The sequence below is a fragment of the Lithobates pipiens genome, unplaced genomic scaffold (genome assembly GCF_037356315.1).
Source record: "Lithobates pipiens isolate NorthernLeopardFrog02 unplaced genomic scaffold, aLitPip1_a1.2 Scaffold_22, whole genome shotgun sequence".
Taxonomy (NCBI): domain Eukaryota; kingdom Metazoa; phylum Chordata; class Amphibia; order Anura; family Ranidae; genus Lithobates; species Lithobates pipiens.
Window position 1 is genome coordinate 186,457,830 of NW_027507784.1, and position 144,179 is coordinate 186,602,008.

Genomic DNA, 144,179 nt, shown 5'->3' on the forward strand with positions numbered 1-144,179 from the left:
CATTCAGCCCTAAGGAACAGCAGATGTCAGCGGTGACATGTCCACTGACATGTGCTGCTATCCGATCCAAATCTGGCTGCAAAATCCAGATGGCTGGAGACCCTATTTTCCATCCATCTGGTGGATCGGATGAAAACAGACAGGTGGTCCATTTTAATCCCACCTCCCCATAGAGGACAGCGGGACTCTGATAGGTCCATCTTAGCACAGTGAGCAGAGATGGACCTGGTATGCGCCCGCTCAGCGGATCGATCCCCCGCTAAGCAAAGCGGAGTCTATCGGATGGACCACTTGTGTGTAAGAGCCCTTAAAGTGTTACTAAACCCACAACAGTAAAATCAGTCTGTATATATGCAGTAAAGCATGCTGCTTTGAGATATGCACCTTTGGACACATTGCTTTATTGCACTTTTGCTATTTTGCACAACTGTCATTTTTGCACATTGTTTTTCACTATTGCGTATTGTATATTTTACAGTGGTATTAGCAATTTATTTATGCACTTTGCACTGCCCTGACTACTGTCTGGAATTCATCTTTTAATTTATTTTATTTTACAATTTTTTATTCATATTGTTGATTTATCCCTATTGAAATTTCCTATGTACTGCTACCTTTAGCAGTGACTCCCCCCCCCTTTATTGGGAACAGAACAGCACCACCTTTCTTTGATTTTATTTACTATGGGTAGAGTTTGACCCTTATTCAGGGTCTGCAGCAGTTCCATTATTCCTCCTTATATGGTAGCGCAGGAATAACTATACAATTCAAAGCATGCTTGTTATACTCACTGTGGAACCTAAGGGGTTAATCCTTTGCATTGTGTAAAATGGCTGCTTGATCCTCCTGTATGCACAGATCCTTCCACTGACTCCAGGACAGGTCCGGATGAAACAGTTACTGGAGTCAGGCTGCACATGCTCAGTTTGTTGTGTATTGCTAGAGAGTTTTTTTTCTTGAGAGAGTGCATGTGATCAGCACAGGACCAATCAGCACTGTCCAGACAGAGGTTTAGGGGTCCTGGATCCTGATGGGACAGCTCCGTATGAAAACTCCTCCTACAAGCTTTACCAGGAACTGATTGAAGTCACAAGACCGCTATATACTGCTGATGAGAAAACTTATTTAGCATGATTTAAAATGATTGCATTTCCATGTTCTGTGTACTGTGGGAGATCAGATACAGTGAATGCAGGGTCCTGGGTTTAGTAACACTTTAGGAGGCAAAGGACTGAGTATTGGCTACAAGTCATAGCGTTATGTCCACTATCTTCTGGCTGAGCTAGCAAAAAATAAACATGCTATCCAGTTGACAGTGTGAGATGCCTTGCTAAGATAAAACCGTCCTGCTAGTACTTTCCTATATCTTACAAAACTGTACCACTCTTCTGCTGATGCTAACTTTCCTCCTGATTACCCTTCTTTCTACTTTTGATGTATTTTGGATAAACATGAAGTACAGTGGACTTCTGCTGCCACCTAAGGTGTGCCTTCAAATACAGTCAATGCTTTAAATTAGCTTTGTTTTCTGTGGATTCTTTTTGGTTTATTTATACTAGTTGAAACAGTATATACGGGAGAACACATAGTGGAGGAAAACACAGTAGAATTGATTTACCAAAGGAGTACTGTAGAGGAATATATATATATATATATATATATAGCGCATTTTAAAACTCTTTGGAAATATATTTAACACATAGTAAAGATTATTATTAGAAGAATGATGGTAAGTACCGTATTGGCGCATAACATGCACTTTTTCCTCCCTTAAAATAGGGGTAAAATTGTGTGTGTGTGTTATACTCCGATATAGGCTGCCACTAAGGGGAAGGAGGGGATGAGTGATGCCGAAATAGACAGAGCCAGATCTCCTGTGTACTCGGCTCTGCTCGCAGTCACGCTCAGTCCCGTCCCCTGGACGGCTCCTAGCATTGACCTCCTGGCATTGGACCGGCGTTATGTCATCATAGGATCCGGGCCAAGGGATGGGACTGGACGTGACGCCGAGTACACAGGAGATCCGGCTCTGTCTATTTCGGCAAGGCTGCAGATGGGCACTGATCAGGCTGCAGTGAGGAGCAATGCTGCAAATGGGCACTGATCAGGCTGCAGTGAGGAGAAATGCTGCAGATGGGCACTAATCAGGCTGCAGTGAGGAGCAATGCTGCAGATGAGCACTAATCAGGCTGCAGTGAGGAGCAAGGCTGCATATGGGCACTGATTAGACTGCAGTGAGGAGCAAGGCTGCAGACGGGCACTGATTAGGCTGCAGATGGGTACTGATCAGGCTGCAGTGAGGAGCAGGGCTGCAGATGGGCACGGATTAGGCTGCAGATGGGCACTGATTAGACTGCAGTGAGGAGCAAGGCTGCAGATGGGCACAGATCAGGCTGCAGATGGGCAAAGATCAGGCTGCACATGGGCAAAGATCAGGCTGCACATGGGCACAGATCAGGCTGCATTGAGGCTGCAGATGGGCACTAATCAGGCTGCATTGGTACTCACTGACCATTATTTTGCTTCAAAGTGGTTTATTTAAAAACAAAGTTTTTCCTGAAATTTCCGTCTTAAATTGGGGTGTGTGTTATACGCTGGCGCGGGTTATACGACGATAAATATGGTAATTGGTATTGGAATATCAGTTGTTTTGGTGGTTTCCGTTGGCACCTCTACAGAAAGCCTCAGATTCTCAACAAAAAATAACTTCAAGATGGCCATGCCCAAAGACTAAAACAGATTTGAAAAAAAAAATCTGTACAATTTTTTATGAAAATTTAAATAATGTATATATAATAATATTACATTTTCTATGAATTTCAAGCTCACATAAAGTCTTAATTGTTGGCTTCAAGTAGAATAAAATTTAAGCGCCATGCCATGCCTATCATTTTTGTGTCTCAGCTAATTGCTCACTTTGATTTTAGGCTCTACTACAGAGTTACAAATGGGAAAAAAAATGACACAAGCAAATTTGATGATTAAATATTCTTTTGTTTACAGTTTTCAAGGCATACAACCCACAATTACGCTTGCATATGAATCTGCATGAAGTAATTTGTTTATAAAAAAATATCAAATTTCCACTTTTTGTTGTAAAAGTGTTACATATAAAGAAAAGAAAAAAGAACAATACTTGAACAAAACACAGACTTTTATAAAATTACACTACACAAAAAGGCTTTGGCAAAATGACAAAAGTGATATACTCATGGAAATATGGTGTCAGATTTGATATTCCATCAAGTGCATGTGCTTGCACAGATGTGGTTTTATCAAAAAGTTCAATACTTGTGAAATTTCTAATAACGGCATTTGTCATAGCAATGGGGGTTATTTACTAAAGGCAAATCCACTCTTCACTACAAGTGCACTTGGAAGTGCAGTCACTGTAGATATGAGGAAAAGATGTGAAATGAGGGGAAGCTCTGCTGATTTTATCATCCAATCGTGTGCAAGCTAAAATGCTGTTTTTTCTTTTCCTAGAATGTCCCCCTCAGATCTAGAGCGGTTGCACTTCCAAGTTCACTTGCAGTGCACTTGTAGTGCAAAGTGGCTTTGCCTTTAGTAAATAACCCCCAATGTGTTTTAGAATTAAAATAAATATTGCAAATGTTTCAGTAGTAACAAACCAATTTTGAGGTTGATATATTCAAATCTCTGGAGGCAGTGAACTGTTGTATGTCTCTGGATGGAAGCAAATACTTTGGGAAGTACTAGATAAACTGTAGGCAAAATAAGCTACAGCTGACCCAAGCATTAGTCCAGTCATGTACGACACAGTCATTGTGTTTCCTGCAGAATAAAAGAGAAAACAAATAACTAAAAGCAAATAAACCATGCTCACAATGGAGCTGCACAATAAAAAGAGACCAAAGTTCATCTACGTATTGCCAAAACATTCTGCTTTAGTATTGGATAGTCAAACAGGTTAAAGTGATAGTAAACTCCCCTCTGATTTTTACCTACAGGTAAGCTTATAATAAAGTTTACCTGTAGATAAAAAGAATATCTTCTAAACATGCACTGTTTAGGAGATATTCCAGTGAGCAGCAGCCGGTGACGTCACCGGTGCACATACTCTGAAGCAACGGCATACCCATGCCATTGCTTCAGAGCTGTGTACCATGGCCGAGACTCCTGCGCGCAGTCACATTCCATGGTAGACGTCATTGTGGCATGGCCAATTGAGCGGCCGCAGTCCATGAACCTGAAAGGAAGACTGGGTGAAGATGGAAGCCTCTGCATTGGTGACAGCGCACCTCTAGAGGGCTTAGTTTCAAGGTAAGTCTTTCATATTGTGCTAGTGATGCATACTAGCACATTATGCCTTTACCTCACAGGGGAAAATCTGTTTTTTTTTTTTAGAAAGTTTACTACCACTTTAGGTCAAGACTTGTTAGAACCACCTTGGTTAATTTCTTATGGGCAAGGTTTCTTCCAACTCTGGAGAGGTTTTAAACAATATCTGAATCTTGCCATTTAGGACATGTGCAAAAGTAATGAACATATTTTCTGCAAACATGTAAAAAAAAATTAAATCATAGTGATGTTTTTGAAAATTGCAGAAGGCATGGGATTTGCTGATGAGTGCACAGCTCACTCGGTGTGTGGCCTAATTCCTCTAAGCAGGTTAGCCCTTCATGCAGCACTGAACACGGAGGGGGATGGTCAGCGGTTAGCTGTTAGCTTTATCAGGAATGTAAAGGTTTTGTAAGGAGGACATGGAAAGAGTCAACAACCTAGTGTTCCTACAACCTTTTATAAACACACCAGGAGCAGTTTGGGTGTAAACTGATTAACCTGTAAAGTTTTGACTGTGGGAGGAAACTGGATCCAGAGAAAACCGGAGAAAAACGGTTCCAAGATCGCAAAATTTCTGAAGGCAATCTCTCACACAGCAGATTTATTACAGTAGACCCTTCATAGGTTTGCTTTAAACTTCTGCTGGGCTATGCCTATATGTATTTCACAGTTTGCAATTATGTCACTTCCACGCATGTGCACAGGATCCTCTGCATTCAGGGCTCCCTTATGCCCCATACACACGATGAGATTATCGGACGAATGATCGTCCGTTTTTTATTGCATGCTAATCTCAGATCGAATCTGATGAGTTTACTAAAGTCACGAAAATTCCCGCACGACAGAAAAAAAATTCGGAAGTGATGTCATGTGTTGTAATGCATTTGTATTGCATTTTCGAACGATAGCTGTACTGATTAAACAAAAATCGTACGATCTGGCATCGTACGAAAATTTTTTCCGTGCATGTCCGATAGAATAATATCGGATGTACTGTCCTAATCGGCTCTCGAAAGCTCTGTACTAACGATCCGATTATCGTACGATCGATTCGAAAGCGGTATTTTCCGTACGATTTTCGGATCGTGTGTACGGGGCATTAGTGTGGATGCTACTGCTCATGCACCGGTGACGTCATCAGCCGTAGATGACGTTATCTTGTAAACAGTGCAAGTTTAGAAGATACTCACAGTACCTAAAGGTAAGCCTTAGTTTAAGTTTACCTGTGGATACAACTTTATAATAGTTTACTACTATTTTAAGAATATTTTATGTATATAAAATTTGGTTTACATCTACATTTTCTATTTCAGTATTTTTTCATTTTTTTAAGTATTTCAAAATATAAAGTAGAGTATGACAAGAAACATTTGGACAAAAGCAAAGCACTGTTAATTTCTGAAGCTGTTATCAACAGCGTAAGTCCATTGTTGACTACTGGTTTACATATGCGTTTTCAATAAAACAGCATCCAAGCTTCCATAGGTTAAATGAAACCAATTCATACCTGCTAGCTCTCTTTGTTCTGGCACTACTTGTCCTGATGCCAGTATCATAGGTACACTGCCAAAATACCCATTGGTGATTCCCATAAGCAGGGAAAAGATGCATGGCCAAGCAGGGTGACTAAACGTTGGCTTCCCACTTGGATACACACACATTATAAAAAGTGGAATAAATACAGCACGAGTGCTAGAACATATGAGGAGATTAACACCGCTCCAGTTGTATGGCACAGCTGCCAGTATCTAAAAAGAACAAAACAAAGGGAGAGTTATTGAATCTATAGCATTTATTTCTTACTGTGTACATATGGGCAGTGATGAATAGTATCTATACTTGTAAATACTGTAATTGGACTGTAAAACAATAAAAACGAAATGAACTTAATAGGGTTATTGTTAATGTGCCATTAAACACTCGGGGTATCTGTTTTTTCATTCCTCCTTTTAAGGGGAATGTTTGGAGTTACGTTATACCTCTTTCTGGCACACAAAAATGCAAAATTTGTATTTTGGCCTTAACTTAGAGACACACATTTCTACCTATTACTTTACATTCTCAAGCCAGCTTCTCTTCTGGTGATCCATGTGTGTCTATTAGGAATTAAAATAAAAAAGTATAATTGCATTGTAAGTAACCCCAATCTTGGGGTCACTGGATTAGATTAAATGGAAAACATTTTCATTGCCAGAGATTAATACAGGAATATGATTCATACATAGTCTTCAACAGTATCTTTATTGTTTTATATTCTGTTACTATTGTAACATACTAATAAAAGTACTTTAAAAATATTACATTTAGATATAAAATATAATTATCTTAAACTATGCTGTTAGAGATAAGAGTTTACACAATCTTCAGCTTATCATATAAATTAACAGTATACACACTGAGTTATGCTGATAGGATCACCAATTAAAAGAGTTAATAGAATTGAATATCTGATTTAATCTTCAACATACCGTACAGTCGAAATATCAGTGTTACCATTTACAATTTCTGCTTTTTTATGCTGTTTGTTGTATTATATATCATGCACTTTTTTTTTATTACAATCACCTTGTCCTCAACATTGATAGGAATGTATGTTTCAGAACGGGCATGCATATAAGCTTTTAGTACAATATGATTTTATATACAGTACTATTGGAATTATGAATACTTTTATATTTTCAGTTTTGTTCACTCTATGATCTATTTTATTGTATTTGATGTTACCCAATCAGTAACTTATTACAACTATTTTGATTATTTAATTAGGGCTTGCTCACAGTGGACGCGGCACAGGAAACCAGCTTCCGCGTTTCCCAAACCATGTTCAAAATACATGGGTGTGCAATCTGTATCCATATAATCCTAATGACACCCCAAACGCAGTGCATTTACCTGCACCAGATTGTACAGTACCCTGCAGTACCATGCAATCCACTGCAGTGCATTTTTGAAAAGTGGTACATGCACTACTTTTGGAGCAATCCAGTGCGATTTCAGCTGCAAATGGCACCTCACTAAATTGCATAGAAATTACAGAGGAAAGCACACCGCATTCTTGTGTGATTCCGGTGTAAATTGTCCCTTCTCATTTAACAGTGTACTTTGTCTTTTAATATTCCATAAATGCACTCTATTGAATCATTGTATGTATGTTTCCAGAAGAGCCACTAAGCTAAGAAAGGCATTGCAAAATTGTCAAAGAGCAATTCTAGACATTTTCAACAGATGAAAGCATTTAGTAATTTTTTGTTCGTTCAACCAGCAGGCTGAGCAGAAACAAATTACCCAATTTCCCATCTACACATTGGAGGTGGATGAGGGAATCCTCCCCTCTAAGTCATTTTATACTGACAGTGGGGAGACTTCCTCACCATCAGAATACACTGATCAGCGCTGCAGGCTATAGCCGATGGATGATCTGGTGGAAATTTGTTTAACGGGGTGGTTGTACAAAAGTTAATCGGTAGGCTGACTTCTGTACAATCACCCTGCTCATACATGGATCAAAATTTTGTCTATTGCTGGGCCCTGAAATAGCTGATGCCCATATTATCTCATAATGACAAAAGAAACTATCATGTTTACTGGACTTGTATTTTTCATTCTCATATTGTCTGCCAAATATACTCATGTTTTTGTATAATTATCACTACTTTGCAGTCACTGTTTGTGAACTGCCTTCAGCCTTCAACACCAGTGATCACTCTGCTAACTTAGATTAGATGTCAAAATCCTTGTACTTCAAGTAGAACTATAGGCAAAACTTTTTTTATTTTCATGTTGGATAGAGTAAGGGAGGGTTGTAACCCTTTTTTTGACATCTGTGTCCTATTTAAGTGATTTACCTTCACTTCCTGTCCCATACCCCAAAACAGGAAATGAGAGGAAATCCCTGCAAACTAAGGGAATTCATTGGGCCCCCCTAGGTCAACAAAACTGGGCTCCCCACTGCAAGATTTCCTCTCTATTACTTTTATTGGGACGGCCCACAATTGGGAATTTTCTTTTACTTTCACTTTTCATAATGGTAAACAGGACAAATAGAGAGGGTGAATCTCCCTAACAAGGGCACAGACAGCAATAAAAATAGACAGATGTTCTAATCCATCTCCACTCTGTCCAAAACAGAAAATAAAAAAAATGTGTTTAGTTATACTTTCAGTGCTTCTAATTTGCACACCACCTCCATAATACAATTACACTAAAATATTGGTAAATGGAAGTTTTAAACACTGCAAAGGAGGATCAACTTTGTCATAGAGTATGAGAAGAGGAAGAGATGCCACAGAAATAGGCAAGAATGATTTTTGTCCATTTAAACTAAAAGGTGAGAACACAGTATATACCAATTACCAGTCTATAGCTGTGTTGGGGATAATATACAAGTGTTGTATGCACAGGAAATGAGTACTTATTGAATTGATTTAGCAAGAACAAAGGGACAGTTTATGCATGATAATTATATAATTCAAATTTGGAACATTTTACTCATATAACCACTTCCCAACCGGTGCACGCCGATGTACATTGGCAGGATGGCATGGGCAGGCATAGTGGCGTACATTTCTATATGCCGCCCTGCCATCGCGTGCGCACCACCGCCGGCGTGCTCGCGTGCCGGTCGGGACCCCCGTGAGTCCGGTCGCGGGTCCTGCGGACTCGATCGCCACGGGGATACCCGCGATCGTCTCATGGCGAGGCTGAACGGGGAGACGCCATTGTAAACCGCATCTCCCCGTTCTGTCTAGCAACAAGTAATACTGATCTCTGCTCCATATGATTGGAGCAGAGATCAGTGTTCACTAACACAAAGCCCAGCCCCTACAGTTAGTAACACGCCCCTAGGAACACTTAACCCCTAAACTGCCACCCCCTGGTTAACCCCTTCATTGCCAGTGTCATTTACACAGGAATCAGTGCATTTGTATAGCACTGATTGCTGTATAAATGACAATGGTCCCAAAAATGTGTCAAAAATGTCCGCCATAATGTTGCAGTCACAATAAAAATTGCTGATCGCCGCCATTACTAGTAAAAAAAAAGATTAATACAAATGCCATAAAACTATCCCCTATTTTGTAAACGCTATAACTTTTGCGCAAACCAATCAATAATCGCTTATTGCGATTTTTTTTTACCAAAAATATGTAGAAGAATACGTATCGGCCTAAACTGAGCTCTCTGCATTTGGTTGCACACAATCTAAGCCCTTGTACACACGGTCGGAGATTCCGACGGAATGTGTCCTATCGGACCGTTTTGTCGGATATTCCGACTGTGTGTGGTCTGCATCGGACTGTTTCCGTCGGAATATCCGACGGACCAAGTTTTCCAACTTGCCGGTAAAATTTTCCAACAAAATGCTCCTATCGGACATCGGACATGTGTAGCCTACTCTGACGGACAAAGTGCCACTCATGCTCAGATCAAATTCCTAGACCAAAGCTATTGGCTACTAGCCTGAACGTAGTCCCGTCGTAACGAAATAACGTCATCACGTTATGTACAATGGGATTTTCCGACAATTTAGTCCGACCGTGTGTATGCAACATCACTTCCGGACTTCTTCCGGAATTAATCTGTCTGAATTACTCAGACGGATTTGGTTGTCGGAATCTCCGACCGTGTGTACAAGGGCTAAGAGTTCTAAAACTAGTTAAAGACAGAAGCCATCCCTCTGCCAGACACCATGATCGCAGGTCTGAACAAGGGTGATGGGTATATGGTTATATATCGCCCAGCAACCATTATTGACTGTGGGTTTCAAAATACATTATTTTTTCAGGGGAAATAGAGAAAGGACAAATAAAAAATGATGCATCTATGAACCATCATCAACAGTTGAGAACATTAGAAGCCTGTGTCTTGGGGGCTCAGACAATGTATTAGATTAGGAAGTAAAACTCTGAAGATTTCTGAAAGAAATGCAGGATGAAGAAAAAGTGAAGATCAAAGAGATGGATTAATGATATGGAAGAGAATGTAACAAAGCTTGCAGACAGAAGACTGAGACTGAAAGCAGTGGCCAGAGAGAAATTAGCTAATTGCAGGAGACCAGGGTTCTTCAATAACTCTAGAACTCCCAAAAATAGGGAAGTGAGAGGGGAAAGAGGGATTAGTTATTTATGTATGCCATACTCATTTTTGCTCATCTTATTTTACCTCCTTGTTATCTTATGGTCTCTATCTGCTGTTTCATCACTCGGATCCTCTCACTTCTTTGATTTGACATAAAACTGTACTTGTCTTATTTCTGCCATTGCAGTCTGTTTTTTTACTTAACCACTTGCCGCCCGCCCTATAGGGAATTGACGGTGGCAAAGTGGTTGCATAATCCTGATCGGACATCATATGACGTGATCAGGATTATGAGCCGCTGCGCGCCCCCGGGGGCGCGCATCGCGGCGATCGTTGTTGCGGGGTGTCAGTCTGACACCCAGCAACTACGATCTCGGTAAAGAGTCTCCGACGGAGACTCTTTACCACGTGATCAGCCGTGTCCAATCACGGCTGATCACAGTGTAAATGGGAAGAGCCGGTGATCGGCTGCTCCTCTGACAGGGGGGGTCTGTGCTGATCGATTATCAGCACAGCCCCACCGAGGATGCCCACACTGGACCACCAGGGACGCCACCAGACCACCAGGGAAAAGGTAATCCTCCCTAGACCACCAGGGATGCCAGTCAGCACAATGGATGCCAATCAGTGCCCATAATGTATGCCAATCAGTGCCCACAATGGGCATCACTGATTGGCATGCATTATTGTTTGGCACTGATTGGCATCCATTAGTACAGTATAACACCAATGCCGCCTATGAGTGCCCACCTGTGCCGCCTATGAGTGCCCACCTGTGCTGCCTATGAGTGCCCACCTGTGCCGCCTATGAGTGCCCACCTGTGCCACCTATCAGTGCCCACCTGTGCCGCCTATCAGTGCCCACCCATGCCCATCTGTGCTGCCTATCCATGCCCATCTGTGCCGCCTATCCATGTCCATCTGTGCCGCCCATCCATGCCAATCCGTGCCAGCTATCAGTGCCAATTTGTGCCACCTATCAGTGTCCATCCGTGTCGCCCATCCGTGTTGCCCATCAGTGCCGCCTATCAGTGCCGCCTATCAGTGCCGCCTATCAGTGCCACATATCAGTGTCCATCAATGCCACCTCATCAGTGCCACTTCATTGGTGCCACATCATTGGTGCCCATCAGTGCCGCCTTATCAGTGCCCATCAGTGTAGCCCCATCAGTGCCCATCAATGGAGAAAACGTACTTATTTACAAAGTTTTGAAACTGAAACAAAAAAAACATTTTTTTTTTCAAAATTTTCGGTATTTTTTTATTTGTTTAGCAAAAAATAAAAACCGCAGAGGTGATCAAATACCACCAAAAGAAAGCTCTATTTGTGGGAAAAAAATTATAAAAATTTCATTTGGGTACAGTGTAGCATGACCGCGCAATTGTCATTCAAAGTGCGACAGCGCTGAAAGCTCAAAATTGGTCTGGGCAGGAAGGTGTTTAAGTGCCCTGTATTGAAGTGGTTAAAATAACTGTTGCTAACAATCTGCCACCTTCAACTCCACAATCTTTTTGAAGGATAATGTTTCATTAATTTAAACCTCAAAGTCGCTTATTAACCACTTTAAGACCAGGCTTATTTTTCAGACTTGTTTACAAGTTAAAATTATTTATTTTTGCTTGAAAATTACTTAGAACTCCCAAACATTATATATATATATATATATATATATATATATATATATATATAGAGAGAGAGAGAGAGAGAGAGAGAGAGAGAGAGAGAGAGAGAGAGAGAGAGAGAGAGAGAGAGAGAGAGAGAGAGAGAGAGAGAGAGAGAGAGAGAGAGAGAGAGAGAGAGAGAGAGAGAGAGAGAGAGAGAGAGAGTAAAATGGCGGTCGTTACTGACATATAATCACACACATAGGTTGGACTTGATGGACTTGTGTCTTTTTTCAACCTCACCTACTATGTAACTATTTATGTATTGTTAGTTAGGTTGCTTGTTTTGATTTCCATGCAGTCTCATGTTTATTGCTTACTGATGTGTGATTATGTTTTACTTTAAATAAATCTCACTTTAAAGATATATACATATGGTCTGGTCCCAGTTTCTTGGTGCAGCAACATATATCTGGTCATCCCATCTGCTGACCCCTGACAGCTCAGTACTCAGCGCTCCCGTGGTAATTTATGACTGAAGGGATCAGGAAACAAGATTGACATGTTTACATCGCCTCTGTGAATGAACATGGAAGTGATCAGTGCTGGGCAGCAGGGGAGAAAGTATCCTATCAACTGTCCTCAATCTCAAACATGAAACATACAATCTGTTTAGACCCTCTAATGTTTCCCCAAAGACCCTGGTAACAGTACTGTTTAAAACAATAAATAAATAAACACCCATCACAAGTATTACACATGTACATGTGCCGGTGCACTACACACATTGTGGTAATGTATTTAAAGTGGGTTGTACACTGGTGCAGGAACACACTAAGGGCCCATTCACAACTATGAACACACCTTTATAATGCACATAACCTGTGTACTGGGGTGCAATGTGCGCATGCACTGCAGTGCATTGTTACAACACTTTGCAGTGCTCATTTTCTTTCTTTTCTTTTAGCTTTTGTTTAAATTCTCATTTATTCAACTGTTGTTGCACTTTGTAATGCATTGCGTTGCCATAAAATATATGCATGCATCATGTTATCACAACACACACACCAATGCAGCACACACACACACAGCACTGTGGATCTAGTGTTGTTATAACATGGTAAGTGTAAAGACATCACTTATTTATAGTTTTAGCATTGCCTTTGATTTTCACCATTTTACAGAAAGCCAAAATTGAAAATGTACAAATATTTGTTATTTATTAACGCAATACAGTTGTATTTTTAAGATTTAGTAAGATTATTGTGCGTTATGTTGTCTTTGTGTGTGCTAATGATAATTTTAGAATAATTTATAAAAAATATTGTTTTGATAAACATCTGTTATGTAAGTCAGCAGTACCAGCAAAGTTCAATATTTAACATCCTATGGGTCCTGTATATGGTTTGAGGGGTATTTTAAAGGACTTTCAAAGCTGTAAATGGCAAAAATGGTCTGGCCACCTGAGTTAAAAGTGGACAGCAGTGCCTGGCATCAAAAGAATTAATTTTTTCTAAGGTAGTGGCCTGATATAAGTGTGCAGATCAGGTGTTCTTACTTCAACTTGCTTTCTGTATGCTGCTTTTTCCAAATCAGTGACTAGGGAAGCACTGAGAACAGAGAGCCAGGCAACTTTTAGAAGGTCAGCAATGGCAGTCTCCATATTTCTCTCAAAATTTTTTTCACCTTTGTTTGAAGTTATCCTCTCTCTCCTATTAGCGGTTATAATATGCATATCATTACCTTTGAAGGAGCAGGTACACAGTTCTTCTGTGCTAAATGTATGGTGGGTTTCGTATCTCATATCTCCTAGACAGAGAGGGTGTTTTTTTCACATGGTTCCTTATATTTTCATTATATATGTAATGAGGGGTTGAGGGAGTGGTGTAGGTTGAGTTGAAAAGCTTCGCGGGCAATGTTCATACTGGTGTCTTAATGTAATGTACTTCTTTTTTTTGGTGTGTATAACTTCTTTACTTTATTTTTGTGACGGCTCACCATACTGTGGTGAGTGGTCCTTACTGTTTGTATATGATATGTGTTTTTTCGAAAACAATAGAAAAATAAAATGTCTTGTGTCAAGGGGGAGATGTTATTTAAAGAATAGGACATTCAGAGGACCCAAGAGTGCGTGGCTCTGCTTATTAGCAACATAAGATGAAGGACAAGCTGAGTTGCTCTAAACAGATAGTCAAAAAGAATGAGTATTTGCCAAGCTGAAATTATTTATAGTTATCAAGGCACAATCTGATTCACTATCTGACACTACAAAACAGGACAGTTTCAGTTTTCTTGTAAATGTTTGGCTTTCTTACAAAAACAGCTCCATTATTCTTGACAATAGGGTTGTTCCGCCACCTTCAGGAGAGGACTAGGCAGAACATGTTATACATGTGAAAAAAAAAAAGAACTTTCTAGTTCCGCTTAGGGGGCGGTCCCTTCAGTAACAACCCCCCAGCCTGCTTCCTGCAGCTTCAGTAAGTCAACAAGCAGTAGAACGTAAATCAATAGGAGGGGAGGGTGCTGTGTCAGTCAGTGAACTTCGGAAGAAAAAGATTTTACGGTGAATACAAAAATCCTATTTTCTCTTTCGTTCACTGACTGACACAGCTCCATTATTCTTGACCAGCAGAACTTGTGGTTAACAATGCAACAGTGCATTACACTCAAAAGTAACTGTATTTTCTTTAAAAAAAAAACTGAAAAAAGGAAGTGCAATTTGAAACATTACACGGCTGCCTGCAAAACTTTGTGGCAAAAACAGGCATCAGCTGATGCACTTACATTTACTTTGTCGAATTTGGTAAACGTGTGAACGGACGACTAAGTCACCACCTTACACACTTGAGCGACTGACACTTGATGTCGGAAAGCCCAAAAGGTTCCAATTGCCCTGGTGGAATGGGCTTAGACAGGAAAGGGGGGCACCTGCCCTTTCAAGGTGTAGGCCTGTACCACAATCTGTATGATCCACCTGGAAATGGTGGCCGACGAGACCACCATACCTTTTTTTTGGACCAGCTACCAAAATGAACAGAGAATCTGACTTCCGTAAGGGAGCCGTGGCAGACAAATACACCCTTAGAGCCCGGACCACGTCCAGGGAATGAAGGGCCACCTCCTTAGGATGTGCCGGTTTAGGACACAGAGATGGTAAAACAATGTCTTCATTGATGTGAAACGCCAAAACCACCTTCAGCAGAAAAGAAGGTTCTGCTGAACCAGATAGGGTGACTTGCAAGACAAGGCCGCCAGTTCCAAAACCCTCCTGGCCGATGTAATGGTCACTAGAAAGACCACTTTCTGGGAAAGAGTCAACAAGGGAATTTCTCAGATGTTCTCAAACGGCGGTTTCTGAAGCGTCGATAATACCAAGTTCAGATCCCATGGGGGTAAAGGTGGACACACCGGATGAACTACAGGGTGACTTGCAAGACAAGGCCGCCAGTTCCAAAACCCTCCTGGCCGATGTAATGGTCACTAGAAAGACCACTTTCTGGGAAAGAGTCAACAAGGGAATTTCTCTGATGTTCTCAAACGGCGGTTTCTGAAGCGTCGATAATACCAAGTTCAGATCCCATGGGGGTAAAGGTGGACGCACCGGATGAACTACATGCCGGACCCCCTGAATAAAAGTGCTCACTAGAGAATGAGCCGCCAGGGGTCGCTGAAAAAAAAAAAACAGCCAAGGCTGATATTTGTCCTTTTTAATGGTGCTTAAAGCCAATTTCTGGTCTACTCACTGTAAAAACAGCAGGATCCTGGAAACGGAATAGGTGCGCGGACGCCATCCTTTCTCTTCACACATGGAGATGTAGGCCTTCCAGGTATGGTGGTATATCTTCCGAGAAGAAGATTTCCGTGCATAGTTGAAATCCGATAGGCCTCGGTTCCTTAGCACCTGGCTCTCAACGGCCATGCTGTTAAAACCAGCGATGGTAAAGCAGGATGGAGAATCGGACCTTGAGACAGAAGGTCTTCTCGCATCGGTAGTCACCAGGGAGAGTCTGCAACCAGGCGTACTAGGTTGACGTACCAGGGGCGCCGAGGCCAATCTGGGGCAATCAGAATTACTGGAATCCCCTCGGTCTCCACTCTGTGGAGCAGAGGTGGTAGTAGCTTTAGTGGAGGAAAGGCATAGATCAGTCGGTACTGACCCCATGGAGCCACCAGCGCGTCTTATGCGTCTTCCCAAGGATCTTTTGTCCTAGATACGAATCTCGGCACCTTCCTCCCTCCAGAAGATCCACGTGTGGTGTGCCCCATCGCAAGCACAGTAGCCTGAACACCTCCGGATGCAGCGCCCATTCTCCTGAGTCCAGCATCTGGTGGCTTAGGTAGTCCGCCTGCCAGTTTTCCACTCCCGGGATGTAAATGGCCAATAAGGCCGGTACATATCGCTCTGCTCACTGAAGGATGTGAGTGACCTCCCGTGCTGCAGCCAAGCTTCTTGTTCCTCCTTGATGGTTGACATATGCCACCGACGTGGCGTTGTCTGACCGGACGCCCTCGTGGTCTCCTTGACCATGTGGAGAGGCATAGCCTGATCGCTCAAAGCTCGAGCACATTGATCAGCAACTTGGATTCCTCCTCTGACCAGAGGACCTGGGTCGACTGTACTCCCGGTACTCCACCCCAGCTGGTCAGGCTGGCGTCCGTTGTGATCACTGTCCAATGTAGAGGTAGGAACGACTTCCCGGACAGAAGTGCCGGGGACCTCAGCCACCAGAGCAGGGAGTCACTGACTGACTGGCTCACCCAAATCTGCCGATCCAGGGATAATGGAGATTTGTCCCATTTCGTCAAGATCTCCTTCTGCAAGACTCTGGTATGAAACTGGGCGTACGGCACTGCCTCGAAGAAGGCCACCATGAGCCCCAGGACTCAGGCAAAAGCATAGCTACAGCCACCTGCGGTTCATCAATTGTTTTACCGCGGCTCTGAGAGTTGGCAGTTTGTCTGAAGAGAGAAACACTCTCGCTTCCATGGAGTCCAGCAATAGGCCCAAGCTCTGAGTCGGTATAAGCACCAACTTCTTTAGGTTCAACACTCAAAATCCTGCAGGGTTTGCATAGTGATCGCCACATCCTCCTCTAATTCTGAGGAGGAAGATGCTCTCAGGAGGCAATCGCCTACGATCGCGATCCCGCGTTGTCGCAACAACGCCAAAATTGGAGCCAATACCTTGGTAAAGACTCGGGGGGGGGGGGGGTTGGGGAGCTGATGCCAAGCCAAAGGGGAGAGCCACAAACTGGTAGTGGGCTTCCCCAACTGCAAATCGCAGAAACCTCTGATACCGGAGACATATGGGTATGTGCAGATACGCATCCTGGATGTCCAAAGATGAAAAAAAAAAAAAATCGGAAGTGATGTCATGTGTTGTAATGTATTTGTATTGTTTTTTTGGACGGCAACTGTACTGACTAAACAAAAATCGTGCTATCTGGTATCATACGAGAAAAATTTTCATGCTTGTCCGATTGAATGATATCAGATGAATATCAGATGAATGGTCACTCTTGAAAGCTCTGTACTAACGATCTGGTTATCGTATGATCACGCTGAAAGCAGTATTTTTCGTCAAATTTTCAGAACGTGCGTACGGACCATGAGGCAGCAACTACCTGCACAGCCCAGCACTCCAGTGAGTGCTGGAGGGGCAGAGCAGAGAGCCAATGACTGACAGTCACCAACCCTCCGGAGCCTGAAGTGAGTGATTAGAAGTGTTTGATTGCTCAGTTCTCGGTCTAAAGAGTCAGCGGGGGACAGATGCTGCATCCACCTAGGTGAGTAGAATTTTTTTAATAAATCCCGAACTTCCCTTTAATGATATTATGTTCAGTAGATGATGATATGTTTAAAGTCTTTGCAATTTTATGTTGAGGAACATTATTCTGAAATTGTTTGACAATTTTTGTTTTATTTAAAGGGGTTGTAAAGGTAAATGTTTTTTCACCTTAATGCATTCTATGCATTAAGGTGAAAAAACATCTGACAGTGCCGGCGCCCCCAGCCCCCCCCCGTTTTACTTACCTGACCCCTCAAAAGCCCCGCGCTCGCCCCCCACGTCCTCTTCGCCACTCAGCCTGGCCGCTGATTGGCTGGAGTGGATGAATTGAAAGCAGCGCAGCCATTGGCTCGCGCTGCTGTCAATCACATCTAATGACACGGGGGCGCCGGGGGCGGGGCCGTGTGATACAGCGAGCAGCTATAGCCGCCGGCTGTGTCACGGGAGCGCGCCCACAGGTGCTTCCCACCATGCGAGGGAGCTCGCATGAACGTGAGAAGTACCTGCGGGAGGAAGCCGAGACAGCCGCCGAGGGACCCCAGAAAACCAGGTTCGGGGCCACTCTGTGCAAAACGAGCTGCACAGTGGAGGTAAGTATAACATGTTTGTTATTAAAAAAAAAAAAAAAAAAAAAAAAAAAACCTTTACAATCCCTTTTAAGTTTATTGATTTTTTTTTCAATAGCAGATAGAAAAAGGTACAATCGGGATGGTTACATAGAGTGCAATAAATCTGATGTGGGGGGGTTTCCTTTCATATGGTGTGGCATAAAATAATGTTATCCCTACTGTTATAAATGAGAAACAGTGGTTGAGAGAGTAGGGAAAGCTACCAAACAATGGTGTCAAGGAACTAGGCCTAGAAGAAAGTAGGCCCCTGCCAAAATAATTGTCCCAAATTTGTAAAATGATTGCAATAATTAATGGTAAGGAATCCTTATAGGGTCTCTGTGAGGGTTTTATCCAAGGTAGAGAAGTGAGGTCAGAAACAATAGGATCGTTCTCTAAGGTAGTCTATAGTTTGATAGAAGTTCCATACCAGTCTAGTATTCTAAGCAATGAGGCTGCGTGGAAGTGCAAAGATTTATGAGGTAATGCTGCACCTCCTTTAGTTTAAGTCAGTGATAAGGTGAGTTTGATTCTAGATTTTTTATTTTGCTCTATAAAGTTGTATATAGCTTTGTTAATAAAAGAGAAAAAGCCTGCGAGTGGAAGCACAGAGACAATTTGAAAAGTATATACCAACTTAAGCAAAATATCATTTGACAATTTAAGATACAGCTTTTCAGAGACTGATGAGCCTCTGCCCACCTTTATTTCTAAAGCCGCGTACACACGTAGCCGTCTGTCCGACGTACTTAGTCTGGCGGACTTCCCGCCAGACTGTCCGTCGGACTTTCCGAACGGGCTACTTGCCCACACACGGCACTTTTTCAGCGGACTAATACGGTGTACTAAGTCCGCCGTACTATCCGCCCTACTTTTGAAATGAACGGACTCGCCCACACACGCGGAGGAAAGTCCGCTCATTTCGAGCGCGTCTCCAGGTAGGCGGGGCCCGCGAAAGATACGTCGCTGGCCCCGTCGCCTGATATGGACTTAAAGGGGAACCCCAACGCCGAAAAAATTCGGCGTGGGGGTGCCCCCAGGTCCACATCAGACCCTTGTCCGAGCACGCTACCCGGCCGGCCAGGAAAGGGGGGGACGAGCAAGCGCCCCCCCTCCTGAGCCGTACCAGGCCGCGTGCCCTCAACATGGGGGATGCCTTGGGGAAGGGGGGGCCGCGTGGCCCCCCCACCCCAAAGCACCTTGTCCCCATGTTGATGAGGACAAGGGCCTCTTCCCGACAACCCTGGCCGTTGGTTGTCGGGGTCTGTGGGCGGGGGGAGATGTACTGTACTGTACAGATGTACTGTATATATTATTAGAGGAGGATGTACTGTATATACTATTACAGGAGATGTACTGTATATATTATTATAGGAGATATACTGTATATACTATTAAAGGGTTAATCTGGTAAATATCATCAGACTCGGACATCAAATTTTTTTTATTTAAAAAAAAAAAAAAAAAGTCTTTTTAAGAACGTTCTTTCGATTTCCTAACCTTTAGTGGGGTCAAAACGACGTACATTTTCAACCACAGTGATGGGAAAATTTTGAAATAGTAGAAATCTTGGTCAAGGGAATTTTCAGACAGTGTATGTGGTTTTTGTTTAGAAATTACATTCATTTTAAAAAAACAGAATGTTAAAAACAAGTGAAAATTTCAAACAACATTCTTTCATTCCACGAATGTACAAAGATTTTTCATCTAAATATTCTCATCTGAAAATTGATCGGTGTGGCCAGCAGAAGGCTTGGTACACACCTATGCAGTTTGCTTTTGATCTGTTTCTGCAGTGCTTTTTGCTGTGTGTTTTGATTTTTGCGCCTGTGATTTGCGTTTTTGCATTTTTTTGGGACAATTTGTTGTTGGGCAGATTAAAAAACACAAATTGCTGCAAAAACGCATTACACGCTTTTCTGCAGCTTCTCCATTGAAGTATATTGAACCAAAAAAGCAGTTTTGCGTTAAATAGTCCCTGACCCTTTCCAAATACGCAGCGGCTGAAAAAAAGCATAGATGTGAGCGTGTCCCATAGGAAACATGTAAATGAACTGTAATGCGTTTCTGCAAAAAGCACCAAAAAACCTATAGCTGTGAACCAGGTCCAAGACGTTTAGTAATATAATGGGGTTAAAAAAACAAAAATTAGCCCTTTATAGCACAAAAAAAGCACATAATCACTACTGTAAGGGGTTCATTTTTTTTTTTTTACTGTAGAACTGTGAAAGTAATATTTACAGTAGCGATTTGCTCTTTTTGTACTATAAAGGGCTTTTTTTTTTAACCCCATTATGTTACTGGCCAATTAATTGATTATGAAAATAGTAATCGATTATGAAATTAATCGATTAGTTGTCGATTAATCGATTTAGTTGTTTAGGCCCTAGCTGCCTATTAACCTAGTTCGTTACAAACATGGAGTAGCTGGAAGAACATTTTGCATCACTTACTTTGCCAGCTTTTGTTGTCCTGTCTCACCTTTTTTGAGAGGTGTTGTTGCCATCAATTATAAAAATGACCGTACTTTTTTCTTAAAATAGTACATTTTCCCATTTTAAATATTTGATATGTTTTCTTTTGTTTATAAAATATGGTTTTATGATATTTTCAAATCATTGCATTCTGCTTTTTTGTAAGTTTTACACAGCGTCCCAATTTAATTAACTCTAGGTAGAGGCAAGAAGTAATTTATCTAAAAAAAAAAACAATACATAAACTTTCAGAGTTGTTTGTACCTGTACTGCACCAAAGGATAAAAGGGATTAAAAATACAGACACTTCTGGACCCACTAGGGGACCCACTGGTAGTTTATACTAATCTATATTCATGCATAGTGCTTTTATTACTTTGTTAACCACTTGCAGCCCCCCCCCCCCCGTTAAATAACGGAGGGACGATGCAGCTCTCATTTTGGGTGGACGTCATATGATGGTGACCCAAACGCCCGCTCCGGCACGCAGTGTGGCGATCTCGCCATGTTACTAGGACATGGCGCCCCCCCGATCTCTGTAAAGAGCCACTGATTTGGCTCTTTAACCATGTGATCGGCTGTGTCCACAGCCGGTCACATGTAAATACAGGAAGTGGCGGTAATCGTCTTTCATTGCCTCACACTGACAGAGTGTGCGTCAAGAAGAGCCGATCAGCGGTATCTTCTCACAGGGCAGAACAGGGCATGTAATCAGGGCACTGATAATCAGTGTCAGGATTACAGTAAAGCACCAGACGTGCCACCAATCAGTGCCCATGAGTACCCATCAGTGACACAAATCGGTGTCCATTACTGGTGCCAGTCAGTGCTGCCTTTTGTGCCCATCGATTCCTATCAGTGCCGCCTATCCATGCTGCCTATCAGTGCCCATTAGTGCGGCATAATAGTGCCGCCTCATTAGTGCCCATAGGTGCCACCTCATCAGTGCCCATCTGTGCAGCCTATCAGTGCCGCTTCCTCAGCGCACATCAGTGAAGGAAAAAAATTACTTACTTATTTACAAAATTTACTGACAGAAACTAAGAAAAACTTTTTTTTTTTTTTTCAAAGCAGTGATTAAATCCCACCAAAAGAAAGCTTAATTTGTGTGAAGAAAATTATTAAAAATGTATTTGAGTACAGTGTTGCATGACCACGCAATTGTCATTCAAAGTGCGACAGTACTGAAAGCTGAAATATGGCCTAGGCAGGAAGGGGGTGAAAGTGCCCTGTATTGAGGTGGTTAAAGGGGCATGATTTGACCCAAGGTCAGTTAATAGTTTAACTAAAGGTACATATAGCAGTGTGCTTACAAGCTCCTAAGCCATAAATCTGATCTTTATTTCTGTTACATTAAATATGGAAAGCAGATTTATGGAAAAACCAGAACAAAATGCCCTGCTCCTTGTTCCTTGCTAAACTGCAGTTAACACTGTTACACCTAAATTTTGCAAAGCCTTACTTTGGCCCTTAGAACAAATAACGATATAACTACAAATCACTTAGGATTTGGGGTATTTTAAAACTTATGAGTTTTACACTGTATTTACACATGTGCAGAGGTTTGCTTTTTTATGATGCTATATCACATCTATGCAATGCGCTGATAAAATTGTCCATGTCTGTTTTTTCATTTGTCAACAAATGGGCTTTTTAAGACAACAAATGTCAACTCATAATTATGCACATACAAAAATGCACCTTAAAACACACTGCACCATAAGTAAATGTGAATAAACTTGGGCTCCATTCACACCAGATCCCAGGATTTCACCCGCAATTTCAAATTGCTGCAAAACACACTTGCAATGCCATTAATCCTAATGGCACTGCAATCATGCCATGATTTTGCTGTGATTGTTACTCTGCAATGGTGGCAAATCACAATGCGTGACGCTGCCGCCCCAAAATGTTCCTTTTTGAGTGACAAGCATAGTGGGTAGCGACTGCAGCATGATTTACTTTGTGACATTCATTACACGATAGAGTTGCCATTAAGAAGTAATGGCATCGCAAATGCATGCCATGTTTTGCAGCAATTTGAAATTGCGGGCAGAATCGTAGCGATTACTCAGGTGTGAATGGAGCCTTAAAGCAGCTGTATTGCCCGCTTGGTCATTTTTACCTACAGGTAAGCCTGTAATAAGGCTTACCTGTAGTTAAAATGAATATCTCCTAAACCGGCACAGTTTAGGAGATATTCACCCTTCATGTAGCCGCTGACGCCAGCGGCGCATGAGTGCTGAAGGTCTGGTGGCTCGTGCCATAACGGAAAACTCCCATGCACATGCACAGGATTGACATCATCACGACTCAGGCCACTCACAGCGCCGGAGCCCGCAAACCCAGAAGAAGCGCAGAGGGTACATGTCAGCCCCCTCGGCAGTGACCGGGCGAGCTGCGGGAGCTTCGCTCTAAGTTAAGTATTTCATAATGTGCTAGACAAATCGCATAGCTGCACATTATGCTATTGTCTTGCAGGTTTTTTTGGAGTGGGGTTGGCAGTTTGCTACGTCTTTAATGATCTGACAGAGTCAGGAGATTCAAACTTTAAAAAAGCGCAAATATATAAAGTGTATTTATTTATATTCGACAAGGCACTGAACTGAAATTTTAGTGTCATACATATATATATGAAACAGCAGAAACATACATTGAATGTCAGGTTGTAAACAGAGGAAATGCTAAGGACACTTACCTTTCCTACAAAGTCTGACAGGTTGAATACTGCCATTATGAGAATAGGAAGCCACTCTCCCATTGTACAATTCCTAATTTCTGACTCCAAACCAGGAAAAAGGCACAGAGTGATGAAGTACGTCACACATATAGACAGCATGTAGGCCCAGATTACCTGTAACACCTGATAGCGGTGAAATAGCATATCTGCAAAACAAGTGTGTTACTTTATTATTTTATATATATTAATGGCATCATATGGACTATAACAATTTAAGTTTATTTGGCAAATAATAAAACTGACTTGTCGGAGCTGTTTCAAAGTGGCACATCAGTTTTGTTAAGGGATAACCTCATCATCTCTTTATTGATTATGTACATTGAACAGACCAAGCAAATTGCGATATTAATCACAAAACCACCAAAACAATCTTATCCTTCACAATAAAAATGCGGGACTTAGATTTTCTTCCAGGCTTGCATCCCTTTTCTTTTCTCTACTAAAGCGCTTCCCCTGCCCAATATTTCTTCCAGGTTGGGAAGGGTCTACCCAATTCAGATGCTGGTCTGAACATAACCTTTGCGACATCCACTCTCTCCTTACTCAGTCAGGTACTAGAGCTTGCATTACTTTCCCAAATATTTGTGGCTACCAGAATAACTATTGCTAGAGCATAGAAGACCCCCACATTGAGCATTGAGGCATTCAAGAAGAGAATCACAGATGATGACAATTAAACTCACTGTTCTACTGGAGTCTCACCCCAAGTTCCTCCAAATCTGACAACCATAGATATCCGTAAACCATAGATATCCTATTCCCAGCCACATGATTTAACCACTTTCTTCTATCTATATCACTATGCTGATTAACATACCCCCTTAGATTTTCTGACCCTTCCACTCTTCTGATTTTCTCTCTAAGTATCAACATGCTGCAATATATTATATTTCTGCTTTTGGGTTTCATTGTTTAGGTTTAATGTCTTAGATTATTCACAAATTCACCTGTAAGGAAACGTCACACACAAAAGAAACTTAACTCATTTGTCTTAGTGGCTGTGACGAAACGTCCCTACACTCCACTTGAGTGCTTTCGTCATATACCACTTCCTCCCAGTCTGAATATAAATATCAAATATTCCAACCGCTCCCAAGCACAAAACAAGAAGAAACTTGTTTAGCTGCTGACATGGACTGTTTATTAGAACCAGAATAGAGTCTTTTTATACACTTTTAACACAAGGGGTTAGATAACGAGATAGGGCTGGCTCCTGGATACTTCCCCCTCCCCTCTAGCAAAAACTTAGCAGACAAACAGAAACAGGACAATCAAGGTCAGTCAGCACGTGTTGCATTCGCCATAAGACCTCCGTGTCCATAGCTGCAGGGGCAGGTTGGCAAAGCACACTGTTACTCTACCACATTGCTTTCACTGGACTTCAGAGTTGTCAAATGATATTTCCTGACAGTCCCAGGCAAAGGGAGCCCAGCCTTGGCACTGAGCAAAGTCTAGCAGCCGTCTGTAGGCGATCTCCAGCTCCCATTCCTGAACGGCCAGAAAATCTATATCTTCCGGTGCCCAGTGCACTTCCGAGACATTCTCTGTAATTGATGATTTCATCGAACCGCACCCCAAATCTCTACCAAAGTTGGGGTCCCCTGTCAGCATCACATATAACAGTCCCAGGCCACCATAGCCAAAGCCTTGCAATCTGGCCCAGTAGTTGTTTGCTTCCCACATTGCAATTATTTTTTGTTTTTATGTATCACGTGATTTTATATTTTTTTAAGTTCTGTCTATCAGAATTTTTTCAATAAACCATCATTGGTTGTATTTCATCATGTTTTTTATGTTTTGTCCCTTTTATGGTGAACCTTTACGAGACTTCTGGCACCAAGTTCTACAGCAATTTATGGTACGGAAACTCTATTAATCTTCCCCATCTGGATACCGTAAGGAATCCCTAGAGGAAAATACCATCTGGCCGGTGTACTGGGGTGAGTGGCTGGAGCCCCCCCATAAGCTTGTAAGACACACTACTATATGGTGGATGTGTCCAACCTATCTGGTAAGAGTATCTACCTTCTCTACTTGTCTATAATCTACTTTCAAGAAGCTTTGAAGTCTGAGAACGTGACAAGATACTTAGCCTTGATTGCCATCTGAGGACTTTAACAAAGCTCTAGATGCACCAGAGTGATTAATTTTGGGACTGCTCTTAAATATTTTGTGGACTCATTCATTCACTCGTTTGTTTTTCAGATATACACATTTTTTTCACCTATTGAGATAGGTGCCTTTAAGCGCTGCACTAATTTAATGCGGTAGGGCTGGCTCCTGGATACTTCCCCCTCCCCTCTTTAGTATGTTAATTAACACAACGCTTAAGGCAGCCCAGGTGACCAGACAGTCCGTCTCCAGAGGTCAATGTGATCAACTATTTCAATGATCATGTATTGTTCAGAATTAACCACTTACCGACCAGCGCACGACGATGTACGTCCTATATTTGAAGAGGGATATCTCGGCAACGGCAGCAGCTGCTGCCACAACCAAGATATCCATCTCTTCAGGCGCCGGTCAGCTGTACGATAACGGTGGTCTCCGCGGCCCCTCCCGCACCTTCCGCCGCTTACCGGAGCCGTCGGTAGCGGCGGAGGCGATCGGGTCCTTTCGCTAGCTGGGTATGGAGACGAGTGAGGCTAAGATGGCCCCCACTCGTCTCTATACCATAGGAGGGCGGAAGCGACGTCAAAACGTCACTTCCGCCCATACCTCTTAAAGGTATATTTTTTTTAAATGTCATTTTTTTTTTTTTGTAGCTTTTTAGTCCAAATATGAGATCTGAGGACTTTTTGACCCCAGATCTCATATTTAAGAGGACCTGTCATGCTTTTTTCTATTACAAGGGATGTTTACATTCCTTATAATAGGAATAAAAGTGATCCATTTTTTTTTTTTTTAAAACAGTGTAAAAATAAATAAAATCAATTAAAAGAAAAAAGAAAAAAAAAAGGTTTTTAAAAACACCCCGTCACGACGAGCTTGCGCACAGAAGCGAGCGCATACGTGAGTAGCGCCCGCATATGAAAACGGTGGTCAAACCACACATGTGAGGTATCGCTGCGATCGGTAGAGCGAGCGCAATAATTTTAATTTTTAATTCTAGCCCTAGACCTCCTCTGTTTTCCAAAAAATGCAACCTGTAGAATTTTTTAAATCACGCTTATGGAGATTTTTGAGGCTAAAAGTTTGACGCCATTCCACGAGCGGGCGCAATTTTGAAGCGTGACATGTTGGGTATCAATTTACTCGGCGTACCATTATCTTTCACAATATAAAAAAAAATTGGGCTAATTTTACTGTTGTCTTTTTTTTATTCAAAAATGTGAATTTTTTCCAAAGAAAATGCGCTTGTAAGACCGCTGCGCAAATACGGTGTGAAAAAAAGTATTTCAATGACCGCCATTTTATTCTCTAGGGTGTTAGAACCCCCAAACATTTTATATTGTTTTTTTTCTAAGTAATTTTCTAGCAAAAAAACGGTTTTAAACATGTAAACACCAAATCTGAAAAAGAGGCCTGGTCCTTAAGTGGTTAAACAAACTGAGAATAGTCTTTACATATATCCTGGGAGATATTGTGGATAAATATTACTATCCCATTTTAAGTAATCCAAGATTCATTTTCTCAGTCTTGACTTAGACATAAGAGGTGCATGGGGAGCTGAAACAAGGGTTTCCCAACCTTTCCAAGGGATTCTGGGTTCCACGGGCCCTCCTGTCACAGTGGCCTTGGATAATAATAGTTTCATATATATTATTTCAACAATATTTAGCCACTTAACAACTGGCCCATAGCCGAATGACAGCTACAGGGTGGTTTGACAACTCTGGGGCATGCACACAGGAACATCCACGCTCACCGGGTTCATGGGCCAATGACAGCGACCCTTTACCACGTGATCGATCCGTCCAATGATGGAGCGATCACAAATGTAAACAATGCAGGGTCATCAGGAGTTCATCGCTCTCCTCACACCAATGCAGCGTGAGAAGAGAGGAGGAGAGCTATCGTGTGCCCAACTGTGAGCTTTTCCATATATAGCAGTGCCATTTGTACCACCAGTGCAACCAGGGCCACACCAGTGCCACTACAGTGCACACCAGTCCCATCTGCGCCCATCAGTGCCATCTGTGCCCATCAGTGCTCATCTGCACCACTGCAGTGCCACATCAGTGCCGCTGGTGTCCACCAATGGTGCCTGTGTCCACCAGTGCCACCACAGTGCTCATCTGTACCATCAGTGTCATTACAGTACAATCAGTGCCTGAATGTGCTACTTCAATCTTGGGCTTCTGTATGTGGTCAGGCTGTGTAAAAGTCTCACACATGTGGTATCACCATACTCAGGAGGAGTAGCAGAATATATTTTGGGGTGCAATTTGTGGAATGTACATGCCATGTGAGAAATAACCTGTTATAATTTGGTGTGAAAAAAATAAAAATAAAAAAAAATCTTCATTTTGCAAAGAATTGTGGGAAAAAATAACAACTTCAAAAAAACGAGTCATGCCTCTTACTAAATACCTTGAAATGTCTACTTTCCAAAAATTGGTAATTTTGTGGATATTTGTACTTTCCTGGCTTGTTAGGGTCTTGATAAATGAGATAGGCCTCAGTACATCAGGTGTGATCAATTTTCAGTTAGGGTTATTTTTACCAAAGATATGTAGCAGTATAAATTGTGACCCAAATTTATGAAGAAAAATTACTTATTTGCAAAATGTTATAATAGAAATTAAGAAAAATTCTTTTTATTTTTTTTACACAATTTTCAGTCTTTTTTCATTAATTGCACAAACCCAGAGGTGATCAAATAGCACCAAAAGAAAGCCGTATTTGTGTGGAAAAAAAGATGAAAATTAGTAGTACAAAATGGAAAATTGTATACTCACCTTACCGTAATTTTCCTTTCCTGACGCATCTTCATGGCAGCACACACTGGGGTTGTGACTCCGTCCCCACAACCTGACAGGATTGGATTAACTATAAATTTGAAGGGGAGACACCCTGCTGCATTCTCTGTAAATATCATCACAAAAGAAACAGGGATGGCAACTGTGTGCTGCCATGAAGATGCGTCAGGAAAGGAAAATTACGGAAAGGTGAGTATACAATTTTCCATTTTCCTGACGCCTTCATGGCAGCACACACTGGGAAATAACTCGCCAGTCGGGTGGGTGCAAGTAAAATAATATTTATTCCTTATAATGCTGAAGAATTGGCTCTAATGACGGATCTGCCGAAGTCGGCCATGGATAAATGAGCAGAATCCACCTTGTAGTGGCAAATAAAGGTATTCCCGGAGGACCACATTGCTGCCCTGCATATTGTCTCTGGTGAGACCCTGCAATACGCTGCCCAAGAGGTAGCCACTGCCCTAGTTGAATGAGCCCTGATGTCTTCAAGAATCGCCATATGCTGGGTGGAGTAAGCTTTTTTAATGGTTCTGACTAACCAGGATGCAATAGTGCATGAGGAGGCGGCTTGCCCACGCCTGGTTCCATGGGGAATGATCAAAAGAGAGTTAGTTTTCCTAAAAGAGGTGGTAGCAGTTAAGTAGTTCATGATGGTTGTTTTGACATCTAGTGGGTGAGGATTACCCTGATCATCCGTGAAGGATGGAAGGATGATGGTTGTAATGGAAGGAAGTTGCCACTTTGGGTATGAAGTGTTCGGAAGGTCTGAGGACTACTTTGTCAGGAAAGAGAACTAACTTAATGCTTGGATCTCCGACACTCTCCTAGCTGATGTAATCACAATGAGAAAAGACAGTTTTAAAGTCAAGTCCCATAAAGAGATAGTTTCAAATGGAACAAACGGAGGAGAAGCGAGAAGCGAGAGCATGGAGAACTATTGAAAGATCCCATGATGGAAAGACTGGCCTCCTGGGGGGTTTAATGTTTGGATTACCAATGGGTGGAATGCCCACTTAGTATCTGTTTTAGCTGACAGAGCTGATACCTGAACCTTTAGGGTACTTAAGCTTAGACCCTTGTTGACCCCCGACTGGAGGAATTCCAGGACCTGAGAGGGTTCCGGAGAAAGGGAATTCCATCCTTTCTGTTGTGCCATGAAGCAGAATCTTCCCCCAAATCTTTGAATAGATGGTATTGGTAGTGGCTTTCCTGGCTTGCATCAGGGTTGACTTCATGAGAACAGCCTTGCGCTCTTAGTCTAGCCCTCTCAATCTCCAGGCCATCGGGTGCAATTTCTATGATGCAGGATGTAAAAATTGACCTTGAGACAGAAGATCCGGAGTTATTGGGAGAGGAACTGGAGGTTGAAGGCTGAGCTGTAAGAGTGTCGTGAACCACGGCCTCCTCGGCCACAGTGGAATACTCGTAAATACCGTCACCGAGGATCTCCGAAGCCTGGATAGGAACCTCACAATTAACGGAGTTGGAGGGAATATATACCCCAACTTGAAGTTCCATGGGTGAACTAGACAGTCCACTCCCTCCACCGATGGGAATGAACCTCTTGACAGGAATCTGTGGCACTTGGTATTCGTCGGAGTGGCTGCTAAATCTACTTCCGGCGTTCCCCAGATTTCCATAAGGAGGGAGAAAGTCCGAGGGTTCAACCACCACTCGTTGTTGGATAGCGTTTCTCGACTCAGGCAGTCGGGTAGTATGTTCTGTGCCGCTGGGACATACACTCCTTTTAAACTTGTTAGATGTATCTGAGCCCATTCTAAGATGGGCCGAACTTCTTCCATCAAGGTGGCACTCCTGGTACCCCCTTGCTTCTGAACATAAGACACTGCTACTTGGTTGTCCATTCGAATGAGCACATTCTTGTCCGTCAGAAATGGTGCGAATGCCCTTAAGGCATAAACGGCTTCCCTGAGCTCTAAAATGTTCGAGACCAAACCTTGAGCCTGAATATGCCACTGGCCCTGGGCTGCCTGGTCTTGATAGTGGGCCCCCCAACCGCTCTGGCAGGCATCCGAAGCGACTACTTCCGGGTCTGGAGGGACTATCGGTTTGTATTTCCTGAAATTGCTCGGGCGCGTCCACCACCATATCGATTGCTTCACCGATCTGGAGATGAAGATGGTCTGACGCATTGAGACTCCATCCCACTGCCTGAGGAATGAGTTCTGTAAGGTTCCCATGTGTCACTGTGCCCATCGCACCATGGGTATGGTTGCGGACATGGACCCTAGAACACTCAGACAGGCTCTGGCTGGTAAGTGATTCCTTGATAGCAGCTTCTGCATTTTCTGTATCAGAGGCCGGATCTTCTCTTGTGGGAGCTGTATCTTGTTTGTTTTGGTGTTCAGATCTGCCCCTAAAAATATCATATTTTGTGTGGGTCGCAGACAGCTCTTTTCCCAATTGATTATCCACCCACTTCTGGAGGGTTGTAAGGAGGATCTCTCGGTGATGAATCAACGTCTCTTGATCCTTTGCTAAAAGTAGGATGTCGTCCAGATAATGGTGGACGCGTAATCCCTTTTCTCTGAGGAAAGCCACCAACGGTAACAATACTTTTGTAAATGTCCTGGGTGCCGAAGAGATGCCGAATGGGAGGCACTGGAATTGGAAATGATGTTGGTTTATGGCTAACCTTGTTGAGCATCTTGAGGTCTAATACAGGACGCAAATCCCCTGTCTTTTAGCAGAAACAAGGAAGAGTAGAACCCTCTTCCCTTTTGGCATGATGGGACCTCCAGGATCGCTCCCTTTTGTTTCAATTCTGCTACGTACTTTACTAGCAGAATCCTTTGGGGTATTGAGGATGGTACTCTGGTTGCTTGGAAATGATTTGGTGGGAGTCTGTTTTTGAATTTCCACCTGTGTCCGAATCGGATTGTGGACAATGTCCATAAATCCTTTATATGGTCTGACCAGATCTTGGTGAAGTTCCTTCTGTTCCCCTGCCGGGGTGGCCTTAGATTTCTGTATCCTTAGAAAATAAGGTTTTGTGTTTTTCCAGTCCCTTCTAAATTCCCTACCAGGAGAGTAGGACCTGGACTCTTTATATTTGTCCGGAAGATTACATCTGTAAACAGGTCCCTTCTGCGTCTTGGGTCTCCTGTCGGAGGGGATCAGGCCTGACTTCCCTCCTGTTACCTTGGATATGGCAGAGTCTAACTTGGCACCGAACAGATTTGCGCCATCATATGGAATTCTGCACCAATTTATTTTTGATGCTGTATCGGCCATCCACGGTTTGAGCCATAGTGCTCTTCTCGCTGTTACGGAGGCCAGCATAGCCTTGGCTGAAGATCTTATAATATCTACTGATGCCTCTGCTAGCTTGACTTCTTGCAGAGAGGAAATAATCTTTCCCATTTCAATGCCATCGTGTAGGTCTTTTTCTATTTTAGATGCCCATCCTGAGATGGCTGTGGCCACTGCTGCTGTGGTAATTGCTGGTCTACAGGCTCCCCCAGCCATGGAATATGCCTTCTTCAATTCTAGGTCCATCTTTCGGTTGAGCACATCCCGAAAGGAAACAGCATCCTCGATTGGTAGTGTGACGTGGCGGGTGAGGCGCATTAATGAGGAATTGACGATGGGAGCATTAATTAAAGGCTTCACTTTTGACTCTTTTAAAGGGTACATCTTGGCTAATCTGTTTGTAAGACTAGATCTTTTGTCAGACCTCTCCCACTTGTCTTTAATGAGATCCTCCAGCTCCTCTATAAATGGGAAGGATAACGGATCTCTTTTTAGGTTTGGAAAATATTTCCGTATTTTCTGAGGTTCTGCCGCATCATCTTGCCAGCCGAATGCTTCTTTAACGCCCTTTGCAAAGGGTTCCACCAGGGAAAAATCAAAGCCCACTGACATCTCCTGACCCTCATCTTCAGAGGAAGATTGTGATGCCTGAGTGAGATGGGGGTCTGCTGAAGACGTACTGGGAGCAGCTCTATCTAATGCTGGTGTTGTTGTTTCCAATATGGACTCCCGCACTGATTCTCTTATGAGGTCTGTAGCAATTCTTGCGTCTGCGACAGGCAAGTTATCTGGCAGTGCCGGAGCGCCGCATACCCAGCAAGCGTTTGCTGCAGGTTGGGTGTGGCGGCTTTGATATTGTGAGGAAGAAGATCTCCTGCGACTTGATCGACTGTGGCGTGAGTAGCTATGTTGTGAGTGGCTGTGTCTTCAGTGCCATGAAGGAGATCTTGAGCGGCTCCTGCGGGACATCCTGCTAGACGTATGGCTAGACCTTCTCCCATGGCTGGAACTTGCTCCTCTTGATCTAGACGGGCTGCCAAAAAAATGCAGCATTTAACGTCTGGCACTCTTTTTTTGTTCTCCCCTTCAATACTTACCTTGCCCGGTGAAGCCTCTTACCTAACTTGCTGATGGTGGTCTGCGTGGGCAGTGGACTCCATAGAAAAAAAAGGGGTGAAGGACAGTCTGAGATATAGAGAGAAATAATGTGTGTGCATATGTATGTGTGTGTATATATATATATATATATATATATATATATATATATATATATATATACACACATACAATTCACTTATAAATATAAATATATATATTATTTATTAACAAAGTTTATCTGCAAGAAACAATATAATAACAATAATAATATATATAGGAGTCCCACAGGGACTTACCTGGAGACTGCAGAGTGATCTACATGCAGAGGCAGCAACCTTCCTTAAGTTTTGCAGATTGCACAGCAGAATCACAGAGAAATACAGCTCTGTATTTGAAAATAGCGCCATTGCGGCGGCTAATTGACGCTCTGCGCATGCACAGAAGCGTCCCAGGTGTTCCGGCGCCATTTTGGATAAGGGAACACACATTAAAAACATAGGGGGAAAAAAAACACTAGCACTGCACGTGCTCAGAGTGGCCGAACCGCGCCATCTAGGCTGGAATTACAGCATAGAGAAAACACCACTGAAGGAGAAACAAACGGCGGCCATGACAGGGGACTACAAGAGACAGCAATCCCAAAGGTAGAGAAAAAAAGGGAATATAAACCACCACTTACTATAGGAATAAAAGATGGATATTATTTAAATAAGAGGAATTAATAGGCAAAAGAAGAAGGGGAGTCCACTGCAAAGGTAAAAAAGCTTCTTTAAAGCTTTGGTAATGCCAGAAATCCAGTAGCCCCTTGAGACCACCAGAGCGGGGGTTCCCTCCATAGAAGCTACTTTAGAGACTGTACAGGAGGGACTTCCAAACAGGAGAGGCTTGTACCTGCTGGGGCGAATGCGGTAGAGTCTTATTCATCTGTAACAGGAAAACTCCGTCCGTCCAACCTATCAGGTGAGGATAAAAAAGAGAATGCAGCAGGGTGTGTCCCCTTCAAATTTATAGTTAATCCAATCCTGTCAGGTTGTGGGGGCGGAGTCACAACCCCAGTGTGTGCTGCCATGAAGGCGTCAGGAAAGTGGAGTTGCCTTTAGTAAATAACCCCCATTGTCTGGATAAAAAAGTGAGTCATTGCCCAATTGGGGTAAGCGAGACCAAGGTATCAAAACACAGATATCACCTTCTCACCATTTGTTTGCCTACCTTTGAATGCATACACTAATTACCAAATATTGATAAGAAATTTCATTACAGCATTGTTTATTGTTTTGTTACTGAAGAAATAAATAAAAAATGTTACAGTTAAAAAAAAGAAAGTGAGTCATCAAGCAAGAATATTTGTGATGAAAACACTAAAAATGATCACAAATCCTGCACCGAGTATATTAAAATGACACTGAAATAATTTGGATTAACACAATTTCTTGGGTATTTAAAGTGGAGCTCCATCCAAAAGGGAAAGTTCTGCTTGTTTGGTTCTTTCCCCCTTCTGCTGCCACATTACATTTGGCACCTTTCCGGGGGGTGCCAACTCCTGGGTGACCTCACCGCAGCCAGGTCGCCCGTAAGTTCGACCTCTCTCCTCCTTCCCCCGGCGACGGCCCATTCACAAAGTGCAGTGCACTTCACACATGCACAGTAGGGAACCGGCTGTGACACCGTAAGGCATTACTGTCATTTTCCCTTACAAAGAAAGGCAGCACCCAAGAGCCAACTGAAAAATTGGCTGGGGTGTCGACATTGCGGGATCCCTGGACAGGTAAGTGTCCTAATATTAAAAGTCACCAGGTACAGTATTTGTAGCTGCTAACTTTCATTTTTTTGGTGGGGGGCTGGAGCTCCTCTTTAAGTACACATTAGGCGCAAAAAACGTTTTCGCTAGGATATGGATCCTTTTTTTTTTTTAAATCTTATTGGACACTTGGGTTCTTTGTTTTAGGTTGAATCTTGTAAACTAAAGATCAGTTTTTCAATAATGGGAAGGGGGATGGCACTTTAACAAGAGTGGCTGTGTAGCCAAGCAAAGTTACAGGGGTTGATAAACTCATGTAGGATTTCCCCACATTAAAGTGTGTTCTGCTCCATTGAAATCATTCATCTTCATTATCATCATTATCCTATAGATGAAAATGAGGCCATGGATTCTTAAGCCCCATACACACTATCAGATTTGCTGCTGATTTTTTTTCTTTCAGATTTACCAAAACCATGTAGTGCAAGGGCCTGCCTGATTGTATACACATTGAAACTCCTAAGGTTCGACCTCATATTATATGGTTTTGGTAAATCTGAAGGAAAAAATCGGCAGACAATCTGATAGTGTGAATGGGGCTGTACAGAGGTTTGAATCTGATGCTCTTTGTAGGTCACAGGTTTGCTCTTCTGGGTGAAATGGTAAGAACATTTTTCAGATTCCTTAATTTAATTCCTGGCTGCTCAATTAGGAAAATTCCCACCCAGGCCTCCATTCCAAGACTAATTAAAACAATTAAAACACACAAAACAACAGGAAAGTAATTTCTTTTTACAATTGTAGAACCCAAAAATAATTCTTGGAATTTAAAAGACAGTGATTTTTTATCAAAGCGCTACAGAAGACTTGTTAAAACTGACTGTTCAAGAAAGTGCACAATGTAAAGAATAAAATGTACATTTGTAAGGCTCACATGTACTGGATGTCAGAGGCCAGTGATTATTTCTATCAAAATGCTGCAGATGGTTTCTAAGCATTGACTGTTCAAGAACTACAGACTCAAAAGCCCACAAAACCATCAGTGTCTAGCTGGCAAGATTCTAATCTTTGAAAAAAAGAGACAAGACATGGTTGAATGCTTCTGTGCTTTAGGCCTGATTCACACCTATGCTTTTTTAGTGCACTACAGTCCATTTAACATGGTTTCCTATGAAACAAGTTCTGTAGTGCAAATCTGCGAAATGCAAAAAGCACTAAAACTGCATAGGTGTGAATCAAGCCTAAATGAACAGTACAGTGAATTTCTCTGACAACACATGCATTAGAATAAAACAATCTTGACTTTAAGTGCTAGTTCACACCAGATGCAGTTATGTGCGCTTTTTTCTGTGCTACAAATGAATGCAGTGTTTTCCATGTATTTCAATGGCTCTAGTTCACACCAGTGCAGTTTCCGGTGCAGAAAAAAAAGTAGACCGTGCTGCATTTTTTTTCTGCACAGAACTATACTGGAACCTAGCAAATTGTATCAAAAACACACTAGAACTGCGTGTGGTGTGAACTGTAAGCAAAAACTATGAGTGCACGTTTGTGGTGTGAACTGGCCCTAAAAATGCATGCACAGTGTTTTCCATGTATTCCAATGGCTCTAGTTCACACCAGTGCAGTCAGTTCCAGTCAGTTTCTGGTGCAGAAACTGACTGGAACTGACTGCATGGGTGTGAACTAGAGCCATTGGAGTACATGGAAAACTTTGTGCATGCATTTTTAGTGCAGGAAAAAAGCGTATGGAACTGCATCTGGTGTGAACTGGCCCTAAGGCCAGTTCACCTATGCAGTTTTTGTGCTTTTTGCATTTTGTAGATTTGCACTACAGTCCATTTAACTTGGTTTCCTATGGAACATGTTTTGTAGTACAAATCTGCAAAATGCAAAAAGCACTAAAAATGCATAGGTGTGAATCCAGCCTTACTCTAGGGGGTTGACATATCATGTGCCAGTGTTAAAAGGCTGCCTGGATATACCCCACACCCATGTGTAGGGTGTGTGGCCATCAGAAACACTATAAATCCAAAATAGCACAAATAGCACGCACACCAAAGATAGCTCATCTCAAGTGTTTACTAAGCTCTAATGCCGCGTACACACGACCAGACTTTCCATCAGAATAAACTCTGACGTTCTTTCCGACGGAGTTCCGACCGAACTGACTTGCCTACACACGATCACACCAAAGTCTGTTCGTTTCGAACGCGATGATGTCCGACGGGACTAGAAAAGGAGCCAATAGCTGCCCTTGCGTCGTATGTGGTCCATCGGACTAGCATACAGACGAACGGTTTCCTGATAGAAATTGATTCCGTCGGAAAGATTTAAAACCTCTATTTCTATTCTACGTTCTAGGTCCGTCAGACTTTTTATAAAAAAAAAGTCAGCTGAAGCCCACACACAATCGGAATATCCGATGAAATTATTCTGTCTGACCTTTTCTGCTGGAAAATCCGGTCGTGTGTACGTGGCATTAGTTGATGCAACAAAAAGTGTAAAACCACCAATGTTTCAGAGGTGACAGAGAATGTGCTAACAAACCAGACACACATACTGAACTATATTACCAAAAGTATTGGAACGCCTGCCTTTACACGCACATGAACTTTAATGCATCCCAGTCTTAGGCTCGATTCACATTTATGCATGTTGCTTTTGAGCGTTTTTGCAGTGCTTTTTGCGGTGCTTGCCGCGTTTTTGGACACGCGTTTTTGCCGCGATTTGCGTTTTTTTTCCTTTTCTTTTTTAACACTGTGGTTGCTTAGCAACCAGATATATACAGTGAAAAAAAACCAAAAAAAAACAAAAACGCAAAACGCAAATCACGGCAAAATCGCGGTAAAACGCGGTACTTGCATTTTTGATGCAGGTCCATTGACTTCTAAAAAAGTCCCTGACCCTTTCCAAAAACGCAGAGGCACAAAAATGCATTGATGTAAACATGTTCCATAGGAACCCATGTTAAAAAATGTCCTTGCATTTCTGCAAAATGCATCAAAAAACGTGCTAGTGTGAATCGAGCCTTAGTCCATAGGGTTCAATATTGAGTTGATCCTCCCTTTGCCTCTGTAACAGCTTCAACTCTTCTGGGAAGGTTGTCTACAAGGTTTAGGAGTGTGTCTATGGCAATGATTGACCATTCTTCCAGAAGTGCGTATGTGAGGTCAGACACCAGAAGGCCTGGCTCGCAGTCTCCAATCTAATTCATTCCAAAGGTGTTCTATCATGTTGAGGTCAGGACTCTATGCAGGCCAGTCAAGTTCCTCCACCCCAAACTTGCTCATCCATGTCTTTCCATGAACTGAACTGCAACTTAATTTATAGCATTTGCTTTATGTGTTTTTATGGATTTGTGGTTGATATTCTGCCTCTATCATTTAAAATAAACCTATGATAAAAATTATAGATCCTAAATTTCTTAAAATCTGCAGGGGATCAAATAATTATTTTCCCCACTGTATATATACACACGTGCCAATAATTGAAGGACCAAAGTGCACAGTAGATTGTTTAAACTTCTTCACGAAAAGGGGAGCCTCAGACAACAAAGAACTATAAGCTTTTAAAATAAGCATTTAGTTCATTTAAATAAGCATTTAAGGACATTTTATTTACATGTGGCTTTCCTTATGCCAAAAGTTATATTAGGGCATTTGCTGTCTGGTCTGTTGGTTGCCACTACAACGTTACTACAGCTAAAGCAAGGCTGTAAAACTGGAAACTTTATGGGAAGGAGCAAGAAAATCACAAATAAAAAAAATATATATATAAATATAACAGGGGAACATATGCGTTAATCTTACCAATGCCTAATATTTAAAAGATAGGTAACAATGACACAGAGACGCTTGATTATGTGTTGTAGCTTACCTTTGAATTTGGGCCAGCTGCTTTTTACTTTGGGCACTGGAACATCGAACCTGACATACGTTCTTCTAGCTGTTACATCTGACTGAAGCTCTATGCTATTTTCAGCTGCTGCACTTTTACTCTCCTAAAAGACAGTAAAGCACTTAATTATGAATTATAATATTTATGATACATACCACGAAACAATACAAGGTTTCTAAAACTATGAAAAGTGAATAATAAGGATTTTCTACACTTCGGGGTCTATTTATTAAAGTTTTCACACTTTTTTCTGATTGATTTGTGTCATTTATTTTAAACAAAGTATTTACTTTCTATAATATGTTATCTACATCACACACCTCTTGTTTATTCAACCTTGTATAGTAACAAATTAGCAGTGCTACATATTTATAATTAGCATGCAGAAGCTGTCAGTTTTTTTAGCCTGCACAAATTATCTTCACTTTTAAGTGGGGCGGGAGGGTGTGGCAAGCTGCATTATTTTCATCACAAGTCTCTGCACAACTTTTGCAGAGTAGTAGTGGAGTATCTGGTGCTGAAAGAACACCTGTATCTGGTACTATCGGGTAGAGTGATCTGTGCCCAACAGTAAAAATATAGTCCCGACTGGATGGGGGAGAGAAAGAACAGAGTGGAAGCATGTGATCAAGTAAGAATCACCACTGCAAGGGGGTTTCACTGACCAGTGCCGGGGAAAGTATGCTGCAACCTGTTGTTGGGACCTTGTATAAAAGGGTTTACCAGTGGGATGCCTTCCTGCAGCATTTGCACACTACTGTAGAGAAACAAGCCTCACATTTAAATAAAAGGTAACCTGGAACTGTTTCCAACACCTGCCATGTGACTGGTTGATGTTGACAGCAACCCTTATAACCTTTTGTCTACAATTCATGATTTATAGGGAAGGCCACTTAAGTCACAGTCAAGTCTGCTGACCAGAACTTTTAGCCCCATGATTAGGCTTAGTAGATCACAATGCTTGTGTCCATTCTGTTTGATCATTTAAAATATAGTTGTTAGCCACTTACATACCTGCCATTAAATTTGTATTTCTAAACCATTTTACCTTTAGATATGATACTTTATGCATATTTCCCTTGATTATTATAAAAAGAGATCTCAAATGTTTAGGTACTCTCAGAACTACACTGCTTTTGATGTTGTCTGTAAATATTAATGCAAACACTTACCTCTTCTACATAGGTGTTTTGATGCACTTGGTAACGGAAACTTGGTTCCATTGGGTTCTTCAACATGTTTTTAGCTAAGCTTTTATTTGTATAATATTGAACAAATCTTGTTCTTCTCACTAGAACATGCAAAACAAAGCAGATAAGCTCCAGGGCAATTGAAATTAAAAAGAAGATGATGGTACTCTCTTTTTCATCTGGTAACAGCAGCTTGGTGAAGATCCGGCTGAGTGAGATGATAACTCCTGCAGTACCTGTAATAAGAAATTAAATATATGTTATCCTTAGTTAGAGAGTGTAGACAATCTATAACAACAGTAAATATATATTTTGATACAGTAGAAATGTCCATTTTGCTCATCTTTTTCCTATCACACACCATTGTGAATATCTGTAAAATGCATGAAAGTATTGATGCATAAATACCCTTCATATCTATTTAAAAAATGTCTGTGGAAGTGCCATGGGTACTGTATATAAAACATAGATTATTCTAGGAATTATACTAATTTCAAGAGCATTCACTCTGCCAAACCATGTCAAAGTATGGCCTCTCTCCATCTTTGCAAGTCTCTTAATATATTCACCACCAAAAGACCATAGTTAAGCTCATATAGACACTTTAGGTCTGGGATGATATGAATCCCCAAATAAAATATAGAGTCAAAACGACAAAGAAAAAAGATTGTTGCAAAATGGATGCCATCCCTGAAGGAACATGGCTCGGCATCAGTACTGACTTATCAATATTTATTTTAAAGTTAGATAAAAGGTCAAATTTATTTATTTCTGCCATCAGTTCAGTCAAGGATTTGTGTGGACGAGAACGGTATAATAACAAATCATCCGCTTATGCTGAAATCTTATGTTCCATTGATCCTATGCATATCCCCTTAATCTTCGCATTTCTCCTGATCATACACAAAAAAGGCTCTAAGAACATCGCAAATAGTAATGGGGATAAGGAACAAACCTGCCTGGTCCCATTACATATATCAAAATAATCTGACAATTTGCCGCTAACCTTAACCCTTGCTCTTGGATCAGCATATAAAGCCAATACCCATCCCATCATCCGTTCCCTCAGACCCATTTATCTCAACACTCCAGCCATGAATTCCCAGCTCACCCTATCGAATGCCTTTTTGACATCCACTGAAAGTATCACAATCGGAGTTTGATTCAGTCCATTATGTACCCAATGTAATACAACATAGTAAGTCCCCTCTCGCTACCAAAAAACCCTCCCTAAACTTCCCCAAAATGTCCAGGGTTTTCTATAGAAACTTAAAGTACGATTATTGGGAGCGTTTATAGTAGCAAACGTATAACATTGGCCCTATACCCTGCCCATAACAAAGAGAAAATGTCCTTCAGAGTCTGCTCTTATTTCCATAAGTACAAAGGGACACTTATTATGAAAAGCTATTCTAACTCTCCTTGCCCTCGGAATGGGTGATGGTGCATGAAACCACTGATTATATGGGAAGAGAGGCAGGCGAGGGATTGACCCTGTCATGGAGTATGTCTCCTGCAGGAACACTACCTCCACCCCCAGGCGGCGCAGTTCATGCCAAAGACAACCCCTTTTACAAGGTGAACAGAGCCCCCTCACATTATATGACATAATCTTCATTCTAGCCACCATCGTCCCTGGACATATTGCTTCCTAAACCTCTTATTGCACCACTCCTCAAAAATCCACAAAAAACAATAACACAGTATGCAACCATATGTAAATCATCTTTTGCTTGGAGTGTTGCTGATTTTCCATTCCTTGTGGCCATTACTCTAAAAGGGTAACCCCACCGATATTTAACATCTGCAAGACTTCCAACAGAGGTCTAAAGCCGAGTACAGATGATCGGACGTTCCGACAACCAAACCGTGGATTTTTTTCTGACGGATGTTGGCTCAAACTTGTCTTGCATGTACACGGTCGCACAAATTTTGTCGGAAATTCCGATGGCCAAGAACGAGGTGACGTACAACACGTATGACGAGAGAAAAATTAAGTCCAATAGCCAGTGCGTCTCTTCGCCTTGATTCCGAGCATGCGTGGACTTTTGTGCGTCGGAATTGTGTACACACAATCGGAATTTCCGACAACAAGTTTTCTTAGTTTACCTGAATTTTGGGAAGTAAAAGATAGGGCACGATGCACACTATCTATTTCAATCTTCTTGGGTGCCAAGGCCCCCAGAATTAAACAAAATAGGCCAATCACAGTTAGAGGCAATTCAGAGGGCTGTATTGTTTTGGGCAAGCCCTTTATACGCTGGCGTTCTCTATTTTCATTATTGTCCATCTGATCCATAAGGAAATTCCAAACTCTCATGATATTTTAGTCATATCCTGGGTATCAGTCACTAATTGTCTGATATTATCCTGGCCCGTCTCCACTTCTTCCACTGTGTTCCGCAGGACTGCTATGTTCTCCCTAAAGTCCCTCCACAGCCTGTTTACATGAAACTTCAACCGCAGTTATAAGTAACTGAATAGCTTTCTTTCTTGGGAGGGCTCTCAGGTGCTCATTAAGATCCCAATCTACTGTTAGATCTAATTGGGGTGTACCATGTCCATTAATAAGTTTGTGAGACTGGGAATTAACATACTGTAGCTGTCCTGTGGTTTCTGGTGATTCCCTGCTGGGCCTTGTAGTGCCATTGCTCTATCCCAGAGAGCCATTTCCAGGGTGCTTACTGATCCCTCCTGTAAGCCCCTCCATCACAGAAACGTTTGTACCCTGTCCTAGGTATTCCTCATCCGGTTCACCACCACGAGTTATATTATCCCTCCCTGTTATCAAGAGGCTGTGGTCCGGGGACTAAAGGCCCTGGCCCGCCCTAAAACTATATGGCCACGGCTGGGTGTTACTGCGCCTGTTGCGAATCCGGATGGTCCTCGGACCTGCACTGAGGGGCTGCATTCAGGTGTCTTTTGTCCTCCCTTCAGATTGGGGAGCCGCGTTTCCTTTCCTTGTGGGCCAATGCTATTTTAGCTGTATGCCCTGAGTTCACGCTATGCACCATCAGGTACACTCCCCTGTGTCTTCACCCCGCCATGCGGTTGTGTGGCTGTGCAGCAGTGCATGGACATGCCTCTAGGGGGTTGAGAGCCGGCCGGTGATCGTTGCTAGCCTTCCTGGAGCCCGGGGATCTCGGCTCACTCAGTCAGCATGTCTGCTCATACCACGCCCCCTACTGAGTAAATAAATGCCAGTTACAGTTGTGCTCATAAGTTTACATACCCTGGCAGAATTTATGATTTCTTGGCCATTTTTTAGAGAATATGAATGATAACACAAAAACTTTTCTTTCACTCATGGTTAGTGTCTTTTTAAATCATCATCCCAACTACCTAAATGACCCTGATCAAAAGTTTACATACCCCGGTTCTTAATATTGAATATTGCCCCCTTTAACATAATTTCGTGGTATTTGTGGATGAGGCTCTTCATCTTCTCAGATGGTAAATTCTTGGGCTGTCTTGCATGAACTGCACGTTTGATATATCCCCAGAGTGGCTCAATGATATTGAGGTCAGGAGACTGAGATGGCCACTCCAGAACCTTCACTTTATTCTGCTGTAGCCAATGACAGGTCGACTTGGCCTTGTGTTTTGGATCATTGTCATGTTGAAATGTCCAAGTATCATGCACCGCTTCCTGGCTGATGAATGCAAATATTCCTCCAGTATTTTTTGATAACATAATGTATTCATCTTGCCATCAAATTTGACCACATTTCCTGTGCCATTGTAGCTCACACATCCCCAAAACATCAGCGATCTACCTCCGTGTCAGTAGGAATGGTGTACCTTTCATCATAGGCCTTGTTGACCCCTCTCCAAATGTAGCATTTAGGGTTGTGGCCAAAAAGCTCAATTTCGGTCCTATCACTCCAAATGACTTTGTGCCAGAAGGTTGGAGGCTTATCTCTATGCTGTTTGGCGTATTGTAAGCGGGATACTTTGTGGCATTTGCATAGTAATGGCTTTCTTCTGGTGACTTGACCATGCAGCCCATCTTTCTTCAAGTGCCTCCTTATTGTGCATCTTGCAACAGCCACACCACATGTTTTCATAGAGTCCTGTATTTCACCTGAAGTTATTTGTGGATTTTTCTTTGAATCCCAAACAATTTTCCTGGTAGTTGTGGCTGAAATTTTAGTTAGTCTACCTGACTGTTGATTTCAACAGAACCCCTCATTTTCCACTTCTTTATTAGAATTTGAACACTGCTGATTGGCATTCTCAATTCCTTGGATATCTTTTTATATCCCTTTCCTGTTTTATACAGTTCAACTATCTTTTCCTGCAGATCCTTTTACAATTCTTTTGCTTTCCCCATGACTCCGAATCTAGAAACGTCAGTGCAGCCCTGGATGAAGGATGCAAGGGTCTGTCAGGAGTCCAGAAACTCACTGACCTTTTATACACACACACACTAATTACAAGCAAACCGATCACAGGTGAGAATGGTTACCTTTTTAATAGCCAGTCAAACCCCTTTGTGTCAACTTGTGTGCATGTTATCAGGCCAAAATCACCAGGGTATGTAAACTATTGATCAGAGTCATTTGGGTAGTTTCTGCTGTGATTATGATTTAAAAAGGCTAAACACGGTTGATTGATAATACATGGATTTAACCAAACACTAACCATGGGTGAAAGAAAAGTGTTTGTGTTATCATTCATATTCTCTGAAAAATGGCCAAGAAATCATAAATTCTTCTAGGGTATCGAAACTTATGAGCACAACTGTACTTCTACCGAGTCAGGAGAAATATTTCCAATATTTCCAGGTCTAACTGGCATACTGCTATTGAGGTACAAATCTTTGTATATTTTCATGTGTGATCTCACTTTTGTTTGTAGAAATACAATCCCACATGTCACATTGGTATTTATGTATGTCTGAAGAATGAAAAGCCCAAGCTTGTCCCAATATTTTTTTCTCATGTATCAGTCAATGCGCAAAGCTAGAGCATTTTTATTCACAGCACTGATGGTCATATTACATGACACACTTCCTAAACGAATAGCTGCCGAATGATACATCACAGAAATCAAACCGTACTCACTAAGAAATGTATACTGTATTTATTACAGTGGATTACCATAGTAAGGCATTAAGAAGGCATTAAACAATGTACTTACTTTCTCCTGTCATCACACCTTGTGTGTACCGCTTCGGTAACATTCCAGCATAGCCATAAAAGCTGGATTGCTGCACTTAGAAAAACATAAAATAGTTATAAGATATTGTGAATATGAAAACAGAAAGTTTTTGTACTTTTAAATCTTGTTTTTGCATAGAATTAGAATTTGTGGTTACTTTAAAAAGATACTCTTTTTTTTAATAAAAAAAAATCAAGAAAATCTGTTTGCATGTTTGACACCGTTACATGCTATGTTTCAGTTTACAACCCCTGTACTTTATTGTCCCCCTCTATTGCCAAAACCAGGGGTGCACCAGAATGCAAATCATGACTTCAGCTTACAAATTAAGCTCTGACTCGCCCGTTTAACACTTCCCGCACCTCACTTTTCATCGGAGATGGGGTCTAGTGTCTGCGCCAACTCTACTTCGTAAATTAATTACAGATCTGCAACTTGTATTCCTAAAGAATGTTTAAAGTTTAAACTTTTGTGTAGTCCTGCTGGATAACGAACACCTCCCACAACTTCTCTCAGGCCACTTTCACTGCTGCTGTAAACCTAATCTATCAACTAGATTATGCATTTTGCACTAAAAACTAATAACATTCTGTTTTTATCACATTAAGTAAAACTATTGATATATTCATGTCCATAAATTTCCAAACCTCTGTTTCTAAAAGCTGCTGTCTAGTAGATAATTTAAGCCTCGTACACATGATCGGATTTTCGTCAGGGAATTGTATGATGACAGACTAAAATCGGACCGTTAGTACACTCCATCAGACAATTGTTGTCCAACTTTCCGCCAAAGTGGATGGCAAGCTAGTAAATTTTCAGCGGACAGCGGTCTGTTGTCAGATTTTCGTATTGTGTGTACACAAGTCAATCACACAAAAGCCCAAAGTACAAACGCTCATGCTTGGAATCAATGCTCACCAAACACAACATTAGCAGAAGGTGCCCAAAGGGTGGTGCTCCAGATTTAGGGACTTTTATTTTTTCAAATTATTTTTTTTTACTGGTAATGGTGGCAATCAGCAATTTTTAGTGGGACTGCGACATTGCGGCAGACAAATCTGACCCCGAATTACACTTTTTGGGGACCAGTGACATTATTACATTGATCAGTGCATTTTTTTAGCAGGGAAGGGGTTAACACAAGGGGGCGATCAAGGGGTTAAATGTGTTCCTTCAGCGTGTTGGGGGGATGGGCTTACTGAAACATGACAGAGATCACTGTTCCCAAACACCAGGAACAGAAGATCTCTGTCATGTCACTAGGCAGAACAGTGAAATGCCTTGTTTACATAGGCAGTTCCCCGTTCCGCCTCTCCTCACTGTGATCCTGACTGCGGGAACCATGGGCACGCTCCCAAGGTACGCGGCGGGAGCCGGCTACCCTGCTTTTGCGGACTGACGTACAGGTACATCAATTTGCAAAGGAGAGCCAACCTACCACAGTATATCTGCGTGAGCAGGTCAGAAGTGGTTAATGAGTGAAATAAGTATTTCACCCCTTCGCAAAACATGACTTAGTACTTGGCAAAACCCCCGTTGGCAATCACAGAGGTCAGACGTTTCTTGTAGTTGGCCACCAGGTTTGCACACATCTCAGTTTTGTCCCACTCCTCTTTGCAGATTCTCTCCAAGTCATTGGGGGGTCAAGGCTAACGTTTGGTAAATCGAACCTTCAGCTCCTTTCACATATTTTCTATGGGATTAAGGTCTGGCTAGGTCACTCCAGCACCTTAATATGCCTCTTCTTGAGCCACTCCTTTGTTGCCTTGGCTATGTGTTTTGGGTCATTGTCATGTTGGAATATCCACGACCCATTTTCAATGTCCTGGCTAAGGGAAGGAGGTTTTCACCCAAGTTTTGACGGTACGTGGCCCTGTCCATCGTGCCTTTGATGCGGTGTCCTGTCCCCTTAGCAGAAAAAAAACCCCAAAGCATAATGTTTCCAGCTCCATGTTTGACAGTGGGGTGGTGTTCTTGAGGTCATAGGCAGCATTCCTCCTCCTCTTCCAAACATGGCGAGTTGAGTTGATGCCGATTTTAGTCTCTTCGGACCACAAACTTTCACTCAGTTTTCCTCTGAATCATTCAGATATTCATTAGGGAACTTCAGACGGGCCTGTACACGTGCTTTCTTGAGCAGGGGGACCTTTTGGGCGCTGCAGGATTTCAGTCCTTCATGGTGTGGTGTGTTACCAATTGTTTTCTTAGTGACTATGGTCCCAGCTGCCTTGAGATCATTGACAAGATTCTGTCGTGTAGTTCTGGGCTGATTCCTCACCATTCTCATGATCATTGAAACTCAACGAAGTGAGATCTTGCATGGAGCCCCAGACCGAGGGAGATTGGCAGTTATTTTGTGTTTCTTCCATTTGCAAATAATCACACAAACTGTTGTAACCCTTTCATGAGCTGCTTGATGATGTTCTTGTATCCCATTCCAGCCTTGTGTAGGTCTACAATCTTGTCCCAGACATCCTTGGACAGATCTTTGGTCTTGGCCATGGTGGAGAGATTAGAATCGGATTGATTGATTGCTTCTGTGGATAGGTGTTTTTTATATAGGTAACAAGCTGAGATTAGGAGCACTCTCTTTAAGAGAGTGCTCCTAATCTCAGCTCAGTACTTGTACACCTGGGAGACAGAAATATTGCTGATTGATAGGGGATCAAATACTTATTTCACTCATTAAAATGCAAATCAATTTATAACATTTTTGAAATGCGTTTTTCTGGATATTTTTGTTGTTATTCTGTCTCTCACTGTTAAAATAAACCTACCATAAAAATTATAGAATGATAACTTCTTTGTCAGTGGGCAAACATACAAAAATAAGCAGGGGAACAAATACTTTTCCCCCTCACTGTATGCACTACAAAATAATAGTAACTGTAGGGCCTTAGGCAATCTAACTGCTCCGAAACCCATACAAAACAAACTAATCTATTCTGTTTTTACATCTTTTCTCTTTTCTGCACCAGTAGAGCATACAGTAGCATTTTGCATAGCAAAGCCCCTTTGGTGGGAGATTTTTTAAAGGATATATCAATAATAAACAAAACTAAAAATATTTTGGTATTCCTATTTGATAAGTGCAAAAAAAAATACCTGTTGATCTTGGCCAAAATCTTGAGAGCTTAAAACCTCTGCCCTCTGCCTGTGCTCACTGCTATTACAGTGCCTTGAAAATGTATTCATACCCCTTAACATTTTCCACATTTTGTCATGTTACAACCAAAAACGTAACTGTATTTTATTAGGATTTTACCTGATTGACCAATACAAAGTGGCACATAATTGTGAAGTGGAAGGAAAAATGATACATGGTTTTTCCTTTTTTTTTTTTTTACAAATAAATATGTGAAAAGTGTCAATACTTTGTAGAACCACATTTTGCTGAAATTACAGCTGCAAGTCTTTTTGGGTATGTGTCTACCAGCTTTGCACATCTAGAGTTAAATGTATGCCCATTCTTTGCAAAATAGCTCAAGCTCTGTAAGATTGAATGAAGAGCATCTGTGAACAGCAATTTTCAAGTCTTGCCACAGATTCTCAATTGGATTTAGGTATGGACTTTGACTGGGCCATTTTAACACATGAATATGATTTTACCTAAACCATTTAATTTCTGGTGGGGAATTGGAGACTTTGCCCACATCCCTAATAAAACACAGAAACAACAAAGCAGAAACCCTCTGGCGGGACTTTGAAAGGCAATGACTCCAAAAATTGTATGTATAGACAATAAATGTAAAAATAATATAAGTTTAATAGTACAAAGTCTAAAAACATAGATACATGGGAAATTTGTATCACAACTTCAAGTTCAAGTTTACATCACTCTTGTACAAATATACAGAATGAAACTCTACACGTTTCAAGATTATTCGTCATTCCTCTTCAGGAGAGAGTGGTAGAGAGTGGTTTAGAAGTTTATGATATCTACAATTCAAAAAATATGAGTACAAAATATAACTATACAGACAATTCCTTAATTTAACAGACAGGCACTTAATTACAGTTTTATAACCATGTATAATAACCAGAAATGTGGAAGCAGGTATCTTGGATACAAGGGAAAGGTTGAAGACAACAGACAGGGGAAAAGTCTGGCTGCACTGACCCCAACGATAACCCAGACGGCGGGAGCAAGGAAGGCCAGAACACAAAGGAGATCAAGAGGGAGAGCCAAATGACAGGGGAGAAAACCGACCCACAACCTAATCATCCATGGCAGGGGATGTAAATAGCCCAAATCTGGATGATCTGATAAATAACATGATTAAAGTAAAAAAACTACACTCAGTCTATATAGAAAGAGGCAGGCACATGAAGGTCAGGGCGTGTGGATTTTTATCAGAGAAAACATGATATATTTAATAGATTTAGGGGATGCTAATAACTCAACCTACCTCACTTTGGAGTAGTTAGTGTGCTGGACTGAAGGAGTTCAGAGTGGGGAGGAAAGGAGAGGGCACCCAAAGAAATGGCCCCCCTGAGCCGATGGATAGTATGATGACAGGTTTAATAATCTTTAATTAAAGAATATATATGAATGAGATATTTTATAGCTGCTACCTAGATAAGGGTGTATTTGCACCAATATCGGTAAATTATGAGTCTATAGAAGATATGCTTACTTGTAACTTACTGTCACAAAAGTGCAACATCCAATGGGATGAACACAAGTATAGGGTTCACCCAAAAAGATCAATATATGAGCATTAAGATGGAAACATAAACCTAAGATCAAGAAAAAATGGTAGATATCAGTGTATGAACTATAATAGCTAGAAACAATGGATGACCACACTGCTCTTCCAACGATTGATGTAAGTGCATAAAGGACATGGACTCACTCGATAACTTATCTTAATAAGTGGCTAGTCAACATTTGGCAAAACTCCCCACTGAACATGCCACAGCATGAACAAATAAACCAGAGACTGACCTTATATACATCCAAGGAGGAGAGAGGGGTCAGAAAGGTAAGAGAGTGGATAAAATTGGAAGTGGGGAAGGCAACACCCAAATCGCTGAGCTAGAAGGGGGCGTTACACTCAAGTGTCACCTACAGTAGGGGAAGGGGTGGCGAGCTTCCCCAAGTTGCTCCCCCTCCCGAAATCGCCGCAAGATGACAGGTGTCATCCCATCGCCTGGCAACCAAAAGGACAAGGCTGGCGTGATGACTTTGTCACCCAACGCCCTTTGAGCGATGGATGAGGTCCAGCAAAGAACTGGCTGACCTTCCCCATCTAGTGGGCAGAGTGCAGAGTACAGGCGCAGCCAAAAATGCACAGAGAGTATAGGAGCAGGCATGTCAGGATGGCATATGCCAGGGATATGCAATTAGCGGACCTCCAGCTGTTGCAGAACTACAAGTCCCATGAAGCATAGCAAGAATCTGACAGTCACAAGCATGACACCCAGAGGCAGAGGCATGAGGGGACTTGTAGTTTTGCAACAGCCGGAGGTCCGCTAATTGCATATCCCTGGTATATGCTGAAAAATACCATTGAGTCACGTATATATAGAGAAGATGAACAAGGAGAATAAACTTCTGATGGCCAGCAACCAATCGGTCATTTAATGCCATCCGGGATCGACAGCAGAGAAAACAAACATAACAAAAGCATAACAAAAATGGAACATAGGGACAAGCAAGATAATGCCACCATAGACTTAAAAATAATAGTTAAAAAAAAATCACTGTTGTAATTCATAGTGAAATGCAGATTGAAGGTGTTGTCATTGATGGACTGAAAGAAGGAATGAAGTAGCTCAGAAGAACTATTCCAGACTAGAAAAATATCATCTATATATCTGTACTAGAGCAGCATACAGTCATGGAATGAAGACATGCTCTCGGACATATTTATCATGCGTCCTACTCCCCAAGGTACAGATTGGCGTAGGATGGGGCACAACAGGTCCCCATCGCTATGCCCACGGGGGTACCTAGTGAATGACCTGCAGAGAGCTGGGACCAACGTAACAAAGGCTACCATCAGTAACACACTACACCGCCAGGGACTCAGATCCTGCAGTGCCAGACGTTTCCCCCTGCATAAGCCAGTACATGTCCGTGCCTGTCTGAAGTTTGCTAGACAGCATTTGGATGATCCAGAAGAGGATTGGGAGAATGTCATATGGTCAGATGAAACCAAAGTAGAACTATTTGGTAGAAACACAACTCATCGTGTTTGGTGGCGAGAGAATGCTGAGTTGCAACCAAAGAACCCCATACCTACTGTGAAGCATGGGGGTGGCAACATCATGCTTTGGGGCTGTTTCTCTGCAAAGGGAACAGGACGACTGATCAATGTACATGAAAGAATGAATAGGGCCATGTATCGTGAGATTTTTAGTGCAAACCTCCTCCCATCAGCAAGGGCACTGAAGATGAAATGTAGCTGGGTCTTTCAGCATGACAATGATCCCAGACACACCGCCCGGGCAATGAAGGATTGGCTTCGTAAGAAGCATTTCAAGGTCCTGAAGTGGCCTAGCCAGTCTCCAGATCTCAACCCCATAGAAAATCTTTGGAGGGAGTTGAAAGTCCGCGTTGCCCAGCGACAGCCCCAAAACATCACTGCTCTGGAGATCTGCATGGAGGAATGGGCCAACATACCAGCAACAGTGTGTAAAAACCTTGTGAAGACTAGGGATGAGCTTCGAGTTCGAGTCAAACTCATGTTCGACTCGAACATTGCCTGTTCGGTGAACAGTGAACAATTTGGGGTGTTCGCGGCAAATTCAAAAATCCACGGAACACCCTGTACAAGTCTATGGGAGAAATCTAAAGTGCTAATTTTAAAGGCTAATATGCAAGTTACTGTCCTAAAAAGTGTTTGGGGACCTGGGTCCTGCCCCAAGGGAGCAGTGATTTTAATAATGATTAAAGTGAAACAATAAAAGTGTAATATTCCTTTAAATTTCGTACCTGGGGGTGTGTATAGTATGCCTGCAAAGGAGGGCATGTTTCCCGTGCTTAGAACTGTCCCTGCAAGTGTCATTTCTGCAGGGAAAAAAAGTCATTTAAAATCACTCGTGGCTATAATGAATTGTCAGCTCCCGTAATACAGAGAACACTCATTGATAAAACCAAAAAAAAAAGCATGGTGTCCCCCCAAATTCAATTACCAGGCCCTTCATGTCTGGTATGGATATTAAGGGGAAACCCGCGTCAAATGAAAAAAAAAAATGACGTGGGGTTCCTCCTGAAAATCCATACCAGACCCTTTATCCGAGCGCGCAGCCTGGCAGGACGCAGGAAAAGAGGGGGGACGAGAGAGCGCTCCCCCTCCTGGACCGTACCAGACCACATGCCCTCAACATTGGGAGGATGCTTTGGGGTCCCCCCAAAGCACCATGTCCCCATGTTGTGGGGGACAAGGGCCTCATCCCCACAACCCTGGCCGGTGGTTGTGGGGGTCTCCAGGCGGTGGGCTTATCAGAATCTGGAAGCCCCTTTAACAAGGGGACCCCCAGATCCTGCCCCCCATTTGAAATGGTAAGGGGGTACAAAAGTACCCCTACCATTTCACAAAGAAAGTGTAAAAGAATGTTAAAAAAGACAAACACACTTTTGAAAAAGTCCTTTATTAAAAATAAAAAAAATTCCAGTGGTGGTAATCCACTCTTGCTATCCAGCGATGGATGATCATCTCTCCGAGGTCCAGCGATGGCTGATCTGATCCAGCGACGGGTGATCTCTCCGTCCAGCGCAGAGCAGTCCGTCCATCCTTGCGTCAGAGGGGGACGGGGTCATATAAGAAATGTCAGGCTGCTGGGATCCCGCAGTGCCTCCGCCAGGAATTGCCTGTAATACATATATTTTGTACTCATTGTATTTTTTGAATTGTAGATATCATAAACTTCTATTCCACTTTCTACTGATGAAGAGGATTGACACATAATCATTAAAAGCATAGAGTGGGGGGCGTGGCCTAGCACATGGAGCAGTAAGACGCACATCGTAGCAGCTTCCGGTCTTAACGGCCTCCACGGGGACATATCTCCTCCATCACCACCTGCACAACCACCAAATTGGCCCGATGGGTAAAGGGAAGCAATCTAAGCCTGCTGGAGACCGCACACAGGGAGACATTGTGTGACCCTGCGGCCTACCTGAGCCAAGGACAATCCAAGATGGCAACGGCACCTCTGTCCCCGGCTCGCTCTGAACCAGCAAAAGCCGATCAGGTACACTCCAGGGGCCTCTCAGTCTCCCTAGCAGACATAGAGCCCCCCTTATAAAACCCACACTGCCCTCACAGCCTTTACAGGCATCCCTGTGTTCTGGGGATGGATGGCACATGGAGTCACAGATGCGATCCATGCATACTTATTTACACTCCCTGCCCACTAAAAAATTACTTTGAGCACTATGTCTCCTGCATAGCAAATATAAGAAAGAGATTGCTGACCTTAAAAGGGATCTGGGGACCCACATGGAGGATGTAGAGAACACTACTGACGGCATTTGCAATATATTGCAGTCCCATGAGGAGACCCATGCTGCAGCAGCTTATGTATCACCAAGATGACATCAAGAACCATAATAGACAGAACAATATCAGGATGTGTGGTATCCCTGAAAAAGTAGAACACAAGGACTTAACTGGGGCAGTCACCGCTATATTTAACCATCTCCTCCAACAGCCTAACGGTATCCTCCATTGAGCTGGACAGAGTACAGAGGACATTGGGCCCAAGGAATCCTGACTCCTCCTTCACCTGCGACACGCTATGCGGGGTACACTTTTACAAAGTCAAAGAGGAGATCATGAGAGCCGCTAGCACACAGGACTCCATTCGGCTGAATGACACTCCTGTCATGCTACTCCCAGATCTCTCATGTCAAACTCTGGCCACGAGGCGCGCACTTAAACCAATCACATCTATCCTCCAGGAAAAGCATATTAAATACCAGTGGAGGTTTCCTTTCCAGCTACGGGTTCACCATGAAGGAAAGACAGCCCTCTTTCGCACCCTAGGGGATTTGCCACAGTTCCTGAGTACATTGGAGCTACCCCAGATCTCTTTGCCTGATTGGTCCCTCTCACCCACTACCCAGAGACTTCCATTCCACACGCAATGGCAGAGGGCTGGCAAGAACAAGCGCCCCAGAGGTCCTTCCCAGAAACTGCCAGATGACTGACTCTCCTATGGTTCCTGCCACTTGCATGCCTTTATCCTGTAAGCGGGAATGTTCCCTTTATTCCGGTACAGCACATGCACCCCCCAACCAAGGTTTGTTGGGACGACCATCCTGGAACACCTGAATGACTCCTACACTACCAGTGTTTAAGAAGGAATTTTTCCTTTTCTTTTTTCCTTTTTTTAACTGTTTCAATACTCCCAAAAAACAAAGTCAGGTATCATTTCCAGAAAGCCAGAACTAAAATTCTGCTCTTGCAGGAAACACATTTTAGGGGTTTGGCTATTCCGACCCTTAAAAATCCTCATTATCAATGGGAGACACCCTTCCCCCCTACCCATTGTTATGGCTGGGGGTGGGGCACGCCAACTCGCTGCGTATCGACGTCACACACTGCATTGCTGGCTGTATGGCGTCCCCTTGTTGGCGCTGCCATCCCAGTGGGTTTTTTTCAATCTCCACGAGACCTGAAGGTGTTTGTGTGGATGCCGGCGCCGGGCGGTGATTCGCTCCTATGCCGGTGCTTCCCCTCCACCTCATGGTGCTCGTGCACGTGACGTTGGGGGCGTTCTAATGGTGGCATATGGGTATTTATGAGTGGCAGGACTGGCGGGACCGGAATAATCTGGGCTCTTACACACACTGACTCCTCGTGATCTTCAGATCTCGATCTTTTTCCCTGACACCAGGTATATTTATATAATCACCACTGCTTTCTTTCTGGTTGTTTTTTCACACGTAATCGTGCTTTTCGGGGGTCTGGTTGGCTGCCTGTTACCCTGGCCGTCCTTCCTCCCCCGTTAATTTATTCACATTTACACTCACATAAGGCTCCTTTCTGCTGTGTTTCCGCTCCATTTCATAACCTTGTTGTGGTTTATTTTTTTCCCCCTTTCTGCATCTTTTAATTTTCACTCCATATCTTCACACACAGCTTTCACAATGAATTTGATTCATTCTTAATCAGGAAAACACTCAAATGCTGTTCATGTTTTCACTTTAGAAGTGCCCTGGTTGCCCCGGTGTCCACTTGTGTTTGCACCCCATGTTGCCGCTGGATGTGCCTCCTCAGCTCCCGTACCGTTGCTTGGGGTGGCTGGTGGCCTCCGATACCGCGTCTATGACTGCATGGCTATATGTAAGTGATTGTCAGGTGGGCTCTCTAATCCCCCTCTTGTTTCATTTACTATAAATATTATCTTGTATTTTTCGACCAATCACGAGCTTGCTCCTGATGAGCGGCACAAAGCCGCAAAACGCGTTGAGCTACCAGTTGCAGTGTATCTTGGTACCCCAGCTTTAATAGCACTTATCTTTTCAATATTGTATCATATATACATTTTGTATTTAATGTAAGGATCAAGAAGGCCATAGGTCATGCAGTGGTAATACTTTATTAATTGTTTAATCCATCATTACCATTGGTGGTTTCTGTATATAATTGAGGTATGCATTTATAACCATTTTATTATCAGCCATTACAAAATATATAATGCTAATAATATGTATATCTGTGTATCTGCATCAAATGCGTGTAATCATGTTTTTACAGATAAATAAACTCTTTAAACAGCCACCATTGTACTCTATTTTAACCCTGTGCTTCATATAAAGTCCCGACAAACCCTTGTTTTTAATTTATGCTCAATAGTGATAGGGATGGAGGTGTATTGCCTTACCAGGCCATGACCTCATTTAAAGTCCCAATTTTCCCCATCCCTAATTATTTAATTAATGGTATCACAGCACAAACCCTCAGGCAAAGTCCAAAGGAGTATCTATAGCCTTCCACAAATCGTTTCATCCTAAAGTCTTATGCCGCGTACATACGACCGGACTTTCCGGCAGAATAAACTCTGACGGTCTTTCTGACCAAGTTCCGACCGAACGGACTTGCCTACACACGATCACACCCAAGTCCATTCGCTTCGAACGCGATGACGTACAACGGGACTAGAAATGGAAGTTCAATAGCCAGTAGCTGCCCTTGTGTCGTATTTGGTCTGTCGGACTAGCATATAGATGAATGGTTTTCCCAATAGGAATTGATTGACATCCCGCTTTAGACATCCCTAGGTAATATACTGTGGTCTGCCCATGCTCCCGCACACCTTAGCATAGCCCACCCCCCCGACATGCCGTACAGGGTTCACGTGGCTTCTAAACGACAATTTGTTGAAAGATATCCCATGCGTTGCAGTGGTTGAAAAGGCGATCCATGACTTTGAGGTCCATTGGTATGATTACACCAATCTCCTCACTAAATGGGAGGCCCTGAAGTGTGTACTTCGGGGAACTCTCATTAAACATGGCTCCCACCTAAAAAAAAGCTAGAACCGCTGACATCTCCCATCTACTGTCTACTATAAAAACGCTTGAACTCTTGAACTGATGCATAAACGAGACTCAGACCCAGCAACATATGTCGACCTCTTTACCACAGCGACCAATATGGGAGACTCACACCTATCCAATATGAAAGATTACATCTCAGAGACAGCCCTACCACAAATAGACCCCGAACAAGCGATTGACACGGATAACCCCCTAATGGTAGCAGAATTCCTTACTGCTATTAAAGGATTGAAATCTGGTAAATGCCTGGGCCCCGACGGGTTCTCCCCTAGGTTCTACAAGTCATTTGCCCAGCACCTCGCCCCATTGTTGTCCACTATGTTTAACTCTATAGATTATACCCACTTACCCTCCAGTAACCTACTATCCGCTAATATTTCAGTCATACCCAAGCCTGGCAAAGATCTCTCACAGTGCACTGGCTATCGGCCGATATTGCTCAACCTCAACGTTAAACTCTATGCTAAGGTCCTGGCAAACTGCCTCTCCCCCCTCTTATCCTCCATTGCTCATAAAGACCAGGTGGCGCGAGGCCAGGGACAACACCACAAAAACTATCCTTCTCATATCCTACATACATACAGAGACACAATCTGAAGGCATGCCTGCTATCGTTTGATGCGGACAAGGCCTTTGATCGGGTCAACTGGAATTTCTTGTGCCTCTCCCTGGAGCAGATTGGCCTTGGCCCTACCTTTGTGTCTATGGTTATGGTACTGTACTCTGCCCCCTGCATCCGTCCTAGTCAATGTTTTCCCCTTCACATCATTCCAGATGTCCAATGGTACTCGCCAGGGCTGCCCCCTGTCACCCCTGCTTTCTGTTCTAGTAATAGAACACCTAGCCCATTCCATCAGACAAAACACATCTATAGTAGAGATCCCTCCTCCAATCATAAACTCTCACTTTACGCGTTCGACCTCCTGGTCTACATTCAGCAACCGCACACGGCCCTAAGTTCTTTGATGCAGGAGTTCCGCAGGTTTGGGAAATTTAGAAACTTTAAATGAAATATGTCTAAGACGGAGGCCCTTAATATATCCCTACCCCACAAATCCCTTACCCGAGTACAGGCTAACTTCCCTTTCCAATGGGGCTCCAAGGGCATCTCCTATCTGGGGATAATGATTCCCTCTAACCTAGGAGATCTCAGGCACGCCTGTGATGCCAAATGACCAGGGCAACAGGCTCACAGCCTTTCGCATATCCTCCTTTTGTTCTGACCTTTTTTCCTCATCCCAAATTCACAGGCCCCTAACAGGATACGAACAGCTGTGCTCTCTTTCAGAAACACCCAGACACCTGCTCTCTACCATGTACACATTACAACACACACTGCTACATGATCAACCCCCCTCTTACACCAGGAGGTGGACCACGGATCTGCTCTTGGTAGGAGATGGGGTGTTGGTGCTCCCGTTAGCACTGGTTCACATTGTGTACTGGAAATATGACATACTTTGTATTAACCTATGGTATTAAGATCTGGACGCTACTTATGTTTCCCTATTCTGTTAACAACAATAAAAACATATTTGACCCTAAAAGCGTAGAGGTTCACTCTATATTTTTACAAGAATGATGTAAACTAGATGTTTTTTTGTGATTTCATGTGTATATATACCACTGAATTTGTAAATGTGTTATACAAATTTCCCATGTATCTATGTTTTAAAAATTTGTACTATTAAACTTATATTGTTTTTACATTTATTGTCTATACATACAATTTTTGGAGTCATTGCCTTTTAAAGTCCAGCCAGAGGGTTTGTGCTTTGTTGTTTCAGTAAACCATTTCATTGTACCTCTGGCTGTATGTTTAGGGTCGATGTCCTACTGGAAGGTGAACCTCCGCCCCAGTCTCAAGTCTTTTGCAGACTGGGTTTTCTTCTAAAGCCACGTACACACGATCAAATAATTCAGTGGAAAAGTCCGGCGGACAATCCGCCCGTGTGTGGTCTCCGGCTGACTTTTTTTTACTCAAAAGTCCGGTGGACTAAGAGTGTAGTTTTGCACATCAATCCACCGGACTCGCATTTCGGCAGACAATACGGCCGTGTGTGTGCTAGTCCGCCGTACTTTTAAAATGAACGGACTTTTCCCGCCCGGAGGCGGGACCAGTGAAGGAGGCTTCACTGGCCCCGTCACCTGGTATGGACTTAAAGGGGGTCCCCCCTAGGTCCATATCAGACCCTTATCTGAGAACGCTACCCGGCCGGCCAGGAAAGGGGGTGGGGATGAGCGAGCCCCCCCCCCGAGCCGTACCAGGCCGCGTGCCCTCAACATGGGTGATGAGGACAAGGGCCTCTTCCCGACAACCCTGGCTGTTGGTTGTCGGGGTCTGCGGGCAGGGGGCTTATCGGAATCCGTGAGCTCCCTTTAATAAGGGGGCCCCCGGCCCCCCACCCTATGTGAATGAGTATGGGGTACAATGTACCCCTACCCATTCACCTGTGAAAAAAATGTAAAAAAAAAACACAACACACAAGGGTTAAAATAGTTTATTGCACAGCTCCAGTGGTCTTCTTCCGTCTTCGGTGGTCTTCTCGCCGGACTCCTCCGCTATCTTCTGCTAGCTCTTTTACTAGCGGGGGAGCCTAGCTTTCTTCTTCGCCGCCGCCCTCTTCTTCCAACTTCGGGGGTCTTGTCCCCCTCTTCGGGGATCTTGTCCCCATCTTCGGTTCTTCTTGCCGGGCCACCGCGCCTTCTTGTAGCTCTTTTACAAGCGGTGGCCCGGTCTTCTGTTGCCGCCTTCTGTTCTTCTCTTCTGGAGATGTTGCCTCGTCGCTGTCTCCGGTCACAATGACAGGACACGCGGCGTGCGGCGACTTATATAGGGACATCGCCGGATGATGTCCCCGCCCATTATGATGTCACAGTGGACTGTGACATCATAATGGGTGGGGACATCATCCAGCGATGTCCCTATATATACGTCGCCGCACGCCGCGTGTCCTGTCATTGTGACCGGAGACAGCGACGAGGCCACATCTCCAGAAGAGAAGAAAAGAACAGAAGAAGGCGGCAGCGGCGACAGAAGACCGGGCCACCGCTTGTAAAAGAGCTAGAAGAACCGAAGAGGGGGACAAGACCCCCGAAGAGGGGGACAAGACCGCAAAGCCGGAAGAAGAGGGTGGCGGCGAAGAAGAAAGCCGGGCTCCTCCGCTAGTAAAAGAGCTAGCAGAAGATAGCGGAGGAGTCCGGCGAGAAGACCCCCGAAGACGGAAGAAGACCCCCGGAGCTGTGCAATAAACTATTTTAACCCTTGTGTGTTGTGTTTTTTTTTTACATTTTTTTCACAGGTGAATGGGTAGGGGTACATTGTACCCCATACTCATTCACATAGGGTGGGGGGCCGGGATCCGGGGCCCCCTTATTAAAGGGGGCTCACAGATTCCAATAAGCCCCCCGCCCACAGACCCCGACAACCAACGGCCAGGGTTGTCAGGAAGAGGCCCTTGTCCTCATCAACATGGGGACAAGGTGCTTTGGGGTGGGGGGCCACGCGGCCCCCCCTTCCCCAAGGCACCCCCCATGTTGAGGGCATGCGGCCTGGTACGGCTCAGGAGGGGGGGGCGCTCGCTCGTCCCCACCCCCTTTCCTGGCCGGCCGGGTAGCGTGCTCGGATAAGGGTCTGATATGGACCTAGGGGGACCCCCTTTTTTTGGCGTAGGGATTCCCCTTTAAGTCCATACCAGGTGATGGGGCCAGCGACGCCTCCTTCGCTGGTCCTGGCTACCTGGAGGCGTGCTCAAAATGAACGGACTTTCCTCCATGTGTGTGGGCGAGTCCGTTCATTTCAAAGTACGGCAGATAGTGCGGCGGACTTAGTACGCCGTACCTAGTCCACCGCAAAAGTACCGTGTGTGGGAAGGTAGCTTGTTCAGAAAGTCCGCCGGATAGTCTGATACGTGTGTACGCGGCATAAGATTGCCCTGTATTTGGCTCCATCCATCTTTCCATTAACTCTGACCAGCTTCCCTCTCCCTGCTGAAGAAAAGCATCCCCACAACATGATGCTACCACCACCATGTTTCACAGTGGGGATGGTGTGTTCAGGGTGATGTACAGTGTTAGTTTTCTGCCACATATAGCGTTTTGCTTTCAGGCCAAAAAGTTAAATTTTTGCTGTGTCCCTCACATGGCTTCTAAGAAACTGCAAATGGGATTTCTTAAGGCTTTCCTTCACAAATGTCGTTCCCCCACCTGAGCTGAGGATCTGTGTAGCTCCTCCAGAGTGACCATGGGTCCCTTGGCTGCTTCTCTGATTTAATACTCTCCTTGAACAGCCTGTCAGTTTAGGTGGACGGCCATGTCTTGGAAGGTCTCCAGTTGTGCCATACTCTCTTGTTTGAACAGTGCTCCGTGAGATGATCAAAGCTTGGTTTTTTTTTTTATAACCTAACCCTGCTTTAAACTTCTCCACAACGTTCCCCCTGATCTGTCTGGCGTGTTCCTTGGCCTTCATGATGATGTTTGTGCACTAAGTTTATCTAACTAACCTCTGAGGGCTTCACAGAACAGCTGTATTCATATTGAGATCAAATTACACATAGGTGGACTCTATTTATTATTTAGGTGACTTCTGAAGGCAATTGGTTCCACTAGATTTTAATTAGGGGTATCAGAGTAAATGGGGCTAAATGCAAATGCACGCCACACTTTTCAGATATTTATTTGTAAAAAAGAATTTAAACAATTTATCATTTTCCTTTGTGCCACTTTGTGTTGGTCTATCGCATAAAATCAAAATAGAATACACTTTAAGTTTTTGGTTGTAACATGACAAAATGTGGAAAATTTAAAGGGGTGTGAATACTTTTTCAAGGCACTGTAGGTACATTATTCTCAGTTATCTCTGAGGACTACAGATCTGTGCTCTTCCATGTTATAAAGGAGGAGAAGGGCAGAGTCATGTAGTCCTGCACTGATTTGGGGTCCTGATTGTCCTGAGTAAGATGTAACCCCCATCCACCATAAGACAACTTTTAGTTTGTCTAAACCACGTTTTAGAGATCATTAACAAAAGTGCTGATAGTCAGGCTACTTATTAATGTTGCCCTATAAGATAATACGCATTTACAAATAATGACATTCAAATTAATTTATATCATTTACCTGTGCATCCAAAGGCCACCACACCAACAGCAAAAAGGTTAACCGCATAAGACTGCTTGAATGTAAAGAGTTCCAGCCAAATATCACAGATGCCAATAAATATTAACGGGCTCAAAGCAAAAATATAGCCTGTGATTTAAATAAAATAAATATAAGTGTTACGATAGAATAAATGCATCAACATTTATGAGCAAAATATACTAGTTAAAGTGATTTGTCAAGATCACCAGCAGCCATTTGTAAAAGTAAACAGTCTATTTGTTTCTCCAAAACAAGTAAACATAAATAGCTTCCTTCAGCAAAAAGTCAAACAACTCACAGTTCTAGCATAAAAGGAACCACACAAGTGGCTCACTGCTGATCTCTTGGTCCCATCACTGGGGTAGGATTCCTCAGTGTTTCAGGGTGTTTGACGGCTGCGGGGGTTCAGCACAAGAGTCTGGGTTCCAAGAACATTTACCCTTACAGCTTGTGATCTACGTCACTCTTTGACACAGGTGCCACGTCCATCCTGCTGCTTTTTAGGCCTCCCTTGCATGTGGCTTATCCCCTTCAGGAGTCCTGGAAGTCAGGATTTGGAGGTTTTTTTCACATCCCAAACTCTTCGAACCCCTGAGATTTTGGGTCCCTAATTTGGACTTATCAATCCAGAGAGTACAGGAAATCAGTCCTCTCTAGCCAAATGCGCCCCGGAATACCTCATCTTGCATGGATGACAACCCCAAGCCCCCAAAAATACTTACCTGAGCCCAATCTCGACCCAGAGCTGTGCCTGAAAGCAGCATCACTGCGCTCTCGCTCCTCACTGGACATGGAGGCAGCAGCGGGAGCCATTGGCTCCTGCTGCTGTCAATCAAATCCAATGGGGAGGGAGTGGGGCTGAGACACGCTTTGTGTGTCTGTAGACACACGCAGCCCAGCTGAGGAGTGAGCCCACATGTCTGCCTCCATATGAAGCGCTTGCTATGGGGGTAGACAGTTAAGAGGAGGAGTGGACAGAGTCGGCAGGAGACCTGAGAAGAGGAGGTCCAGGGCCGCTCTGTGGAATACCATTGCACAGAGCAGATAAGTATAACTTGTTTGTTATTTTAATTATTTCTTAATATTCATTCTTAAAATAGGCACTTTATCCGTATCCAAAAAAATTCTATGTTCAGGGCCTGGTTTACCAATAGACAGTAGTAGCTTTTTGCCTACACACTTCAGAGGCAAAGAGGCTGCATTTCTCTGTATAGTTATCAGCCATGCATTTTGTGCCATCAGCAGCAGAATTACAACCTCAGTTACAAAAAAGTTGGGACGACAAGTAAAATCTACATAAAAACAGAATGCCATGATTTGCAAATCTCATAAACCCAAATTTTATTCACAATAGAAAATAGAAAACATTTCAAATATTGGGAGAGGAATATTGTCTCATTCTTGCCTGAGCATATGCTGCTCTAAAACCTGGATATATCTATTTGGGAATTGAGACGACCAGTTGCTAGAGTCTTGAGATAGAAATGTTGTCCCATTCTTGCCAGAGAATATGCTGCTTACAAATGCAGGTTTTTGAACTTAGGGCAAATAGCAAGCCGGAAGGTCCCTCTTCTCCCAAAAATAATTTAAAATTTCGATTCTGACCACAGAACAGTTTTCCACTTTGCAAAAGACCATTTTAAATTAGCTTTGGCCCAGAGAAGACGGTGGTGTTTCTGCACCATGTTCAGATATGGCTTCTTCTTTGCATTATAGAACTTTTTTTTTTTTTTAAAGTGTTTTTTTTTTTTTCTGATAAGTGTACATACATAGTAGGAAAAAAATGAAAGCAGGTTACAATCGTAAGTGTACATAATGTCACATCATTTTCTTTATGAAGTCCTAGATATCCATATTTCTAAACTCAATATAGCCATTAGTACAAATAGCACTTTTTCTGTTTTGTTTTTATTTGCATGCTATGTATAACATATAACATAGTCATGTAAAGAAGTAATAAAACTAATCCAGAGGAAAATCCTCTGTAAACTCTTGTGATGTGTGCTGTTATTCATCCATACATCTATATAGCATATTCTCATATTTCTATGCTTCCGATCTCAGGGCATTCACATTTCAAATGAAACACCTTAAGTGTAAGATTGTACAGTATCTCCAGAATTAATCCATTTACCCCAAACTTTACTACATTTTTTTGAGCATCCTCTGGCTTCATAAGTCATTTTAAATAATGTTACATTGGCATTAACCAGGCTTTTCCAGGAGGCTAATGTGAGGTTGTCTATTTTAATGTAATTAATGACAATACGTTTACGGACATAGAAGAATAGTGAGCACAGCAAAGTTCTCATGTTGTTACTCATCACTTCATCCTCAATAATGCCTAGAAGTCCCAATAATGGGCTACAAATATCCAGAAGGTCAAATGTATCAGAAATAAATTGGGTCACCTGTGACCAGAGAGGACGAATCCTGTTACAGTCCCACACCATATGGAGAAATGACCCCTCTGCTGCCAAACATTTATGTGGGGGAGTATCTTCTGCCCATATTATTACAGTCTAAGCCAGTGATGGCAAACCTTGGCACCCCAGATGTTTTGGAACTACATTTCCCATGATGCTCCACTACACTGCAGAGTGCCAGAGCATCATGGGAAATGTAGTTCCAAAACATCTGGGGTGCCAAGGTTCGCCATCACTGGTCTAAGCGGTGTGTAGTACATTTGGTACAAGTACCTGATTTGTATAATTTTGTCCCTGGCTGATATAACTACGGGCATATAGTAGGCCAACACTGTCTCTCACTGTTCATCCGTGAGCTCAGGTATAATAGTGGTCCATCTTTCCCTAATTCTCTTCTCTTTTTCTTTGCCTATCAATAGACTATAATAGCTAGATATTATTAATGTGGTCAGGGGTGCCAAGGACTTTTTCCAGGTTCATATTCTCTAAGGATATTGATTCAGTCCCGAACTGAGTGTGTGCCGCATGTTTGAGTCTGGTATATTGCAATGCCCAGTAGTCAGGAACTCTTCAGTTGTGAAAACGTTTTGATGTCACCTGCATCATATAGTTGGTGGAGGTACATAAGTCCAAATTTAGACCATTTATAGGCATCCTCGAGATGAAAAAATACTTTCAGACGCGGATTGAATCATAATGGCGTATTGGGGGATAAGTGAAGGGGGCCATCTCTTATATGTTTCAGACAGATCCCTAAGATACATTTAGCAGATTTAAGCATCACTCTCCCTCCCTCTGTAGGGACGGACCTTCCGCTGGAAGAAAACACTTAGCAGGGTTTCATAGGAAGTAACAATGCCACAGCTGCATTTTTTAATTTTGGAAACATTCGCCAATGTATATATACCAGCTGTGATGCAAGATAGTAGAGGCAAAGGTCAGGTAACGCCAGTCCTCCCTTTTGCACTGGTAATTCCAAGATCTCCAAGGAGACTCTGGCCGCCTTTGAATCCCACAGAAAGGAGCTCAGCAGTGAATTAATGTATCAAAATGCTTTTTTCAGAATATAGATTGGGGTATTGGAGCGCACATATAAGAACTTAGGAAAGAAAATAATTTTGAATAAGTTAGCTCTACCCAACAGTGTGAGTGGTAAATTCTTCCATTTTTGCACCCTGTCACTAAAAGTTCTAATTATGGGCCACAGATTTACGTTTACAAAAAATCCACTGGTAGTTGAACGTTAATCCCCAGATGCTTAAACTGGGATGTGACAGCAAGTGGATATTGGGCAGGGAGTATTACATTTTGTTGTGGGTCTAAGGGAAATAGCATTGACTTGGACCTGTTGATGCAGAAGCCTGCAAAGTGTCCAAATTCCTGTATTACCAAGAATGCGGTAGATAAGGATGTATCATGTGTAATATAGTCCCTCGCGCTATCAAAGTGTATCTAGTAAGTGATGAAAAATAAATTAGTTGTAGCTAGATATATAGTGTATATATAGTGCACTAAAATGAGTATATATAGAAGAATGATCAACGCCACCAATTAAACTGTACTACAGTCATGAGGTATATTGATGTGTATATCCACTGTGCAGATATAAATGTGTAAATACACTGTGCAAATAATGCTTATAATAAAATGCCTGTGCAATAATGTGCAAACGTACAAAAATTAAGCATATAAAGGTTGTGCAAAATAAACAATAATATCCTATGTAATTCTATTCAATGCAAATATCCATAAATGTATCAAATACTGAGTGTTCAATATGAATAAAATAAATAAATAAAATGTTAATAAAAAATCCACTCCTAATTAATCAGAATCAAGTTGTCGGAACAAACATTGATTAAATGTTGCACCAGTGAAGGGGATGAGGAAAAAAGTGCTGATAGTGCTTCAAACAAGCTCTTCAATAAAAAAGCTTCCAGTGTGGGATCTTCGTGCATATGGCTGTGGAACCTCCAGGGATCCAATGATGGCGAATGATGCCTCTCCTGGTCCTCTATTTCCAATGGTGACTTCCAGTTTATCAGCATGGATGTTAACACACAGCAGGTTTATGTAAGGGATGGAAAAGAATCTCCCATAGCGCAGTATTGTATGAACTCACTGATTTATTAATTAAAAAAGCCAAATGGGCACTCACAAAAATGAAATGAAAAAGCGGCAGATCTGTAATTTTAACGGCGTTACAGGCGTCTCTTACATCACTTCCGGTTTCCACGGCTTCTGATCAATTTCTAAATAGATTAATCCCTGTAAAGGATGTATCATGGTCTCCCAGATATAAAAGCATATCATCCACGTACAATAATACACGTTCCTCCAGCCCTCAAACTACCAGACCTCTAATACCATCATGAGTCCTAAGTTTAGCAGCCAGCGGCTCGATAGCTAGTGCAAATAGAAGAAAAGACAGGGGGCACCCTGTCTCGTTCCTCTATGTATCTGGAAAGTGTTCGATATGAGTCCGCACATCACAAACAATAATGAATAAAAACACATCCCTTCCCACCCTACACACAACCACAACATGTTGAGTGGCTGTGCCCCATAACTGAAAGCGTAAATGACCTCGGGGGGGTCTAAGGTCCTTAGAAAAAAGAAAAAGGTAGCAGCCGCATGTCAGCAAAAAATGTGCCCAGTAAAAGCTAATTAGCGTCTGGTACTATAGCAACCTCTCCTCTCCTACGTACATAGGGATATGAAAATATATAAAAAAAAAAAAAAAAGAATGCAGCTCAGGGGACAAAAAAAAGGTGGCAAACAATGTATAGTAAGTCCAACCAGGAATTAAGGAACGCAACGAAATAAAAATTATTAAAGATGTGATAGTGTGTCTTAGTAAGTTGTAGATCACGCACAGGAGAAAGTAGTGTCAGGAAATAATCGTAGGCTTTCGGTTGAAGCGTGGTGTGTGGCCACAGACAGGCCTGTAAAATTGGGCACTGGACCTCATGAGCAAAGGTCCCTGATACCCAGAGCAAGGAGACATTATGTCTTGTAGGTGGTCAGTGGAGCAAACAAAAGTCACAATTATCGGACTTAAAAACCAACATTAGCCACTCTGCAAGTTCACAACATAGTAACAACAGTAGAGCTCTGAAGGGGTTCAGGTTGTATAGCTCAAGAGGCCCAGATCAATCAACGGTGTTCTCCCTAGCTAGTATCATTTACTTTGGCAGATTTTTGTTGCCCTGTCCTACCTTTTTTGAGACGTGTTGCTGCCATCAATTTCAAAAGTACCTTATTTTTTTCTTAAGATGGTAAATTTTTCTCTATGATATACGTGGCACTTTGAAGAGGAATATCATTGTTATGGCAGCAGCTAGCTGCTATAACCCCGGTATCCTCTTCTACAGCGGGCGGTCCAGTTTCAGATAAAAGTAATGTCTGCGGCAGATTCCATGCGAGATCACTTTTATCAGGGGTGGGAGAGGGCCCCCTCTCGCCACACTTCAGGGGTCTCCGGGGGTCTCAGCATACCGGACCCTCCGGTAGCGGCAGGAATGATCGCGTCCTTGCCCCTGGTGGCCTGGCTGCAGAGTGAGGGGAAAATGGCTCCTACTCGGCTCCATGGGGTTGACTGGTGGAAGCGACATCAACCCTCACTTCCACACAATGCTCTTAAAGTGGTTGTAAACCCTTACAAACCACTTTGACCTACAGGTAAGCCTAGATTAAGGCTTACCTGTAGGTCCAAGCAATATCTCCTAAACCTATATGGTTTAGGAGATATTTGGCCGAAAACGGGCACCGCTGTCTACGGCGCATGGCGCACTGAGCGCGGCATTCTCAGCGACGGAGCTGCCGCGCGTGTCGGCTCCTGTGCGCATGCGCGGGAGTGACGTCATCGCGGCTTCGCCGAATGACAGCGGCGGAGCTGCGAGACCCCACCAACAAGATGGATGCAGCGGACTACAGGCGACAGCGGCGACTTCGCTGGCTCCTGTGTCAGGTAAGTGACACATAATGGGCTACTATGCGATGCATAGTAGTCCATTATGCTTTGCCTTTGCAGGGAATGAAAGAGGAAGTAAACTCATCAGGGTTTACTTCCTCTTTAAAGGAAAACATTTTTATTGCAAAAGACATTTTTTCATTGCATTTTTGTGTAAATATGAAATCTGAGGTTTTTTTTTGCCCCAGATCTCATATTTGACCACTTAAGCCCTGGAAATATTGGCTGCTCAATGACCATACCATTTTTTGTGATACGCACTGCATCGCTTTAACTGACATTTGCGCGGCCGTGCGACGTTGTACCCAAACAAAACTGACTACCTTTTTTTCCCCACAAATATAGCTTTCTTTTGGTGGTATTTGATCATCTCAGCGTTTTTTATTTTTTGCACTATAAGCAAAAAAAGACAATATTTTGTACTTTTTCCTATAATAAATACCGGTATCCTCAATTTTTTTTAAAAAAAAGCTATTTTTTTCAACAGTTTAGGCCGATATGTATTCTTCTACATATTTTTGATAATAAAAGTTGCAATAAGCGTATATTGATTGATTTGCGCAAAAGTTATAGCATCTATAAAATAGGGTAAAGATTTATGGCATTTTTATTATTATTTTTTTTTTAAACTAATAATGGTGGCGATCAGTGATTTTTATCAGGACTGTGACATTATGGCGGTCAGATCGGACACTTTTGACACATTTTTGGGATCATTGGCAGTTATACAGCGATCAGTGCTATAAAAATGCACTGATTACTGTGTAAATGTCACTGGCAGGGAAGGGGTTAACACTAGGGGCGATCAAGGGGTTAACTGTGTTCCCTAGGGAGTGATTTTAACTGTGGGGGAAGGGGACTGACTGGGTGAGGAGAGAGATCGCTGTTCATTCTTAGTATGAACAACATATTGCTCTCCTCACCCCTGACAGCGTGAAGATCTGTCTGTTTACATTGACAGAGCTCAGTTCTGCCTCTGTGTGGAGTCGATCACAGTTGCCCGACATGTGCATCGGCTCCGGCATCCCGACTCCGGCTGTCTCCATTTCTTGTAATAGGAATAAAAGTGCCCCATCATTTTTTTTTTTTTAAATACAGTGTCAAAATAAAAAATGTAAAGTTCCCCGTTCTGCCAAACTCCCGCGCAGAAGCAAATATTCTCTACTCATAGATGAGTAGTGCCCGCATATGAAAAGGGTGTTCAAACCACACATGTGAGGTATCGTTCAATAGAGCGAGAGCAAAAATTCTAGCCTTAGAACTCCTCTGTTACTCAAGACTGGTAACCTATAGAAATTTTTAAAGGTCGCCTATGGAGATTTTTGAGGGGAAAAGTTTGTTGCCATTCTACGAGTGGGCACAATTTGAAGCGTGGCATGTTGGGTATCAACTTAGCATAATATTATCTTTCGCAATAAAAAATATGGGCTAACTTCACTGTTGTCTTATTTTTTAATTCAAAAAAGTGTATTTTTTCCAAAAAAAGTGCGCTTGTAAGACCGTTATGCAAATACGGTGTGACATAAAGCATTGTCACGACCGCCATTGTATTCTCAAGGGTGTTAGAAAAAAATATATATTTTAAATATTATTTAACTTGTAAACATCTAGTCTGAAAGGCCCAGTCCTTAAGTGGTTAACTGCTTCAATACAGGGCACTTTTACCGCCTTTCTGCCCAGACCAATTTTCAGCTTTTAGCACTGTCACACTTTGAATGACAATTGCCTGGTCATGCAACACTACCCAAATTAAATTTTTTCCTTTTTTTCACACAAATACAAAAATGTTGTAAAGAAGTAATTTTTCTCCTTCACTGATGTGCACTGATGAGGCTGCACTGATGGGCACTGATGAGGAGGCACTAATATGCAGCACTGATGGGCACTGATAAACAGCACTGATTGGCGGCACAGATGTGCACCGATAGGGAACACTTATGAGCAATGATAGGTAGCACTGATAGGCGGCACTAATGGGCAACCTTGATGGGTGGCACTGATGTGCACTGAAATGCAGCACTGACTTGCATCACTGATGAGCACAGATTGACCTCATTGATGGGCACAAATTGGCATCACTAATGGTGAAGGATTGGTGCCACTGAGGGGCATGGATTGGTGTCACTGATGGGCACAGATTGGCATTAGTGCTTGCCACTGTTGGGGTAGCATTTTTAATCAGGGCACTGATGATTAGTGCCCTGATTATCGGTACTGGTCTCCCCTGTGAAGAGATGCCGCTGATCGGCTCTTCTCGCCTCACACTTGGTCAATGTGAGGCAAGGAGAGCCCATAAACGGCATTTCCTTGTTTAAATGCCATCTGCTATGATTGGACACAGCTGATCACATGGTTAAAGAGCTATGTCATTGGCTCTTTACCGAGATCTGGGGTTGCACTGTGTCCCATATGACGTCATCCCAGAACAACGGCGCATCCCTCCCCCCGGCGAGCAGGAGGTAGTTAAACAATTGATATTTTTTCTATTGTGAATAAAATGCGGGTCTATGAGATTTGCAACTCATTGCATTCTGTTTTTATGTAGATTTTTCACATAGTCACAGTATTCAAAGCCAGGTTAGAATTAACAAGAAAAATATAATAAAAAATAATATATAAATACATGCTTTGGTTACTTAATCATTTATACTGCCGATGTATCCTCCCTTCCTAAAGCCAGTTACAAGAGTGGCCCTTACCAGGAGAATTTTTTGCATTTAAAGCGGTAGTAAAGCCGCATTTTTTTTTTTTTTACAAAAAAACCTGCAAGGCAAAGGCATAATGAGCTAGTATGCAGTGCATACTAGCTCATTATGAAATACTCACCTTAGAACGAGGCGCCGTTATCTCACCCGATCCACCCATAGGGAGCTGACATGTTGCCTTGGCGTGTCTTCCGGGTATCGCGGCTCCAAAGCTGTGAGTGGCTGAAGCCGCGATACGTCAGTCTTTTTCCAGGGAGGACTGGCAGTTCTGCCAGACCTTCAGCCGGGCCTTAACAGCGCATGTGCCTCGTGACATCAGCAGCTGCATAAAAAGTAAATATCTCCTAAACCATACAGGTTTAGGAGATATTAATATTACCTACAGGTAAGCCTTATTATAGGCTTACCGGTAGGTAAAAGTTAAAAAAAAGATTATACAACCACTTTAAATAGAGTGGCGAAAGGAAGATAACCATGTCCAGTTTTCATGCGGACTCTGTCTCCCTTAGGGAGATTTACTCTTTTCACAACTTAAAATTTAGCGTGGGCTTTACATATTAACAATAAATTCAATCTTTTAATGCCTTGCTAAACTAATTAAGATGCTACAGCTGTGATTAACAGTTTAACAATTAGCAGTGATTAACCTATAAAATACAGTTTTGAAACATAATCTTCAGCGCTATAAGTGAGATAATACAAATACAAAAAATAAAAAGCAGTGCTCACAAACAACCCCCCCCCTCAGTGATCAACAAATCAAAGTGATCCCCCCTCCCCAAGATATCACAATTATCACATGCTAATCAATCAACCAAAACATCTATAACATCTTCTCTTTAACTATCAAAAATCTCTGTGCTGTGCTCCCCACCAACATTTCTTTCTTCTCCATAACTCTGAAATTAGACTCAACATTTCAGAAAGGTAACTGTGTGCAGTTTTATTTTATTTAAAAGGCATGTCTCCTAATATACCACAGTTAACCATAAATTATAAAGTATTCATGATGCATTTATTGTTTGAATTGATTCAACTTCATAACCACCTGAGTTCCAGAGCCGTTTTCTCTCTATATCCTCCTTGAGTCACAAAGCTATTTGTCTGTTTTGTAAAAGTATCAGATTTGCATCTTGTACCTTTTGGCTTTTGGCAGACCCTAATGTGCTTAAAACTGTTTTTTTATTTGGACAGGTGGGGCTTTAATTTAGTGTTATGTCGCATACACATGAGCGGAATGTCCGACAGAAAAAGTCAGACGGGAGCTTTTCATTGTATATTCCGATCGTGTGTATGTATGGCCCATTGGACTTTTTATGTAGAAAATTCTGATGGTCCTAGAAATAGAACATGTTCTAAATAGTTCAGACGGAACCAATTCCTATCGGGGAAAACCGCTCGTCTGTATGCTGTTCCGACGGACCAAAAACGATGCATGCTCTAAAGCAAGTACAAGACGGGATTGGCTACTGACTATTGAACTTCCTTTCTCTAGTCCCGTCGTATGTGCTGTATGTCACTGTGTTCGTCAGACTTTGGTGTGATCGTGTGTACGCAAGGCAGTTTCAGGGGAATTCTGTCAGAAAAACCTTCAGAGTTTATTCCGACGGGAAAACTGGTCGTGTGTACAGGGCATAAGATTTGCATACATATTTTTTTCATTTCATAGGTTTTAATTTGGAAGAATTGTTGAAAATGTTGAAAAAATGCATTTTATGCATCCAAAGTGTTACAGGGGGTCTGCCGACCATTGAAAATGTGCACATTGGAAACAAAATAGTTCATATTGTTATGAGGTGGACAAAACAAAAACTAATCACAAATAGATGATAATAAGTGGGATTGTAAATATATGTCTGAAGAAAATGCAAAACCCATTCTGGCCGTAGTAATTAATTGGTTTTATTAAAGTAGAATTATAGGCAGTACTTTTTTTTCATTATGGATAGAGTTACTTCCTCTCCCGTAGCCTAAACAGGAAGTGAGAGAAAATCCCTGCAATTGAAGAGAATCCTTTCGGGGCCCCAGGTCAGTGGAACTAGGGTCTCGTTGGAAGATTTTTCCTCTACTACTGTCCTGGGGACAATTCAAAATCAGAAATTTTCTTTTACTTTCAATGATACTGGTAAACAGGACAAATAGAGGTTGAATCTCCCTAATGGGGGCAGAGGTAGCAATAATAACCTACTAAACAGGTGTTCTAATTAATCTCCACTCTGTCCAAAATAAAACAATTTGCCTTTAGTTATACTTTAAGATTTTTCTTTTAGTAAGCTGCTAGTGATTTATATATGGAGTGATGTAATATAGTTATATACAGGCAGCCCAGTGGGCTACAAAAGGGTTCTGTAAGTTTGTTCTTAAACTGAACCCACGCCGGGGAGGCGTCCTCTGATGTTCGGACACCTTGCAGCTCAGCCTCGTTCCCGCTGCCCCTCCAGCAGCCATCTCTGGCCTTACCGGCTGCTGCAGCAGCTCTGCCATCTTCCACTCTGGTCATACAGTGATCGTGTTTCCTGGATCTGTGCCCAGCCTTTCCCCTCCCTCATGTAGCCCGGCTTTGGTTATGGTCACCGCTCCCAGCTGTTGGAAAGTGTTTTCAGGCTTCCCATTTTTGGTCTGCAGCCCCCTTTGTCCATAGCCCTCGTTGAAGCGGGACAGCCATTTCTCTACCACCTTTGGCTCCATTGCTGGCACTATAACAGTGAGTTTGGCCATTCTGCATATTTTTCCCATTTTTACTGTGTATTGGTTACATGTTTTATCAGCAATAAACGGTTTTAAATTTCACAAGGATTCCATCTCCAATTGATTCCTTGCCACCTCCTGTATCTGCGCTTAACAATTCTGTTGTTTTTGTCTGTTTCTCATTTGGTCATCTGAGTGCAGTAGCAGCAGTCCAGTGTGACTATTATAATTACTTTGGCTCCTTGGTTTACTTTCTGCTCTTGGCTCCCTTATGGATAACTCTGGACAGTAGCATTGTCCTTCCAGGATGAGAGTAGTGCCAATTCACTTGCCATATATTTGCTACATGAACAGGATTTCGCTTATACATTCCCCAACATTTTCTGCTCTCTAGAACTACAGACTGCAGTGTTATTACCCCTTGATTAATATAGTGTATTTATTTATTTTTCATTCTAATGGCTTACATAAGAAAGTTGTTATGATAAAAAAACAAAGGGAGACTTTTTTTATATTTTGCTAATTGCAACCTTTGTAAAAATCCAGGCCTACATATGGATCGTGAAACCTGCCCGACTATGCAGTGTGGCAATTCACGCATATGACTGTAAAATGTGAAATTACTTGTAATTAGTCCCACCTTAGGAGCCACAACCAAAATTATTTCATCTGAGTGAACTCCGGCCCTTGAAATGTGGCCATTTGTGTTAACATGTCTATTGATTTTTAAATAATTGCTTCACTGACTGAAAGCAAAGATTTGTTTTTGTTACTTACCAGCGGTGATCCTCGTGTGAGTAGTAAGAAGTTCCACCGTAGCATTATTAAGGACAACAGCAGCTAAAGCCACAATGATATAAGTCAGACTCATATCAAACACAATAGATGTGCCTGAAAGCAAATGACAAAAAAGTTAATTAAATATTTAAATAATAACTCATAATTCTTATGTATTTATGCCTAAGAAAGTATTGACAAATTGTAAAATCTAAAAATAGTAACAAAATGCACACCCCTAAAGTCTTACTATTCACATATTTTTTTTTAGCAAGTAAACCTGTAACATGACTTCCCCTTTTCCTTTTCTTTTTTTCTGAGGATTTTGAAATAGACATTACCCACAATATACAGTATGTATATCAAGTACTGAAAACATGATACTGAACCCAATAAGCGCTCACTTACTTAAAGTATACCTAAAAGAAAAACTTTTTTTTAAGCTTTGGATAGAGTGGAGAGGGATTAGCCCCCCTGTCCGTTTGTATTGCTTTCAGTGCTCCAGTTAATGAGGTTCACCCTCTGTATTTGTCCTGTTTACCATTATCATCGAAAGTGAAAGTAAAGAAAATTCACAATTTTGGGATGTCCCCAGAAAAGTAATAGAGGGGAAATCTTCCAAAAGGGAAATAGACCTGACAGATGTTATAACCTTCCCCTAGGCTGAGTTCACACTTGCGAATTGGTTGCGGGTTTCCCCATATCCAATATGCATGACAGAAGACACATATCTGGGGCGCCCGCGTTCCGCATTGTGAAAGGGTCCTGTGTGTCTTTGGTTCTGTTTCAGGTGCAAATTCAGGCAAAAATTGAGACCTGATTTGCACCTGAATCAGTGTACAGGGACGCACCGGACCCCCTACTAGGACCTGCAGCGGCATTAGTGTGAACCCAGCCATACTCTATCCAAAATGAAAATAAAGTTTTGCCTATAGTTCTACTTTAAAATATGGGACAGTATGCTCCGGATGTCTCTTGTTCCTACTTACTCCCTTAGAATAATTTTTGAGAAGTTCATCTTTTTTACCAGGTCTGGAAAGTTTCTCTCTATGGTCCTTTGTCAATATTATGCAACTCTATATATTTTTCACCACAGATCAGTTAAAATACAATAGTCTTAATACAGAAATATTTTCATATTTTAAGATCAAGAACTATACGAGGGGTCTTCAAAAAGCTTCAATGCTTTATATTTAAGAGTTGAAAAAGTGCAGAAACATTTTGAAGAACCCTTGTATATTGCAAATCTTAAAGGGGTGGGTCAGTGAAAAAAAAAAAAATTACAAGTCAGCAGCTACAAACACTGTAGCTGCTGACTTTTATTAAGCACTTACCTTTCTAGGGTGCCCGTAATTTCGGCCACCTGAGTCTGACCCATCCCTCAGCTCTCGGGTCCTGGTGCCGCCATTCAAAGTAAGGGAAACAGGCAGAGGAGCCTTGTGGGTTCACTCCCCGTTTCCTACTGCTCATGCACAAGTCGCACAGCGCTTTGTGAATGGGGTGCGCTGTGTTGTGGGACACACAGTTCCCACAACACACCGTGCCCCATTCCCCAGAAGACAACGCGAGGAGGAGAAGACAGTGGAATAGGAAGAGTCAGGTAGGACGATCTGCCTAGCAACTGCCATTTCTGGTAAGTGAAAACATTTATTTGCAGCCTTTTTATGCATTTTTTTTTTAGGGTGGACTTCCCCTTTAAGAAAAACCTCTGATTACTGCCAGTCTTTCACATTGTCTTAGGCCGCGTACACACGGGCGGACTGTATGGCGTACTTAGTCCGTCTAAACACATTTCAGCGGACAGTCCGCTCGTGTGTGGGCTTCAGCGGACTTTTTCAGCGTGCAGTCTGGCGTACTAAGTATTTCGGATTTTTCGAAATTCTGTCCGTCGTACTTTGGTTTCAGCGGACAATCCGCTCGTCAGTAGGCTAGTTCGACGGACTAAGAATGGCGCATGCCCAGAAAGGATTTACACGGCGGAAGGGTGCTTTGCTGTGTATTGGACTTCCTATTTCTAGTCCCGTCGGATGTGCTGTACACGTCATCGCGCAAGCTTTCGACGGACTGTTTGTGCATCCGTGTGTGGTCAAGTCCGTTCAGTCGAAAGTATGACGGACTGTCCGTCGGATTGTATGACGGACTGTCCGTCGGATTGTATGACGGACTAAGTACGCCATACAGTCCGCTCGTGTGTACGCGGCATTAGCTGAAGTACCAAAAGCACACATAATGCAGGCCTAGTCTTAAGGTTCTACTCCACAGTTGTAAATGCCCTGTACCAGCCCTGCCAGTGTATGTAAGACTGTGGAACTATAGTCAGGAAAAACAATAAAATAGGAAGAAAAGAAAAAAAATATGCAAACTCAGACACAGGCAGTGGGAGAAGAAGGGATAGGGGGAGCAACAGCCCTGTGTCATTTACATATGTGTAGATTGCATCTTGAAGTAATACTCATTAATGTTTTGGGATAAAAAAAACAACATTTTATTTCCCCCCCCAAAAAAAAACTATTAACCTTCTATTTCAATCCAATGTAATTAACAATGTAATTAGAGAGGTACCTAAAACAACAAGGATAAAGAAAGAGACTAGCCTAAGCCCAGACATCATTTATAAGATAATATATAATAATAATAATAATTTGCAATTATACAGTAAGATCAGACATTTAATCCACAGGTCATCAATTCATTAGGTCTTTCATTCTGAGAGCTAAAAACCTTCAAACATTCTGTAGAAGTTTCTCCAAGTGCCCCATGTATTGTGATTAGGGCTGCAACTAACGATTATTTTCATAATCGATTAGTTGGCCGATTATCGTTTCAATTAATCAATTAATCGGTTAATAACCTTTAAAAAAAAAAAGTAATTTTTCTGCGACAAACCAAAATAGCACCATCTTGCGTTAAAAAAAAAGTCCTTGTCTTTTCCAAATACGCAGCAGCTGAAAAAATCATGGATGTGAACATGTCCCATAGGAAACCATGTAAATGAACGGTGTTTCTGCAAAAAGCACCTGTGGCCCAGGCCTAACATAATGGGGTTTAAAAAAAAAAAACATTTGTACAAAAAGAGCAAATAATCGCAACTGTAATGCTGCGTACACACGATCGGAATTCTGGCCAGAAAAAGACAGTTGAGAGCTTTTCAATCAGAAAATGCGACCGTGTGTATGCTCCATCGGAATTTAGCTGTCCCAATTTCCGCCAGCCAAAAATTGATAGCATGTTCTCAATTTTCCCGATGGAAAAACTTTCTATCGGTAATTCCGATCGTGTGTATGCAATTCCGACATGCCAAAAATCACGCATGCTCAGATTCAGCTACGAGACAGAAGCTATTGGCTACTGACTATTGAACTTCCTTTTTCTAGTCACGTTGTACGTCACCGCGTTATAAATGATCGTAAATTTGATGTGACCGTGTGTAGGCAAGACAGCTTGAGCCAAATTCTGTCGGGAAAACCATCAGAGCTTTTTCCGACGAGAATTACGATCGTGTGTACGCGGCATAAGGGGTTTATTTTTTACTATGGGACAGTGAAAGTAATATTTACAGTAGCGATTTGCTCTTTTTGTACTATAAAGGGCAATTTTTTTTTTTTTTAAACCCCATTATGTTAGTGGCCGATTACTCGATTATGAAAATAGTAATCGATTATTTTCATAATCGATTAGTTGTCGATTAAACGATTAGTTGTTTCGGCCCTAATTGTGATTCAAAGTCTGTCACTACACTGTAAATTCCTACAGAAACATTATATGATCTGTCTTATTAAACCAAGTCTTAATAGATGCTGCTAATTGTGTTTTTCAATGCAAAGATACATTATTCTTTGCCAAATTGAATAAATGTGGAAATAAACTGTTACATTAGTTTTTATATGAAACATTAGAGCCAATAAATAAATAGACCCTGAGGTCCAGGAGCCACCAGAGATCCTAAATATAACTTTCATTACAATATGTTTGAATAACCAAACAGAACCACCACATATGTGTAGTGAGTGGTTCTTCTATATTACATCGCCTCTAATGATGATTTGATGCATAAGCTATAGAGATAGATGTCATACAAGTTACCAGCATACGGCCAGTTTAAAATTCAATTGCTCATACTTTATGCTCCAAGGCCTGTGTAATTTGCTATGGTCTATTGTATGTGAATACTGCTTTCTCTGTCTTAAAGTGATTCTAAACCCTCACCTCATAAAACAACCCATTCAGTTTAAAATAGAAATGAAAGGCAAAATATTTGTGTATAGATATAAAACATTTTAAATACTCTTTATTCCCTTTTTTATATGTGATCACATCCTCTCTGTTCTCAGCTGCATAAGAGCTGGGGAAGGAGAAACAGCAGCACACTGAAATTTCCAGAGAATGGCTGTGCAGAGGGAGCGTGTCAGGACAAGTCTGATCATTGGAGAAGAGTAGGCTCAGTTCCCAGCACAGCTAAAGAACTGAACACACTGTTCTCTGCTTCTTAGTGTGGTCAGTTTTTAACAGGAAAGCAGAGGGACTGGCAGAAACCCCAAGAATGTTTCACAAAGGAAGCAATAAAAAGAGAACAGGATACTTTTTCACATTTCCATACAAGTACATGGTACAGCAGGCACACATCAGGAATATGAAATGTTGGGTGTACATACTCTTTAAGCCCCTGTTTGGTTTCTCGCTTCTTATGACACTATAAAGTCAATAGAAGTACTGAAACTGAAAATTCAATTTCTCATATTTTATGCTTATAGAGAGATGTGTGACGTAACTTTAGCATCTTACATTTTGATCATTACTCAAGGTAATGCCTAAATCTCTTTTTCACTTTCCCAAATAGCCTGGAAAGTTTCAAAATATCATCTTGAAATATTGAGCTCTGTGAACAACAGGCTTTTTAAAACAATCAGATTAAAATAAGGAAATGGTGCAGCGCAAAGTGAGATTAATACAATAAATATACAAATAGTATAAACAGAGAAAAGCCAAAAGGGGGTGAGAGGGGGATGAGACCACCAGGTGATGGATAAGATCTTTCAATGAGTGTTCAAATGTGACAAAATCCTTCCACCTTCAATAGAGGGTACACTTACCGGATTTGATGGACCACTGAAAACTCAAATGTCAAATAGGCTCAGGCCGCGTACACACGCGCGGACTGTTTGCCCAACCTTGTTCGTCAAACAGTTTCGGCAAACAGTCCGCTCAAAATTTGCATGAGCGGACTTGCCCACACACGAGCGGACTGTTTGACGAACAAGGTTGGGCAAACAGTTCGCTCAACTTTTGAAATGAACGGACTCGCCCACGTAAGGAGGAGGCAAATCCGCCCATTTCGAGCGCGTGTACAGGTAGGCGGGGCCCGCGAAGGAGACGTCGCGGGCTCCGCCGCCTGGAATGGGCTTAAAGGGGAACCCCAACGCCGAAAAAAATCGGCGTGGGGGTTCCCCCCAAGTCCACACCAGACCCTTGTCCGAGCACGCTACCCGGCTGGCCAGGAAAGGGGGGCGAGCGAGCGCGCCCCCCCTCCTGAGCCGTACCAGGCCGCGTGCCCTCAACATGGGGGGTGCCTTGGGGAAGGGGGGGCCGCGCGGCCCCCCCCACCCCAAAGCACCTTGTCCCCATGTTGATGAGGACAAGGGCCTCTTCCCGACAACCCTGGCCGTTGGTTGTCGGGGTCTGCGGGCGGGGGGCTTATCGGAATCCGGGAGCCCCCTTTAAGAAGGGGGCCCTCGGATACCGGCCCCCCACCCTATGTGAATGAGTATGGGGTACAATGTACCCCTACCCATTCACCTGTGAAATAAAGTACAAAAAAAACACAACACATGGAAAAAGTATTTTATTGCACAGCTCCGGGGGTCTTCCGTCTTCGGGGGTCTTCTCGCCGGACTCCTCCGCTATGTGTGTGTAGCTCTTTTACTAGCGGAGGAGTCCGGCTTTCTTCCTCCCCACCGCCGGCCTCTTCTCCCGACTTCGGGGGTCTTGTCCCCCTCTTCGGTTCTTCTGCCGGGCCACCGCGCCTGGTCCGGTGGCCCGGTCTTCTGTCGCCGTCTTCCGTTCTTCTGTCGCCGCCTTCGGTTCTTCTGCCGGGCCACCGCGCCTTCTTGTAGCTCTTTTACAGGCGGTGGCCCGGTCTTCTGTCGCCGCTGTCGTCGTCGCCGCCGCCGCCGCCTTCCGTTCTTGTTCTTCTTCTTGTTCTTCTTCTTCTTCTCCTGGAGATGTTGACTCGACGAGCTCTCCGGCCGGAATGCCAGGGACACGCTCCGCTGCCACTTATATAGTGACAATGGGGCGGTGTCACATGGTATATGTCACATGGGTTGGTCACATGGGTTGATGTCACATGGGGACTATGACATCGTAAGGGGGCGGGGTCACCATGTGACCAACCCATGTGACATATACCATGTGACACCGCCCCATTGTCACTATATAAGTGACCGCACAGCGCGGCTCTGGCATTCCGGCCGGAGAGCTCGTCGAGTCAACATCTCCAGGAGAAGAAGAACAAGAACAAGAAGAAGAACAAGAACGGAAGGCGGCGGCGGCGGCGACGACGACAGCGGCGACAGAAGACCGGGCCACCGCCTGTAAAAGAGCTACAAGAAGGCGCGGTGGCCCGGCAGAAGAACCGAAGGCGGCGACAGAAGAACGGAAGACGGCGACAGAAGACCGGGCCACCGGACCAGGCGCGGTGGCCCGGCAGAAGAACCGAAGAGGGGGACAAGACCCCCGAAGTCGGGAGAAGAGGCCGGCGGCGGGGAGGAAGAAAGCCGGACTCCTCCGCTAGTAAAAGAGCTACACACACATAGCGGAGGAGTCCGGCGAGAAGACCCCCGAAGACGGAAGACCCCCGGAGCTGTGCAATAAAATACTTTTTCCATGTGTTGTGTTTTTTTTTGTACTTTATTTCACAGGTGAATGGGTAGGGGTACATTGTACCCCATACTCATTCACATAGGGTGGGGGGCCGGTATCCGAGGGCCCCCTTCTTAAAGGGGGCTCCCGGATTCCGATAAGCCCCCCGCCCGCAGACCCCGACAACCAACGGCCAGGGTTGTCGGGAAGAGGCCCTTGTCCTCATCAACATGGGGACAAGGTGCTTTGGGGTGGGGGGGCCGCGCGGCCCCCCCTTCCCCAAGGCACTCCCCATGTTGAGGGCACGCGGCCTGGTACGGCTCAGGAGGGGGGGCGCGCTCGCTCGCCCCCCTTTCCTGGCCGGCCGGGTAGCGTGCTCGGACAAGGGTCTGGTGTGGACTTGGGGGGAACCCCCACGCCGATTTTTTTCAGCGTTGGGGTTCCCCTTTAAGCCCATTCCAGGCGGCGGAGCCCGCGACGTCTCCTTCGCGGGCCCCGCCTACCTGTACACGCGCTCGAAATGGGCGGACTTTCCGAGTGGGAACAGTCCGCTCATTTCGAAAGTACAGCGGACAGGCCCACACACGGGCGGACTGTTCGCTCAAACACAGTTTCAGCGGACAGTTTTTCGGAATTTCCGAAAGACTTTGTCCGTCAAACTGTCCGCTGAAACTGTCCGCTGAAAGCCCACACACGAGCGGACTGTCCGCCCAAACACTGTTCAGCGGACAAGGTTGGGCGAACAGTCCGCCCGTGTGTACGCGGCCTTACTCTAATGCATCTGAAGGAAAATGGATCCAGCAGCGTCAATCAATAGATGAGGACGAGATACGGTCAGATGAAATACTTCCAATGACACGAAAACACCGGCATCCAATAAACCCCTCAGTGCTCTGATAAATTGATGAACTCCAATATTCACAGGATCAGAAAGTAGCTGAGCAAATCCAATAGGCAAATTGCTTGATAGACACTCCAGCAACAAAAAAGATCTCCAATGTGAAAAAAATGATCTAAGTGTAGCTTTAAAAACGGTCCATATATATTAATAAGAATCAATTACATGCTCTCCTTGACGACCAGGCCGCTATTAAGGGATCACAGATGACGTTGTAGCTCCACCCACCGCTAACGAAGTCCGCACTGGACGTAACGTATGTATGGGGGGGAGGAGCTTTGTTGTGGACGTCCCCCGCTGCCTTACTGAGCATAGACCACAGTGGCACCTTCTGGCTATGCTTCACACTTCGTGTTAATTTCGCATTGATATCACCCATGCATTTACTGACGGTATGGCTATCTTTTGCACATTTTATTTGAGCCTAAGAATTATTATTGTTTTTTATTAATATATATGGACCGTTTTTAAAGCTACACCTAGATCATTTTTTTCACATTGGAGATCTTTTTTGTTGCTGGAGTGTCTATCAAGCAATTTGCCTATTGGTTTTGCTCAGCTACTTTCTGATCCTGTGAATCAATTTATCAGAACACTGAGGGGTTTATTGGATGCCGGTGTTTTCGCATCATTGGAAGTATTTCATCTGACCGTATCTTCTCCTCATCTATTGATTGACGCTGCTGGATCCATTTTCCTTCACAGGCATTAGATTAAGCCTATTTGACCATTTGAGTTTTCATTGGTCCATAAAATCCGGTAAGAGTACCATCTATTGAAGGTGGAAGGATTTTGTCACATTTGAACACTCATTGGAAGATCTTATCCATCGCGTGGTGGTCTCATCCCCCTCTCGCCCCCTTTTGGCTTTTTTCTGTTTATACTATTTGTATGTTTATTGTATTAATCTCACTTTGCTCTGCATCATTTCCTTATTTTAATCTGTATTTGAGGTGTTGTGATTTGCTCCTTCAGGAGCTCAGCTTGCAATTTGCAATCTGTTAATTTGTATGTGTGCGCTGATTGCTGTTATATTTTTTAAAACAATGACACTAAAGAGAACAGAGGAAAGCATGTGAAAAAGTGGCTAAAGCTCCACCTGCTGGTTAAGAGTAAGAATACAAAATATTAATATCTAGTATTTTAGATTTACCTAACTCAAAATATAGATACATATTTAAAACATTGCATTGTTTTTGTCCTGATCATAATAAAGACATAACGTATGTACACAGCTTTATACATTCCCTTTAAGTAGTTAAGAGAAGGAAAAATATTTGCCATGAAAGGGAAAACATACACAAACGCATTCAATGCAACATTTAACACACCTGGGAACTTGTGGTGCAGATAGTCCACATCTGTAATAAAGCTGTTATATGGAAGGAGGAAGCCAACCCCAGCAAGTAACATAGCAAAGTATATTCCATGATATCGGTCCGCAGGCTCCGGATTTGAATCTTAATGAAGAAGAAACACAGTATAAAAAAGTAAGAGAGTATTTTTCTATTAGTATGAAATCCTTTAGTGTTTTATATCCAACATATAAAAAACTGAAATTGCTACTTAACTTCATTTAATAACCTTTTTGAAGTCATTTTAAATGTTTGATCTTTGTGTGTCAAAATAAAACATCATGCCTTCCCACTGCAGACTTGTAGTCTGTAATGGAACATGAGCGTAGTCATTACAACACACGTAGTTCTTTGACACTTGCTCCAGACCTCCAACTGAAAGTCCATACCTTTATACAGAAATACAGCTGGAGAAAGCCTGCAGGAGCCTGGAAATGTCCCAATGATAGCGAGTGAAATGCTTTGTTGGCTCGTATGCAAAAAATATATACTGTAAATGCACATTCTTTTCCTGCAAATATATGTACATTTATTATTTTTCTGTAAAAGGTAAACGTAGCAATTAAAACCAAATTCAAGGCAAATCTCTAACATATACAGATGAAGTATACATATGGAAGCTGTTTTATATGCCAAAGGATGTGTATTTCTGTCCATCCAGTCTTAGGATTTTCAGTGGAAGAAAAAGCAGCAGCATACTGATGAGCTCATCTCTCTTTCTCTCTCATTCTGCTCTCTCCTTGGCTTTTTGTGCTGCTTCTCTCTCCCCCACTCAGAGCTTTGCTGTACAGTTCATTGCAAGATTCTGATAACAAGTAAGTCAAGTTAAGATCTTATACTGCTTTCATTTAAAAAAATACGTGTATGCATTTTGTTTTGGATAGAGTAGAGAAGGATTATAACAGCTGTCAAGTATTGCTATTTTTGCATCTGTTTACCATTATCACCGTAAGTGAAAGTGAAGGAAAATCACAAATTTTGGGTTGTCACCAGAACAGAACTAAAGGGAAATCTTCCAATGGGGACACTAGCTCTGGTTACCCTATCAGGGGTTCCTTCACTTTCCTCTCACTTCCTGTTTTGGCCATGGAACAGGAAGTGAAGAAAAATCTCCCCAATGAGACACAGATGGCAAAAAATAAATTGAACAGGGGTTGTAACTACTCATTAGTCTACCCAAAATAGTTTTGCCTTTAGTTCTACTTTAGTGGATGACTATACCCACAAACCAAAATGCAATATATTTCAGTTTACAATCCTTAAAATGATGGCCTCCTTAGTTTCCTTTTTTTTCAAGCTAAGAACATTTACAGCAAATGCAGAAAATACTTGTTGGTCTTGATAGAAATGCCGTGTCCTTGTCACTTCCTGTGAGCTGATTCCTTTCTAGCTATCTTCTGTAGACTACCAACTCCCCTGACCTTCATGTAATGGAGATGAAGAGATACAAACAATTTTCTAATCCATATCAGAAGAGCAGCCTAGGATGACAACCATGACTTTTTCCATAGATCAGTTGAGGAGTAACACAGGCGACAACCATGGCTCCCTCCATAAAACAGTGGAGGAGTGACACAGGCACCCAGGGACAGGAAGTGTGTCATTTGCAAGACTACCAGGGGAAAATAAAGCAAAAGAAACTTGAAATAAGAAAATGAATGCACCACATCAAGGACTAATAATCTGCAATATATCATGTTTTTTAATTTTGTATTTAGATACATTTTAAGGGTGTGTTACAGAATACATGCTGCATTAGTCTGTCATATCTGACTGGAGTTCAGCTTGAAAGGATTCAGTCCTTGTTTAAGAATAATGAGCGGAATATTCCATAATGTACTCTGAAGCCAGCCCTGCGCCCAAAACAGCTGGGTTGAAGTTGAAACAAAGACTTGTTGTCCATCATTAATGCATGATATAGAAATCAAAGCTTTATGATACAGCGCTCAGGAAGAACTAAAATAGGGAAACACATTTTGCCTAAGCTATAATGAACAGTTTGGGATGCAAATTTGTCTATATAAATAATTTTCATGTCTCTGACCAATATCTTATTCTCTTTTTTCTTAGACTGTTGTTGGAAATGATAACATACAATATCTGTAAATGTTATTATGGCAATGCTGTACTTTACAGCTTTATAGCCTTATGGTTCTGGCCCACCCTCGGCTGACTGAATATCAAATTATTTTATATTACATTTTCAACTTCATAGGCAGAAATACATTTTCTGCTCAATATGCCAACAGATACTTACATGAATGAGTCATTACATTATGGCAATCCACTATATTATGACCAGCCACCTAATATTGCATATGTCTTCCCTTTTTCGCCAACACAGCTCTGACCCATCAACGCATGAACTCCACTAGACCTCTGAAGGTATGCTGTGTTATATCAAACCAGGCCATCAGTAGCAGATCCTTTAAGTCTTAAAAGTTGTGAGGTGGGGCCTCCATGGATCAGACTTGTTTTTCCATCACATGCCACATATGCTTGATTGGATTGATATCTTAAAAATTTGGGGGCAACGTAAACACCTCAAAGACACCTCCTTCCATTGCTCTTGTGGTCCAGTTCTGACGTTCACTTGCCCAATGTAGACATTTTTGTACTGTGGACACAGGTTAGCATGAGCACCCTAAGCATTCTGCAACTATTTTTCGGAACCAGCGTTTAACTTTTTCAGTAATTTGTGCTACAGTTGCTCTTCTATCGGATTTGTCTACATGGGCCAGCCTTTTTTTCCCACATGCATCAATGGGCCTTGGCCGGTCATGACCCTGTCTTTGGTTCAACGGTTTTCTTTCCTTGGACCACTTTTGGTAGGTCCTGACTACTGCAGACTGAGAACATCCCAAGAGCTACCATTTTGGAGTTGCTCTGAACCAGTTGTCTAGCTATTAAAATCTGACCCTTCTTAAAGTCACTCAAATCCTAACATTTGCCCATTTTTTTCTCCTTTCAATGCATCAACTTCAGGGACAATGTGATTATTTGCTGCCTAATATATCCCTCCCACTTCCAAGTGCCATTGTAACAAGATAAATAAATGTTATCTCCTTTACCTGCCAGTGGTCATAATGTTATGGCTTATTGTGCATTAATTCAATTATACCTCCAACAAATTCCAAGTTTACAGAACCAATCATATCATTCCCATCTGCTACCTCTGCCACAGTCACAGAATTTTAAAACAAAGCAAAACAGCTGTTTGTTTTCCCGAACCACTTGAAGACCAAGCCTTTTCTGACACTTTTTTGTTTACATGTAAAAATCTGTATTTTTTGCCAGAAAATTACTTAATTACCCCCAATCATTACATATATTTTTTAAAATAGAGGCCCTAGAGACTAAAATGGTGGAAGTTGCAACTTATAACAATATCACATGGTATTTTCCAAATGCAATTCTTGGGGAAAAAAATACACGTTTTCGAATTTTAATGCACAAAAACACAATAAAATACCCAATTGTTCAGTAAAATATAAAATATGATGTTACGCCAAGAAAATAGACTCCAAATATGTCAAGCTTTAAAATTGGCGCATGCCCGTGCAATGGTGACAAACTACATACATTTTATCATCCACAGGCGAATATTTAAAAGCCTTTACAGGTTCCCACTTTAGACTTCCACAGTAGGTCTGGTGCTAGAATTACTGTCCTCAATCTGATGTTCGTGGTGATACCTCATATGTGTTATTATTATTATTATATATTTTACTCTGTCCCTTGTTTTTGGGGGGGGGGGGAAATCTTTTTATTAGCGTATAAAAACATACAAAGGTACACAAACGAACATTGACACAAACAGTCTTGACACAGCTCCAGCATTAGACACACGCAGGGGTCCCAGTAAAGCATTACAGTGCAATAAAACATCAGGGAACGCACAGGCGCTGTGGCAAGGTAAAACAAATAATTAATATGGCTCGTGCTCAAGGTATAGACAGTCAGTGCCATAGCCCTTAAATGAGATGAAACACAATGAAGGTTAATCAAAAATGTACCCTTAAAGGGGGTATATGGAATGCCTGGTTGACCTTTTAGCTATTGCCGTAGAAGGTTCTGACAACCATTTAGCCCAAACTATCATATTTTTTTGGGCAGCCTCTATGTAAATAAGTGTCCTTATAAAGAAGCAATACATTATGTACAAATCTCCGTCCCAGTTTCAGGTCTTTTGCAGACTCCAACAGGTTTTCATCCAGAATGGTCCTGTATTTGGCTGCATCCATCTTCCCCTCAATTTTAACCATCTTCCCTGTCCCTGCTGAAGAAAAGCAGGCCCAAACCATGATGCTGCCACCACCATGTTTGACAGTGGGGATGGTGTGTTGAGGGTGATGAGCTGTGTTGCTTTTACGCCAAACATATCGTTTTGCATTGTGGGCAAAAAGTTCGATTTTGGTTTCATCTGACCAGAGCACCTTCTTCCACATGTTTGGTGTGTCTCCCAGGTGGCTTGTGGCAAACTTTAGACGAGACTTTTTATGGATATCTTTGAGAAATGGCTTTCTTCTTGCCACTCTTCCATAAAGGCCAGATTTGTGCAGTGTACGACTGATTGTTGTCCTATAGACAGACTCTCCCACCTCAGCTGTAGTTCATCCAGAGTGATCATGGGCCTCTTGGCTGCATCTCTGATCAGTCTTCTCCTTGTCTGAGCTGAAAGTTTAGAGGGACGGCCAGGTCTGCAGTGGTCTGATACTCCTTCCATTTCAAAATGATCGCTTGCACAGTGCTCCTTGGGATGTTTAAAGCTTGGGAAATCTTTTTGTATCCAAATCCGGCTTTAAACTTCTCCACAACAGTGTTATGGACCTGCCTGGTGTGTTCCTTGGTCTTCATGATGCTCTCTGCGCTTTCAACAGAACCCTGAGACTATCACAGAGCAGGTGCATTTATACAGAGACTTGATTACACACAGGTGGATTCTATTTATCACCATCAGTCATTTAGGACAACATTGGATCATTCAGAGATCCTCGCTGAACTTCTGGAGTGAGTTTGCTGCACTGAAAGTAAAGGGGCCGAATAATTTTGCACGCACCACTTTTCAGTTTTTTATTTGCTAAAAAAGTTTAAATTATCCAATAGATTTCGTTCCACTTCACAATTGTGTCCCACTTGTTGGTGACTCCTCACAAAAAAATTAAAATTTTATATCTTTATGTTTGAAGCCTGGAATGTGGCAAAAGGTTGAAAAGTTCAAGGGGGCCGAATACTTTCGCAAGGCACTGTACATGCTTTTTCCAAAGGGAGAGAGATGGCGGAGTCTGTTTTTTCCAACACAAGGTGATCATTTTCCTAGCATAAAACAAAAGGAGGCCAATCAGGGTTCTTTCGGCCACCCTGGATACCAGCTCTTCCACCAATCCCAGCAGACAATTTTTTGGAGATGGACAGATGGAGATACCTAGTATTTTGTTCACCACAGAGAGTATTTCCGGGACATGGTCACAGTGCCAGAACTCTGAGGAAGGGGAAGTCCTCATGCAACCGGTAAGGGGTAAGATATGCCATGTGAATGATCTTACACTGTATGAGGCAGTCTCTCAGGGAGACAAGAATTTTAAATGGGAAATCCCATATGTCCTCCCAATCCTCAGAGTCAAGTTCAAGGACATCATGGAACCAATGATGACGAAGCGCAGATAATTCAGGGGAGGAGACCTGAAGGAAATGAGCATAAAGGACAGAAGTAGGTTTCTCTAAACATTCCTAACGTAAAACTCTTTCCAAGTCTGATTTACCAATTGTATCATGCTAGGAGGGAGCTGACTTCTGAAAGCATGGGTCAACTGTAAATATCTAAAAAGATGTGAGGGCAGGATATTATAGTGAGACATTAGATGGTCGAATGAGTTTACGTAATTATTGAAAGTGATATCCGAAATCAGTTTAATGCTGAATTTGGTCCACATTTTGGGTTCAGGGAGTTTAGGGGAGTGGGGTAAGGTAGGGTTATTCCATAGGGGGGTATTTGGGGAGACCTTAGATATTTTTCATAAGCTAGCCCTGCTTTCCAGGCCCGAAGGGTTGTAAGCAAGCAAGGAGTTAAATCATAGGGAGCTTTGGGTCCATGGAGAAGCAGGTTTGACAGTGCCTCCACAGAGGGTAACACCATGGCTTCCAAAATCATAGCACGGTTGAACTTATTTGGAACTAGCCACTAAACTGCAGTGACCAACTGAGAAAATATTTATGGCTATCCAGAAATGCCAATTCCCCCCTGCAAAGTGCAACGCATAAGGGTAAACAATTTGTAATTAGGGGGATGTGGGCCCCAGAGGAAGGAAAAAAAAATCCTATTCAATTGAGAAAAAAAAAAGATTAGGGAATCCACTGTGGGGAATTACGAAACAAATAATTACATTTAGCGAGTATCTTAATTTTAATAAGGTTAATACAGCCTAGGGAAGGTTCTCCCATGCTTTCAGTTTACCCTTGACAGTTTGAACAACCGGGTCCAAATTTATTGGAATAAAACTTGCAGCATCCCTTGAGACACACACCCCTAAACAAGTGAACTTGTCCATCCACTGCAGCTGGAGAGCCAGCAGAGCTACACCCTGAACTTCTGGGTCAATGGCAAGCAATTGAGACGTGGATCAGTTGACCCAAAGCCCTGTTATTTTGGAGAACTAATTTAGGACAAGTAACGTTCCTTGCAGGGAGGAGTCAGCATCATTCAAAAAAAGCAGGAAGTCATCCATGTACAGGGTTACCCTCTCCTCAAGCCAAGCCAGTCTAAGTTCTCTAATATGTGGTGAGACGTGAAGCGCCTCAGCCACAGGTTACATGGCTATGGGAAAAAGCGCCAGGGACAGAGGGCAGCCCTGTTGAGCACCCAGCGATATCATGAAGGGAGGAGACAAGCGACCCCCCAAACGAATGGTGGCTGTTGGAGAATGATATACTGTATTGTTTGTAGCCACTGGATAAATACCAGAGGAAATACCACCCTTTCAAAGAATCTCCCACAGGAAAGGCCTACTCTGTCACTTTATTTTCTTTTACTTTTATTGTTATCACAGGGAATGTAAATGTCCCCCGTGTTATAGCAATAAGCAGTAACAGATACTTTTTACTAAGAAATCTAGGGTTTGTGGTTATACCTCACGTGTGGTGTGATCGCTATTTGTGCGGATGTGGGACCGGCGCGTGTGTTCGCCTTTGCGCGTGAATATGGGCGGGACGGGGGCACTTTCACATTTTTTAAAGCAAAGGTCGTTGAGAATAAAATGGTGGGTATTGCAATATTTCTATATCACATATTTGCACAGAGGTTTTTCAAACGCAATTTTGTTTGGAAAAAATACACTTTTTCTAATTTGAATGCAAAAAAAAAACACTATATAATAACCAATTGTTTGGTAAAATATAAAAGAAGATGTTACACCAAGTAAATAGATAACAAACATGTCATGCTTTAAAATCGCATCCCCGTGCAACTGCGAGACAAACTATGTAAATTTTATTATCCATAGGCGACACTTTAAAAGCCTTTACAGGTTACCCCTTTAGATTTCCACAAGAGGTCTGGTGCTAGAATTACTGCCCTAGATCTGATGTTCATGGTGATACCTCACATGTGTAGAGTTTGCGCATGTGCGGGACTGACGTGTGTGTTTGCCTTTGCGTGTGTACACAGAGGGACAGGGGCGCTTTAAATTTTTTCTTTAAAGGGGTTGTAAAGGTAAATTTTTTATTTTCTACATAGGTTCCTTTAAGCTAGGGCATTGTTGGTTCACTTACCTTTTCCTTTGATTTCCCTTCTAAATGTTTTTTTTCTTTGTCTGAATATCTCACTTCCTGTTTCTCCTCAGTAAACTTCTCACCATCATCCGAGCTGGTGGTTAGTCAGCCAGAACAGCTAACTGAACAGCTTACTGGGGTGAAACAGGAAGTGAGAAATTTAGACAAAGAAAACAAAGAAAAAAAACATTTAGAAGGGAAATCGAAGGAAAAGATAAGTGAACCAACAATGCACTAGCTTATAGGAACCTATGTAGAAAATAAAAAAATTACCTTTACAACCCCTTTAAGTTAGTAATTTTATGATATTTACTTTTTTACTCTGTCCCTATAAGTTTTTTTTTTAAATCACTTTTGTTTTCATAGGTAATATAAATATCCCCTGTGATATCAATATGCAGGGACAGGTACTCTTTACTGAGAGATCTAGGGTCTATTAGACCTCAGATCTCTCCTCTGTTCTCAAGAGATTCAGGTCATACCAGGATTGGTGTGATCTGTTGCTTTTTTCAAACCACTAAGGCCGCGTACACACGCGGGGACTGTTCGCTCAACTTTGTCCGCTGAACAGTGTTTCGGCGGACAGTCCGCTCGTGTGTGGGCTTTCAGCGGACAGTTTCAGCGGACAGTCTGCTGAACAAAGTTTTTCGGAAATTCCGAAAAACTGTCCGCTGAAACTTTGTTTCAGCGAACAGTCCCCTCGTGTGTAGGCTTGTTCGTCAAACTAAGTTCCGCACATGCTCAGAAAGGATTTACACGCCGAAGTTTGCATTGCAGTGTATAGGACGTCGTTTTCTAGTCCCGTCGTACGTGCCGTTCACGTCATCGCGCGCGGTTTCAGCGGACTGTTCGTTCGTCGTGTGTGGGCAAGTCCGTCCATGCTAATTTTGAGCGGACTGTCCGCTGAAACTGTTTGATGGACAAAGTTGGGCGAACAGTCCCCGCGTGTGTACGCGGCCTAAGGATTTGTTTATATCCCACAAAACTGGAAGAGATGAAATGCTCATCGCTACCAGTCTCTTAGACCATGGAGATGATCGGAGCTGTTTCCCACTGTCGAGTTTCCCGGTGTATATTCTATACAAAATGTACTTTTTTACTACCAAAAGTGGTATGCTGCCCTAAAGTTTTTATCCAACCTCTATATTACCGCATTTGTCATTTTCAAAAGCCAATATAAAGGAAAAATAGAGGCAAAAAAATAATGGGTATTGTGACCACCCTTGTTTAACCACCTCAATACAGTGCAGTTACACCCCCTTCCTGACCAGACCAATTTTCAGCTTTCAGCGCTCTCACAGTTTGAATGACAATTACTCAGTCATCCAACACTGTATCCATATGAAACTTGCGCCCTTTTTTCCACACAAATAGAGCTTTCTTTTAGTGGTATTTAATCACTAGTGGGTTTTTTATTTTTTGTGCTATAAATAAAATAAAACTTAAATTTTGTGAAAAAAATGCATTTTTCTTGGTTTCTGTCATACATTTTTGATAATTAGTAATTTTTCTTCATAAATTTTGGCTAAAATTTATACTGCTACATATCTTTGGTAAAAATAACACACATTAGTATATATTATTTGGTCTTTGTGAAAGTTATAGAGTCTACAAACTATGGTGCCAATCACTAAAAATTGATCACTTCTGATCAGGCCTTCAGTACATCAGGTGTATCTCATTTCTTGAGACACTAACAAGTCAGGAAAGTACAAATACCCCCCAAATGACCCCTTTTTACAAAGTAGACATCCCAAGGTATTAAGTAAGTAGCATGGTGAGTTTTTTTAAGTTGTCATTTTTTCCCACAATTCTTTGCAAAATGAAGATTTTTTATTTTTTTTTACTAAATTGTCATATTATCAGGTTATTTCTCACACACAGCATATGCATACAACAAATTACACCCCAAAATACATTCTGCTACTTATCCCGAGTACGGCGATACCACATGTGTGAGACTTTTACACAGCCTGGCCACATACAGAGCACCAACATTGATGTAGTACCTTCAGACGTTCTACGAGCAAAAATTACGCATCTCATTTCTCAACCACCTATTACACTTTTGAAGTCCCTGGAGTACCAGGACAATGGAATTTCCCATAAAATGACCCCATTTTGGAAAGCAGACACCCCAACATATAATCTGTGAGGCATAATGAGTCTTTTGAATGGTTAATTTTTTTCCAGAAGTTTTTGGAATATGTGGAAAAAAATTAAAACACATTTTTTTTTTACACAAAATTGTCAATTTATAAGATATTTCTAACACATAGCATGTATATAGCAAAAATTACACCCCAAAATACATTCTGCTACTCTTCCCGAGTATGGCGATACCACATGTGTGAGACTTTTACACAGCCTGGCCACATACAGAGCACTAACATTGATGTAGTACCTTCAGACGTTCTACGAGCAAAAATTACGCATCTCGTTTCTCAACCACCTATTACACTTTTGAAGGCCCTGGAGTACCAGGACAATGGAATTTCCCATAAAATTACCCCATTTTGGAAAGCAAACACCCCAACGTATAATCTGTGAGGCATAATGAGTCTTTTGAACGGTTCATTTTTTTCCAGAAGTTTTTGGAATATGTGGAAAAAAATTTAAACGCATTTTTTTTTACACAAAATTGTCAATTTATAAGATATTTCTAACACATAGCATGTATATAGCAAAAATTACACCCCAAAATACATTCTGCTACTCTTCCCGAGTATGGCGATACCACATGTGTAGGACTTTTACACAGCCTGGCCACATAGAGAGGCCGAACATTGAAGTAGTACGTTCAGGCATTCTAGGAGCATAAATGACACATCTCATTTCATTCCTACCCATCACACTTTTGAAGGTCCTGGACCACCAGGACAGTGAAATTACCCACAAAATGACCCCATTTTGGAAAGCAAACACCCCAACGTATATTCTATGAGACATGGGCTGCAAATAGGTACTCGGGTACTCTGATGGGCTGGAGATAGGTACTCGGGTACTCTGATGGCCTGGTGACAGGTACTCGGGTACTCTGATGGCCTGGTGACAGGTACTCGGGTACTCTGATGGCCTGGTGACAGGTACTCGGGTACTCTGATGGCCTGGTGACAGGTACTCGGGTACTCTGATGGCCTGGTGACAGGTACTCGGGTACTCTGATGGCCTGGTGACAGGTACTCGAGTACTCTGATGGCCTGGAGATAGGTACTCGGATACTCTGATGGCCTGGTGACAGGTACTCGGGTACTCTGATGGCCTGGTGACAGGTACTCGGGTACTCTGATGGCCTGGTGACAGGTACTCGGGTACTCTGATGGCCTGGTGACAGGTACTCGGGTACTCTGATGGCCTGGTGACAGGTACTCGGGTACTCTGATGGCCTGGTGACAGGTACTCGGGTACTCTGATGGCCTGGTGACAGGTACTCGGGTACTCTGATGGCCTGGTGACAGGTACTCGGGTACTCTGATGGCCTGGTGATAGGTACTCGGGTACTCTGATGGCCTGGTGACAGGTACTCGGGTACTCTGATGGCCTGGTGAAAGGTACTCGGGTACTTAGATGGCCTGGTGACAAGTACTCAGGTACTCTGATGGCCTGGTGACAGGTACTCGGGTACTCTGATGGCCTGGTGACAGGTACTCTGATGGTTTGGTGACTGGTATTTGGGTACTCTGAAGGGCGGTGACAGGTACTCGTATGGACTGTGACAGGTACTCGGGTACTCAGATGAACTGTGACAGGTACTCGGGTACTCAGATGGACTGTGACAGGTACTCGGGTACTCAGATGGACTGTGACAGGTACTCGGGTACACAGATGGACTGTGACAGGTACTCGGGTACCCTGATGGACTGTGACAGGTACTCGGTACTCTGATGGCCTGGTGACAGGTACTCGGGTACTCTGATGGCCTGGTGACAGGTACTCGAGTACTCTGATGGCCTGGAGATAGGTACTCGGATACTCTGATGGCCTGGTGACAGGTACTCGGGTACTCTGATGGCCTGGTGACAGGTACTCGGGTACTCTGATGGCCTGGTGACAGGTACTCGGGTACTCTGATGGCCTGGTGACAGGTACTCGGGTACTCTGATGGCCTGGTGACAGGTACTCGGGTACTCTGATGGCCTGGTGACAGGTACTCGGGTACTCTGATGGCCTGGTGACAGGTACTCGGGTACTCTGATGGCCTGGAGATAGGTACTCGGATACTCTGATGGCCTGGTGACAGGTACTCGGGTACTCTGATGGCCTGGTGACAGGTACTCGGGTACTCTGATGGCCTGGTGACAGGTACTCGGGTACTCTGATGGCCTGGTGACAGGTACTCGGGTACTCTGATGGCCTGGTGACAGGTACTCGGGTACTCTGATGGCCTGGTGACAGGTACTCTGATGGTTTGGTGACTGGTATTTGGGTACTCTGAAGGGCGGTGACAGGTACTCGTATGGACTGTGACAGGTACTCGGGTACTCAGATGAACTGTGACAGGTACTCGGGTACTCAGATGGACTGTGACAGGTACTCGGGTACTCAGATGGACTGTGACAGGTACTCGGGTACACAGATGGACTGTGACAGGTACTCGGGTACCCTGATGGACTGTGACAGGTACTCGGTACTCTAATGGACTGTGACAGGTACTCGGTACTCTAATGGACTGTGACAGGTACTCGGTACTCTAATGGACTGTGACAGGTACTCGGGTACTCTGATGGCCTGGTGACAAGTACTCAGGTACTCTGATGGCCTGGTGACAGGTACTCTGATGGTTTGGTGACTGGTATTTGGGTACTCTGAAGGGCGGTGACAGGTACTCATATGGACTGTGACAGGTACTCGGGTACTCAGATGGACTGTGACAGGTACTCGGGTACCCTGATGGGCCGTGACAGGCACTCGGGTACCCTGATGTGCCGTGACAGGTACTCGGGTACCCTGATGTGCCGTGACAGGTACTCGGGTACTCAGATGGGCCGGGACAGGTACTCGGGTACTCAGATGGGCCGGGACAGGTACTCGGGTACTCAGATGGGCCGGGACAGGTACTCGGGTACTCAGATGGGCCGGGACAGGTACTCGGGTACCCAGATGGGCCGGGACAGGTACTCGGGTATTCAGATGGGCCGGGACAGGTACTCGGGTACTCAGATGGGCCGGGACAGGTACTCGGGTACTCAGATGGGCCGGGACAGGTACTCGGGTACTCAGATGGGCCGGGACAGGTACTCGGGTACTCAGATGGGCCGGGCCAGGTACTCGGGTACTCTGATGGGCCGGGACAGGTACTCGGGTACTCTGATGAACTGTGACAGGTACTCGGGTACTCTGATGGGCTGGGACAGGTACTCGGGTACTCTGATGGGCTGGGACAGGTACTCTGGTACTCTGATGGGCTGGGACAGGTACTCGGGTACTCTGATGGGCTGGGACAGGTACTCAGGTACTCTGATGGGCTGGGACAGGTACTCGGGTACTCTGATGGGCTGGGACAGGTACTCGGGTACTCAGATGGGCTGGGACAGGTACTCGGGCACTCAGATGGGCTGGGACAGGTACTCAAATACTCTGATGGACTGTGACAGGTACTCTGATGGACTGTGATTGACAGGTACTATGAGGGGTGGTGACAGGTCCTCTTTATTGGGGGGGGGCAATCAGTGTGATTGGTGTACACTGTATGTGGTAACGAGATGTTACCGCAATCTCCTCCTCACACACGATCGGTGTGTGAGGAGGAGAACCCGGTAACATCCCGTTACCGCGGTTTGTTTACATTTTAGTGATCGGCTGTGAAAGGATCACAGCCGATCACGTGGGTAAACAGCCGGCCAATGGCTGTTTACCAGCGTCGGTGACGAGCAGTGTTCCCGGGGAACACGCCGTCACCGACGTGCACGCGCAGCGCGCTCGCGATCGCGCGCATGCGCCGTGCACGTTCGGGGTGTGACCATCTGTGATCGGCCGTGATGAAGTCACGTGGTAAACAGCCATAACGAATGGCTGTTCACCCCCTTCGGTGGCGAGCAGTGTCTCCGTGACACGCCGCCACCGAAGAAACAGGGATGCGCGCGCACGATCGCGCGCATTCCCTGTTTAAACAGGAGGACGTCATATGACGGCCTCCCGCCGCAATAGGTGCACCGCCTGGCCGTCATTTGACGGCCGGCGGTCGGCAACCAGTTAAATTCATACATATTAAACACATACATGTTAATTACAAAAGCAATTGAACAGTTTTTACTGATTGTGTTAAACTACAATAATAATATCAATATAATAAAATGATAGTTTATGATAGGAGGCATCTAGCTATACCTGGCTCCATTAAGGTAAGGACTCCCTGTGTTTGGGCGTTTCCAGTTGTCTGAAGTTCTTCTTCTTCGAGCTGATAACTGTCAAAGCTAAAGCTCATAACAACATTGCCCTCTGGAGTCAGGGCTGGACTAAGTTCTTTATAGCGATCTCTTGTAACTGGCTGCATTTTTTTAATTTTTTTTGGTAACCTGCGATACACAAAACAAAATTATGAATATTGTGACTGATGAAACTGAACATACATGCTAGAAGAATAGTGTCAACAAGTATTCTTGTTATTTATGGATGACTAAAATCTTTACTATGACCAACACCATAAATAAACAGTAAGACCTCATCTGGAATATACAGTTCAGTTTTGCGCACCAGTTCACAAAAAGGATATCGGGGAACTTAAAGTGGATGTAAACCCCACATATAGTCCAAATTAAAGTTGTGTTATGTACAGGGCCGCTGTTAGAAATCATGGGGCCCCATAGAGCATACCTGACAGGGCCCCTTGGTCCCGCCCACAACCCCACCCCTGGCTCCGCCCTTGACCCCATGCTGTCACAAAATCTGGGGGAAAGGTGGCAGGAGCTGAAACATGTAAGATGTTCCAAAAGGTGAACCTTTAAAGTGGTGTTACACCCCCAAAAAAATAAACATTAAAAGCCAGAAGCTACACATACTGCAGCTGCTGGCTTTTAATAAATGGACACTTACCTGTCCTGGAGTCCAACGATCTTGACACCCGCAGCGGATGTTTCCATCAGCTGTTGGGTGCTCCACCACCATTATGGGTAAGGGAACCCGGCAGTGTAGCCTTTCAGCTTCACGCCGGAAACCCTACTGCACATGCACGAGGCCCCGCTTCTCTCCCCGTTTGGCCCAGGGGCCAGAGGAGGAGGAGGGAGCCCCGCGGTGACATCACAGCTCTGTGGCAGGGAATCCTGAAAGTGGAAAAGGATAGCTGATACCCTATACCCCCCCCCCATTTCCCCCTCAAAAGGTGCCAATTGTGGCACCGGAGGGGGGGAGGAAGAAGATGAGCAGAAGTTCCACTTTTGGGTGGAACTCCGCTTTAATAACCATTATTATTCTATTATTTTATTTTTTTACCTGAATGGACACAAGTCAATTCATATCTGGACTCCTGTAGACCTACATGGGGCTTTCAATCGGTCCACATCAGTGGCAGGCGATGCTCAAAATTTATGAGGGGGACGCAAACAAACTGAAAATCATATGAACATCATATGCAGCTACTGTACCCATCAATTGCCGCCACTGTGCCATCAATTTCCGCTACTGTGCCATCATACGCAGCTACTGTACCCATCAATTGCTGCCACTGTGCCATCAATTGCCGCCACTGTGCCATCAATTTCCGCTACTGTGCCATCATACGCAGCTACTGTACCCATCAATTGCTGCCACTGTGCCATCAATTTCCGCCACTGTGCCATCAAACATAGCTACTGTGCCATCAATTGCCGCCACTGTGCCATCAAACATAGCTACTGTGCCATCAATTGCCGCCACTGTGCCCATCAAACTTAGCTACTGTGCCATCAAACGCAGCCACTGTGCCCATCATACACAGCTACTGCACCCACTGGTCCACAGGAAAAACTGACAGGCGGACCTGATTGCAAGGCTTGGGTGAAAAATTCTTAAAGGGGAGTGATTTGGGGGTGGTACAAATGCATCTTGGCTGTGTGTTTTTACTGTCCCTTCCCCTATCACATGTGTAAAGTAGCATCTCACTATGTGCTCATGGTCACTATGATGATCAGGGCACAGCAGGTTCTCTATGGCTCTGTCAGTGTAACATGCTGTGTGGTGCTGACTTTCTTATGGCTGTGCTGAGTTATAGTCTGTAACACACAGCACAGCCATATATTAAGAAAATCACAACCACACAGTCATGTTACACTGACAGAGCCATAGAGAACCTGCTGTGCTTTGATCATCATAATGACCATGAGCACACAATGGGGAGTCAGGGGACTAAGCCTCAGCCTGTGTGATGTGTGTCAGTGTGTGTGATGTGTGTAAGGGAATTGCTTGCCTGTGGGACCAGCATATGGATTACTCTCTCGTTCAGTCTCTCCATCAGGCTGCAGCAGCACGGCACTTATTGAGGGAAGGGAGCCGCATTACAATTGAATCCATCCGCCCAGGAAAGCATACAGTGAGCACAAGGTACACAGATGCAGAGCAGGGATTGTATGCCTCCACCCGAAAATGGAGAAAAAGTCCCTCTTCTTCTCTCACCTCCTGGGCCCCTCTATTAACCTGATGGGGCCCAGGAAGGTACAATATACCTTGCCAATCAAGTGGGAGCAGGTTAATAAAGTTATTTAGCAAATTCGTTTTTTTAGCTAGAAATCTGCTCGGGCCCCCCCTGCTGGCTGGGCCCGGTACAACAGGGCTGCTTGTACTGCCCTATCAGCGGCCCTGGTTATGTATTGAATTAAAAAGAAAAAACAAATGTACACACACTGCAACAAAGGAGTCCATATAGTGAGAAAAAAAAGGGTTGGGAGGAGAGACTCATAAGAGAACCCTCAATGGTTGGACAACAATGGTCTCATCGTAAAATTTATTGCACAAAAAAAACCCTACCACTAAAAAACATTATCTTCATATGGTCGTCTGCTGCCACCTTTTGGTCCACGATATATGCCACATGTAAATCATGAGAAACACAGAGCTCCCATAGAGCCTTTCATATAAATATCTGAAAAGATACATTACATGAAATGACTGATGTGTATATCAACGCCCATAGAAACAGCATTCTATGTAGCTTGGCAAGGTAGACAAAGTGGTGTGGGGCCCCTTATGGTTACACGCTAAGCCTCTACTCCCTATTTTAGAACTTTATATCTAATGATGTCACTTTTACTACCTACAGTTGTTTAACAGAAAAAAGGGGAAAAAACACCCACCCACCCACCATAACATATCCTCAGTCAAAGTATATCCAAGACATAACGTAACTAGAATGCTATAGGGTTGAAACACTTACCCAGTATTAGGTGATCAATGCATAGCAATACATAGACTCAAGTGTGATTGATTTAGCCACTATACTGATTGATCAAATGGAATTGTAATTGATGTATACAATATCTTTTATTTTAGTGTTTGACATTCTTTTCTGAAGAAGCGGGCTTCCGTGAAACGTTACCTGCGTTGAAGCAGACCTCCCATTCCCTACCGTAGTAGGGGTGGTGAGAATCAACATAAGAAGAAGCATCTTACTGCTAATTTGATGGGGGGTTTTTTTTTTTTAAGTATAATGTATACATAAAATGTGTAAAATAAATACTTTTAGATTTTTTATATACATATTGGTACCGGTATAGTCCTTTCAATTTCAGTTGTTAGTTTTTACACACACACACACTGTAAATATTTTATTATATCTTTTCATGTGACAACACTGAAGAAATTACACTTTGCTACAATGTAAAGTAGTAAGTGTACAGCTTGTATAACAGTGTAAATTTAATGTCCCCTTAAAATAACTCACACAGCCATTAATATCTAAACCACTGGCAACAAAAGTGAGTACACCCCTGTCAGAAACCATGAATCAGACCGACACAGAAGTACAGTTAAATCACACTTGTTTAATAATAAAAGTAAATAGAACAAACATAGTCAAAACATAGCCAAAGTTCGGTAACGGGAATGGATAGTCAAACAAGCCAGAAAGTCAGGAAGCCAGAGATCAGCGTAGTTGACTAAGGCGAAGGCAGAGATCATCAGGGCTGGGCGGCTTAAGTAGGCAGGACTGACGAGCAGGATATCATGAACAAGTGAGTCACTGTGGAGAGAAGGAAGCTGGCAATTAGCAGAAAGCTGAGTGGCCAGCTCCGAGAAGGAAGGGCTGAGCCAAGCCCCGACAACCCCTAATGCTACGTACATACGATTGGACTATCCGGTGGACAATCCGCCCGTGTGTGGGCTCCGGCGAGCTTTGTGTTCCCAAAAGTCCAGCGGACTTAGAAAGAAGTTTTGACTCAAAATTGTCCAGCAGACAATCCGCCCGTCTGTGTTCTAGTCCGCCAGACTTTTGAAATGAACGAACTTGCCCACACACGGAGAAATGTCTGTTCATTTTGAACGTGGCTCCAGGTAGACGAGACTAGCGAAGGAAATCAATGTTGCTGCCTCCATCAGCGAGATTGACACCTCGCTAGCCCGTCACCTGGTATGGACTTAAAGGGGAACCCCTACGCAGTCCATAGCAGACCCTTATCCGAGCACACAGCCCGGTCGGTCAGGAAAGGGAGTGGGGATGAGCGAGCGCCCCCCACCCATAAGCACCTTGTCCCCATGTTGATGAGGACAAGGGCCTCTTCCTGACAACCCTGGCCGTTGGTTGTCGGGGTCTGCGGGCTGGGGGCTTATCGGAATCCGGGAGCCCCCTTTAATAAGCAAAGCACCTTCCCCAAAGCTCACTCGTCCCCACCCCCTTTCCTGACCGGCCGGGCTGTGTGCTCGGATAAGGGTCTGCCATGGATTTTGGGGGGACCTCCACGCCGTTTTTTCCGCGTAGCGGTTCTCCTTTCAGTCCACACCAGGTGACGGGGCTAGCGAGGTGTCAATCTCGTCGATGGAGGCGGCGACATTGACTTCCTTTGCTAGTCCCGTCTACCTGGAGCCACGTTCAAAATGAACAGACTTTTCTCCATGTGTGGGCAAGTCCGTTTATTTCAAAAGTCGCCAGAAAAGTCTGGTCGTGTGTGGGCAGGTCCGCTCGTTTGGAAAGTCTGGCAGACCTCCGCTGCAAAGTCCGGATAGTCCGATCGTGTGTATGCAGCATCAGTGAAAATGTCAAAATTGGGCCCAAAGTGTCACTATTTTGTGTGGCCACCATTATTTCCCAGTACTGTTTTAACCCTGTTGGGCATGGAGATCACCAGAGCGTCACAGGTTGCCACTGTAGTCCTCTTCCACTCCTCCATGACCACATCACAGAGTTGGTGGATGTTAGAGACCTTGTGCTCCACCACATTCTGTTTGAGGATGCCTCGCAGATGCTCAATAGCTCAATAAGTTTGGGTCTGGAGACAAGCTTGGTCAGTCCATCACCTTTTCCCTCAGCTTCTTTAGCAAGGCAGTGGTCGTCTTGGAGGTGTGTTTGAGGTCATTATCATGTTGGAATACTGCCCTGTAGCCCAGTCCCTGAAAAAAAGGGGATCGAGCTCTGCTTCAGTATGTCATAGTACATGCTGGCATTTATGGTTCCCTCAATGAACTCTAGCTCCCCAGTGCCGGCAGCACTCATGCAGCCCGAGACCATGACACTCCCACCACCATGCTTGACTGTACACAAGACACACTTGTTTATGTACTCCTCAACTGGTTGCCGCCACACACGCTTGACACCATCTGAACCAAATTTTATCTTGGTTTCATCAGACCACAGAACATGGTACTAGTAATCCATGTCCTTAGTCTGCTTAGAAGAGGCTTCCTTCTAGGACGACAGCCATGTGGACCAATTTGATGCAGTGTGTGGAGTATGGTCTGAGCACTGACAGCCTGACCCCCCACCCCTTCAACCTCTGCAGCAATGCTGGCAGCACTCATACATCTGTTTCCCAAAGACAACCTCTGGATATGACGCTGAGCACATGCACTCAACATCTTTGGTGAACCATACCGAGGCCTGTTCTGAGTGGAACATGTCCTGTTAAACCGCTGTATGATCTTGGCCACTGTGCTGCAGCTCAGTTTCAAGGTCTTGGCAATCTTTTTATAGCCTAGGCTATCTTTATGTAGACCATCAATTCTTTTTTTCAGATCCTCAGAGAGTTCTTTACCATGAGGTGCCATGTTGAACTTCCAGTGACCAGTATGAGAGAGTGAGAGTGATAACTCCAAATTTAACATACCTGCTCCCCATTCACACCTGCGACCTTGTAACATTAATGAGTCACATGACACCGGCGAGGGAAATGGCTAATTGTGCACAATATGGATATTTTCACTTAGGGGTGTACTCACTTTTGTTGCCAGAGGTTGTCACTTGAAAAGATATACTAAAATATTTACAAAAATGTGAGGGTGTACTCACTTTTGTTAGATACTGTATATGGTTCATATAGTGAACTTAGTGTAGAGTTATTTACTTTAAGGACAAGGGGCCACTCTTTATGCTTGGAGGAAACGCATACAGTACAGAAAGACTTCTTCACAGCAAGATCTCTGAAAGTATAGAATAGACTCTCAAGAACTATTTTGGGCAAGCTCAGTAGATCTTCAAAATAGAGCTGGATATATTATTCCTAAATGCTTAAAATACTGAATATTAACATGTATAGGTAACACTAGAGATTGTTAATCCTGGCAACATCCAATAGCCTTCTGTGGGATCAGGAACAAATTTATGTTTTTTTCCGCTGGAGCAAATTGGACTATGTTTTACGGTTGTTTTATTTGCCTTTCTCTGGACCAACTGTGGGTACAAAGTTCTGTACTTGGAGGTTTTTCAATTTAGTCTATTTTTTTCTGTTGTTTGAGCTAGATGAGGTTACATTTTTTTTCAACCTAATGATGCACTACTACATAGAACTATGTAGAACTTTTTGCCTGCATACTTGTTCAAGGAAATAACTTGCAGTTATTGAAACCATTGGCTTCTACTGCCCACTAAGGTTTTGATATTTGACAGCTGATTGGCGTTAGGGAAGACTTATTGCCAGGATAGGCTCTATGTACAGCTTAGGCTTGGGAACAAAGGGGTTTCACAAGGACATGGGTATCAATTAGGCAATGCCCGCATTGATCACATTGATCAATTTTTAATCAGGCCAGGTTCACTTGAAATGTGAGACAAAGCAGAACTACTGGGCTTTTAATACATTTTTATAGAAGACATAAATAAAGGCAGACATTCTTCCTCATCAGTATAGTAGTATATGCTCAAAATGCAGCATTAAAGTGGTTGTAAAGTCAGAAGGATTTTTATCTTAATGCATTAAGACAGGGCTCGACAAAACCCAGGCGCCAGGTCGCATTTGCGACTAGAATTAGCGACCTGGGGCAGCACACCCCGAAGTCGGAAGAAGAGGGCGGCGGCGAAGAAGAAAGCCGGGCTCCTCCGCTAGTAAAAGAGCTAGCAGAAGATAGTGGAGGAGTCCGGCGAGATGACCCCTGAAGACGGAAGAAGACCCCCGGAGCTGTGCAATAAGCTATTCTAACCCTTGTGTGTTGTGTCTTATTTTTACTTTTTTTTTACAGGTGAATGGGTAGGGGTACATTGTACCCCATACTCATTCACATAGGATGGGGGGCTGGGATCCGGGGGCCCCCTTATTAAAGGGGGCTCACGGATTCCGATAAGCCCCCTGCCCGCAGACCCCGACAACCAACGGCCAGGGTTGTTGGGAAGAGGCCCTTGTCCTCATCAACATGGGTGCAAGGTGCTTTGGGGTGGGGGGGGTCGCACGGCCCCCCCTTCACCAAGGCACCCCCCATGTTGAGGGCACACGGCCTGGTACGGCTCAGGAGTGGGGGGGCGCTCGCTCGTCCCCACCCCCTTTTCTGGCCGGCTGGGTAGCGTGCTCGGATAAGGGTCTGATATGGACCTGGGGGGGGGATCCCCACGCCGATTTTTCGGCGTAGAGATTCCCCTTTAAGTCCATACCAGCTGACGGAGCCAGCGACGCCTCCTTGGCTGGCCTGGCTAGCTGGAGACGTGCTCAAAATGAGCGGACTTTCCTCCGCGTGTGTGGGCGAGTCCGTTCATTTCAAAAGTACGGCAGATAGTCCGGCGGACTTAGTACGCCGTATTAGTCCACTGCAAAAGTACCGTGTGTGGGCAAGTAGCTCGTTCGGAAAGTCCAGCGGACAGTCCGGCGGAAAGTCTGCCAGACTAAGTCCGCCGGATAGTCTGCTACGTGTGTACGTGGCATTACAGAAACAGACAGCAATACAAATGAAGTACTGTGGACTACATATATTGTCTAAAACAGCTTCTCAACACCCAGGCTATGGCCAGGACCAGGTCGCAGTTTCTCTACATCTGGGCCACCACCACCTTCTCTCTGCTGTGACAGCTATTGCATCAGGAATGGGGGTAAGGGGAATTACAATGAGGGGGGTTTAACAACAAAGACCAGCAATGGGGTGGGAGTTCCCTGACCAGAAATACAGAATGGGTGGTTTAAGGGTACTAATCAGAAATACAAGGTGTGGGGTGTGGAGGGAGGGTTAACAGCACTGCCCAGCAATAAAGGTGGTGATAGTATTGGTGGTGATGGGGGGGAGTTAACACTGACCAGCAATACAAGCAATACAAGGTGGGGGAAAAGAAAAGGAATTGACAGCACTAACAATAGGGAAGGGAGGTTAATAGTACTGCTACTGACCACCAGTGAAGGGGAAGAGGTTAATAGTACTGCTACTGACCACCAGTGAAGGGGAAGAGGTTAATAGCGCTACTGACCACCAGAAAAGGGGAAGAGGTTAATAGTACTGTTATTGACCACCAGTGAAGGGGAAGAGGTTAATAGTACTGTTACTGACCACCAGTGAAGGAGAAGAGGTTAATAGTACTGTTACTGACCACCAGTGAAGGGGAAGAGGTTAACAGTACTGCCACTGACACCAATGCTGGGAGTTATTATTTCAACCACTGACACCATTGCCTGGGGCTATTTTTACAGCTACTAACTGTGGGGTAAATTTAGTAAGAAATAAATACTGCATGAATTTCTGCCTTAAAATAAGTAATGCAATATTTACCTCAAAAGTAGTCAAGTCCCAAAAAACATGCAATATTTAACAAATGCAGTAAATATTTATGATTTCCATTTTGCACTTACATTTAGTGTTATTTTTTTACATTTTTTTTTTTTTAAATGTATTTCACAGGCTAAACTTTGAAAGCATTCTTCTAAAACTGTCCATAGATGGATTCCCCCATCCACACAAGTGAGGAGGATGGAGGAATCCTCCCTGCTGTGCCATTGTATTCTGACAGTGATACACCTCCTCTGTCAGAATGCACTGATCAGCGGCTGCAGCCAGCCGATCAAGAAATGTTTTCTTGTTCTAATGATTTACTTCTGTCAAACAGGAACGACCATAGATGTATCGAAATTCATCCAGTCCTTCTTAAAGTGTCGCCATTTAAAGAAAAAAAATTAAAAGTCAGCAGCTACAAATACTGCAGCTGCTGACTTTTAATAATCAGACACTTACCTGTCCTAGGGTCTAGTGATGTGGGGGAACGAAGCCCCGCTCGTCTCCCCCTCCGTTCGGCAGTGCCGGCCTTGTAAATGTGGGTGCCTGGCTGTGGCTTCACAGCCGGGCACGCACTGCACTTGCGCGAGCGGTACCGTGCGCCGTGAGTGGCCGCGCAATCATCTGGGACCTGTCACATGTCCCAGATGACTGACAAGAGGAAGGGGGCAGAGCTGAGCCCTTCCTGCGCCGAGGGGAAGTGATGTCATGAGCCCAGGCACTCAAGGAGGCAGATTATGAGGGACCCCCTAGCAATAGCCATATAGAGGTGAGTTAAAAAATAATAATTTTTCCAAATATTTTATTTATTTATTTATTTTAGGAACATTCATGATTTTTTTTTTTTTTGGGTGCAACTCCACTTTAAGTCACCAAATATCAATCTATCTATGGTCAGGATAAGTTTATACTTGTGTCACAACTGTCACACCTCTGAAAAGCTTTTGAGAGGCGTCTGACAGGCAGTTACAAGGCGATGTGACACCTCCTCACCACCTGTTTAGACAGAAAACCATTTACTGAATTTATACAGAATATACAGACAATACTGCATGTCAAGTACAGCAACATACGAGACATATCGGAGAGAATAATGGATAGGTACATTCCATTAAGAATGTAGCCCATGATGGAGGCCAAGGCACATTCATTGTACAGTAAAGCAATACATAAACAAATTCCTGAGGGGTTGATCACAATATTTCAACAGAGATCTTGTGAGCAGTCAAAAATGAAATGACCTCTATCTCAATTCACAGAGGTGAAGGAGAGGATGATCTCCTTTAGATAGTAACCACCACTTAGTAGGTAGAGGCACACAAAGGGAGGGAATGGAAGGAAAAGAAAAGAGGGGGCTTAAGGGAGAGAAGGAATAAGAAGAAAGCATAAGAGGGGGAGGAATCCATACGGGAGATCCATCCATTGAGCTAGGCCCAAATGCATCAACCGGAATGAAAGTGAAAAAAAAGTGTGGGGGGGGGGGGGCTGGTTGGTTGGAGGTAGGGGGCTGATGGACGCCACGTAGAGTCTACACCTCATGTCTAAGCCCTTGTACACACGATCGGAGATTCCGAAGGAATGTGTCCGATCGGAGCGTTTTGTCGGATATTCCGACTGTGTGTGGTCTGCATCGGACTGTTTCCGTCGGACCACATTTTCCAACTTGCCAGAAATATTTTCCGACAAAATGCTCCAATCGGACATACTCCGATCATGTGTAGAGAATTTCCAATCAGACAAAGTGCCACGCATGCTCAGATCAAATTCCTACATCAAAGCTATTTGCTACTAGCCTGAACATAGTCCCGTCGTAACGAAATAACGTCATCACGTTCTGAAAGATCGGATTTTCCGACAACTTCGTCCGACCGTGTGTATGCATCAGTTTCGGACAAAATCCGTCGGACAAAATCCGACGGATTTGGTTGTCGGAATCTCCGACCGTGGTACAAGGGCTTAGGCATGAATTCAGGGCATGTATTCAGGCTAACCAAATTTTGTAAAGATGTAAATCAACTTAGTCAGCAGAAAAAAAGTCCTGTTGGATCACTGGCCCCTTTTGCAGGTCTAGCTATGTAAAAACATAAAAAATAAGTGCCTATACTTTTTAAAATCCAGTAATACACTGTCTCACCCTGCTCTGCACATGCTCTCTATTCTCAGCACTGGACCTAAAATCAGTGGGTCACTAGAGACTGATCTGCTGACAGCTCTGTTGCCGAGGGAGGGGAGCAAACATCAGGAATGACACAAACTGTGCACAATGAAAACAGGTTAGCCCTTGTACACATGGTCGGACATTCTGACAACAAAATCCGTCTGATTTTTTCTGACGGATTTTGTCCGAAACTGGTGTTGCATACACACGGTCTGACAAAGTTGTCAGAAAATCCGATCGTTTGTAACGTGATGACGTTATTTAGTTACGATGGGACTACGTTTAGGCTAGTAGCCAATAGCTTTGGTCTAGGAATTTGATCTGAGCATGCGTGGCACTTTGTCCGGACGGAATTCTCTACAAACGATCGGACTTCGTCCGATCGGATCATGTTGTCGGAAAATTTTTATATCCAGCTCTCAAACTTTGTTGGTCGGACATTCCGATGGAAAAAGTCAGATGAAGCCCACACACGATCGGACATTTTCCATCGGAATGTCCGACTGTGTGTACAAGGGCTTAGACAATTAAGGACCAAGCCTCTTTCTGAGATTTGTTGTTTACAAGTTAAAAACAGTTCTTTTACTAGAAAATTACTTAGAACCCCCAAACATTGTAAAAAATTTTTTCTAACACCCTAGAGAATAAAATGGCGGTTGTTGCAATACTTTCTGTCACACCATATTTGCGCAGCAGTCTTACAAGCTCACTTTTTGGGGAAAAAATACACTTTTTTGAATTAAAAAATAAGATAACAGTAAAGTTAGCCCTTTTTTTTATATTGTGAAAGATAATGTTACGCCAAGTAAATTGATACCCTTCAAAATTGCGCCCACTCGCGGAATGGCGATAAACTTTTACCCTTAAAAGTCTCCATAGGAGACGTTTAAAAAATTCTACAGGTTGCATGTTTACAGAGGAGGACTAGGGCTAGAATTATTGCTCTCGCTCTACTGATTGCGGCGATACCTCACATGTGTGACTTGAACACCGTTACCTATTGGGAACTGCTAACTTAGAGGTGTAGGACTTGGGACTAATCTGAGGTTTAACCACTTGCTGACCAGCCGCTGTCATTATACTGCGGCTGGTCGGCACATTCCCACGAATCGTCGTAGCTGTACGTTGGTCCCTTTAAGCGGGGATAGAAGGCGTGCACGCGTGCTGCACTGTGGTGTTGCCGCTGCATGTGGCTGGCGGTCGCGTTGACCGCTCGCCACGTGCGATCTCGGGCACAAGAGGCAGAACAGAGACGTGTGTGTGTGTGTGTGTGTAAACACACAAGTCCCTGTTCTGTGAGGAGAGAAGAGACAGATCGTGTGTTCCTACTAGCTAGGAACAACAATCTGTCATCCCCTCTAGTCAGCCCCATCCCCCTGCAATTAGAACCCACATGAGGGAGCACAGTTAACCCCTTGCTCACCCACTAGTGTTAACCCCTTCCCTGGCAGTGATATTTACACAGTAATCAGTGCATTTTTATAGTACTGATCGCTGTATAATTGTCACTAGTCCCAAATAAAGTGTCCGATCTGTCCGCCATAATGTCGCAGTCAGGATAAAAATCGCTGATCAATGCCATTACTAGTATAAAAAAAAATAATAATAATAAAAATTCCATAATTCTTTCCCCTATTTTGTAGACACCATGACTTGTGCGCAAACCAATCAATATACGCTTATTGGTAATTTTTTTATTATCAAAAATATGTAGAAGAATACATATCGGCCTAAACTGAGGAAAAAATTTGCTTTTTCAAAAAAAAATTGGGGATAGTTATTATAGAAAAAAGTACAAAATATTGAATAGACACAGACGATGCTCATAATCTGACAACCATGCGGGTGCACAGCCCTCTACAGGCGTTTGCTTGAGTATGCCCCATCTGAAAGAGGCCTAATATGCTGTTGCATATGCATGTAAATATTTATACATACTGTATATGTATATAACTCACAGATTAGTAGTTCAGTGAATACACTGCACTGTACGGCAGCTGTGGGCTGGTACCCTACAAACAGTAGGTAGGCCTGTGTCTGAGGAGAGCGCTCTGGATTTACACCGGGTGCAGTTTAGTGACCCTGTCATGACTGAGAGATCAGCACCTCGGTGAGTAGAGGGGAATGTACAGAACATACTGTATATCTGTCTTTCTTGCTGACAGTAATTGTGTGAGCAAACACAGAGCTGACTTGCCTGCAGTGACAGGGGAAGCTGGACCATTCATTGCCAAAATAAGGAGAAGTAAATTACAGCCAGAGGGTGATCAGATAAAATAAAAGCCTGATGGAGGCACGGGACAAACAACTAACCTCTCCGATATGAAAATGTGCCGTGGATGGGCTCTAGAACTGGATGTTCAAGGCAGCTGAGTACACTTGAGGCAGAAATAGTTTTCGCATATGAAGATCTGTATATTTACTGTGGTTTCTGAAATGGAAAATGTTTTTGAAACTTAAAAGAGTAACTATGGGCAAATGAGAAATTTAGATACATGATACAATCTGTCAATAGCATTCACACAAGAGTCCCCAGTAACATAATTATATTCTTTATTTTTATCCCTGCCAAAGAATCCGTTATTTGTCCACTTCCTTTACCAGGATGACAACACTGTTTATTACGCAGTGAAATTGTGCAGAAGTGCTGTCACCCCATATGGTTTGTGGCAACCATTGTAACTGTCACTCATGCTAGAGAAAGAAATAAAACATATATAAAGTAAAATAAAAAGGTATCTACCAAATGGCATCATTACAGGTAGTAAACCCATAAAGTTACCAGAATACAATATTTTTACTATAACATTTCTTTAACTAGTTGCGGACTTTGTGATGGTACACTTGCAAAAAAAAAACCTCCATCATTGTACACAGGACATGTAGCACTTCCAGTCTCTTTGCCTTAGTTCTGTGACCCCCCTCCAAGTATACTGACTTCTTTCCCTGAGTATATTGTAATGCCGGTGTTCTGTTGATTTGTGTCCGTGCATGCGCAGAACGGAAGGGCACTCCAGCTGATTTCCCGATCAGCTGGCGTGACGTGATCACAGCGCATGCGCACATCGTAGAAGACTTTTTTTCAACGGGAGATACCATTTGATGGCCACAATTGAATGCTATACAAACAGCGGAGGGACACAGTATTTGTCATATTGTGCCTCGCTGTTGCGGTGTGGGTTTAGAGTATGCTTAAGATCCAGTTTTGTCTGAGTGGCAGGGCAGGTTTGGTGTGTTGAACGGTGGGTTGCAACACAGACAAAACCCACCCTTCAACAAACCCACAACCCACCCTGCAACAGCCAGACTCAATCTGACAACTACGGTGTCCCTCCACTCTTTGCATTGCTTTCAATTGTGCCCGTGAAATGGTATCTCCTGATGCAAATAGCCTCCTATGATGTGCGCATGCGCTATGGTGATCAGGAAATCAGCTGGAGTGCCTTCCGTTCTGCGCATGCGCAGGCATTTTACAACGGAGGGCACTATTCGACAGAACACCGACATTACAATATACCAAGAAAAGAAGTCGGCAGCTCTAGCTGTCAAACAAGCAGTCTGAATCAGTGTTTATGAACAACACTGATTATACAAAGATACAATGTAATATACATTCGTAATAATGATGGTGGCTGGTCGGCTAGCGGTTAAAAAAATAAAATGTTCCCCTGTTTAACCCCTTATTAATCCTTATGCCGCGTACAAACTACTAATTTTCCCGTCGGAATAAACTCTGAAGGTTTTTCCCAGAGTTCCGCTGAAACTGTCGTGCGTACACACGATCACACCAAAGTAAGATCATTAAGAACGCGGTGGCGCATAGCACGTACGACGGGACTAGAAAAAGAAAGTTCAATAGTCAGTAGCCAATAGCTTCCATCTCGTACTTGCTTCAGAGCAGGTGTCATTTTTGGTCCGTCAGAACAGCATACAGACAAATGGTTTTCCCGATAGGAATTGGTTCCGTCGGAAATATTTAAAACATGTTCCATTTCTAGGTCCGTCAGAATTTTCGTACTAAAAAGTCTGAAGATGCATACACTCGATCGAAATATACGAGGAAAAGCTCCCGTCTAAAATAAAAAAAGCTTCCGCTCGTGTGTACGTGGCATTAGTTTACTCTATGCAGCCCTATCTTACTCCTTAGCCCTTGTACACACGGTCGGAGATTCCGACAACCAAATCCGACGGATTTTGTCCGAAACTGTTGCATACACACGGTCGGACAAAGTTGTCGGAAAATCCGACGTGATGACGTTATTTTGTTACGACGGGACTATGTTCACGCTAGTAGCCAATAGCTTTGGTGTAGGAATTTGATCTGAGCATGCGTGGCACTTTGTCCGATCGGAATTCTCTACACATGATCGGAGTATGTCCGATCGGAGCATTTTGTCGGAAAATTTTACCAACAAGTTGGAAAACTTGGTCCGTCGGATACTCCGATGGAAACAGTCCGATGTAGACCACACACAGTCGGAATATCCGACAAAATGGTCCGATCGGACACATTCCGTCGGAATCTCCAACCGTGTGTACAAGGGTTTAGTCTCCTTCTCTCATCATATTATTTTTCTGCACATTTTTTTGTTTCTATTTTATAAACTATTAATAAAAAATTTTTGTTGAAAAAAAAATCACTTGTAAATAACTTTGCAATGCATGTACCAGAATCATAATTTTCATGTTGCTTTTACCAGGACAAATTACAGAATAAAATGTGCACAATTATTGTGCACTAGCACTATATTTTTAAACTAACACTGCTTAGTTTTGCTTTGTTTTATTGCCTAAGAAATGTGAAAGGATTAAAAAAAATCAAAAAAAAAATCATTGTTGCCAGACAATAACATAAAAAGAAAGCTTCCCTACATCACCTCCACTCCTGGACAGGTAAGTGTCCTTACTTTTAAAAGTCAGCAGCTGCAGTATTTGTAGCTGCTGACTTTTATATTTTTTTTGTCCCACGGAACTCCGCTTTGATGGAACACAGAGTGAAGGGAAATGTGAACAGGTTGAAGTCAGTCATAGATGGATCAAATTTTAGCCGGTTCAGCAAGCTGCACTGTCCGCTGGTAAATTTTTCCTGTGAAGACCAGAAGTTCAGGGAAGCAGCAATGAGAGAGCAGAAGACAGTTGCATTTAAAGCTGTAAACTTGGATATGAATTTTAACAAATAGTTTACTGGGAACATTTTATTTTATTGTTCTCAATGAGTGTAATTTAAAAAGGACTAAACAGAATCTGGAGCAGCTGTGTCTGGCAACCAATCAGCTTCTTATCTGTCATTTTCAAAGCTTAACTAAACAAGCTAAAAGCTGACTGGTTGCCAAGCACAGCTGCTCCAGAATGTCTACTCCAATTTTGATGTGTTAAAGCGGTTCTTTACCCTAAAGAGGAAGTTCCGCGAATCTGATCCCTCCCCCCCTCCGGTGCCACAATCGGCACCTTTCAAGGTTAATCCAGGTATCTGCACCCACTTCCGGGCAGACCGCCGCAGACCCCCCGCCCCCCCCCCCCGTTGTGTTCTGGGAAACACACAGTTCCCAGAGACACAGCGGGGGACCAGAAGAGATGCGCAGCGTGACTCGCGCATGCGCAGTAGGGAACCGGGCAGTGAAGCTGTAATGCTTCACTTCCCGATTCCCTGACAGAGGATGGCGGCAGGGGCAGCAGCGAGACGAGCAATCGCTCGTCATCTGCCGCCGACATCGCTGGACCCTGGGACAGGTAAGTGTGATTTTATTAAAAGTCAGCAGCTGCAATATTAGTAGCTTCTGGCTTTTAATATTTTTTTTTTAGGTGCAGAACCGCTTTAAAGCAAAACTAAACTGTAAAATTCTCAACTCCACTTTTCACTGATGCAACAGTTACCGTACATCCCTGACTAACCCCTGTCTCCTTCTCCCTGGGCTACTTCCATATGCCAGGTTTTTGGCCTCTTGATTGGCCTGCGGGAGGATGACATCATCACCCCTTCCTGTCTAGGCCAATTTTCAGCTTTCAGTGACACTTTTAATGACAATTACTCAGTCATGTACCCAAATTAAATGTTTATCATTTTTTTGAGACTGCTAGAGCCTTCTTTTGGTGGGATTTAACCACTTGCCGACCGCCGCACGACGATGTATGTCGACAGAATGGCACGGGCAGGCATAAGGGCTTACATGTACGTCCTTGCCTGCCCGCGGGTCGGGGGCCCGATCGGGCCCCCTCCCGGTGCCTGCGGCGGTCGGTATTCGTTCGGGAGCGATCCCGGACGAGGGGACGGCCATTCATTCATGGCCACCCCCTCGCGATCGCTCCCGACGAATTAAAATGTCCGGTGACATCACTTCCTCTCCTGTAATGTAAACACAGGAGAGGAAGTGATGTATTCTCTCCTCCGTGTCGGTATTTTTCGTTCCGGCACCGAGGAGAGAGCATCGGTGAGTTGCACAAGCACTACACAACACAGTAGAACATGCCAGGCACACTCACACCCCCCCTTTACCCCCCGATCACCCCCCAATTACTCCTGCCCCCCCAGTCACAGTGACACCAATTGCTTTTTTTTTTTTTTTTTGCATTGGTGTCATTTGTGACTGTAATAACTGTTAGGGCAGTTAGGGTTAGCCCCCTTTAGTTCTAATGTGCCCCCCTAACCCCCCCAATAAAGGTTTAACCTCGTAATCACCCCCCGTCGCCAGTGTCACTAAGGCTGGGTTCACATTGCAGCGGTTTATGAGAACGAATGTGATTCGCACCGCACTGCAGTGCAAATCACATCCGATCTCTGTGCGATTCGAGTTCAGCCATACAGATAGTATGGCTGAATTCGTGTCGCACCCGCCGCAAATTCGCACGGGACCCTTTTTTTGGCCCGCAGCAGAATCGGATCGCATGGGTGTTCACACCATGCGATCCGAGTTTGCAGATCGCACTGCGATATGCGAACTGATCTGGGGGTGTCATTAACATTTCACTGACACTCCCAGCAGTTCGCATAGGGCAGTGTGAACTGCCGCCGGGAGGCATGCGATGCGGGAACCCGCCACGGATTCGTGGCGTTCCCGCATCGCTCCAGTGTGAACCCAGCCTAATAAGCGATCATTTTTCTGATCGCTGTATTAGTGTCACAGGTGACGCTAGTTAGGCAGGTAGGTATTTAGGTTCGCCGCAGCTTTTTATAGCGCCAGGGACCCCCATATACTACCGCATAAAGCCCCCTGATTTCCCCCTAGTTAACCCTTTCACCAGTGATCACCATATAACTGTTACAGGTGACGCTGGTTGGTTAGTTATTTTTTTATAGTTTCAGGGCACCCGCCATTTATTACCTAATAAAGGTTTAACCCCCTGATCACCCGGCGGGTGTCATTTGTGACTGTAATAACTGTTAGGGCAGTTAGGGTTAGCCCCCTTTAGTTCTAAGGTACCCCCCTAACCCCCCCAATAAAGGTTTAACCCCGTGATCACCCCCCGTCGCCAGTGTCACTAAGGCTGGGTTTACATTGCAGCGGTTTATGAGAACGGATGTGATTCGCACCGCACTGCAGTGCAAATCACATCCGATCTCTGTGCGATTCGAGTTCAGCCATACAGATAGTATGGCTGAATTCGTGTCGCACCCGCCGCAAACTCGCACGGGACCCTTTTTTTGGTCCGCAGCAGAATCGGATCGCATGGGTGTTCACACCATGCGATCCGAGTTTGCAGATCGCACTGCGATATGCAAACTGATCTGGGGGTGTCATTAACATTTCACTGACACTCCCAGCAGTTCGCATAGGGCAGTGTGAACTGCCGCCGGGAGGCATGTGATGCGGGAACCCGCCGCGCATTCGTGGCGTTCCCACATCGCTCCAGTGTGAACCCAGCCTAATAAGCGATCGTTTTTCTGATCGCTGTATTAGTGTCACAGGTGACGCTAGTTAGGCAGGTAGGTATTTAGGTTCGCCGCAGCTTTTTATAGTTTGTAATTTTCCCGCAACTTGTGGCAAAATATAAAATATTCCATGGACTCAACATGCCTCTCAGCAAATAGCTTGGGGTGTCTACTTTCTAAAATGGGGTCATTTGTGGGGGTTTTGTGCCATCTTGGCATTTTATGGCCTTCAAAACTGTAATAGGTAGTGAGGAGTGAAGTCAAATATTTACGCCCTTAGAAAACCTGAAGGCGGTTCTTGGTTTTCGGGGCCCCGTACGCGGCTAAGCTCCCAAAAAGTCCCACATATGTGGTATCCCCGTACTCAGGAGAAGCAGTAGAATTTATTTTGGGGTGTCATTTCACATATGCCCATAGCATGTATGAGCAATATATCATTTAGTGACAACTTTGTGAAAAAAAAAAAAAAATTAAAGTTTGTAATTTTCCCGCAACTTGTGGCAAAATATAAAATATTCCATGGACTCAAAATGCCTCTCAGCAAATAGCTTGGGGTGTCTACTTTCTAAAATGGGGTCATTTGTGGGGGTTTTGTGCCATCTTGGCATTTTATGGCCTTCAAAACTGTAATAGGTAGTGAGAAGTGAAATCAAAAATTTACGCCCTTAGAAAGCCTGAAGGCGGTGCTTGGTTTTCGGGGCCCCGTACGCGGCTAGGCTCCCAAAAAGTCCCACATATGTGGTATCCCCGTACTCAGGAGAAGCAGCAGAATTTATTTTGGGGTGTCATTTCACATATGCCCATAGCATGTGTGAGTAATATATCATTTAGTGACAACTTTGTGTAAAAAAAATAAATAAATTATTTTTTGTCATTATTCAATCGCTTGAGGCAAAAAAATAAAATATTCAATGGGCTCAACATGCCACTTATCAATTTCCTTAGGGTGTCTACTTTCCAAAATGGGGTCATTTGGGGGGGTTTTGTACTGCCCTGCCATTTTAGCACCTCAAGAAATGAGATAGGCAGTCGTAAACTAAAAGCTGCGTAAATTCCAGAAAACGTACCTTAGTTTGTAGATGTGACAACTTTTGCGCAAACCAATAAATATACAATTATTGACTTTTTTTTTACCAAAGACATGTGGCTGAATACATTTTGGCCTAAATGTATGACTAAAATTGAGTTTATTGGATTTTTCTAATAACAAAAAGTAGAAAATATCATTTTTTTTCAAAATTTGCGGTCTTTTTACGTTTATATCGCAAAAAATAAAAATCGCAGAGGCAATCAAATACCATCAAAAGAAAGCTCTATTTGTGGGAAGAAAAGGACGCAAATTTTGTTTGGGTACAACATTGCATGACCGCGCAATTACCAGTTAAAGCAGCGCAGTGCCAAATTGTAAAAAGACCTCTGGTCATTTACCAGCAAAATGGTACGGTCTGAAAGTGGTTAATCACTACGGGTTTTTTCTAAATTCTTTTGTTATATAAACGAAAAAAAGACCGTAAATTTTCCACAAAAAAAATTATTTTTGTTTTAATATTACATTTTATTATTATATTTTAAAATGTTGTAAATAAAAAAATCTCTTTTTCATAAATTTAAGCCAAATGTTATTCTGCTACATTTCTTTGGTAAAAATGACCCAAATCAGTGGATGTTTTTTAGTTTGAGTGAAAGTTATGGAGTCTTCAAATTATGGTATATATATTAGAAAATTGATCAGGTGTGATGTACTAACTAACTACCTTTCTAATTTATTAATAAATGTATAATCTATATTTAGAATTATTTGATTTTTTACACACTGTCACCAGAGTAGTGCAGTGTTACCATAGTGACATTGTACTACTCGGGGGGGGGGGGGGGGGGGGGGTCAAAGATTTTTTTTTGTGTGATCGCTCACTGTAATAAGGATCAGGATAAAGCCCCATACACACTATCAGATTTTCTGCTGATTTTTGTCTTCAGATTTACCAAAACCATGTAGTGGAAGGGCCTGCCTGATTGCATACAAATTGAAACTCCTAAGGTTTGACTTCATATTATATGGTTTTGGTAAATCTGAAGGAAAAAATCAGCAGAAAATCTGATAGTGTGTATGGGGCTTAAGTTTCATTCTAGAAACTGTGTGTACTACAGTGATTGGTCACAGCTATCACATGGTATATGGCCGCATGTGATCGCTTTGACCAATCAAAGAAATCAAACTGTAGCAAATAATGATTGTTTACTACTGTTCATCTGCTCTCTATGATCACCAATCCTGCCTCTGTGTGCTCTAGAGATTGCGCACGAGCTGGCAATTTGGGAGGATGTAGCAGTGCATTCACCTGCATTGGCGCTGCTCCTGTCCGGCCAGACAGGAAGTGGTTAATGTTTTGTTTTTGTTTTTTAATTACTTTTTTCTCTACCACTTCCTGGTTTTCCTGAAGGCCATGATGACCGATCACACAGATGCTTCCTGAGAAGGCAACATCACCATGGCCTTCAGGGGAATTCCGCACCTAAACCATGAAATCCCACAGTATTGTCATTCCGCACATGCGTGAGATGAAGTTCATGAGGTCATGCACTCATTCTGTGCATGCACCATATGAAACTTGCTGGTGGAAAAAAAAAAGCTACTTGTGGAAGGTTGTTTTTCCCCCAAGGGGTGCATACATTGTTGCATGGCACACAAGCGAGAGAACATGCATGGCGTCATGAGAGTCATATCTCACATGCTCAGTATCAGACATTTTCAAAATGGCAGCAAGGGAACGGAGACCCAGGCAGCACAGAGGCCGGACAAAAATAGGTAAACATGATGGAAAAGTCACAAAGATATAGATAAGCATGATTGCTTTCTTCATACAATATAGGTGGAGGACTTCATGTGAAAATGATACAGGTACCTTCCCCATAAATGCAGTTACATCCCATCGCTGCACGAATGAAACAATTGGACAAGGGGATTAATATGTACCTCAATATCAAACAGTGGAAAAATATATGAAACAAAAATGTAAAAAATGTATATACAATTTTATTGATACATTAAAATCCTATTGTATAAAAATCACATCATATCAACTACCATCCAGTCACAAAAAGGGGGCTCAATCTTGTCATCAATGTAACATATGATAGCTGACAGAAACATACAATATTATTGGTGCTGTAATATTGTATGTTTTTTTGTCAGCTACCATATGTCACATTAAAGACAAGAAATTGGACCCTGATTATTTCAAGCGAAACGCATTGATTTGTCTTCTTTCACATCTTCAATGATACATGAACCCCCTTTTTGTGATTGGATGGTAGTTGATATGATGTGATTTTTATACATTGTAGATTTAATTGTATATCCCCTTTTTCTTGATTTTTTTGTTTCCTATATTTTCCAATATTTGATATTAAAGCAGAGTTCCAGCCTCTAAAAAAAAATAAAAAAGTCAGCAGCTAAAAATAATGTAGCTGCTGACTTTTAAAATAAGGACACTTACCTGTCCAGGGACCCTGGGATGTCGGCCCCCCAAAGCCATCAGCTTGGGTGCAGCGCCTCCATTGCAACTAGGGGAAACCATCAGTGAAGACGTCAGGCTTCGCAGCCGGTTTCCTACTGCGCATGCGCAAACCATGCTGCGCTTTCTGAATGGCCCTGTCATCTTCTGGGACACACATGCGTCCCAGAAGTTAAAGGGGGGGGAGAGGGCCAATCCAGATGCAGAAATGACGTACAGAATGATGTACAGCACGTGGCGGTGTTAGGACAGAAGTACACATTTGTACACTTCAAAAAGGTACAAAATATCTAGTTGTATTTTTCGATGGAACTCCGCTTTAAGGCCCCATTCACACCTGAACGTAGCACTTTCAGGCAGAAAATCGTGCATTTTTACCTCAATTTTGCTGCGTTTTTACCGCGTTTTGCTGAGATTTTGTGCAGGGCAAAAGGTCCCCAATGTAAAAAGAAGAAAAACGCCCAAATCTGCCCGATTTGAGCAACAAAAAAAGGGTCCAGAACTTGTTTGAGCTTCAGGCGTTCAGCTTCAGGCGACATGGAGTGTCCATCTCCATGGAGAATAATAGATTTTTTCCCCTCCAGCATTTTGTAGCTTCAGGCTTCAAGCTACAAAATGCTCAGGTGTGAATGGGGCCTAAGGCATGTATAAATCCCCTTGCCCCATTGTTTTATTCGTGGAGCAATGGGAATTATAGGGATTTACAGGTTTATAAAGTAAGTAACCCCTTCCTGCCTGCCCCAGCGACATTTTAAATAGTTCTGAGCACCTGGGGGTGAGGCGGGCAGGATCGGCTATCATGTGCCCAGTGTCACATGATCGGAAGACGGTCCCGCCAGCTGCTGATCTTCAGTCCAGACGGAGAGCTGTTTGTGACAGCTCCGGCTCTGTGCTGGGAGCGATCTTTGAACACATAAGCGTTGCCCGCCTAGCAATACATATGTGCAGCGAGTTGGTGCTAAATGCCACCCTTATTGCCGCTGCGCATAGGTGTTGGGCAGTCATAAAGGGGTTAATACTACTTTAATATCATTTCTATTTTATTTCTATCTCTGTATGGGACTACGGTGTATTAAAAGCATCACTTATAGAAAGTGCAGGTCAGTGAGCTGTGATGTGTCCATGTTGTGTATATAGTGTGTGTTGTGTAGTGTGTGTGAGATGTACTCTGTGGCTGGTATCTGCAGTGGAGAAGAGGGTGGAGGTGTCCTATATATCCGATCGCACTCTCCTCCTCTCCAGGATCCGATCATCTGTTGATTATCCCAGATCTGATGTACACAGTGATCCTCCATAGAACACACATCCAACAAGTCCCCCATCATCAGTGACACCCCCACCCCCGGGATTTCCGCCCTTCTCCTCTAATCAGCACCTTACCAGTCCGGATCAGCACAATGGACAGCTCCGATGGTGATCAACAATACACTGCACACCCCGCCTGCACGAAGGATCCCCGCTTGTTCTATGAAGGACGCCAATCACATCCCTACCTACAGGCTTCCTCCCGTGCGCGCCCCCGCTGCTTCTTGTATGCTGTGCACGCCCCCGATCTCCTGTCCAGGTCATATGATAAACCCAGCCCCGCCGTCTCCATCCTCCCCCGTCTGCCTCACATTTACACCCTGTTGCCTCTAATCTCCCTGATACCTGAGTTCATCATCCCCCTCTCTATGGATGCCTCCCTGTGGGATCTCATTTCTTCCTCCTCCATTTCACTATTCCCCTCTTTATGGAATTCATCCTGTTGTTTGTGTTCTGATACCAGAAAACAAAAATCGAATATATTCCACCTGACCCATCTATAAAATGGTTCCAAAGGATTTGTTCCTTTTCACCACTTCCACCCCACGCCAATTCTGTCATTTCTCTCTGATATGTAAAAATCATATATTTTTGCTAGAATAATACAAAAATACTGAGAACCTCCAAACATTTTATATATATGTAGCACTGACCCCCGAAGGAGCTGCTGATATTTTAATTCATTTGGGCATACCGTTACCTCACTGTTCCACCATGTCCGTTATAGGGGTCCCATTGGAAAGTTGTTCACAGATGTTGGCTCCAACACACTTTGGTGTCCGTTTATGAAGCAGTGATCAGTGGAGATCCAGAGGATCGCCGCTGATCACAGCCCATAAACCGTTTATAAACCAGAGATAATCGGGGGGAGAAGTGTTTGAACTTGTTCTCCCGCCGATTATCTCCACACACTGAGAATCCTCATAGAATGACACAGCAACGGCCAGTTTATGAAGCTGGGATCTCAGCGCTTCACTGGCGATCTGTGTCAGAATTCACACTCCCCGATTCACCAGCTCAGAGGTGGAGAACCGGGGAGTGAAGAGAGAATGTGGGGGGATCTGAGGAGGAAAGAGGAAGATAATTAACTTCGTTATGCCTCGTTCAGACCCCCCAACACTGTAACCATGTCCCCCTATCATATTTATGTGTATACATATATATATATATATATATATATATATATATATATATATATATATATATATATATATAATGTATATATATATATATATATATATATATATATATAATGTGTCTGTATATACATGTATATATAATGTGTGTGTGTATACATGTATATATTATGTAGGGGGACTCTTTATTTTACTAACATTAATCACACCGTGTGTCAGTGTATTGAGCTTTGATAATTTATCACTGCTTAATAAATTGACATCTCTGTGTATTGGTGAATTTCTAGTACTGTAATCTCATAAAGTCTCAAGAGATTCCAGTATTAGGGGCCGTTCTCCAGTGTTAGAAGCATTTGTAGATCACTTCACTCCTCCAAGGGTGAAGCGATCTACTCCGCTTTATAAACTGGCATACAGAGGAGGAAGATCTCCTCTGTGAATGCCGGAGAATTAAGCAGTGAATAGATTTCACTGCTTCATAAAAGGACACCTTTGTTTCTTTTCCTCAATGCTTTTATTAACAAAATTCAAGTTTAGGGATGGAGGGTTAGGGAGATTCAGGTACCATGTATTGCAGATCACGGGTACTTCTTTGATCCAGAGGACAAACAGCTTCCACAGACCGGATCTGGCAACCACCGGATAGGCCTCTCTCACTGACATAGCAGCCAGTACGATGCTCGCTCATCGTCTCTGCCACAGACTTGAAGAAATATAGTAGAATCGTTGCAAAATCCTCTGCTGCAGGATTGTGTAAACAATAACCTTTGCAATGTCAAAGTATAGTCACACAGTACCAGTTTCTTTCAGCCAAGCCAGCGGTACTGTGAGGTAGGTGACCCGGGATGCATCCTCCAATTGGGTCTCCAGGCTCTTCTTGAGATACCAACCTCGTTGCTTGGTCCTCTCTGAGAAAAGTCCTCCTCTGGTTCCTCCAATTGCTTGGCTTCTCCCCGCAGGCAAGACAGCACAGGACCACCCCTGGATCAGAAGAACCCAGAACTTCTGGGTGTACATTCAGTGACGAGGCCTCAGGCCAGTAGGCCCAGAGACAATTGAACTTCTACTGCACACCTTAGGCCAGGAGGGCCATCAGGTCGTCGAACACTGGACAATGGTGTCTGTCTTAAGTATCCTCTCCCAGAATGCACAGCAGGTAAACCACTCCCACTGGGTGGTTTTCAGGGCAAAGAGGTACTCAATACACCCAGCCTGTTGCATTTCCAACACTGACTGATGATGAGAGTGCCACCCACGGCCAAGTGGAAAACTACACAACCCAGCTAAACTGGAACAGAAACCAGAAATTTAACATAATCAGTCTGAACTAAACTACAACACAGACAAATCTAAATTTACTCTTATAGCATCTGCCCATTAGGAACAGGGCGCTACATATATACACTGTGTATATATATATATATATATATATATATATATATATATATATATATATATATATTAGCAGAGACCCTAGAGAATAAAAGGGCAGTAGTTGCAATTTATGTCACATTTGTGCAGCAATTCTTTCAAACGCAATTTTCTGGGGAAAAATACACATTATTGAATTTTATTGAATTATTGCATTTTAATGAAAAAAAACACAATATATAACCCTTTTTTTTGGGGTAAAATGTAAAAGATGATAATATGCAGAGTAAATAGATACCTAACATGTCACGCTTTAAAGTTGCGCACACTCATGGAATGGTGCCAAACTTCAGTACTTAAAAATCTCCATAGGTGACGCTTTCACTTTTTTTTTTTACAGGTTACCAGATTACAGTTAAGCCTCATACACACTATTAGATTTTCTGCAGATTTTTGTCTTCAGATTTACCAAAACCATATAATATGAGGTCAAACCTTAATGCCGCGTACACACCACTGTTTTTTCCATCACGTTTTTCCAACGGAGTTACGCTGAAACAGTCTTGCCTACACACGATCACACTAAAGTCTGATCGTCTAGAAAGCATTGACATATAACACGTACGACGGGACTAGAAAAAGGAAGTCCAATAGCCAGTAGCCAATATCTGCCCATGTGTCGTTTTTGAATTTTCGAGAAAAAAAAAAGTCAGATGAAGCCCACGCATGATCGGAATATCTGATATGATTTCATCTGACTTTTTCTGCTGGAAAGTCTGACCATGTGTACACGGCATAAGAGTTAAAATTTGTATGCAATCAGGCAGGCCCTTGCACTACATGATTTTGGTAAATCTGAAGACAAAAATCTGCAGTAAATCTAATAGTGTGTATGGGGTCTTACAGAGGAGGTCTAGTGCTAGAATTATTGCTCTCGCTCTAGCGTTCATGGAGATATCTCACATGTGTGGTGCGAACACCGTTTACATATGCGGCCACAACCAACATATGCTTTTGTTCTGTATGTAAGCAGGAGGGGATGGGGCGCTTTAAAAAAAATGTTTTTAATTAGTTTTATTTATTTATTTAGTTTTTTTACACTGCCCCTTTAATTTTGATCACTTTTATTCCTATTACAAGAAATGTAAACATCCCTTGTAATAGGAATAAGTCCTCTTTATGGAGACATCTGGGGTCAATAAGACTCCAGATATCTCCTTTACCCAGGAAAGCAAAAGCAAAAACATTGATCTCTGCTTTCCAGGGAACAAAACTGCCAGGGTTTACATCTGCCAGAGCCGGAAGTGACACCATGACCATCCAGTCCACGGCCAGCTCTATGGTAATCTGTGCCAAATCCAATCTCCAGCTTCCCAATCACACGGGAGAGCCTGGATTGGCACCCGAGGGTGGAGGGAGAGGGGGAAGTCCCATCCCTATACAAGCCATCCAGTGGCTAAGCAGCAGCAAGGATGACTTTTACATTAGAGGGAATCGCCAGGTAAAAACAAAGATATCTGAATGATGCCTGTAGCTGCAGATATCCCCACTTCAACCTAAGGACGTCATATGGCATCCTATGGGCAAGAAGTGGTTAAATGACAAACATGTCATACTTACCTGCTCTGTACAATGGTTTTGCACAGAGCAGCTCTGATCCTCATCTTTTTGGGTCCCCTGCTGGTGCTCCTGGCTCCACCCCTCTCCTGATTGACTGACTGACTTTGATTGACAGCAGCAGGAGCCAATGGCACCACTGCTGTGTCTCAGCCAATCAGGAGGGAGAGTCTCAAACGGCCAAGACACTCGTGGACATTGCTGGACAGAGATGCGGCTCAGGTAAGTGTTAGGGGGGCTGCTGCACACAGAAGGCTTTATATCTTAATGTATAGAATGCATTAAGATAAAAAGCCTTCTGCCTTTACAACTCCTTTAAAGCCCACCATCCTAGAGGCAACTAGATTATATGTCAGGCAATTTGGAAGGGATAAACGGAAGAAAAAAACCCAATATGGTTCCCTAAAGAGGTTAGTAGGGTAGTAAAGGAAAAAAATAGCATATAGATCAGGGATATGCAATTAGCAGACCACCAGCTGTTGCAAAACTACAAGTCCCCTCATGCCTCTGCCCCTGGGTGTCATGCTTGGGACTGTCAGAGTCTTGCTATGCCTCACGGGACTTGTAGTTTTGCAACAGCTGGAGGTCCGCTAATTGCATATCCCTGTTATAGATGATTCAAGGAAACAGGAATTGTAGCTGACCGAAAGGAGTATAAAAATAGACAAAAAAGTCCTTTCTCACCCATCCTCACTTCTGCACACATCTCCCTCCAGAGCCCCCCATCACCCCCCCCCCCCAAAAGGAAAATAAAAACTTTGCATCTCACCTTCCCGGCCCAGCTCTAGTACCTCCTAGCAGTGTAGGTTTTCTCTCACTTGTAAGGAGATCATTGATCAGAATCTGTGCACCCGGACACAGATGGGGATCACAGTGCATCTTACCACGTGATGACCCATCTTACACTGCATCTGCCTCTCCTTTTTCCCTGCTAAGGGTGTAGGGTAGGCAGTGATTCTACCCCCCCCGCCCCCCCAACAACAAGTGAAAACTAGGCCTAGGTGACACTTTTGCTGACAGCTTGGCCTGTTTAGAGAAGTTGAACAATAACAGGCCTGGGGTGCATATGGGTATTTACAGTGCCTCAAAAAAATATTCATGTTACAACCAAAAACATAAATGTATTTAATTGGAATTTTATGTGATTGACCAACACAAAGTGCCACATAATTGTGAAGTGGAAGGAAAATGATAAATGGTTTTCAAATTTCTTTTGACAAATAAATATCTGAAACGTGTGGTATGCATTTGTATTCAGCCCCCTTTACTCTGATACCCCTAACTATAATCTAGTGGAACCAATTGCCTTCAGAAGTCACCCAGTTAGTAAATAGAGTCCACCTGTGTGTAATTTAATCTCAGTATAAATACAGCTGTTCTGTGAAGCCCTCAGAGGTTTGTTAGAGAACCATCGTGAACATCATGAAGGCCTAGGAACACACCAGACAAGTCAAGGATAACGTTGTGGAGACGTTTAAAGCAGGGTTAGGTAGTAAAACAATATCCCAAGCTTTGAACATCTCACAGAGCACTGTTCAATCCATCCCTGGTAAATGGGAAGAGTATGGCACAACTGAAAACCTACCAAGACACGGCCGGGCAAGAAGAGCAGTAATCAGAGAAGCAGCCAAGATGCCCATGGTAATTCTGGATGAGCTGCAGAGATCCACAGCTCAGGTGGGAGAATCTGTCCATAGGACAACTATTAGTCGTGCATTCCACAAATCTGCCCTTTATGGAAGAGTGGCAAGAAGAAAGCCATTGTTGAATTGCTCTTCACAGACACTCTCCATCCAATCTGACAGAGATTGAGCTATTTTGTAAAGAAGAATAGGCAAAAATATCACTCTCTAGATGTGTAGAGCTGGTAGAGACATCCCCAAAAGACTTGCAGATGTAATTGAAGTGCAAAGGTGGTTCTATAAAGTATTGATTCAGGGGGCTGAATACGAATGCATGCCACACTTGTTTATTTGTAAAAAAAATTATAAACCATTTATCATTTTCCTTCCACTTCACAATTATGTGCCACTTTGTGTTGGTCTATCACATAAAATCCCAATAAAATACATTTACATTTTTGGTTCTAACATGACAAAATGTGGAAAATTTCAAGGGGTATGAATACTTTTTCAAGGCAGTGTACATCCGGTTACCTGAAATGTCAGAAGAAATTGACAATTATAAATGAAAGAGTATTCAATGAGAGTTCCATCCCATTCCACACTCTACCAAAAGTATTGTGATTCACTACAATAAGCAAACGGGCATGATGTGTGTTCTTGCGCTGTCCCATTACCTTTAAACGAGCAAAGAGTGAACTTCACTGTGCTAGATATATACAAAATAGATTTTTTGTTATGTAGAATAACCTAAAAAAATACACCTTTCAATAGTTTCTTGAAGTACATCTCCAACTGCAGAAAACCACATAGACGTGAACGAGCTGTCAATGATGAACCCTTTCACAATTGTTGGCACTGAGAGCATGAAGGGGTTAACAGTTCTTGGTAAATAGGTGGAGTTATTAGAATTAAAAGAGTCAATATGAATTGGATCAAGGATCAATGAAGTGCAGATCATAGGCACTAGAAAGAAAGTTTTAGAGAATGCTGACAGAGGGTGGCAAGGGTTAGAGAATACAGACAGCAAAGGGAAACAGTTACCTAATGCACAACACTAGGAGAAAGGGTTAAAAATACACAATGCTAGAAGAAAGGGCTCAATACTACAATGAGATAAAGAATTATGAATTGATTTGTCTATTGTGTTTAATATTCTACATGATGAGATCTGCGTATACAACATTTTACCATTTGAATGTGACCAACAATTGCGGTCACACCAAAAAATAATAATTAAAAATAAATTTGTATTTTAATGTAATATAATTATTTCCTATGATTTTAAATGCCATCTAGTGGCCATAATGCCATATTTTTCCTGAAATATTTCAATCAGGAGAAATACTACATCATCATGGCCAGTGGATGGTGCATACGATCGTAGAAAATAGTAATATTACACAAAATATTGTGGTTTCCCTTTTGGCTATGCAAATGTTTGTCACTTTCATGCTGCAATTTCTTTTACATGTAGACCCTTTTATTTTAAACAAAACGCAGCTATGATCAGGGAGGCACTCCAGGGGGCACTTGCCAAAGGCATGCATTTTTCTTTCACACAGATTTAAAAGAGACGTAACTGCTTCAACTAATTATCCAAAGTTTTGTAGAACTGGGTAAAAAATTGAAAACACAGAATACCAGGAGAAATGATTTTACCCAATACTGCTTATGACTTATTTTGTTGCAAAAAATCTTACCACTTCCTCTAGAACCCAAGCTGATCTAGGTAATCCATAGCCAGATCAATTAGAAAGATTGTTTCCATGTCCCAGTGCCTTTCATTAAGCCTGACATGTATCTGAAGGCAAGTGACTGATTTATCAGGGTAATACCGTAATGAACTGTTTATACCACCAGGAAATATATGTTTAAGTAAGTAGTAGCCATTATATTTCTGAGGGTGATGGTCTGCCTTATATTTTTGACAGCTTCACATCTTATCGTAGCTCAGCAGAAACATATTAGATTGGGATTTTGTTTAAATTCAAGATTTAGCCCTAAACTTACAAGAATTAGGAAGTAGAAAGAAGGTATAAGGTGCTGGATCTCTTATAGCTGTAGGTATCTTCAGTCAGGTCTCAAGCCGTGTGCTGTCCTACTATCCCTTAGCCGACAGACAGTTAACAAAACAGACAGAAATAGCGTTGTGTTTTATTCCAAAACTGAATTTACTTCTATCAATAGTTCTGTAAGGCCCCTTTCACACTGGGGCGGTTTTCAGGCGCTACAGCGCTAAAAGTAGTGCCTGTGTAGCGCCTGAAAAACCGGCCCCTTTCACTCCAAGCTGGCTCTGCGCGGACGCTGATGTGTGGAAACTCTTACAACAACGACTTGTCCATTTTGATACTGCGTCTGGCGTTGCACTCCACATAGTGTCCAGCCTTTCAGCTGAATACTCTGCGATCTCTTTCTGTGGCCCTTTACATATACCCCTAACCCTGGCTGAGGCTAGATTGGCCGACACCATAATCCTTGGGTCCATTCGTTTGCAATACTGACGCCTTATCTTATCATTAATTTGCCACAGTATCACCATTTGGTCACCTGTGGTAGTATATAAGGTCGGACTATTCTTGTATCAGGGAGATCACTTCATCAGCTGTGCTGTGGGGCATGGGCCAGGGTCATTTTTCAGTCCTCTCTTGGGTTGAATACTGGTTCCCCTGAAGAAGCCTTTGTAAAGTCGAAACATGTTGGGACATCTCTGACCAGCTAACAAAGTTTCGACCAAGTAGGTTGATCTGACGTGTATTTTTAATTTACAATTTGTATACTGTGGTCTATGTACTTTTTGACCATTCTTTTTATGGTATTCAACAAATAAATAATTCTTCTTTAAAGTCTGAGTTTCTTTTCAAAAAAATTTTTTCTGGACTTTGCCATTTTTCCTCTTACTTAACCAGAACTCTCCTAGTTTATTAATTGATTGGCACCGCAACAATCCCATTCCCCCAATACTCTCTTTCCAATTTACCAATGTCAGGATGAGGTGCTCTTTTGCAACTGACTCTTTTCTCTACATATTAGATCGGGATTATGTTTATATTCAAGATTTAGCCCTAAACTTACAAGAATTAGGAAGTAGAAAGAAGGTATAGGGTGCTGGATCTCTTATAGCTGTAGGTATCTTCAGTCAGGTCTCAAGCAGTGTTCTGTCCTACTATCCCTTTAGCCGACAGACAGTTAACAAAACAGAAATAGCGTTGTGTTTTATTTCAAAACTGAATTTACTTCTATCAATAGTTCTGTAAGGCCCCTTTCACACTGGGGCGATTTTCAGGCGCTGCAGCGCTAAAAATAGCGCCTGTGTAGCGCCTGAAAAACCGGCCCCTTTCACTCCAGTGTGAAAGTCGGAGGGCTTTCACACTGGAGCGATGCGCTGGCAGAAGGGTGAAAAAAGTCCTGCTAGCCGAATTTTTGGAGCGGTGAAGGAGCGGTGTATTCACCGCTCCTAAACCGCACCTACCTGTTGAAATCAATGGGGCAGCACAGCTATACTGCCGGCAAAGCGTCGCTGCAGCTGCGCTTTGCGGGCGGTTTTAACCCTTTTTTGGGCGCTAGCGGGGGTTAAAACTGCAGCGCTATCGGCCGCATACCGCCGCTAAAATGACGGTAAAGCGCCGATATAGCGGCGCTTTACCGCCGACACCCGCACCGCCACAGTGTGAAAGGGGCATGAATTGCAATACAATCAGAGAAACATATGACACTTTGCAAATAAGTACAACATGAATACATTACTATATAGAAGGCTTATATTTAAAGGGGTTGTAAAGTTAATTTTTTTATTTTTTTTAAATAACAAACATGTTATACTTACCTCCACTGTGCAGCTTGTTTTGCACAGAGTGGCCCCGAACCTTGTCCTCTGGGGTCCCTCGGCGGCTGTCTCGGCTTCCCCCCGCAAGTACTTCTCACGTTCATGGGAGCTCCCTCGCATGGTGAGAAGCACTTGCGGGCACGCTCCCGTGATACAGCCGGCGGCTATAGCCACTCGCTGTATCACTTGGCCCCGCCCCGACGCGCAGCGTCATTGGATGTGATTGACAGCAGCACGAGCCAATGGCTGCGCTGCTTTCAATCCATCCACTCTAGCCAATCAGCGGCCAGGCTGAGCAGCAAAGAGGACATCCGGGGCCAGCGCAGGACTTTCGAGGGGTCAGGTAAGTAAAACGGAAGGGTTGGGGGCGCCGGCACTGTCAGATGTTTTTTCACCTTAATGCATAGAATGCATTAAGGTGAAAAAATATTTACCTTTACAACCCCTTTAAATCATATATCCAGCACTTAACAGTGCAGTCCAAATGTAAAATGAACTTTAAGAAATAATAAATAGCCTTACAGGCATTTGTGTATTGTGACGATCCGGGGTGATTAAGCTCTAGTGGTGAAGAAATCGCGTCAGTCCTGGGTATGGCAGCCCATTATTATTCCAAAGAAAACAGAAGCTTCAAAAATAAACAGCAGGTTCCCTCGCAGTGGTATTCATCATTACAGTCCTGCTTCAGAACAAACAGCATTCAGCCTTCCTGGCTATAAATGCAACATTCCTGTTCAGGCCTGTTACCTTAGGCTTGATTCACACTAATGCGTTTTTTGATGCATTTTGCAGAAATGCAGGGAAATTTTTTAACATGGGTTCCTATGGAACATGTTCACATCAATGCATTTTAGTGACTCTGCGTTTTTGCGTCATCAGACTTCCCGCTGAATGCAAAAAAAAAAAAATTTGAGAAAAAAAACGATGTGGAGTCCCCTCCCCCCCCGGTCCATACCAGGCCCTTGGGTATAGTATGGATTCGGAGGGGACCCCCACGCCAAAATTAAAAAAAAAATGGTGTGGGGGTCCCCCAAAATCCATACCAGACTCTTATCCGAGCATGCAGCCCGGCAGGTCAGGAAAGTGAGGGGACGAGCGAGCGCCCCCGCTCCTGAACCACACCAGGCTGCATGCTCTCAACATGGGGGGATGGGTGCTTTGGGGCAGGGGGGGGTCTGTTCATGTTGATGGGGACAAGGGCCTCTTCCCGGCAACCCTTGCCCGGTGGTTGTCGGGGTCTGCGGGTGGGGGGCTTATCGGCATCTGGAAGCGCCCTTTAACAAGGGGCCCCCACATCCCGCCCCCATATGTGAATGAGTATGGGGTACATTGTACATTGATGTTCTTCTTCCTCTACCGCCGCCGCTGCTCCCGCTGATGACCCTCCTCCGATGCTGCGTCCCGCTGATCTGTCGGCGCTGAAGTCTGGCACTCCTTAAATAACTATGGGGCGTGGCAATTGGATTACGTCACCTGAAGGCCACACCCCATTGTGACGTCACGGACTCATCATGCAGGGGTGTGTGGCCTCTAGGTGACGTAATCCACTTGCCACGCCCCCTCGTTATTTAAGGAATGGCGGATATCAGCGCCGACAGATCAGCGGGACGCAACATCGGAGGAGAGTCGTCAGCGGGAGTGGTAGAGGCAGAGGAAGAAGAACACCGGACAAAGAAGACAGCAGAGCGAAAGAAGGAGAAGAATGAAATGCAAACTTGATTCAGTGTAAGGAGAGGACATTCAGCAGCTGTTTACACATCTGGACGCAGGAGCAATAGTGTGGGACACCAGAACAAACTTTTTAGGGTGTTCCACACAGGTGCTCCAGTGGATTCTAGGGGTCTCTACATGTGTGATACTTTAACAAAAAAGGGAAGTATTTCAGCTTTAGAAAGGAAATAAAATGTTCTTCAGCTTGGAACTCTGCCAAAACAGACAATTGTATGACACTTCCAAGCAATGTTTCATATTCCTATTTCTGCCCTCAAATATCTGTGTGCTAAGTATACCGATTTTTTATTCTAATAGGGGAGATAAGACTCAGGACATCTGAGGACACCAGGGACCCCCTACCTCCTAAAGAAGGGGTAATCCAAAAACCACAAGCAGAGGATGAGGATGGAGACGTTTATGAATTGTCACTACAACAGGTGAGTGTCTGAGACCACAGCTTCAGGTAATAGATGGATGCCTGCATATTTATAATAAATGGTGTGTTTTTGTCTTTTAAGCCACGTACACACGTAGCCGTCTATCCGACGGACTTAGTCTGGCGGACTTCCCGCCAGACTGCTGGCGGACTTCCCGCCAGACTGTGCGCTGTACTTTCCGAACGGGCTACTTGCCCACACATGGCACTTTTTCAGCGGACTAATACGGCGTACTGAGTCTGCCGTACTATCCGCCCTACATAACGGACTCGCCCGCGCACGCGGAGGAAAGTCCGCTCATTTCAAGCGCGTCTCCAGGTAGGCGGGGCCCGCGAAGGAGACGCCGCTGGCCCCGCCACCTGGTATGGACTTAAAGGGGAACCCCAACGCCGAAAAAAATCGGCGTGGGGTCCCCCCAAGTCCACAACAGACCCTTGTCCGAGCACGCTACCCGGCCGGCCAGGAAAGGAGGGGCGAGCGTGCGCCCCCCCCAAGTCGTACCAGGCTGCATGCCCTCAACATGGGGGGTGCCTTGGGGAAGGGGGGGCCGCGCTGCCCCCCCCACCCCAAAGCACCTTGTCCCCATGTTGATGAGGACAAGGGCCTCTTCCCGACAACCCTGGTCGTTGGTTGTCGGGGTCTGCGGGCGAGGGGCTTATCGGAATCCGGGAGCCCCCTTTAATAAGGGGGCCCCCGGATACCGGCCCCCCACCCTATGTGAATGAGTATGGGGTACAATGTACCCCTACCCATTCACCTGTAAAATAAAGTACAAAAAAAACACAACACACAAGATAAAATAATTTATTGCACAGCTCCGGGGGTCTTCCGTCTTCAGGGGTCTTCTCGCCGGACTCCTCTGCTATCTTCTTATAGCTCTTTTGCTAGCGGAGGAGCCCGGCATTCTTCTTCGTCGCCGCGGTCTCTTCTTCCGACTTCGGGGGTCTTGTCCCCCTCTTCGGTTCTTCTGTCGCCGCCGCCGCCGCCGCCACCGCCGCCGCCTTCCGTTCTTCTTCTTCTTCTTCTTCTCCTGGAGATGTTGACTCGAAGCTCTCTCCGGCCGCAATGCCAGGGACGCGCTGCGCGGGGACCTAAATAGGGACAAGGGGCGGGGTCATCGGTTGATGTCACATGGGTTGATGTCACATGGTGACCCCGCCCCCTTACGATGTCACAGTCCCGGAGGATGCTGGGACTGTCGCCATGTGACATCAACCCATGTGACATCAACCGATGACCCCGCCCCTTGTCCCTATATAAGTCCCCGCGCAGCGCGTCCCTGGCATTGCGGCCGGAGAGAGCTTCGAGTCAACATCTCCAGGAGAAGAAGAAGAAGAAGAACGGAAGGCGGCGGCGGCGATAGAAACCTGTAAAAGAGCTATAAGAAGGCGCGGTGGCCCGGCAGAAGAACCGAAGAGGGGGACAAGACCCCCGAAGTCGGAAGAAGAGGCCGTGGCGACGAAGAAGAATGCCGGGCTCCTCCGCTAGCAAAAGAGCTATAAGAAGATAGCGGAGGAGTCCGGCGAGAAGACCCCCGAAGACGGAAGACCTCCGGAGCTGTGCAATAAATTATTTTATCTTGTGTGTTGTGTTTTTTTTTGTACTTTATTTTACAGGTGAATGGGTAGGGGTACATTGTACCCCATACTCATTCACATAGGGTGGGGGGCCGGTATCCGGGGGCCCCTTATTAAAGGGGGCTCCCGGATTCTGATAAGCCCCTCGCCCGCAGACCCCGACAACCAACGGCCAGGGTTGTCCGGAAGAGGCCCTTGTCCTCATCAACATGGAGACAAGGTGCTTTGGGATGGGGGGGCCGCGCGGCCCCCCCTTCCCCAAGGCACCCCCCATGTTGAGGGCACGCGGCCTGGTACGGCTGGGGGGAGGGCGCTCGCTCGCCCCTCCTTTCCTGGCCGGCCGGGTAGCGTGCTCGGACAAGGGTCTGTTGTGGACTTGGGGGGACCCCCACGCCGATTTTTTTCGGTGTTGGGGTTCCCCTTTAAGTCCATACCAGGTGGCGGGGCCAGCGACGTGTCCTTCGCGGGCCCCGCCTACCTGGAGACCAGCTCGAAATGAGCGGACTATTCTCTGGGAAAAGTCAGTTCATTTCAAAAGTACGGCAGACTGGCATTCACACGGCCGGATTGTCCGCCGAAATGCGAGTCAGGCGGGAAGATTGGAGTGCAAAACTACTTTCTAAGTCCGCCATACTTTCGGGTCAAAAAAGTATGCCGGAGGCTACACACGGGGGGATTGTCCGGCGGACTTCAGTTTGCCGGACTTTTCCACCCGCTTGTTTGATCGTGTGTACGCGGCATTAGGTGATGTGGATGTTGTGGAAGAAGAATTTCATTTCACAAGTGAAAGTGCCCAGATCCTCATTGGGGAGAGAATGGGGTGCAATTGTGATTTTGAAAATATAAAGGAAAACATCAATGATATTCAAAAAAAAATTAAGAACATCGTTGATGTTTTAGGCAGAATATAAAACACACAGAAATTGTACCGTTTTCTCGTGTATTTTTGCTTTTAAAAAAAAGATTTACATTTTTTTTAAAAGCCAAATTTTAAAGATGCACACATTGTTTCAACATGTACTATCTGCCATCACAGGATATCAATGTACGCATTTTGTGGGTGCAACCCCTTCCTCCCACCTCAATTAGATGAGAGGAAGGGGTTACACCCCCAAAACACTTCCATTGATCCCCCATGATGGGAGCTAGCACATGTTGACATTAGGCATGGGATCAGGAGGGAAATACCCAGTTTGAATCCCAATTTGTGGGCCTCTTCAAAATTTGGCTTTGACAGGGGTGACATCACCCCATCTGTTGAAGGCAAAATCAACACTGTTTGAACATACTAATGCCTGATATTGCCTTCAATTTATCAAAGTTGAACTTTGTAAGTTCCTGAGTTGTGTATGTTATGTTTTGAAACATGCCTGTTTAATCAAAAAAAGGATCTTTACAATGTGAAAAAAAAAAAAAGTTATACACCAAAGATGTTGATTTGTTCAAAAACCCTTTTCTAATGCACATGTGAATGTGCTTTGAGTAAAATGTTTTCTACTCAACAATGTGTGGCTTCTTCTTTCAGTGCTCAATAGAAATCTTTGTAGTAAGTTGGTTTTTACAGTGACAATGGGGGTTATTTTCTAAAGGCAAATCCACTTTGTGCTACAAGTGCAGTTTCAGTGCAGTTTCATGTGCACTTTTGCAGTGCACTTGGAGTGCAAAGTGTAATTTCCTTTAGTAAATAACACCCACAGTGCTTTATAATTTGCCACAATCACACCATTTTCATGACGCCACAAAATTCATTCATGGTGCTGAAAATTATGAATATTTTTCTCAGTAATGAATTACATACATTAACAAAAACAAGGTGTGTATAGCAGACCCACAACATAATAATTATTAGCTGAAGAAGAGATTGTCACCTCATGTATCAAATAAATTACATTTGCACTATTGAAGAAAATGGCCAAAAAGAAAAGCTCATTGGAGAACCTAGGAGACAGCTAAATGAAACCTAGGCAGTAAATCAAAGGGAATCTTCTTTCAGTTTAAGTAAAAGATTGTTGATAAAATGTTTCTTAAACAGTTTCTGGCACATCAGTGGCCCCCCCATCCACAAAGTACTCAACATACTTCTGTCTTACTTTGCGGGCACTTTGGGGGGGCATGCCAGGATGGCCAGCTTCAAGCGCCATCAGGGTTTCTTCTTGAAGTCCAGCCTCAGGACCAACTGAGGCCACATAGTTCATTGACTTTCTCCTTTAAAAGTTGTGTAGAATGCAGCATGCAAGGATTATATGGTTAAGTTTATATTCCGCCATGTTGATTGGCATAAGGAATAGGCGGAACCGGCTGGCCATTATCCCGAAAGCGTTCTCCACCACTCTTCTGGCTCTGGCCAGAAGGTAGTTATAAACCCTGTAGTACGGGGTGAGAGTCCTCATGGCTTCAAAACAGTAGGCTGGTCAGAACGAACTAACAGCACTGAAAAATAGAAAGGCCAGAGCTGAAAATCAGAAACAAGTGGACAGGTACGCACTGAAAATCAAATACGTAATATAAATACGAACCCACAAGCACATACTGAAGAGCAATATTGATCGGAAAAGCACGAGGCTGAAAAGCGCAAATCATCTGTCACCAAACTTCTACTGACACAAGATTAGTGGAAGGTGCCCACAGGGTGGCGCACTTGGTATTGAACGTCCTCTTTCTAGTGCTGTCGTACATGTTGTATGTTCTTGACGTTCGCAAATTCCGACCAACTTTGTGTGACCATGTGTATGCAAAACAAGTTTGAACCAACATCCATTGGAAAGAAAACATGGATTTTGTTGTTGGAATGTGCGATCGTGTGTACGTGGCATAACTGGGACACACTGACTACCTTGCAAAGGGAGTACTCTGACCATCGATGTAAGGGGAACACACTGCCCATCAATATTAGGGGGAACATACTGACCACCATTGCAAAAGGGCACACTGAGCACTGACCTTCAATATAAGGTAGCACAATGAGCACTGACCACTATGATAAAGGGGCACACTGAGCACTTGATGTTGTACATAGTCCATACACCCCCACACTGTATATTGCTACACAGTGCTACAGAGTGCAGGGCTCAGTAGTGCTTAACACACAGGGTGTGGGGCTGAGGAGTGCGTAATGCACACGGTGCAGGGCTTAGCTGTCTGTATCCCACATGCCAGTTTACAACCAAAACTTATCCCTCTTTCACTGTCTTCTCTATAGCCACAAATGTGAATAATGATTTTTGTTCTTTTGTTTTTTTTTGCTTCCATTCATTTGTAGAAGCATTCACAAATAATGCACGTATTTCCCAATTTGAAATTGATAAAGTACATGAAATGCAAGACTATGATATTTGACTTTAAATGGCATTCCTGGGAAGCTTTGGAGAGTTTTCATTAAAGGGACAGTCTGCCTAAAACTGATATTTCAGTATTTGATAGAAGCTACAGAAATAAATCACTTGAGAGTGTCTTCTGTTTTTTGTGGAATCTGTTGATGACATATTTGTGTGACTGAGTCTGCATGCCTGCTTTGACCATCACGAGGAGTTTTTCCTTGGGCCGTTAGATTTTTATGTGTTTTATATATTATCACCTAAATGGAAATATTCTGCCTCAATAAATTTACCTATGCAATTTTTCTGGTATTTCCTTGTTTAACTACTTCAAAACCAGGCCAATTCTGACATATATCCAAGCTAATTATTCTCACATACATGTAAAAAAAAAATCTGTGTTGTTTGCTAGAAAATTACTCAGAACTCCCAAACATAATTTTTTTTAAGCAGAAGCCCTGGAGAATAAAATAGTGTGTGTTGCCCTTTTTATGTCATACAATATTTGTGCAGTGGTATATCAAATGTAAATATTTTTTAAAAAAGTACACTTTAATGAATTTTAGTGCACTAAAACACAACACAATACCCAGTTTTATAAACAAATATAAAAAATGATGTTATGCCAAGTAAATAGATACTGAACATGCCGTGCTTTAAAATTGCATATACCCGCAGAATGGCGACAAACGACGGTACCTAAAAATCTCCATAGGTGACCTTTTAAAAGCTTTTACAGGTTACCGGTTTAGAGTGATTGGACATATACATGCCCAGTGTGTACTAATGAAACTAATTTGGCTACTAGGTCAAAAAGGAAACATCCTGAAGACTGGGAGATGCTTCTGCTTCTGGAGGCCAAATGGTTTCCGGACAGGAAACAAATCTTTATCTTCCACATTGGCCATTCACAAGTGTTTCTAATCTTCCAGAATATTTTAGGTCCTATTGAAGACATCATATTTTCGGGACTAGGCTGTCTCCAGAGACGGGGGGTGTCTTCTGGGTATCCTGGATGAATCGGAAATCCCAGGTGACTACATGATATCAATAACAAGGAGCCTATTTCAGGCTTGCAAACTTATAGCACAAAAATGGATATCACCATTTCCACCTACATTAGCAGAATGGAAAACACAAGTAAGGGAAGCCCTAATTAAGGAAAGATATACTTTTTTACATAGAGGTTGTCCAGGAAAATTTGAAAATATATGGAGAAGATGGTCTGATATTTTGGATGTATAATGAGATGGGAGTATATAGACTTGTGAGTAATGGGGAGAGAGAGGGGGGGGGGGAGGGGTATGGGGTTGGTTGTTTATTTTGGGGTTGGGTTTTTTATTTTATTTTCCTCTCAATACATACCTGGGTTGTATGCAGTTTTTGTTGTTTATATGTAAAAGTAATAAAAAAGATTTAATTAAACAGTTAATTTATTTTATTTTTATTAACATATTTTGTCAATTACATTGTGACAGAAGCCTTGCTCAGCTCTCTGAATTTTTTTTTTCACCACAGTTTTATTTAACTGAACACGACATGGAACAGTTGCTCATTTTATCCATATTTCCCTGCTGGCTCATGTTCCAATTGTGCCAGATGTAGTATACCAATAGGCACCACCAGGCAAACAAAAAATTACTGGGCAACCTATTATGAGAACAATTAACAATCTGTCATAACAACAGCTTCTTTACTGGTGAATAACTCAATCCTAAATAATGTGCAGTCACTGTATCATAATGAGAGAGCAGGAAATAAAGTCTGAAGTTATCCAGAAAAAAGATGTAGGATTATCATATTTAACAAGATAAAAAAAGCCAACATGGAATTCAGGCATACAAAGCTAAAATATTATTTATGGGTGGAGTTTGTTTGTCATACACCAACATGTCAAACTGTTAATGCCCAGACGTCACCGCGATTCTCGAATCCTGGAAGGAAAGTTACTTTGATCTAGCCAGCCGGCTTGTTTGTTTCAAATGCGAATACATGTTCTTCATGCTGTAAGTACTACCTTTTATGCTCTAAATAACATTTTTAAGGATTTTTATAGTATGGCAAGCGTTTTGTATTTTGGAGATCTCCTGTGATATTGTCACCTGGATGGTGGGTCCACATGCTCAAGAGGTTCCTTCGATGGTTAAAGGCCCTGGCTGGGATTAGAGCCACAAGTGTCACTGACCTTCTGTGATAGGAGGTCTGTGCAAGCCAGTAAGAGAGCATTTTGCTTATGGTGGAGGTGATAGTCGAGGGATAACTTAATTAAAAGTGGCGGATGATGCAGATGCTGTCAAAGAACCTTTTTTTTTATCACATTGGGACTTTATCTTTATCACTGTTGTTTGATTTAATATAATTTTTAGCGCAACTCTGTATATGAATGTCTATTTGAATATAGGACTCTATTTTTCCACTCTAGGAAAAGGGAGGTTAGGGGAATCCTGGTCTATCTAAGACATCCCACACTTGAACATCTTTGGGATAGGTATGTTGGCAGGTGCAAGGACCCCCTTAATTTCTGCTCTCCCCTTTAGTGATAACATGGGTGGAGCCAGTGGCCATATAATACCAGCTGTTGGTGGGTCCCAGTTAGAAAAGGGCATGGGGACAGGATAACCCTGGTTTGACAGGATGTAATTTTGAGCTGAGGGTGGCACAAAAGCCCTGTGCTGGATTGAACTCCCGGGAAAGTGAGTCGGAACAGATGGGGAGCAGATGGAGTGGACTTGTCTACCTGTGACCTTCGTCTGCGGGTCCATAGGTTGGTGCGCATGGTCTCGGAGCCTGTGCAAAAGTCCTCTAGTGTATATTTAAACAGACATCCTGGGAACAAGTAATACTGGAGAGTGTGCCCAGCTGGACAGGACTAGAGAGAAGACATCTGAAGAGTAGGCGTTATGCTAATGGATGAATCTTGCCACTTCTGAACCTCAGCTGCAGGTCTGTGGCTCGGGGTATGGAGGCCTTGGGCTCAGGAACCAGAATACTATTGGAGAGCTGTCCCTTCTTTGTTGTGCTTCCGAGAAGAGGGAGAAAGAGAAGATGGCTTTAAATGTGTAATTGTGCTCTGCACTGATACAGACTGCTACAGGATAGATGTTAATGCAAATGGTGTTCTGCAATAAACATCCTATCAATATGTTAATGTAATAATTATAGAAGTAATAATCACAGTAAATTGCTGAAAACACATCAAAGAGTGGACATTCCTTTTTTTCAATATGGGGTCTATGGCCGCAGATGTCGATAGTGGGTCTGAGGCCTAAAAAATGTGTCCAAGATGGTATATTCAGATGCAGGTATGTGGAGTCTCTATCCAAGAAGAAGCAGGATGGGACCTGTGACATCATGATGCCAATTTCTTTCCAATCCAGGCGCCCTACAAGTAGTCAACGTTAATTGAATTTTAAAATTCAAGCTAGTAAACCAGGTTTTCCTGAATTCTTCATCTTGGTGCCTTTGGCAAGCCATAGATGATTTGATTTTCTTTCCTGCAACCACTGACTGTGTTGATGGTTGAATGCCTCCCACATTTATGTTTTGCCAATGGGAAGGGCACAGAGAGCATTCCCAGCCCAAAGAACACAATGATTACTGCTAGTGGCTATAACCACAGACAGTAATCAAATGGCAAAAATCTGACAAACTGGTTGTAGTCAAGTCGATCAATGGATCGGCTTGACTACAACCAGCCTGCCCATTCATGCATCGAATCTTGGCAAGAGATTTGATCCATGTATGGCCAGCTTTAATGAAAGAGTGAGGTCTCTCATTATGCATTAGTTAATTTTTCAATTTAATCAGTGCTCAATTGCTAGAGAAGGTGGGAGGATTTTGTTTCCATAGTGCTGGGGTGCAAACGTGGGCCTAGAAGATGGATTAATAGACAGTTTTGTATCTTTTATGGATAAAAGGGTATTGTGTAGTAGACAGGTTGCTGGTCTATGGATACTTTTATTTATCTTTCAGAAAGAAACTTTGCAAAACAATAGAACAAAAACACAGACCTCCTATCTAATCCATTAGTGCTCAGAAAGGAAGAGCACCTGGGGCGTATCCAAAGGTGTACAAGATAGGCTAAACTGATAAAAGTGTAATTGCTTAAAGCTGGCGATACAGGAATAGAGCTTTCTCTCCATCAGAATACACTCATCATTTCAATCCATGTAATTCATGTAAAGTCCCACCCTCCTGAATTAAAATCCCTCTTCACGATTTAGATTGGGATGCAAATATATGACCTTACCAGGCCATTATTTCATTTAAAGTCCATAGTTATGGAGATGTGTGACCTTACCAGGCCATGATTTCCTGAAAGTCCCTAAAAAAAAAAGTCCCTACAGAAAAATTTCTGTCGATCAGCGAGCCTGGCTATAGACAAATGTCCCTATGAATGTTCCTTTTGTCAAAATACAATATATCAGCAGGAAGGATTAACCTATCCACATTGAGTGTGTGGATGAGGGAATCAAACAAGTATTTTTCTTTTGTTCATCCAGCAGCAGACAACTTAGCAATTGAATGTGCAGTGACCATGATAGCTTACAGGTTTACACAGTGCTTGTTTGGGAGAGGTGAGGAAAAGCGATGGTATAAGTATGAGAATTACAAACCAGATCCTAACAAAGATCAAATACCAAACAGCATGCGGCAAACTGCAGAGACATATCCATTTTATGCCTACTAACTTTAGAAGCCATTGCACATTTTGCTGAAATATTTGACATATTAAATATCACCTAAAGGTCACAGTCCCACACTTTTCAGTGTTAGGGATAACATTTCTGTATTCCAATTTGAAAAATGTTCTTGGAATAGAAGAGCAGTAGTATAACAGGTTGTCACTTTTGGTTTCATATACATAGACTCAAACATGCGTATGTAAGTGATGGTATTTAAACAAATCCATAACTGTCCTCTTCTTTTCAAAAAAATATTTTCAAACTGGAACTATGTTCAAACTATACAGTTATACATTTGATGTCGGCTGCCAATAGCAGTATGACCTAGAGCTCGGTTTTTCAGAGTACCCCCTGCAACATTTTGTACATACCTGTTGATTCTGCTAGTAGAACCATTGTACAAACACTTCCATTGATATAGTGACAATGCTCTTCATTCTGTAGTAAGATCATAGGCATGGGCACAGGGTGTGCCAGGTGTGCCCAGGCACACCCTAATCACCCTGTGCAGCAGAGATTCCCCCTACTGCCCTAGCTCCCCCCGCAAAGCTGCTGGATTATCTCCTCTTTTCTCCTGGTAGCTGATGCTGTGGGGATGTTTTAGGATGAATGGGAGAAAGGGTCGGTAAATATGTAATTTACTGGCCCCTTCCCTTTCTGAATGAACAAGGTGGGTGATCGGCAATGTGTGTTTGAGCTTTGTGGGTGCACATCCGAATGCAACAGGCTGCGCACACCTATGAGTAAGATCACAGCAATTTTGTTACTCCAGCTGCTCAGATTTAGACACAGTTGAATAGCCAGGTCTGAGTAAAAATATATTGGTGTCGCACTGTTCTAATTATTTATCAGGAAAAGTTTTAATATACCTATAAATATAAACTAATGGGAACTTGGGGAAGTATTAAACCAAAATCAATAAATTATGTGTCTCATGTGAAATTAACCCACTCTGTGGCTGAAATCAATTAATAAATATACTATACACTACATATAAAGTGCAAAGTGATCCAGTATTTTTCACAACAAAACATAAATAGACTGTGATCAACATCCATAAAGTGCTTCAAAAAAAGAAAATGTGTATCCACTTGGTGGCAATAAGTAAACACACTACAGAGGCAACAAAAATGGTTTTAGAACAGCGCGACACCAATATATTTTTACTCTGATGCAAAGTGGATATGGTTTGATCCATCCCGGTGGACTCAGCAGTTCTTATACATTGATCCACTGTCAATGGTAGCGCAGGAATAATCTTTTATCATTTAATAGCCAGGTCTGCCTACAGCCGTTTGACAGCACACTGCTTTTTCTGCAGGTGCCAAGGAAAATTATATAAAAAATCATGCTATGTCCCTCCCACCCCCTCCAGCACTGTCTAGCAGGTGGCAGGAGAAATCCAGCTTCCCAGCTGCAATTACCATTCAAAAAAGGGTAAATTACATTTAAGACATTTAACATGTCAGCCTGCTTTGTTTTTACTCTGAAAGGAAAAATTATTTAAACTTTAGGTCTTTTTAGTTTTGGTTCACTTTATCTAATGGAGCTGCTGTTTTGTTGTTAAGCAAATTTAGTTGTGTTCTCTGTAATCAGTGTAGGTGTGTTGATTATTCTGGCCTGTTCATTGTTTCACCTGCTGCAGGTTTGATTGCTCTCTTTGTTTTCTAAAGAACTGCGGATCTCTCTGGAACGTAGGTGTGGAGCAAAACAAATGGGCATCATGAGTATTTATACAGCCCTGGCCAATCCCTAAGAGAGTAGCCCCAAAGGCTACTTGGCGTCTGTACAAATACTCTGAGGCACAGATTGTCCAGGTCTTTTCCTGTAGGAGAGGAACTTCTTGTCAATAGGCTATCCTGCAATGTGTTAGCAAGGTGCTGAGGCCTCAGGTGGGCGATCTGAGGGTCTGCTTTGCTGAAGTTGAAGAGAGATGACTGAGGGATTGTCATCTGAAGATCTGGCCTGCTATCAC

At 43.2% G+C, this 144,179-nt stretch overlaps 1 protein-coding gene across 2 annotated transcripts; it reads right to left on the reverse strand.

The window, feature by feature from the left end:
- Window positions 1–2,973: 2,973 nt before the first annotated feature.
- SLC29A4 (solute carrier family 29 member 4) lies at window positions 2,974–121,137 on the reverse strand. Of its 2 annotated transcripts, XM_077448734.1 has the most exons (12): window positions 120,982–121,137; window positions 110,533–110,650; window positions 97,311–97,498; window positions 83,193–83,321; window positions 74,106–74,219; window positions 61,516–61,644; window positions 44,862–44,936; window positions 39,702–39,955; window positions 38,509–38,632; window positions 23,554–23,741; window positions 5,813–6,053; window positions 2,974–3,795 (listed from the first exon to the last, which is right to left on the reverse strand). In XM_077448734.1, exons 3-12 carry the CDS (start codon window positions 97,474–97,476, stop codon window positions 3,653–3,655), a joined length of 1,563 nt encoding a protein of 520 aa, XP_077304860.1. In that variant the 5' UTR covers window positions 97,477–97,498; window positions 110,533–110,650; window positions 120,982–121,137; the 3' UTR covers window positions 2,974–3,652. The 2 variants fall into 2 exon arrangements, with proteins under 2 accessions (XP_077304860.1, XP_077304861.1); XM_077448735.1 differs by lacking the exon at window positions 110,533–110,650 and having other exon boundaries at window positions 120,982–121,136.
- Between the last annotated feature and the right edge of the window lie 23,042 nt (window positions 121,138–144,179).

What these genes read in the sequence shown, in the direction of transcription:
- SLC29A4 (XM_077448734.1), bottom strand. Translation starts at nt 97,476, where the DNA reads ATGCAGCCAGTTACAAGAGATCGCTATAAAGAACTTAGTCCAGCCCTG. An exon ending in AAAACACCTATGTAGAAGAG is followed by an intron (nt 38,633 to 39,701) that starts GTAAGTGTTTGC and finishes ACTGTCTTTTAG; the next exon opens with GAGAGTAAAAGTGCAGCAGC. An exon ending in AGAACAAAGAGAGCTAGCAG is followed by an intron (nt 3,796 to 5,812) that starts GTATGAATTGGT and finishes TTTATTCTGCAG; the next exon opens with GAAACACAATGACTGTGTCG.